Source organism: Gastrolobium bilobum, unplaced genomic scaffold, assembly GCF_033153095.1.
Source record: "Gastrolobium bilobum isolate Gb01-03AN ecotype WA unplaced genomic scaffold, APGP_CSIRO_Gbil_v1 utg3218, whole genome shotgun sequence".
In the NCBI taxonomy this organism is placed as follows: Eukaryota; Viridiplantae; Streptophyta; class Magnoliopsida; order Fabales; family Fabaceae; genus Gastrolobium; species Gastrolobium bilobum.
The window spans coordinates 57,632-201,810 of NW_026897874.1; the positions used below are offsets into that span (position 1 = coordinate 57,632).

The 144,179-nt window shown below is 34.5% G+C and overlaps 13 protein-coding genes and 1 pseudogene across 14 annotated transcripts in view; 6 read left to right on the forward strand and 8 right to left on the reverse strand.

Moving 5' to 3' along the window:
* Nucleotides 1-12,575: 12,575 nt before the first annotated feature.
* LOC133311026 (uncharacterized) lies at nucleotides 12,576-15,594 on the forward strand. The gene is made up of 3 exons (XM_061512036.1): nucleotides 12,576-13,233; nucleotides 13,436-13,587; nucleotides 13,714-15,594. Exons 2-3 carry the CDS (start codon nucleotides 13,443-13,445, stop codon nucleotides 15,192-15,194), a joined length of 1,626 nt encoding a protein of 541 aa, XP_061368020.1. The 5' UTR covers nucleotides 12,576-13,233; nucleotides 13,436-13,442; the 3' UTR covers nucleotides 15,195-15,594.
* A 5,943-nt stretch (nucleotides 15,595-21,537) lies between these two features.
* LOC133311020 (uncharacterized) lies at nucleotides 21,538-25,321 on the forward strand. Its single transcript, XM_061512030.1, has 3 exons — nucleotides 21,538-22,210; nucleotides 23,138-23,289; nucleotides 23,428-25,321. Exons 2-3 carry the CDS (start codon nucleotides 23,145-23,147, stop codon nucleotides 24,915-24,917), a joined length of 1,635 nt encoding a protein of 544 aa, XP_061368014.1. The 5' UTR covers nucleotides 21,538-22,210; nucleotides 23,138-23,144; the 3' UTR covers nucleotides 24,918-25,321.
* Nucleotides 25,322-31,768: 6,447 nt separating this feature from the next.
* On the reverse strand, nucleotides 31,769-33,349 carry LOC133311027 (15-cis-phytoene desaturase, chloroplastic/chromoplastic). The gene has a single exon (XM_061512037.1). The coding sequence runs from the start codon at nucleotides 33,342-33,344 to the stop codon at nucleotides 31,914-31,916; it is 1,431 nt and encodes a 476-aa protein (XP_061368021.1). The 5' UTR covers nucleotides 33,345-33,349; the 3' UTR covers nucleotides 31,769-31,913.
* Nucleotides 33,350-33,594: 245 nt separating this feature from the next.
* On the forward strand, nucleotides 33,595-34,901 carry LOC133311028 (alpha-1,4 glucan phosphorylase L isozyme, chloroplastic/amyloplastic-like). The gene is made up of 2 exons (XM_061512038.1): nucleotides 33,595-33,771; nucleotides 34,652-34,901. The coding sequence occupies exons 1-2, from the start codon at nucleotides 33,595-33,597 to the stop codon at nucleotides 34,826-34,828; spliced, it is 354 nt and encodes a 117-aa protein (XP_061368022.1). The 3' UTR covers nucleotides 34,829-34,901.
* A 16,665-nt stretch (nucleotides 34,902-51,566) lies between these two features.
* Nucleotides 51,567-53,078, forward strand: LOC133311003 (uncharacterized). Its single transcript, XM_061512006.1, has 2 exons — nucleotides 51,567-52,564; nucleotides 52,658-53,078. Exons 1-2 carry the CDS (start codon nucleotides 51,567-51,569, stop codon nucleotides 53,076-53,078), a joined length of 1,419 nt encoding a protein of 472 aa, XP_061367990.1.
* An 11,518-nt stretch (nucleotides 53,079-64,596) lies between these two features.
* Nucleotides 64,597-66,503, reverse strand: LOC133311023 (2-alkenal reductase (NADP(+)-dependent)-like). Its single transcript, XM_061512032.1, has 5 exons — nucleotides 66,497-66,503; nucleotides 65,578-65,694; nucleotides 65,286-65,452; nucleotides 65,095-65,177; nucleotides 64,597-64,975 (listed from the first exon to the last, which is right to left on the reverse strand). Exons 1-5 carry the CDS (start codon nucleotides 66,498-66,500, stop codon nucleotides 64,597-64,599), a joined length of 750 nt encoding a protein of 249 aa, XP_061368016.1. The 5' UTR covers nucleotides 66,501-66,503.
* A 3,367-nt stretch (nucleotides 66,504-69,870) lies between these two features.
* On the reverse strand, nucleotides 69,871-71,626 carry LOC133311024 (2-alkenal reductase (NADP(+)-dependent)-like). Its single transcript, XM_061512033.1, has 5 exons — nucleotides 71,381-71,626; nucleotides 70,860-71,037; nucleotides 70,565-70,731; nucleotides 70,374-70,456; nucleotides 69,871-70,252 (listed from the first exon to the last, which is right to left on the reverse strand). The coding sequence occupies exons 1-5, from the start codon at nucleotides 71,624-71,626 to the stop codon at nucleotides 69,871-69,873; spliced, it is 1,056 nt and encodes a 351-aa protein (XP_061368017.1).
* An 8,834-nt stretch (nucleotides 71,627-80,460) lies between these two features.
* Nucleotides 80,461-81,895, reverse strand: LOC133311033 (2-alkenal reductase (NADP(+)-dependent)-like; annotated as a pseudogene).
* Nucleotides 81,896-83,377: 1,482 nt separating this feature from the next.
* On the reverse strand, nucleotides 83,378-96,032 carry LOC133311031 (alpha-1,4 glucan phosphorylase L-2 isozyme, chloroplastic/amyloplastic-like). 2 transcript variants are annotated; one of them, XM_061512041.1, is made up of 15 exons: nucleotides 95,794-96,032; nucleotides 94,477-94,706; nucleotides 94,279-94,380; nucleotides 93,666-93,842; nucleotides 93,209-93,484; nucleotides 88,301-88,572; nucleotides 87,664-87,781; nucleotides 87,076-87,519; nucleotides 86,799-86,951; nucleotides 86,473-86,601; nucleotides 85,451-85,687; nucleotides 84,822-84,898; nucleotides 84,469-84,655; nucleotides 83,932-84,132; nucleotides 83,378-83,659 (listed from the first exon to the last, which is right to left on the reverse strand). In XM_061512041.1, the coding sequence occupies exons 1-15, from the start codon at nucleotides 96,008-96,010 to the stop codon at nucleotides 83,543-83,545; spliced, it is 2,937 nt and encodes a 978-aa protein (XP_061368025.1). In that variant the 5' UTR covers nucleotides 96,011-96,032; the 3' UTR covers nucleotides 83,378-83,542. The 2 variants fall into 2 exon arrangements, with proteins under 2 accessions (XP_061368025.1, XP_061368026.1); XM_061512042.1 differs by having other exon boundaries at nucleotides 95,791-96,032.
* Nucleotides 96,033-96,738: 706 nt separating this feature from the next.
* On the reverse strand, nucleotides 96,739-99,226 carry LOC133311014 (probable inactive purple acid phosphatase 2). Its single transcript, XM_061512016.1, has 2 exons — nucleotides 98,387-99,226; nucleotides 96,739-98,267 (listed from the first exon to the last, which is right to left on the reverse strand). Exons 1-2 carry the CDS (start codon nucleotides 99,101-99,103, stop codon nucleotides 97,032-97,034), a joined length of 1,953 nt encoding a protein of 650 aa, XP_061368000.1. The 5' UTR covers nucleotides 99,104-99,226; the 3' UTR covers nucleotides 96,739-97,031.
* Nucleotides 99,227-102,075: 2,849 nt separating this feature from the next.
* On the reverse strand, nucleotides 102,076-104,371 carry LOC133311025 (probable inactive purple acid phosphatase 2). The gene is made up of 2 exons (XM_061512034.1): nucleotides 103,590-104,371; nucleotides 102,076-103,486 (listed from the first exon to the last, which is right to left on the reverse strand). Exons 1-2 carry the CDS (start codon nucleotides 104,304-104,306, stop codon nucleotides 102,257-102,259), a joined length of 1,947 nt encoding a protein of 648 aa, XP_061368018.1. The 5' UTR covers nucleotides 104,307-104,371; the 3' UTR covers nucleotides 102,076-102,256.
* A 23,379-nt stretch (nucleotides 104,372-127,750) lies between these two features.
* LOC133311037 (remorin-like) lies at nucleotides 127,751-129,508 on the forward strand. The gene is made up of 3 exons (XM_061512047.1): nucleotides 127,751-128,654; nucleotides 128,779-128,860; nucleotides 128,954-129,508. The coding sequence occupies exons 1-3, from the start codon at nucleotides 128,305-128,307 to the stop codon at nucleotides 129,146-129,148; spliced, it is 627 nt and encodes a 208-aa protein (XP_061368031.1). The 5' UTR covers nucleotides 127,751-128,304; the 3' UTR covers nucleotides 129,149-129,508.
* A 184-nt stretch (nucleotides 129,509-129,692) lies between these two features.
* Nucleotides 129,693-130,390, reverse strand: LOC133311030 (nodulin-related protein 2). The gene has a single exon (XM_061512040.1). The coding sequence runs from the start codon at nucleotides 130,347-130,349 to the stop codon at nucleotides 129,960-129,962; it is 390 nt and encodes a 129-aa protein (XP_061368024.1). The 5' UTR covers nucleotides 130,350-130,390; the 3' UTR covers nucleotides 129,693-129,959.
* Nucleotides 130,391-143,003: 12,613 nt separating this feature from the next.
* The window catches only part of LOC133311035 (UDP-glycosyltransferase 708G1-like), a 1,555-nt gene continuing 379 nt past the window's right edge, over nucleotides 143,004-144,179 (forward strand). The window contains exon 1 of the mRNA XM_061512044.1: nucleotides 143,004-144,179. This exon is cut by the window's right edge and continues 379 nt beyond it. Coding sequence (XP_061368028.1) covers nucleotides 143,004-144,179 — 1,176 coding nt within the window.

Genomic DNA, 144,179 nt, shown 5'->3' on the forward strand with positions numbered 1-144,179 from the left:
CCAATTCAACCTTTGTTCACCAACAAGTTTGCAACCAATCAAACTTTGAATTCAAGCTACAATATTACAAAATACACACCTACGCAAAGGTGTCACACAATCAATCAATACAAGTTAATGAATATCAACATTTTCATCAACAATACTATAATTTCATACCACAACTTGGCATGAACTTACCTATTCAAGTAGGCTACTCAAGCTCTATGTCTTCCACCAATGGTTGGTCACTCAATGTTGGTCCACTTGCTTCAATCCTATCAATCACATAGACACAATCAATATCAACATTCAACACTCCAATATCGAACATTTGGAATGCAAAAATACACTACACAAAAGTACCCATTTTTTAAGAATGCCATAGCCTATCCAATTGATGATCTCAACTCATTTCTACCGATTATTCATCATTCTTAACAACATTTACAAAAGGCTTAAGTCTTAATCAAGCTCAAACTACCCAAACTCAAGCCACATTTTTATTTTGGAACCCTAACATACCCAACATCTTAGAATGCAATGAAACTGAGATTTCTAAACATCAACTCACCCAAAATCATGTAAGGAAAGGATTGCAAGCCTCCAAGCAAAGCAAATAACTTTCCAAGCTCCTCAATCACAAGTGGGTTGCCACTTTCACCATAATTTTTCTCCCAATACAACATTTTTTTGGTAGATTATGGATTAGGGGTTGTGTTCGCCTCTCAATTCTAAGCGAGATTAGTCTAAGAACCAAGTGATTTGGTTAAGAAACAATAAATTTAGGTTTTGAGCTCCTTTGTCAATGGATTCTCAGTCCTCTCCCTTTCTAGCGAAGAAGATGAGCAAATGAGAGGTGTTATAGTGGTTTTAACACTTACATAGGTAAGTAACTTTCAATTGGATACAAATTTATCTATCTATTCACTTCCAAACTTTACCTTATGGTCTAAAATATTTTTCTAGGAACATTTCTAATTTTACTTTTAAATTTTGGGTACTTTCATTTTTTTCCTTAATTCTCATTGACTACATTATTTATCTCAAACGTGATTCTAGTTCCTTTAATTAGATATTTCACCTAATTCAACCCACTAATACAAGATTAATTGCCTAATTACATGCAATTAATTAAATCATATGGTAAGGGATATTATAATATCCTATTTTTATTTTATTATATTTATTATTTTGTTATTTTTCAATTATTATTTTGTTTATGCTAGTGGATAAATTCTAGTACTAGATAGTTAGTGAATAAGTGCTAGTAATCAATAGTTTGGATAATTTTGTTAATGGATAGTTTTATTTTTGTTTAGTTGTTGTGATGGGTGGTGAATATTTTTAATTTGTATTTTTTTAAATTTAAACCTTTATCGTGTGTAATGAAAATAATCAGAAAATAAAAATTTATGGTGTGTTACCTTTCTTGTCTTACATTGATGTCATTTGTGAAGAGATCCATGGACGTTTTAGTGTGAATTATCTTGGATTTTCTGCCTTATTTTATTATATTGAGGATCAGATTCTTCAATTTGTTTTCATGTGTTTGCATATATGTAATAAGTAGAAACACATGATGGCTAAGCTAAACAATTGAATAATTTAAGTTCCATTACACCACTTGCATTTTCTTTAGGAATGTCCTCTTTATATACAATTCTTTTATGATTGCTCCAACTGAAAAATTGTAAATCTCTTTCTCTAACCAACCGCTCTTGTAATTTTCAAAATCATTCTATTTTGCATCGTTGTTGTTGCTTATATGTACCTTATGGAGCTGATTTGTTGAATATTAATATTCATTTTCTCCCGTGCTCTCCACTGAACAGTAAAACACAAATGATTGAGTTGAAAAGGACTAAATTTTTTTGTGATATCCCAAATTTTATTTGGTAGATAAAAATTAGATTGGAGGAGGCACATCTTATACATGGTCAGTGAAGACGTAGCAACTACCATTTCGAATGCAAATTGTTTGGTTTATCTTTATCTTAAATAGTTTTATGTTTGTTTTATCCTATTTGATTAATAGCATTGGTTATTTTATTTCAAATTATATTATAGGGTAGCTAAGGATAAAATTAATTTGAAATAAAATAACTAATACACCAAATGAAATAGGATAAACAAACATAAAACCAATTAAGAAAAAGATGAATTTAACATAATTTGAATTCTAAATAGTTGTTATTTATAATATCCTTCACTATGAGATTTAATTAATTGCATTTAATTAGGCAATTAATCTTGTATTAGTGGGTTGAATTAGGCAAAATATCTAATTAAATGAATTATGGTCACTTTTGAGATTAAAAGTGCAGTCAGAGAAAATTATGGGATAAAAATAGGTGTAGAAAAAAGTACCCAAAATATAAAAGTAAAATTAGAAATGTTCCTAGAAAAATATTTCAGACTCTTGGGTAAAGTTTGGTAGTAAATGGAGGTGAGTAGATAAATAAATTTTACCCGGTGGAAGTTAACTATGTTAAGTTACAAAACATCACAACCCACCTCATTTGCTTCTTCTTCCCCGACAGATGCAACGCTTGAGAGAGAGGGAAAGACAATTGTGAGACAAAAACCCTAACTTCCTTGATTCTCCACCAAATCAAACCATTCCAAAGACAATCTTGCTTTAAATCTTCCTCTCTTTGTGAATCCAAGCTTGGTGTTGAGTGGGAAGCAGTGTGGAGTGAGATTTCTTCTTCCCAAAATTTTCCCCCTTTGAAGATTGGAAGAGTTTGGGAGCATTTCACTTCTTGGGGACTTAGGGAACATTCATTCCGTGGTTGTGTGATTTTTTGGGGTAAGTTTTCACTTCTAAAACCTTGTTTTCATGGAGATTGCATGAGGTTGAAGGAGATCAATAGTGATTTTGTGGATTTTATGAGTTTGAGTTAGATTATAGCTAAGTCCCTTTACAAATGTTGTTAGGAATGATGAATGGTAGAAAAGAACTTAGATAGTCATTTGATTATACTATAAAAATTTGCAATAACCTATGTTTGGTTTGTGGATTTTCTTGCATTTGTAAGCAATGGATTTTTGGATATTAATTATGTCCATGTGATTGCTAGGATTGAGGCAAGTGGACCAACTTTAAGTGATCAACCATTGGAGGAAGTTATGGAGCTTGAATAACGGGCTTTTGACCCTAGTAGTTCGTTTTTTAAAATGTATGACTGGAACACGTTAATGATGGAAGGAAAAATCAATATAATGCATAACGACGCGGGAGGAGGACAACCGTTTTAAGACGCATTCATACAACAATCACATTTATTGTAGCATGCAGACGACCTTCGCGTGATAGTTGCGCATTTAATGCGACTGAAAACGGCACATTAGCAGCCGCGTTCCAGTATAATTTGGTAGAGCAAAGTTGATTCTGTGAGTTTGGTTTTTCCTTTTACGTGTGTTGTTACTTGTTATAAGTTAGATTCTCGTACATTTAAAAGGTGATCTATTTCATTTTCAAGTAAGTGTTATTTAAATATTTATTATTTAAATGTTCTATATTTATTTTAGGGTTCGCTTTTTCTGCAGTAAGTCAATACGACGTCGTTTTGGGACGGAAATCATGGTATTTTTGTAATTTTAATTTATTTCAGGATTATAATAGTCTTTATATTTATAATTTTTTAAGATTTCAATACCAAAACGACGTCATTTTGGGAATAAATGCAGATAACTTATCTGCATTAACTACAGAAATATTTTTTTCCTTTATTTTATAAAAGCCTTAGGTTAGAACATTTCAATTTTATAGTGTAGTATTATGTAAATAACTGATGATTTATATTTAATTGCATAAATTTTTATTAGTTATATTATTGAATTTGTTAAATGTCATATATTTACATTATTAAAATTTTAGATTAGTGACTTTATATTTGCATAATTATATTATTAGGTTTTTTAAAGTTCTTTATTTTTTGTCTAAAAATATTAGGTTAGTGGATTTAATTGTTATAGTTTGCTTGTTTATATTATTACTATTTTGTATTTAGTAGCATAAAATGTTATTATTATTGTATTAATTATTGTATTAAATTTGTTAAGTATGCTATATTTATATTATTAAATGTGTTTAAAATATTGTGGATTAATTTTTAATATGTTAGGTTTGTGGCCTTATATTTTATGCGTAATTATATTTTATGTTCTTTAATTGTCCTATATTTTTTTTATAAAATTCTTAGGTAAATGCATATAATTTTTATAATTTGATATACTTTATATTATTAATGTTTTATATATAATTGCGTAAAATTTTAGTATGTTAATATTGTTGTATTGATTATTCTTTTAAATTTGTTAAATAAGTTGTATTTAAATTATTAATATGTTAGGTTAGTGTTGTGCAATTGTGTACCCCTTTTATCAATCACACATTACGCAAGTGCACGTGTCAACAAGTAATAAAGTGGATGTGTGAGTCCAGATATCGTTTCCACGAAGAAAACTATAAAGTTGGGATCAATGTCAAGCAATCAAGGTAACAAAGATAATTTGGAAGAGGTTAATGACTAATTAAACAATAAAACTAATAATTAAGTAAAAGAATGCAGTAATAAAATAGGTTTTCCAAGTATTAAAGATAGATTGGGATAAATTTCCCCATTATTACAACTTCACCAGAATGCAGTAACAATGTTATAGCAATTATCCAACCAGTAACCAGAACACTCTACATGTATACTAAGTCTCACATCTCTATGGCCAACATAGTTATGAATTCATTAAGTGCAAGTTCCATTTGATTTTGTGGTGTGAATGATCTCTCTACCCACAATTAACTAATTAAATTAGTTAAACCACAATGCTTAATAACTTTCTGAGTTCACCTATATCTCTATAGCCCAAACCCTAAGTATCTTGCATCTCTCTCGATAAGTCAACAAGAATAAAGACAAAGTAAGCACTTTATTAAACAACTAAAAGGACAACCATATAGCAAAGTTTAGGCAAACTGATTACATCACAATAAGGGTACTCTATCACCCAATCTTAACAATTTAGCCCATACTTGGGTGGGAAGAAACAACAAAGAAAGAATAAGATTCCATTAAACTAAAGTAAAGAAAACAGAGACGTTGTTGTAGCACTGCTCTCGCAACTACCGTAGGCTCCACCACCATCAACCTTGCTTCAGCCGCCGGAATAGTGCAGGGATCCACCGGATTTGCTGATCTCTCTACCAAACCCTAGCCTCACCCTTTGATTCCTTGGATCTCTCTCAACGAACCCTCAAATTCTCTCTATGTGTTTCCCCCACTTTCTCTTTCTAGGATCTGATTGAATGTCTAAAGCATGTGTAGCGTTCCTAGCCTCTTTTCTGTGTGTAGGGTTCGTTCCTTTATATACTTGATATTCTGGGCCTCAATCATCTCTTCCAGTCCATGCAAATCATCACTCAAAGCTACCTTGTGATTGATTGAGATTGGCACTCTATTTTGCTGTCAAGCTGACAAAGCATTCTTTCCTTATTTGTTGCAGCACTGATTGAAGATACAGTTGTGTTTTGCTACAGCGCTGATTGGAGATTCTTTCCTTATTTGCTGCAGTGCTGATTGAAGATACAGCTGTGTTTTGCTATAGCGCTGATTGGAGATTCTTTCCTTATTTGCTGCAACGCTGATCAGGGACAGCGCGTAATGCTGCAGCATATCTCATCAGATTCTTTCCATTTCATGTTTCAGGTTTGAATTTGGAAATGTAATCGTTGATTTAATGAAGCTTTAATGGTGATCCTTTGAATGTTTTAAAGTGCGTAGCCAGCTCAGGACTCTGATTACACGTTCAGAAACTTCTTCTAGCTAATTGGGCTTGGATCCATAGCTTGCTGGTGATGATGCATTGCTGACCTCATATGCACTGCTACAGCACTGCTTTCCGATGCTACAACATTGACCTGCAGTAAAATAACAAGTGCATTTAAATGTTTCCAATGCTCATTTATATCCAAATACACATATTTAACATAATTCTCAATTAAATCATGAAATCATAGAATTCATGCATTAATCATATAAAATCAAGAGAATTATATGCAATCATGGTACCAAAATATCACAATTAAGCCCTAAAATAACTTTTTTTGGAGAGTTATCAGTTAGTGGCCTTACATGATATATTTTTGTGGATGGGGAATATAAAAATATGAGAATGTTTGATAATCTGAATTCTCAGACGTGGCGAAATCTCTGCCTTGTATCCAGAGTTTGGGCTACCGTGTGTTGGGTCAAGGTTACACAAATACGTGTTGGGTTGAGACGCGACAGATAGTGTACCACGTCTAGTGCAGTCTGCTCCACTCTGCATGCAGGTACACTGACATACTGATATGTCTTTTGCAAAGAACGCGACATACCGTATATCACGTCTTAAAGCGGCTCATCTTATACCGCGTTATTATGCATTGTATGGATAATAACTCTGATCATGAAATTATATTGGTCAAACCATACGAATTTGACACTACTAAGGTCAAACGGCCTTGAATAGCTCCTTTGGATTGGTGTTTATTTGTGAGATTGTTGGTAATAATTGTGAAGCTTGATTGTGCACATTAGTGGTGAACAAAGGTTGAGTTGGAAGCAAATTAAGGCAAGTCTTCAGACCTTGGTAATTGATCCCTTAATTGTTCCACCAAGCCCTGAATGGGTAGTGATTGTTGATAGTGTATGTAAATGCAGTAAACTAGTTTAATGCTTTGTTATACGTATGTGTATACACTGGGTGTGGCATACAGTGGTGTTTCTCTATGTTTTGTATATTACATGACGATGCGTAATTCATACTTGGTGGTTTAGCTAACCAGTAGGATTATTTTCATCTGAGTATCCTTATGACAACATGAGAGCTCGAGGGATGTCTCCTGGAGATGTTTGACACACTGCATGGATATGTATTTACTACATTATTTACTGATTATTGCTATTATACTATGAGTGAACTATGGGGTGGAGAAATTTTCCAAGGACCCCTGGTTTACTGATGTATATTCGTATATCTCACCCCGTGTTGTGGGGACCCTCTTTCAGGTACAGATGCTGAGGTAGTGGCAAGTGGCCATACTTGGACTAGATTGATACATGAGGATATTGCATTATTTTGGGTTATGCATTTCATGTAGTAGTTCCTATGTATAGGATTTATATTGGAAAGCCATTTGATATATGTATATCATGCTTTATTTTGGTGGACTTAGCCTGTGCTCATCTCTTTTGGTGTCTCTTGTTGTTGATGGGAGCCAATGAATTAATCAGTGTTTTATAGCTAAGTCTCATGGTTATGTATTAAAGACATTTAGATATTGTGTAATGTGGTACTTATGGTATATACGATGTAAGGGCATGGGTGCCTATTTGGATAACATGTGAGCCTTGAAAGAACTAAGAATCATGTATTAAAGTGGTTGTATAATGTCTATTAGGTGAAAGAAAACCTTTGTGGTTGAGAATCAATGTAGATATGAGGATATCATATCTTGTTATCCATTTTTCAGATCCTATATTATAGATTTGGACCCTTGTGTCTTAATGAAAGTTATGGATCTTTTTCTTATCTTTCCAACGAGACCAAGATTACGTCAATCGGATAACTATAACTCAAGTTATGGGTAAAATACTAAGGTAGGGTGAAATCTCCAAATCTGTGACGCTGTGAGCTCCAAAATTGGTACTGACAGTGCGGGAAGACGCGAAGAAGCCAGTGTTGCCGCGCTACCAGCGCGGGACCCTTTTGAATTTCAGTATTCTTTTCTTCAAAAATTCATAACTTGAGCTACGGTGCTCCGAATTGAGCGCGGTTTGAACCCACGCGTAGCTAACGAAGAGATCTATAACCTATGGGGAGATAAAGACCATAAAAGTAGTATAAAATTCCTTGTGTAACTAAAAAATGAAGGTGTTTAGTATTGAACATGAATGAAAATGAGCTTTCAAGTCTTGTTGGTCTAAAATGACTACTTGGCACACTATGGTAGAAACGTTTGGTCTAAATAAAATTACATTAAGTGTTCCACACATCGTTTAAGCTATGATTACAGTTACTGAAATTGTTTTAATTACGGAATTGATTTTAAACAGAAATGTTTATAAATAAAAAGGAAAAAGTTTATCCGTATTTTAATTCAATTGTTGTGATTGTAACTGCGCTTAATACCATACGTAATGTTAACAAACCGGTTCTAGAACGGAGTATTACATTTTATGATATCAGAGCAGTTTCTTAGGGAAACTTGTGGATTATTGTTATGTTTGCTTGGTGTTTAATGCTTTATAGCTATTTTAGGTACTCTATATGATTATTGCATCTGTGATCACTGAGTGTGAGCTTGATCAACTCATTTCTTTGTGCAACATGTGTAGTGTCATAACGAGGTCCCGGAACATCCCTAAGGCATCAAATGCCAATGCTCAGCCAGATCCTATTTTGGCTACTTTAGTTAGACCTCGAAGTGGTCGTGGGGCAACAGGTGTACAGTCTGATCCTGTGGTGGACACTCTGGCAGCCGTGCAAAGGGAGTTGACTGTTAGTCGTCAAGCTAATGAGACCTTGATGAAGATGAATGAAGATGTGTGGAATGCTATGACCGCGATGATGAATAAGTTGAGGACACTGAGGGGTGCTAGGAATGAGAACATACCACTCACTCCTCCTCCTCACACCGCCACGCCTACTCCGCATACTCTCCATGAAGAGTGTGGAGCGGGTAACAATGAAGAAAGGGCTAGTCACCACAATGATGGTTCTAGTCATCATACTGTGGTTCATCAACCACATGTAAAACATGTAGGGGGACAGATGCGGATGAAAGGCGATTGATTGCCTTTCGGAAACACAAACCTGTATCCTTCACTGGAGGCTATAACCCATTGATTGCTGCTAAATGGCTTCAGGACATGGAGAAGATTTTTAGGGTGATGAGGTGCCCTAATCCACTGAAATTGGTTTACTCGGTGTACATGCTTGAAGGCGAAGCCGAGGATTGGTGAACAAACACTGTGCAATCGTTGGAGGCTGATGGCCAGGAAATCACCTGGTAGTTGTTTGAGACTTTGTTCTTGAATAACTACTTTCCTAGGGAGGCCAGGGAAAGGAAGCAGAATGAGTATAATGATTTGAAGCAGGAGTCGATGACCATTGATCAATATTTTGCCAAGTTCAATGAATTTGTTAAGATTTAAAGAAAATTTTAAGTAAGTGAAAGTGATAGAAAAAAATGGGGTGCAACAATTTCTCAAGCATATGGGATAATCCATATGAAGTATATTCTTTAGGCTCCTCATAAGAGATCATCCATCCATTTTTTTTTTTGATAAACAAAGATCATCCATCCATTTAAAAGTAAATAACAATGTGAATTCACTTTTGTCATATAATATTTTCCTTCTTTTATTTTTTATAAAATAAGATACCTTTATTTTAAATCGGTGGAAAATTATACTTGACGTAAATTAATTTATAAAAAAAAGTATAAATTTCCAATTAAACGAGTCAACACATTTAGTTAATACATTTAACTTAATGGATTAATTCGTTTAACCCGTCATTTTTTATGGGTTGAATTATAAAATTCATTCCACATATAATGTCCCCATAAAATAATATGGGTTGTAATAGATTGGGATTGGTTTTTATATTTGATATTATCTCAACCAGTGTTATTAAATCTGAACCGGGTATCGACCCGGTCAGAGTACTGGGTTACTAGGTCACTGGTCGGATCGATGGGTCACTGGTCGGACCGGTTGACCCGGATATATATAGATATATAAAAATATATAAAAATATGAACATATAAATTCAATTATATTCTACATATCTAAAATAAATTAAACAAGGTTCATTAAATAAACTCAAAAACAAGAAGCATAAATAAATAAAAATGCATTCTATTACTATGTCAATTTAAATTGCAACTCAGAATCCCTATAAACATACCTCTCAATGGCATTGAACTCATATTTTTTAAATTCAACTACATTAAAAATGACATATGTCACATTCTCTTAATTTATTATTCCGCAAATTGCTTCAGTATTAGAAGCTGAAATTTGAGGTCATTGTAGAATAGACAAAAAGATTTTAAAAAGTGTTCTACAATTTTTTTTGACAAGATGAAACAATTTTGGTTTTTTGTTTTTTTTTTAAATGTATGACCCGACCGGGTCACTGGGTCTCCGGGTTTGGCCGATTTTATCAGGATTTGACCGGGTCAATGAATTACCGGTCCAATACTTGACCTGAACCGGTCTGATGACCGGTTCACCGGGTTTCGGATTGACCCGGCAGGATCAGGCTGGGTTTTACAACTATGATCTCAACCTATGTAGCACCGATACCGACACGGGACACGTGACACGACACGATACGACACTCCGACACGTTAATTCTAAAAAATGTTAAATTTTGACACGTTAGAACACGTTTTGATATTAAATAATATTTTTAATTTATTTTGTGTATATTATATTTATTATTTAATAATTTAACAAAAAAATGAAGTTAAACTTGTAATACCCATCAATTTTATAAAGAAACATAAGATATCTCAAATATTTATATTAAACTCAATCAAATAGTAATCATAATCCAACGAATCTAGTAGTTGGAACTAAAAAAGCAACGCAACGCAACCTTTGAACCATTTTTTGAGTTTCTACAACGCGTGTTGGAGTGTCGAGAAGTGTCGGACACGACACGTCAAGATTTTTGAAGTTTCGGTGCTTCAAAGATCTCAACTAACTAATTTGTTTTGAATTATGTTATTTGGATATTTTCATTTATGCGTAAGTGAGATTCATTATATTTAATGGGGAAGGATAGGGTGTTTGACCATTTTGCCCTTCATTAATTAATTAATAACCATTTTGTCCCTTATCCAAAACTATCTACCAATCTGCCCCTATTTAATCGATTAAGTTGTAAAGTTAATCGATTAAATGGTCAAAACTGGAAAAATTTGTTGACTTGAAGATTTAATCGATTAAATCTCCTTCTTAATTGATTTAATCGATTAAAATTTATATTTAATCGATTAAATATCCCAAATGAGCGTGAAAGCATTGATTGAATGACAAAAACACGATATTGGAGGTTATTTGAATTTAATGTAATAGGAGTTAATTGCGATTTGTATTTAATAGGAACTGATTGCGTCCTATTATATTCACAATCAGTTTTCCATTTGAATTTTGTATTTAATAGGAGCTGATTGCATCCTATTAAATACAAAAGGCAATCAGCTCCTATTAAATTTAAAACGCAATCAGCTCCTATTACATTATATTCAAAATTTAAATTCAAAATTCAATCAATTTTTTATTTGTGTTTTGAATTTAATAAGAACTGATTGCATTTTGTATTTAATAGGACGCAATCAGCTCCTATTAAATACAAAATTCAAATGAAAATTTGATTGTGAATATAATAAGACACAATCAGTCCTTATTAAATACAAAATTCAAATGAAAAACTGACTGTGAATATTAAATAGAAAACACAATCTCTTGACTGTGTCCGTTACTTTCCTTTTTCTGCTACACATGTACCAAAAGAAAATCACATAACGTACAATAGAGATTCTCAAGGTTTTCAATTGATGCACTAACTTCAACTAGTTACAAACCTTGTCTTTCGCTGGCTATTGATAGTACGGATAAAATATTTTTTTATATGAAACAGAGATTGAAATTATATTTTCTTAATCACTAGACTAACCTCGTTGGGTTCGGCATCAATTTTTTATAAAAATTTTTTATCAAAATAAAATAATTTAATAGGAACTGATTGCGTTTTAAATTTAATAGGAGCTGATTGCGTTTTAAATTTAATAGGACGTAATCAGCTTTATTAAATACAAAATTCAAATGTAAAACTGATTGTTAATATAATAGGACGCAATCAGCTCCTATTAAATACAAATCGCAATTAACTCCTATTACATTAAATTCAAATAACCTCCAATACCGTATTTGTCTCATTCAATCAATGCTTTCACGCTTATTTGGGATATTTAATCGATTGAATATGAGTTTTAATCGATTAAATCAATTAAGAAGGAGATTTAATCGATTAAGTTGAGGATTTAATCGATTAAATCTTCAAGTTAATCGATTAAAAAAAGGCAGATTGGTAGATAGTTTTGGATAAGGGACAAAATAATTATTAATTAATTAATGAAGGACAAAAGGGTCAAATAGCCGGGAAAGATATGCTTACCACCAAAAAAGTTTACCATCTTTACAACCAACTTAATCACCGTTGATTTCTGTCAATCTAACGATTAAAATTTATTGGATCGTATTTATTAATTAATTATTAATTCTCAATAAATTCAATAAATTATAACCGTGAGATTGACGGAAATCAACGATGATTAAATTTGTTGTAAATGTGATAAACTTTTTTGGTGGTAAGTATATCCTGTTCCATATTTAATTTATATTTTTAAAACTTTTATGTTATTGGAAATTCAAACCTTGGGCCGAATAGAGCCAACCCGATTCTTATGTCGGACCATCTCGTTTTAAAAACCACGAACCGTACCTCGTACTTCTTCGACATCTTCGTTCAATCTTCTCCCTTTCGATCCTCGATTTCTTTTTAATTATTGCTCTTAATTTTTGAATCAAGTACCTATTTCGTTCAATTTCTGTTGTTTGCTTCCGTTTGATCCCAAAATCGTCCCCTTTTCGTGATGATTATCGTGTTCTAGGGTTAGGGTTTCGACTCGGTCCTTCAAAGGCCATCCAATTGTCCAATCCCCTTCCTTATTCCGCAAAATTTCTGGTTTTGTTTCTTATTCATCTTGTATTTGGCCCCAATTTGACATAAGACTGAACGAGTTTACGAATCTAGGGTTTTGGAGCGGTCGAATTTTTAGGGCTTCTCGATCTTTGAATTTGTGGAGGGTTTTTTTATAAATTGCTTGAGGGGTTATATTCCTTCCTATCCCTTACGAAATTCCTTCGGTCGTATGGTTTTTAATTTCGTAAATTCTAGAGTGGGTCGAGAATCTAGGGTTAGGGTTCGAACTCCTATTTTTTTGTTTTTCTAATTAGTGAAATTGAGTTGGGGATACGCTCTTTGGCACCGAGGAACTTCCTTAATTGTGAAGTTCTTTGTCCAATTCTCTTCAATTAAGCTTTTGGCTTTTCGTTTGACCTTAAACTGTTCTTGTGACCTAAGTGCTGAGTTGGCGCGTTTCTGAAGTTTGAATTTGAAATTTTTGACAAGGTGAGAATGATTGTGTTATCACTGCTTTATCATCATTTTTATTGTTTTAATAATAATTGAGAGTTTTTTTTTTTTTTTTATACGGTTTTAAGCAACAATTGTTTTCATTTAGTTGAAGTGTTTTTTTGACAATTTGCTGTGACCGTTATTTATGTGGTCAAATGTTGTTTTTCAGTATTGACTCTTAATTATTGTGTTACAGAATCAGGATGGGATATAAGAGATGTCTTGAGGCTAATGAATTTGAGGATCTTTCTTTGAACAAGGTAAGGCGTTTTGAATGCAACAATGAACTGGTTTCATTAGCTGATATTGTTCCTTCCAATAAAGCCTTTGTGAAGACTGTTATTTCAGGTAAATGTTTCTTTTAATAATATATTGTAATTTGTTTTGCTCTTTATTAAATAGAGTTAGTTTAATTTTTCTCTGGTCTGATTGAAATATGCCTGATAGTAAATGTATAATTCATTTTGTACACAGATGATGATGAAAATGGCTTTTACAATATTCAATGGTATGATCCCCTTGAGGTGGACACTGCCATGGAAGCTCCTAATGCTGTTGACAAGAATGTTCAAACCAGTGGCAACTTCAGCAGCTGTTCTAGTGAGGAGGATACTGGTTCTGGGGCAACATCTTTATCATATGCTTCTTCAGATTGTTTGGAATTTGATATTCCACGGAAAGCATGTGTTCCTCTGGATGATGCCTATTTTGCCTTTGATTGCTCCCCTAGAAAACCAGTTCCCATTGGACCAAACCATCAAGCCACCATTCCTGTTTGGAGGGGAAAAGCAAATAAAATGTCAGATTTAGGCATATATAATAATGACAGTCCCTCCGCTGGTTCAGAATCAATTCCTACTGGTAATGACAATGAAGAGAGATTCATGGGGACTTTTGTGTTCTCAGTGCGTGACTCTGGCTTTTTTTCTTCTTTGGATAACAAGGGTGGAGAAGGCAGGACAGAATGTAACTGCCGGGATCAGGGCTCCATTAGATGTGTTCGACAGCATGTTAGGGAAGCACAAGAAAATATGAGGAAGACTCTTGGGAAGGAAAATTTTGTGAACTTAGGCCTTTGTGACATGGGAGAGGACATTGCCCTCAGATGGAGTGAAGAAGAGGAGGAGGTTTTTCATGAGGTTGTCTACAACAATCCTGCGTCATTGGGTAGAAATTTTTGGAAAGATTTGTCAGCCACATTCCATTCTCGAACCAATAAGGAAATTGTCAGCTACTACTTTAATGTCTTTATGCTTAGGAGGAGGGCTGCTCAGAATAGAGCCAGTTGTTTGGATATCGATAGTGATGATGATGAATGTCATATAGGAAATGACGGGATTTTTGGTTTTGAAAATTCAGAAGATGATTCTGCCATTGAGTCTCTTGGTGATCAAGACGTTCGTGTAGAAAACCAAGTAAATTATTCTGATGGTGATGATAGCAACAGTGATGATGGAACTGATGGCTGTATTCTTGGTTTAACTGGATATGATATGGGAAACACAATTGAGGCAGAGGATGGGATTGATGGAAGATCATCAAAATGCATGCTGAACTCACAGATTGAGAGTTCGAGTAATCCCATTCAATATGTCGATGGGACTCCAGGGAATCTTAAGGACTATATTGGTGTCCAGGATGACTCCTGTATGTCCTTCGAGTGTGATACCAATATGGATGTGTCTTACCGTTCTCATGGTTTAGTAGATGCTAGCTCTGCATTGCAATCTAGGGGATTTAAATGTGATCAGAATCCACGCATGCACGACAAACTTGATTTGTCCAGTGATGGGATGGAACATGTTTATTTGTTGGAGCCCTGCGATGCTAAAGATTGGTATCCTGGGTACTCAACTTGTCCGACTGCAGAGGTGGACTTCTTACCTACATCAAATTTGATCGAAGAGTTTTTTGGTCATGGTACTTCACCAGATAAAAAGACCAGCAGTGACTAAGGTATTAGCTGCTCTGCTTTCTGTGGCACTGGCGTGACAGGTTAAAGTTGCATGAGGCGGCCAATCGAGATTTTTAAAATTGCAGTTATGGATCTGTTATTTTAGTACCAGGAGCTACTTAATGTTGGTGGAGGTTGGTGTAAATTACAATATCCGAGGCTGGGATGGAAAGCCTTCTATTCTTTATTTCTTTGTTTTATTATTTTCTTTTCTGACAGAGAGGAGAGGGTGGGGGTAGAATCACATTTGGTGTTAATTTGTATATACTTGATGTGGACTTCACCATTTCCAAAAAAATGAAAAAAAAAAATTGGGTTCCCCCCATTAATGTTGTTTTTCTTACTAGCCCCCAATTTGTATGATAATGTAAAAACTAGTTTGGGTTGAATATAATCTCATATTCTCGTGTATCTTTTTATAGTATACTGTTTATATGCGATGCTTAATGAAATGTAAAGTAATTTAGAGTTTGTGCAGCTAATCTTTCTTTGTGTATTGTATTTGATGGATAGCAATTCAATTTGTTATTATCCTTTGTCCATTGCTCTTGTCTTCTCTATATGTACGTTCTTTGGTTATTTTATTGTTTTGAATAACATGTATCTGATCAAAAAGCGGAAGTAGAAAGGTACCTTGTTCGCTTAATGTGGGAGGTCTTAAAGAAGAAATCATAACATCACCGTGTTTTACATGTACAACTTTCCACTGCATGCCATGACCATAATGCAGTATCACGGTTAAGTTTCTTTTTGCTGTGAGATACCATTAAGACTCGTTGAATTTCAGATGCTGACTTTTCCAAGATTGACCTATTTCCACCGGGATGTAAAACTTATCCATGATGATTTGGTTACCTTAAAAAAAATATTCAGATTTTCAATCATATTAATTGAAGTGTGATGCAACAATATTCAAAAGTTTTGAGCAGATTGTGGTAAAATTTGTGTTACACATAATCTTGTACACCAATAATTTTGTTTTCCAATGATTGGAATGCATGATAAGTGCTTCTCTAGCTTGTTATTTGATCATGTGGTATGTTAGTGACTGACGTGACAGTTTAGTTGTAAATATTTCTCGGTAGTGGCTTAACAAAATTAAAGTATTGTTTTCTCCCTTCTCTAATTTTGAGGCAAGTTGAGTTGAACCCAAATCAAGAATTAATGTTTAAACTTCCGAGGTCCAATGATCAGTTATTTAGTTGAACCCAAGAAGAATTTGGATAAGCATATATGATGGTTTACCACAGAACGAAAGAAATATACCCTGTTAAACCATGAAAGGATTCAACATTCACAAAGCTACAAGAAATTCATCGAGCAGTCCGCACCTTTGGCACTTTTGGGGCTTCTTCCTCAGGTTCATAATAAAAGACAATGAATCAAAATAAGAATGACAAAAAAATGCTAATTTTCGCCGAAATATATATTTTTTAAATAAATTATTATTAATTGGACGTCAAAATTAATAAGAGTATATTATTAATTTTTAAAATCTAATAATGATAAATATAGTTTGACGTTTTATTATTAAAATCTGCTTACAAGTTATTAAAATTTTAGTTATTAATGTTATATATGATAGTCAGATTATTGAGGTAGCAAATTACTAGAAACAGGTGATTAAGGTGAACGACTACCTGAATGTTGAGCATATATGATCCTTAGGTTACTGAGGATCAGATCATGAAGGATCATTCAATGAGAAAGCTTGATAAGGACCATCCAGCTCATCTTCAACCACCAAGCCCTACTTCCATAAAGCAAGTATCTATGGTTTGGGATGCTTATGAGGCAGCAAAGGATTCACATAGTGTTGCTTTTTGACTGAGTGGGATGAGTTTCAGGAAGCTTAATTACCAAAAAGTTTTTAACAGCATGCAGAAGCCTGCTTTTTTATTTGATGGCAAGAATATTGTGGATGCTAATAAGCTCGGGGAAATTGGTTATTTTTATGGCTCAAGTACATGCCTGCAGTGGCATAAAGTGAAAGCACAGTTTGGAGATAATGCCCTATTGGTCATTTTTACACTTATAATTACATTTCTGATACTCTTTTCTCATTAATCTAGTTTTATTTTACCAGATTTTATGGCACAGTAGAGCTCAGTGTTTCCTTTTTAGCCAGTTTTGCTAAAAAAAACCTAATTTATCGACTTGCCTTTTTGTATTAAATAAGTGATTACTTTAGGAATTTTATGCAACGGGCAACATTTGGTTATTTGTGTTCGATGTTGAGAAATGTTATATTAGCAAAACTGTAAAATGTTATATGAGTCCGTCTGTTTGGCCGTTTAAAAAATATTTTTGCCATATATAAAAGGGAGAATTATATTTACAATTTTTTTGATTACAAACTATACTATGTACTCCTGAAAGTACTCTAGGTTACACTCTGTACTTCCATACAAGGGCGGACCTACATGGGGGGCTAGGGTAGGCCCCCGTCCCCCTCTAAAATATGAAAATATGTTTTACTATATGATATGCAATATGGTCTAAAAAAGCAAAATTTTGAAAGTGTTTTTAAAAAGTGAAAGACAAGCTATGGTATTAATAAGTAAAGTGTTCCACTCGTTCATTGCATCCAATTAGAGATAACCTATGTAGCACCGATACGACACGCGACACGTGACACGACACGACACGACACTCCGACACGTCAATCCTAAAAAATTATGGATTTCGACACGTTGGGACACGTTTTAATATTAAATAATATTTTTAATTTATATAGTGTATTTTTCATTTAATATTTAATAATTTAACAAAAAAATGAAATTAAATTAATAATACCCATAAACACGTTATAAAGATGAAAGCTTTAATAAAAAAATAAGAACTGGGATGAGAAAGATATAATATCAGATAGAGAGATCAAATCATATTAGAGAGAGATCAGAGAGAAGAAGATACAACAAGAGCGTGATAGGAATTGACAACAATGATGCTGAGATGATCTCTTATCTACTTAAGGGGAAAAAAGACAAAAAGATAAAATTGATATGATCAGGTGGAAGCTTTATTAATATATTTTAACTTTTTAAAAAAATAATTTTTTTTAAAAAAAATTAAAAAAAAATAAAAAAATTACGAAAATGCCATTTGACCGTGTCGGACACGGTCAAATTCGCGTGTCGGAATGGTCAACGTGTCGGAAAAAGTCAACCGCGTGTCCGACACCGTGTCGGAGCGTGTCGCCGTGTCGGAGCGTGTCGGACCCGACTCTTCCTGTTTTTAGAAGTGTCGGTGCTTCCTTGGAGATAACTATTATTTATCAGATCCAACCTGCCAGTATATATGGTAGGTTTTGTTCTTGGTCTTTACTCTCCTCAATTAATGTGCAAAGTTGACTTTTTTCAGTTAGTAATGCATATTCACTATACCTGTCAAATTTGTCTAGAATTTGATTTTATATTAATTGATTATATAATTCTTTTTATAAGCATTAAAAATTTGTACAGATTCTCATGTTAGAACTCAGGAAAAGATTATTTAAGTTTTGACTTTGTTGGCAAAGAAAAAAGGTCAATAATAGTTATTAATTATTATTTGTGACCAAATACTAAAAATAAATAACACATTAATTAATTTACTGTGTCTTCTGCTAAATAACAACTACGGGAGAAAATAAGATTCTAAATAAATCAAAGAAAGTGCACTTATAGCACCAGAAGGCATGAAAATAAACAATAAAAAATTGATTTTAGAAACAAAATATAAGGACTTATGGCTAGTTCTTCATTGAAATAGAGGGTGCATTGGACCACTGTCACTGAAAACAAAAAATTGACATTCTAACCAAAAAATTGGAATTTTTTTTATAATTTTATTAGATTCTTCTTAATAGGTATTTTTGTACTCCTAGCGTGATCATCCAACCAAAACTGGCATTACCTTTTCATAATAGTAATATAAATTTTCGCCCCCCGACATATAATTTTCTGGGTCCGCCACTGCTTCCAGAGTAGAGTACATAGTGTAATTTGCAAAAAATTGTGAACAAATCCTTCCCCTTATATATATATATATATATATATATATATATATATATATATATATGGTTAGGATCATTTTACACCAGTGATCCCACTTATATCTAAGGGCTCAAATTTTTTAGTAATGTGAGCCATTCGATACAAGTGGATCAATGGTCAAGATTGAGTATAAGACTTCTCACTCTTACACCTGTGTAAGAATATCCTGCCTCATATATATATATATATATATATATATATATATATATATATGAGGTAGGATCCTTTGACACCAGTGTCAAATTTGAAATTTGACATCTCATCTGAGAGCTGTTAGATCAAAAAAGATCAATGGTGTCACATGCTTACAAATCAGAGTCATTGATCTTTTTTGATCTAACGGCTCTTAGATGAGGTGTCAAAGGATCCTGCCTCTCTCTCTATATATATATATATATATATATATAAAAGGAATGTTATATTTACAAATATTTTTTTACAAACTCTTGCAAACTACACTATGTCTTACCGATAAGACACTTTTTAGTGAAGTCTTACCGGTAAGACATAATGTAGTTTGTAAGTTTGTAAAAAAAAAAAAGATTTGTCAATATGACCCTCTTATATATGTGTATATATATATATATATATATATATATATATATACACGAGGTTTATCGTTTCTCAAACTGTTTGAGATAATCTTATCTCCGGCTAGTAAATCATAACCGTACAAAGATGGATCAATGGTGATAAAGGAAGAGAGAGAAAAAAGTAATATTAACCGTACAAAGATGGATCAATGGTGATAAAGGAAGAGAGAGAAAAAAGTAATCATAACCGTTCAAAAGTGAATCAATTAATATAAGAAATAAATAAATAAAACAACGTAGTTTTGGGATAGTCAGAGATAAACTTATCTCAAGCTGCTTGAGAAATGTTTTTTTCCCTATATATATAGGTTCGATTTTTCTGCAGGCTCTTTACATGCAGCAGTGACAAATTTTCCATATATATTGGTTAAAACATTTAATGTAGGGAATTATAACCATACAAAATGTGAAAATATTAAATGTGGGAAATCATAACCACACACCTATCATTGCTGGTACAACAACTTTAGATATGATTTTACCTGTATATATATATATATATATATATATATATATATATATATATATATATATATATTAGGTAGGATATTTTTATATCGGTATAAGAATAAGAAGTCTTACACCAAATCTTGATCATTGATTTTATTGAATCTAACGGCTCAAATATCTAATAAATCACAATCGTTACATATAAATAGAATTATGATGATTGAGAGTGTAATTTACATCATTGTAAAATAATCATAACTCGTTTACCAAAATAAAAATAACCATAACCCTATATATAAAACTAGTGTTATTCTTATTTATTTTAACGAGACATTGCTATTTTCTTTTAGAAGTAGGATATTAATATTACTATTTTTTTCTATTACCAATCTATTACTACTTTAATCATTATTGGATCAAATTTTTCAAGAACTTTTTCTCTTTCTTTAGTCTATTTTTTGCTGGAAAATTTGATCCAATGATAATTAGAATAGTAGTGAATTAGTAGTATAAAAAAATGATAGTATGAATGTCCTATTTCTTTCTTTTATTCATTTCTCCTAATACAAGTTGTTGATTGTTGCAAATGATTATTTTTTTCTTTTATAAGTAATGTTGTATAGTCATGAAAATTTGATGAACTCAATCAAAATTTGTTAAGATTTAAAGAAATTTCAGTAAGTCAAAGTGATAAAAAAAAACTCGGGCGTCACAATTTCTCAAGTATATGAGGTAATTCATAGGAAGTATATTCATCGGTCTACTCATAAGAGAATCATCCATCCATTTAAAAGTAAATAACAATGTGAATTTGTCATATAGTATTTTCCTTCCTTTTTTTATAAAATAAGATACCTTTATTTTAAATTGGCGGAAAATTATACTTAAATGTAAATTAATTTCCAATTAAATGAATCAACATGTTTATTTAATCCATTTAACTTATTGGATCTATCCGTTTAACCCGTCATTTTTATGGGTTGAATTACAAAATTTAATCCACATAAAATGTCCCCATAAAATAATATGGGTTGTAATAGATTGGGATTGGATTTTATATTTGATATTACCTCAACAAATAATTTGTTTTGAGTTATGTTATTTGGATATTTTGATTTATGTGTAGGTAAGAAACATTATATTTAATTTCTATTTTTAAAAAATTTTGGTTATTGTACCTTGGGTCGAATAGAGCCAACCCGATTCTTATGTCGGACCATCTCGTTTTAAAAACCACGAACCGTACCTCGTGCTTCTTCGACTTCTTCGTTCGATCTTCTCCCTTTCGATCCTCGATTTCTTTTTAATTATTGCTCTTAATTCTTGAATCAAGTACCTATTTCGTTCAATTTCTGTTGTTTGCTTCCGTTTGATCCCAAAATCGTCCCCTTTTCGTGATGATTATCGTGTTCTAGGGTTAGGGTTTCGATTCGGTCCTTCAAAGGCCATCCAATTGTCCAATCCCCTTCCTTATTCCGCAAAATTTCCTGGTTTTGTTACTTATTCATCTTGTATTTGGCCCCAATTTGACATAAGACTGAACGAGTTTACGAATCTAGGGTTTCGGAGCGGTCGAATTTTTAGGGCTTCTCGATCTTTGAATTTGTGGAGAGTTTTTCTGTAAATTGCTTGAGGGGTTTTATTCCTTCCTATCATTTACGAAATTCTTGCGGTCGTATGGTTTTTAATTTCGTAATTTCTGGAGTGAGTCGAGAATCTAGGGTTAGGGTTTGAACTGCTAATTTTTTGTTTTTCTAATTAGTGAAATTGAGTTGGGGATACGCTCTTTGGCGCCGAGGAACTTCCTTAATTGTGAAATTCTTTGTCAAATTCTCTTCAATTAAGCTTTGGGATTTTCGTTTGACCGTAAACTGTTCTAATCTTAGTACTGAGTTGGCGGGTTTTCTGAAGTTTGAATTTGAAAAAAATTTGACAAGGTGAGAATGATTTTGTTATCACTGCTTTGTCATCATTTTTGTTGTTTTAATAATAATTGAGAGTTTGTTTTTATGTTTGTAGTCAGGGGTTTAAGTAGCAATTGTTTTCATTTAGTTTAAGTATCTTTTTGATAACTTTCTGTGCTTTTAATGGGGTAGTGAGAACTTGACGATTCTTACATCATACAAGGTAGGAAAATATTTTTGGGCCAGGGTTGGGGTGGAGTCTTAACCTCATCTCTCTATACAATGCAGTGCTATGCACATGATTCTACAGGCTGTGATATGATATGGCTGCTATGCCATCTGCAGGCTAATCAAAACGTTATATAGGAAATGTAATTACACGTGAGATAAAATTAGTGCAGAAATTTATAGACTCATAAAACTGATGTTAAATACTATGAATGCGGCGGGTAGTTTTCATCAAGAATATTTATTTTGAGCAAAGCACTTCGAATTTTCTAGGGCTTATCAACTGTAAATTAAAAGTGGATGTACATGTTATCAAGCTTGGTACATGTAGCTCGAGGTTATAGAGCATGTGTGCTTTCTCTAGCAGCAGGTTACATATGAACATATCTACATAGCTGGTGTGGCATTGTGAGGCAGTTATAAAGGAGATCCTAATCCTCTATATTGATATTAGCTTGTTTCTTTCGAAATTGAAACAGTCCATTGTCTTTGAGCATTGTTGTAGAATGTTGATGTTGCATTTTTTCACAGATCTTATATGATCAAACGTGACCTTTCTATCTCTCTCTAAATATATGTACATACATATGTGTATATTTATATATGTATAATCATATGAACACAGCACGAAGGACAACAACCCTAAGATTAAATGGTCAATTGCATCTTATACCATTATTTATGTGGTCAAATGTTGTTTTTCAGTATTGGCTCTTAATTATTGTGTTACAGAATCAGGATGGGATATAAGAGATGTCTTGAAGCTAATGAATTTGAGGAACTTTCTTTGAACAAGGTAAAGCGTTTTGAATGCAACAATGAACTGGTTTCATTACCTGATATTGTTACTCCCAATAAAGCCTTTGTGAAGACTTTTATTTCAGGTAAATGTTTCTTTTAATAATATATTGTAATTGTTTTGCTCTTTATTAAATAGTGTTAGTTTAGCTTGTCTATGGTCTGATTGAAATATGCCTGATAGTTAATGTATAAGAAATAATATACTTTCATTTTGTACATAGATGATGATGAAAATGGCTTTTACAATATTCAATGGTATGATCCCCTCGGGGTGGACACTGCCATGGAAGCTCCTAATGCTGTTGACAAGAATGTTCAAACCAGTGGCAACTTCAGCAGCTGTTCTAGTGAGGAGGATACTGGTTCTGGGGCAACATCTTTATCATATGCTTCTTCAGATTGTTTGGAATTTGATATTCCACGGAAAACATGTGTTCCTTTGGATGATGCCTATTTTGCCTTTGATTGCTCCCCTAGAAAACCAGTTCCCATTGGACCAAATCATCAAGCCACCATTCCTATTTGGAGGGGAAGAGCAAATAAAATGTCAGGTTTAGGCATATGTAATAATGGCAGTCCCTCCGCTGGTTCAGAATCAGTTCATACTGTTAATGACATTGAAGAGAGATTCATGGGAACTTCTGTGTTCTCATTGCGTGATTCTAGGTTTTTTTCTTCTTTGGGTAACAAGTGTGGAGAAGGCAGGACAGAATGTAACTGCCGGGATCAGGGCTCCATAAGATGTGTGCGACAGCATGTTAGGGAAGCGCGAGAAAATATGAGGAAGACTCTTGGTAAGGAAAATTTTGTGAACTTAGGCCTTTGTGACATGGGAGAGGACATTGCTCTTAAATGGAGTGAAGAAGAAGAAGAGGTTTTTCATGAGGTTGTCTACAACAATCCTGCATCATTGGGTAGAAATTTTTGGAAGGAACTGACAGCCACATTCCATTCTCGAACCAATAAGGAAATTGTCAGCTACTACTTTAATGTCTTTATGCTTAGGAGGAGGGCTGCTCAGAACAGAGCCAGGTGTTTGGATATTGATAGTGATGATGATGAATGTCATACAAGAAATGCTGGGATTTATGGTTTTGAAAATTCCGAAGATGATTCTGCCATTGAGTCTCTTGGTGATGAAAACGTTCGTGTAGAAAACCAAGAAAATTATTCTGATGGGGATGATGGTGATGATAGCAACAGTGATGATGGAACTGATGGTTGTATTCTTGGTTTAACTGGATATAATATGGGAAACACAATTGGGGCAGAGGATGGGATTGATGGAAGATCATCAAAATGCATGCTGAACTCACAGATTGAGAGTTCAAGTAATCCCATTCAATATGTCGATGACACTCCAGGGATTCTTGAGGACTATATTGGTGTCCAGGATGACTCCTGTATGTCCTTTGAGTGTGATACCAATATGGATGTGTCTTACCGTTCTCATGGTTTAGTAGATGCTAGCTCTGCATTGCAATCTAGGGGATTTAAATGTGATCAGAATCCACGCATGCACGACAAACTTGATTTGTTTAGTGATGGGATGGAACATGTTTATTTGTTGGAGCCCTGCGATGCTAAAGATTGGTTTCCTGGGTACTCAACATGTCCGACTGCAGATGTTGACTTCTTACCTACATCCAATCTGATCGAAGAGTTTTTTGGTCATGGTACTTCACCAGATAAAAAGACCAGCAGTGACTAAGGTATTAGCTCCTCTGCTTTTTGTGGCACTGGCGTGACAGGTTAAAGCTGCATGAGGCTGCCAATCGAGATTTTGAAAATTGCAGTTACGGATCTGTTATTTTAGTACCAGGAGCTACTTAATTTTGGTGGAGGTTGGTGTAAATTACAATTTCCGAGGCTGGAATGGAAAGCCTTCTATTCTTTATTTCTTTGTTTTATTATTTTCTTTTCTGACAGAGAGGAGAGGGTGGGGGTAGAATCACATTTGGTGTTAATTTGTATATACTTGATGTGGACCTCACCATTTCCAAAAAAAATGAAAAAAAAAAAAAATTTGGGTTCCCCCCCGTTAATGTTGTTTTTCTTACTAGCCCCCAATTTGTATGATAATGTAAAAACTAGTTTGGGTTGAATATAATCTCATATTCTCGTGTATCTTTTTATAGTATACTGTTTATATGCGATGCTTAATGAATTGTAAAGTAATTTAGAGTTTGTGCAGCTAATCTTCTTTGTGTATTGTATTTGATGGATAGCAATTCAATTTGTTATTATCCTTTGTCCATTGCTCTTGTCTTCTCTATATGTACGTTCTTTGGTTATTTTATTGTTTTGAATAACATGTATCTGTTCAAAAAGCGGAAGTAGAAAGGGACCTTGTTCGCTTAATGTGGGAGGTCTTAAAGAAGAAATCATAACATCACCGTGTTTTACATGTACAACTTTCCACTGCATGCCATGACCATAATGCAGTATCACGGTTAAGTCTCTTTTTGCTGTGAGATACCATTAAGACTCGTTGAAGTTCAGATGCTGACTTTTCCAAGATTGACCTATTTCTACTTTGATGTGCATCTTATCCATAATGATATGGGTTCATTTGAAATTAACCTAAAAATTTAAATTTAAATGGCACCAATAGAGCACAAAGTGATGATTTGGTTACCTTGAAAGAAAAAAAATCAGATTTTCAATCATATTAATTGAAGTGAGATGCAACAATATTAAAAGGTTTTGCGCAGATTGTGGTAAAAGTTGTGTTACAAATAATCTTGTACACCAATATATTTTTTTTTTCAATGGTTGGAATGCATGATAAGTGCTTATCTAGCTTGTTATTTGATCACGTGGTATGTTAGTAACAGACGTGACAGTTTAATTGTAAATATTTCTCGTAAATGGCTTAACAAAATTAAAGTATTGTGATCGCAATCATTTTTATCTGACCATGTGATCTTTTTCTATATAAGTGATTTTTAACCCATGAGTTTTTATTGGAGTAAAATGAAGGGTGTACCTGCAAGACATTCTGACTTTCAAATTAAATTTTGTGTAAGTAGGTTTATTCATGTAGAAGAAAATGTGTATCTTTAGTTAACACATTCATATTTATAGTTTTGAGAAATATCCCTCCAAGTTTGCTTGTAAGTGGTGAGACGACGAGCTTTTCTAATTGTTACTATAAGTGGCTGAGATAAGATTTGCAGAAACATCTTGGTTGAGATGTAGGAGTAACATAGTTGAAGTAGTTTTTGTTGACTAAAGTCTTTTCTTAATGGTGAAGGCTTCTCAAGTGGGTTTTTCATTCTAGATCATAGTGTTTTCTCCCTTCTCTTAATCTTCATTCGTTCTCTAATTTTTAGACAAGTTGAACCAAAGCAAGAATTAATGTTCAAACTGCCGAGGTGCAATGATTAGTAGTTGTGGAGCCTGGGGAAAAAATTACACAGTGCCAGAAAAAAATATTTTTTATTTTATTTTTTTGCTAGGTTTTTATTTTTTATTTATTTATTTTATTATTTTTAATACATAAAGTGGGATGAGTTGGTATTTATTGGGCTTGCAACATCTCCCTCCCCTTCATAATGGGCTGCACTATTAATTTTGGAATTAGGCGCTGCAGAGACATTAATGTGTATTGAAAGTGTACTGAGATCAGTTTCCAATGTTTTTTCTGACGATTGGGACTTCTCCATGGATATATGTGAAATTTTTTTATTATGCTGGTGGGCAAAGCATGCTCCAAAGCCACATTTGTTTCATAACGTTCCTGAGTGATGTTATTATTCATCTCTTTGTGGCTTTATCATTTCTCTTTCCCACGGCATATTGCTCTTTCTGGCATGTTAATATATATAGGAGTTTACATTTATCATTTAACACGACACAAGAAAGTTTTCTAGACACAACATTTTGTGGGGTCTACACTTTTTGAAGTAAAAAAAAAAAAAAACTACGGCACGCAAAACGAATCTCTATAACATAACACAATCATTTTTCCTACAACATAACTCTTATAAAACTCATTTTGTTCCTCTGTTTTGTTAATGACTTCTCTTGTGGAGTACCCGATGGTGTGTTTTTCCAGTTCCTTGTAATGTCGTAAGTTGTGTGATTATAACTTGATTTGTTACTCACAAGCCCAATTCAATCCCATTCAAAGCTCTCCAGAGATCTGCATAAAAAGGATTGCAATCTCCTAGCTATTTCCAAAAACCCCTATTAAAATTTTAATAGGATAATTATGTGTTTATTTTTAATTTTGTTCATACATCAATTTTATTTTATTTTTTAATGTTGTGTTGGGCAAGTGGCATTTAATAGAGGACATTAAACGAACACTTAGAGCAGGAAGTAAATAGGTGTTAATTTCAAAAACTCTTAAACTTTAATAAGTCCGGTGAATATTGAAATATAACCAACTTAAACTAAGATCGCCAACCTTAAATAGTTGACCTAGATGTTCTTTGCAGGTCAGACAAGAACTTTTGAGATAATTCAATTTCAATATCTCAGGTAGCTATATGTCAAATTATCAATGTTGTCCTAAATGAGTAAAGTGTGTATGGATTTCGTATCTTGAGCTTAAAGCAATATATTGCACTGCTAATCAGAATGACAGAACAATGTTTCATAAATGTAGATATGATTGCAGAATTGAAATTTAAAAGCCTTAGTGGTGGGAGAGTCAAGAGTAGGAATATGATTGAGGCAATCAAAGCACATCGCTATAGTCTATCTAATTGTTTGTAGTCATTGATTTGGGTACGCTATTTTAACTAATATATATATATATATATATATATATATATATATATATATATATATATATATATATATATATATATATATATAAGACTTATCATTTCTCAAGCTGCCAGATATAATTTTATCTCCGGCTACTAAATCATAACCGTACAAAGATGGATCAATGGTAATGAAGGAAGAGAGAGAAAAAGGAAATCATAACCATTCAAAGGTGAATCAATTAATATAAGGAAATAAATAAACAAAACAACGTAATTTTAGGGTGGCCGGAAATAAACTTACCTCAAGTTGTCGGAGATATATATATATATATATATATATATGGGATAAACATTTCTACAGCCACTTTAGATAAGGTTATCTACAGCTACTCCAAAAACTATGTCGTTTTGATTTGTGAAAGATGTTTCTGTAATTTTAGGTGAATTAATGAAGGGTGTTTCTGTAATTTTGTTTATTTTTTATCATATCTATTTTACTGAAACACCTTTCATTAATTCACCTAAAATTACAGAAACATCATTTATTAATCAAAACGACGTAGTTTTTAGGGTAGCTGTAGATAACCTTATCTAAAATGGCTGTAGAAATATTTTTTCCATATATATATATATATATATATATATATATATATATATATATATATATAGGTAAAATCATTTCTGCAGCCGCTTTACATACAAAACGACAAGTGTATGGTTATGATTCCTCACATTTAATGATTTTATCTTTTGTATGGTTATGAGTCCCCGCATTTAATGTTTTCAAGTATATATATGACAAGTATTTGATTGCTGCAGATACAGCAATTGCAGAAATGTAAACACTATATATATATTTATATATATATATATATATATATATATATATTGGGTAGGCTTTAACTAAAATATTTTGCCTTGGCAATAAAATTGTTTCCTTCAACTACATAATATATTATTTTGCTTTTTCTTTTCTTTTCAAGTATATTAGACTTTTCATTCATAACTAGAAAGGATAGAAAAAGTCATAATATATATGAATTAAGGGGATTACTTCTCTCTCATGTAGTATAAGAGAAGTTTTCTCACGTTAAGAGACAAATAAAGTGGGCCTCACCAACTTTTAGAAAAAAGAGAGGCACATTTTTTGAAGGGAGAGTGAAATGAGAGATCTATCTTGTGCAACATATGAGTATGATTTCCCATGAATTAACCACTAGTTAAAAAAGTGACAAGTAATTCATGAAGTATAGCTAAAGAAATGTGTTCCAACAAATTGCACTCTGGGGATATAATGGACAGAGTCAATGCTAGGCTTCAAGGCTGGAAAAAACAATGCTTATCTATGGCAGGGAGAGTTACTTTGGCTAAATCAGTCATATCAGCCATGCCCATGTTTCACATGCAAAATAGCCTCCTGCCTATAGGTGTATGTGAAGAGATTGAAAAGCTGCAAAGGAATTTTATCTGGGGAGACTCTGATTCTCAAAGAAAGAACCATGCTATTGGATGGGAGCAGCTTAAACTTCCAAAAAATTAGGGTGGCTTAGGGATCATTAACCTAAGAAAGCAGAATGAAGCTTTCCTTCAGAAGTGTGTTTGGAATCTTGTTCAAGCTCCATCTCATCTTTGGGTGCAGGTGCTTATAGCTAAATATAGAAGAAATTTTTTTTCTAAAGGAGGTTGTATGCAAATCGTATGATTCTCATCTGTGGAAAAGCCTTTGTAAGATCTGGCCAGATATGATGAGCAACACAATTTGGCAGATTGGTAATAGGATGAAGATAGATTTCTGGAAGGACAATTGGGTTGGTATTAGCCCTAATATCCTCTCTATTGCACATACTCTTCCCACAGCTGATGTTGCAGAATACAAAACTAATCATAGAGTGTTTTTAAATGGGGAGGGATGGAATGTGCAGTACTTGTTAAACCATTTTGATCAGAATGTGGTGAATAAAATTCTTGCAATATGTAACATCCAACCGCTTCAAGAATCAATGACTAACCCCACATACTAACACGAGACTTTTCGGTGTTCTTTTTCCTCACTCGCACACTTCCCAGAAAAACTTTTCAGGAGGTCACCCATCACAGGATTGCTCCAAGTCAAGCACGCTTAATTGTGGAGTTCTTCCGTTCCGGGCTACAGAAAAGTAGATGCATCTTGTTAGCATAAGTAGTACCAATTAATTCTTATAAGCTATCCCAAACTGTGCAGTCTTATACCTGCACAGCCTTTGGAATCCCTCTATTTCGGGTGTCGATTCGATTCATTCATGCATGTAACCCCCCGCTGGAAGCCTGTCAGAAGTCGCTCCTTGTTCGTGCCTCTTTGCACCGGCGATCACTCCCCGCCCTCGTCAGCGCTCGGGATGTTACACAATACCGCATCCTGAAGAAGATGCAGAAGATGGTATAATTGCTTGGAAAAATTGGAATCCTAGTCAGTCTTTGGTCAAACTTGCGTATTGTAACCAGATGAGCTCAAACATAGTTCCTTCCATTAGTTGCTGGGATAGAATCTGGAGTTGGAAAGGCAAAGAAAGAATTAAAATTCTTATGTGAAAAATGCTTCATGGTAGAATGCTAACTAATGACAGACCAGCTAAGTGGAGTGAGTTGTCTAACTGTTGTTCATTCTGCCCTGATAAGGTAGAGAATCATTTACATGCTTTTCGAGACTGTGACAAGGCAAACAAAATTTGGCTTCTCCCTCTGTTTCAACCTCTTCCATCAGGCTTTTTCGACTCTGGCTCTTGGATTGAGTGGCTTTCCCTTAACTTAAATTTTAGCAATCGGTTTGCTAAGGATTGGATGGATCCTTTTTTTACTGGGTGTAACTCCTTGTGGGTTTGGAGGAACAGAGAACTGCATGAAGAGGGGTATAAGAGACCTGAGGATCCTTCTCTTATCCTAGCTGCATTAGTAGAGGAATTAAGGCACTGCAAGGTTAGTAAAAAAAAAGGTGTTATCAATACTCCTCCCTCCCCTTCTCCCTCCTTTTGGACTGCCCCAGTCCAAGGCTTCCTTAAGCTAAATGTTGATGGAGCTGTAGTTGGGGACAAGGCAGCTTGTGGGGGCCTGTTGAGGGATTGGAGTGGAAATTGGATGGGTGGTTTCTCTGTCTTCTTGGGTTCCTGCTCCCCTTTGCATGCTGAGCTCTGGGTTGTTTTCCATGGACTATGTTATGCTTGGAAGCAAGGGTGGAAAAATATTATCTTGGAATCTGACTCTTTACAAGCTTTAAGCCTTCTTACCAATGTTGGTAATGATACTCGAGAGCTCCCTTTGGTAGCTAAGATTCGAGTTCTCCTCCGAAAAGATTGGACTATTTTGTTGAATCGGATCCCGAGGAAGTGTAACACATGTGCGGATTGGATAGCTAAACAGGCAATGGATGATCCTCATGGCCTTACTGTTTTCTCATCCCCACACAATGGAATTATAAACCTTTTAGCAGCTGATATTCTGGATCCTGGAGCTGATGATGGTGGTGACCAAGAGGCTTAGTCTGTAGCATTTTTGCTGGTTCTGTTTGCTGTTTCTATTTTGCTATTTTTGCCTGTTTTTTCCTTTAGTCTTTCCTTGTTCGTTTGTATTGGGGCTATGCCCCTTTCTGTTACCAAAAAAAAATAAAAAAAATAATTGGGCTTTATTTTTCTTATGTAGTATCAGAGGAGAATAATTTTCTGCGGAGATAAACGAAAAGAGCCCCATGAATTATTATTTTTTAGAAAATCCTAACACATTTTTCAATATTTGTGTAATAGGAGATAAACATTTTCATGCAATATGAAATGTATATTTAATAATTATGCTAATAAAAAAATGGGAAATATTATTCTTCTTTCATATAAGATATATTCTTTCATGTCTTCTCACTTCGATTTTCACATTTCACTTTTTTCTTTTTTCTTATAATGGTGAAACTCACCTATTTTTTCTCTACAACATAAAATAACTATCTTACGTGGACTGTAGTCTTAAAAAAGAACAAGATTCTTAAGCCGTAGTGAGGCTCTATCCTTCAAGAGAGATTGTGCTGCTCTTCTCCCAGAGACCAAAGCGCCATCAAATGTGGCTGAGGTCAAATAATCCCCACACACGTACAAACCCGACTCAATTCTCGGGTTTTTATTCAGATCCGTGGGTGGACACTGATTGGGCTGTGCAAACCCGACCCGATAAGTCCTCAAATGCTTCCATTCCTTAACCATTTTCTCTTCAAACCAACTTGAAAGCTCTTGGACCACCTTACCCACTAGCTCATCATCAGACTCACTTTCATACAACCCAATCAGTGATACGGATACCAAAGCTTTATCGGGTGGGCCATACGATGGAGCCACATTTGTGGCAAAGAACATGTTATTCACAATCCCCTTACCCGACCCATTCAGAAACAGGACCGGGTCCCCAACCGGGATCTGATCCCGGTTCGCAGTGAAATACAGACAAACCGTACTTCGAACCGGTTTTTTGGGAACCGGACCGCTCCTTCCTGCCAAAAGCTGAACCGCTGCCGGTTCCTCAACCGCGACGATCACTCCAAGTTCGCTACTCAAAACCTCACCACTCTGCAACCTCACACGCGGCGATTCGGAGCCATCGAGATCAACGGAAACGGCCTTCGTGTTTAGCAGGATCGAACCGGACGGCAACCTTGCCGCCAGCTGTTCGGGAATCGCCGATATGCCGTTCGCCGGAAGAGTGTTGTTGCCGAGGGCGAGGCACTTGAAGATGAAATCGAACAGCCTCGACGTAGTTTCGAGCTCAGGGTCGAAGAAGATCCCGCCGAAAAACGGCCGGAAGAAACTTCCGATGATGGAATCGGAAAACCCTAGCTTCTTCAGTAGGTCGATGGTGGGGACCTCCTCTGCGCTGAGAATTTCTTCGTCGGATTTCGTGAGGACCCGAATTCTGGTGGATCCGATTAGTAATTTGTCGACGAGGGATCCGATTGGGTTGGTTAGGGATTTCGCGGAGTCCCAGAAATGGCGAAGAGGGTCGGCGACGGTGTGGAATTGGCCATCGTAGAAGATTCGAGCTCCAGAATAGAACTTATGGAGGTTCAAGGATTGGTAATTGAGGAGCTTTTGGGCTTCTGGGTAGGCAGTGATGAAGATTTGGAAGCCGCGGTCAAGGAGGAAGCCATCCACAATGTCGGTACGGAGGCGGCCACCCACGGCGTCGGAAGCTTCGAGGAGGAGGAAGGGGATGTTGTGGGAGTTGAGGTGGTTGGCGGCGGCTAAGCCGGCGAGGCCACCGCCGATGACGATGACTTTTGTCTTGGGGAGAGGTGAGGAAGATGTGGAGAAAAGTTGAGTGCAGGATTGGGGATTGAATTTGAATCGTTTTGGAGAAGAGAGGAAGGAAGGGTTTGTGCAAGGAAGGGAAAGGGTGATAATAGTCATTGGAGTTGGATAAGGTTATGGGTTAATGATCTATGCCTTTTTCCATTTGATTGGCTTTATCATCATTTTTATTCGTTTTAATAATGATTGAGAGTTTGTCGTTATGTTTGTAGTCGGAGGTTTAAATTGCAAATGTTTTCATATAGCTTCTGCAAAAGTGTCTTTTTGATAACCTTCTGTGCCTTTTTTTGTGGTAGTGAAAACTTGACGTTTCTTACATCATACAAGGTGGGAATATATTGTTGGGGCGATGTGTTGGTTTTGGCGGACAAATAAAGATATCAAATGGCTTGCTTCTTGCTTTCTGGACTCCTTGGCAACGCTGAATTACCCTGCATGGGGATATGGACTTAGATACAAGTATGGTTTATTCAAACAGCTTATAACAAAGGATGGTCAGGAGGAAGTTGCTGAAAGCTGGCTTGAGGTATTATTTATATACATTGATTATTCATAGTTAGTGGCTTGAAGCCCACTTCTCATATTAGGGTAGGCATGTTTTGTTCATTAATCGTTTTGTTACTCTTTTTGGGAGCCTTGCAAGGCTATTTCTATGTAAGTTACAAGTTCTTCTGATTCATTGAGTGGAGTGTTTCTTTGCAGATGGGGAATCTATTAGAGAATAATATAAACCATTAAAAAGGTCCTCACCCAACACCTTAAGGTTTTGGGTTGAAATGGTTCTTTACATGATATCAGAGCTTTAAGTGACCACAAGGTCACGAGTTCGATCTTCACCGCCTCCCATTTTCTGGTGGAATTAAAATAATAGAACAAAAGGTAAATAAAAAATTGGGCCTGTGCAATATTCACGCTTCAAGCGCAAAGGGCTCTTGCGTGAGGGGGTGTGTTAGAGAATACAAAACATATTGGCTGTAAACCTGCTGTTGTGGTCCACTAAAGTTTCACCGGCAGATTTTGATTTGCAAGCTTTCAATACTGGAGATCATGCCAAAACATATGCTGCCATGAAGAATGCAGAGATGATCTGTGGAAGCTTTTTTTTTTTTTTCTCTTTAACAATTAGAATCTTGTAATTGTTATATTCTTGCATCTAAGTTCGGTATCCTCCTATGAACTTTTAAAGGCACATTTTGAAAGGTTCTAAATGTCCGCTACTGAACTGAGAAATGTAGTACATGGATATGAAGAAAAGCTTATTTTCTCTGTTTCAAATTGTGCTGGCACCTCCATCTTACCTATCAATCATCAGAGAAGTTTCTTTACATTTATGAATACTAAGTTCATTGGACTGACTGCTTGAGTCACTAGTGATGCTTTTTTTTTTTATGTTATATTGCAATTAGATTTGCTACATTTTGTACCCCGGGGATGAATCAGTAGAAGGAAAGAGACTACGACCTAAGCAACAACATACATTAAGCTCTGCCTCTCTCCAGTATATTATTGCACGCTTTGAAAAGAGATCAGGGAAGACAGTAAATTGGGACACTCCCAGAAAAAGTGGTTGTACAAATGAATGATACTCACCCAACACTTAGGATATTGATGAATGTAAAGGGTTTAAGCTGGGAGAAAGCCTGGAATATTACTAAAAGGTGCTTCGTATTGTATAATCTACGAATTCAGTTTATATTTAATAGATATAGAACCATTGTTTGGCCTTCGTCTAATATCTTAACCTTTTAGTAGAGTTGGTGTTAAAATGGTATTAGAGCCTGAGAGTTCCATACTTGCCATCAATAAGTTGAATTTCAGCACAACGTAAATGATCATGTGCCTTGTCCATTTTTTAAATCCAAAGGGCTCTTCATGTCGAGGAATGTTGAGAATTGGTCTTTAAAAATAAATATTTACTTGTTTGGATAACATATGTTTTGTTCTGAAGTTTCGTTGTTTATCCTTGGGTGGAATCATGTATTTACAAGACTGCTGCTTCTGCATTGGCCAAGTATCAGTGTGCCAGCTTATCCAAATAGAGTGGGTTCCTATTTTCAAAATTCACAGCTTCTCAGTAATAACATTTCTAATGCATCTTTATTTCTTTGTTTTATTATTTCCTTCTATGGCATAGAGCCAGAGGAGAGAGTGGGGTAGAAGTACATTAGGTGTTAACTTGTTTTATAGTAATAATTTATTGAGATTGTGGAGCTAAGCTTTTTTCAATATTGTATTTGACAAATAGCAATTCCAATTATACAACACCACATCTCAACTCAAAATCTTAAGATATTGGATCTATGGGTCCTTTTATTTATATTTACCATGCTTAACCTATTCATATCCAATATCGCTCATATTTGATTTCCAACAATTTCCCCTCGTGAGTCCTATAATTGTTAATTCTCTTTCAAGCAGAAGCTTTTTCGAGTATTAACGAGGATACTAATCAATAATGTGCCAATCAACCCAAACACAAACTACCATCTCAAAATACTCGATAACAGAGACCAATCAAACATTGGCTCTGATATCAGAGTTGTACAATGGTCATGCGAGCCCAAATCGGGATTATCATCCACATATTAATGAGCTTAAGCAACAAACTTATAACAAGAAGTTTGACATTATATTTCAATCCAAAATCTTAAGACATTGATTTTTATGAATTATTTCACTACATTTATCGTGTTTTAATGTGAGATTTTTATCACTCACACTTAATTCCCAATAATGCATTCTTCCTGTGGTTATTTGATTGTTTTGAATGACATCTAACTGATCAAAAGCGGAAGTAGAAAGATACTTTTCTCGCTTTACGTGGGTGGTCTTAAAGAAGAAAACATAACATCACCGTATTTTATACGTACAAGTTTCCATCGCATGCTATGATTATAATGAAGTGTCACGATTTTTATTATCACGAATGAGTGGATATTAGATTAGGATTTTAAAAGATTTTTTTTGAGATAAAAAATCGTATATATTTTAAAAAACTATTTAGAACAATTAGGACTTTAAAAAACTTTTTTAAAAGACTTTTTTTACCATCAAGATTTATAAGATCATATCTTAAAGGATTTTAATAGAATTTATAAGATTTGAAAGTACAATATGGATTTATAAGATTTTAAAGAGTCATATAAATTTTTAACAATCATTCAAAATTACAAGAGTCAATAAAAAAAATAACAAAGACATGCAATGATATTAATAAAAAAAAAAAGTAAAACCTAAAATAATTTTCTCAACCAGTAAAACATAATATAATTTTTCACAAACATTCAAAATTACTAAGCAACAACTTTCCACATATCTAAAGTTATACTAGTTCTCCATGCATTATCATTTTCTTGTTCCTGCTCTTGGGTTTGATCAATGGGTTAAAAATTATTTTCTTCATTTGGTATCAGAGCAATGCATATATGATTATCAGATCCAATTGTTATTTATTTATTAAAATAATTCTAAATCTGCATATAGAACCTAAAATTCATGATGAAATCTCATTTGGAATTTTTTGCAATCGATCTTGAAAATCTTGGAATTTTTGTTCTACGTGATGAGAGTTTTCTAACCATATGTCTTATGCATGTTTTCATTGAGTATTCTAAGAAATTTCAAATCTGAATTTCTGGGTTTTATTACGTGAAAGTTTAAAAAATTTCTCAATTTTTTTTCAATCAATACATTGAAACCTTAAATTGCTTTGAGGCTTTTGAAAAATAAATTTTTAGTTATCTATTGACACAAAGATTGTTTGAAAGCGTTTCTTATAGCGAAGGAATTTCGTTCATGAATGTATTGTTACAAAGTATAGGGTTTCATTGATGTAAAATGAAAATTGGTTTGACGATTTTAGTTCGCTGTTATTTTCTTTTATGTTGTTTTTAATACAAAAATCATACATTTTTGTGCCAAGAAAAATTGCGACCCATAGTTTGAAAAATCATTTTTTAAACATCCAAAAGCTCTCAAAAATCTACTGTTTTGAGATGGATTATATTAAAATCTTGTTGGTTCGTTGTTTCTGGGTTGTTTTTATTGAGCTTCCTCCTTCAATGCTAAGCCCAAGCTCATTGAGGGGTTTCCTAAAAATCCTAAACCTTAAACCCTAAATTTCACCTCCTCTATATATTCATTAGTTGTGGGTGGAGGCTAGGTTAGAATGAGAGAATAGATTTGAGAGAAAAATTATTTGAGTGATTTGTGAACAAAGCTTTAAGCTTTGTATTTGAGAGATCTCTAGAGAGAGTTTGGGTGAAACATCTCTAAGGTAGTTTGATTATCACCATTGTTGGAGAGGTTGAGTTAACCACCACATTGGTGTATTTTGATTCTTTATATCCATTATTTTCTTAGTGGACGTTTGATCTGGACTAGGTCTCGTGGGTTTTTACTTCTTTATTGGATAAGGTTTTCCCACGTTAAAATCTGCTTGTGTTCTCCTTCTCTCCCCTGTTTGCATTTTTTATTTTCCGTTGCGCTGCCCGACTTGGTGAAGTTCAGGCCGAAGTAATTGCCGAGATCTGAGATCCAGGATCTTGTTGATTGACTTTCGCACAAAGGCTGCTTAGCCGAGCTTGAGGGAACCGAGTTCCCAACAGTTTTAGGATGAAAATCACTCAAAAATTTGCTATTTTTTGAGCTTTGATGAAGCTACTATGGAGAAACTCGGTTTCAAGCGGGTCAACCCGCCAAAGGAAGAAGAAAACACTGCAATAGAAAAATCACAAGATATCCTAGGGGTTAGAGTGAAATTGTGAGAGAGGCATCCTATTTATATTTCTCACTAAAAATCCTTGAGGGAACTGAGTTCCCAACAATTTTTGGATGAAAATCACTCAAAAATTTGCTATTTTTTGAGCTTTGACGAAGCTACTATGGAGAAACTCGATTTCAAGCGGGTCAACCCGCCAAAGGAAGAAGAAAACACTGCAATAGAAAAATCACAAGAAATCCTAGGGGTTAGAGTAAAATTGCGAGAGATGTATCCTATTTATATTTCTCACTAAAAATCCTTGAGGGAACTGAGTTCCCAACAGTTTTTGGATGAAAATCACTCAAAAATTTGCTATTTTCTGAGCTTTGACGAAGCTACTATGGAGAAACTCGGTTTCAAGCGGGTCAACCCGCCAAAGGAAGAAGAAAACACTGCAATAGAGAAATCACAAGAAATTCTAGGGGTTAGAGTGAAATTGTGAGAGAGACATCCTATTTATATTTCTCACTAAAAAGTCTGACGAAATCCCCACCAATAGAAAATTCATTAAAATTGTTGAATTTTTTAATATCACAAGATTATTTTTTCTTTATTTAAAATCCTGACTGAATACAAACGGATTTGGATGAACTCTAAAATAATTTTTTAAAATCTTAATTGAATACTAATGAATTTTTTTATCCAAAAATAATTTATTAAAAACCCTTGAATCTCAATCCAATTCACTCTTTAAGTCTCTTTTCGGAGTCACCATGAAGACTCGTTGAAGTGCACATGGTCACTTTTCCAAGATTGACCTATTTTCAACTGGGATGTACAACTTATCCAAAAAGATATTGGTGCATTTGAAATCAACTGAACATTTTAAATTTAAATGGTACCATACGGTCCATAACAACAGAGCACAGCATGATGATTTGGTTACCTTCATAAATTTTTTCAGATTTTCAATCATATTAATTGAAGTGAGATGCAGCTATAGTAATAGGTTTTGCACAGGCTGTGTAAAAGTTGTGTTACTCCTATAATCTTATACACCAACTTTTACGAGGCTATACAAGTAAATGGATTATCTATTGTTGGATTGCATGATAAGTTCTTCTCTAGATTGTTATTTGATCGTGTGGTATATTAGCAACTAACGTGACCGTTTAATTGCCAATATTTCTCGTAAATGGCTTAACAAAATACAAAATTAAAGTATTGTTTTCTCCCTTCTCATTGTTGTCTGATTTTCAGCCAAGTTGAACCCAAACCAAGAATCAATATTCCAACTTCCCAGGTGCAATGACCGTTATTTTGGTTGAACCCAAGAAGAATATTTTTTATTTTTTTATTTTTTAACTTAACCCAATAAGAATTTGACTGAGTTTACCGCAGCACAATAGAAACACATCCTGCTAAACCATGAAACGATTTAACATTCATAATAAAAGACAAATAATCAAAAAAAGAAGGGGCAAAAAATGATAATTTTTGAGGAAAATTATGGTGGTTTGGTTTTGCTAAGATTAATTGTATAAATCGATGGTTTCATTTGACTCGCATTCATTTATTTTTTAAAAAATACTGGACCTTGTGTATGGATTTACCCTGACATATAGGTTTAGCCTATTATAATGTATACACACGGGAGAGACTCTTTATCCCTTTCCATCAAATAGTATGTAATTATCCTATTGAAATTGACACATAATAAGCTATCCTAGAAGGCTAGAACAGGACTATTTCTATCAGTGACTATAGTCACCAAAATTCCTTGAATGTGGACTCATCTTTGATTGGAATGGTAGTCTCATTTTAATCTTTTCCAAATAATCCTGCTACTTAATTTCCAAAAAATAATGTTTTATATTCTTAGTGTTATACTTTAAATGAAATCATACAAAAAATATTGAATTTTATATGTTGTTTTGAGCACAAATTCCAACATAAGCTTGAAATAAGAACGGTAAGACCAAGGGTCCTTGTCCAAGGTTGGAATTGGAGACCTAACAAATGTTTTGACGATTTCTAATTGGTTATGAAATTGATCCCAATTTGTCATATATCACGAAATTCACAAGTCTTCCTTTTAAATCACCCCCTTTTCCAATTTCTCACGTCTAATTCTTTGCTCAATATTAACTTCTTTTGGTTGATTTCATTTAAATTAAAATTTTAGTTGTTATATATTATAGTCATTTTTAATTTGGTTCTTATATGAAAATATATCCAATTTGATTCTTATAAGGAAAAAAAAGTTCTCAATTTGTTATCGACGACTTTGATAATACTATGATCTATTTGTCCTACATGACTAATGGATTATAAGTGTTATATGTGTTTGACTAAGTATATTAAATTAATGTTTCAATTCTTATACATGATGTCGATTTTTAATTTTGTCCATATACCATTTTTTTATTTTTTCAAAAACCCACTCCTTGCCATGGGCTGGAAAAAAATTTGGTGGATCAGGACCATCAAAATTCAGTGATCTCCTTTCGTATTTTCACACAAAAAAAATTCATTTTGCTCATTTTTTTATTTTATATTATTATCTATGTTTCATATTTTTCAAAGAGAACCTCTAACTAAATCTTGGTGGTACTTTCTCGCTGGGTTGATGGTGAATGTTGTCGCTTATTTTATTTTTTTATTTTTTTGATGGTGAATGTTGTGTAGAGGAGTGTGTTTTTTTTTTTTTTGGAAACTGATGTTAATTATCTCTTTGAGGAGAATCAGAACCATCCGGTATTCTCACGGTTCGACTCTTTGAGCTGTCTATGAGATTAATCCAGAGTTTAGGTGCGAATTCAAAGATTACGGTACTTATGTCCCTCCTCAGATGGTGTTGGTGGGATTCGAACCGGAGTCCTCTCCTACCACTCAATCTTCGTGTTACCAACTGAGTCACCACACTTCACTAGAGGAGTGTGTTTTGGATCACCACTTATCTGCTTAACAGGGGGCCCACGTTGTGTACCATAGGATATGAGAGTGCTGCGTGAATAAGGATAAAAAGTTCCCATTGAATGAGTCATTTATAAGTTATAACAGTGCAATAGATATAATGACCTTGTTATAAAGTGCTTTTGTCTCATATTTCACCTATGGCGATCTAAAATTTACTGGATATTTTTTAGTCTTTGTCAAATATTCTTCTTGTAGTTTCAGTTATAAAAATAAACCCACATTAACTTTTTAATGCATGTTAATTAACACATAATTTCAATTTTAAATACCTATTTCTTTATACTTTTATCATATAATATTCAGAGTGAAGATATTTTAACTACCAAAAAAATTTATTACTAACTTACTACTCATCACATCATCATTGGATCAAAGAGAGAGAATGCTAAAAAAAATTTGAAGAGAAAGAAAATATTAATCTAATGGTAATTAAATAAGTAGTAAATTGGTACTAGAAAATTTTAATCGTGAAAATATTCCTCCTCTAACATTTATTACTTTAATGTTAAATTTAGCAGTTAACTACGCTCTGTAAAAATATATTGTTTGTGAAAATGAAGCCTTAGCAGTGGTAGTAGATGGAAGAGTATGAATCTGAAGAGAAGAACCAGAATCGCACATTGAGGCAAGCATATATATCTCTACAATAGTGGGTTGACTTTATATAAGGGTGGCTATGCGCTGTAGGTTCCAAGTGTCCTCCAAATATTTGATGGGTTTACCGAATATTTTTTTAAACGACACAAATTATAAAGAGTATTTTGAGTACAATGGTGGTATCGAGAATTTGGTACGATAGCATATTTTACATTAAATTTGACTAACAAGACTTAGTGTAAAATATAAAAGTAGCTATTTTATTCTTTTTCTTGCAAAAAAATTATTAACGCGGCACAATTGGCTGACCTTTTGACTTTAGTAGTTCAATTTTAATAACCTTTTACTGGAATAATTTTTTGGTGAAAAGAATTACCTATGTAATGTATATCAACGCAGCATGTAGGGTATTATGTTAAGAAATGACAGTATACAAGTCGCGTCCTTTACAATTTTTTTGACAAATCACACTGATTGATGGACTGGAACGTGGCATACAGAGAATCATATTTCTTGGTGATAGTACACCAACCACCTCCTTAACATTTTATTTGAAAATTAAAGAAAATACAACAGTTACGATTTATAATTATATTATAAAATGGTTTCTTTTCATAAACTCAATTTGGGAAGCAAAAATATTAAATGGTATAGAATGAATAAGAATACAGTTAATTCATTATTATTTTAAACAACTTTATTAATTCATATAAGGGTGGAAACTCAGACATACTAAAACTTAACAAGAATAAAATGAAAATTTATATACAATTTTAATGGGACAATGATATATGATTTTAATATGGAGTATGAACATAAGAAAATATGTTTTTTTCGTAAAGGTACATAAAAAATAAATTTTATCTACTTAAATATAAAACAGTAATAAAGTTTAATAATATTAATATAGCATCTTTAACAATTTTAATAGATTAATTAATACAAATATAATAAGCTGTTTATGATACTAAACAAAAAATTGTAATAATATAAATAATCTATGATGCACGGACACTGACACGGGACATGAAACGACACGACATGCCGACACGTTAATTCTAAAAAATGACATATTTTGACTTGTTGGGACACGTTTTGATATTAAATAATATTTTTAATATATAATATAATTTATATTTAATACATATAACAGTTCATAATAAGTCATATAATCAAATATTCAAATTCCATAACATAAATATTCAAATTTCACGTGTCGAAAAAAGTTGACTGTGTGTCGGAGCGTGTCGGAGAGTTGACCACGTATCCCAAAATATTGATCGCATATCGAACGCGTGTCGAAACGTGTCGAAGCATGTCTGTATCGGACACGTGTCCGATACACATTTTTTTTCAAAAAATCACGTGTCCAGGTATTGCAGTAAATAATATCTAAGATTTTCAGCCAAAAAATATGGGACTTTTAAACAACGTAAAAATACAATTATGCATAAAATACTAAACCACTAACCTAAGATATTTAATAATATACATATAGCATTTTTAACAATTTTTATAAACTACCTAATACAATAATAATAACATCTTATGCAATTAAATACAATCATAATAATATAAACAAAAACAAATTATCAAATATAGGATTCCACTAACCTAATATTTTTATACAAAAACAGAACCTGTAAAAATAAAAATTGTTAAAATTGTTAAAATAATATTTTTATATTATTACAATTTTTTATTTAGTATCAGAAACAGCTTATTATATTTGTATTAATTAATCTATTAAAATTGTTAAAGATCTATATTATATTATTAAACTTTATTACTGTTTTATATTTAAGTAGATAAAATTTATTTTTTATGTACCTTTACGAAAAAAAAAATATTTTCTTATATTCATACTCCATATTAAAACCATATATCATTGTCCCATTAAAATCGTATATAAATTTTTATTTTATTATTGTTAAGTTTTAGTATGTCTGAGTTCTCACCCTTATATGAATTAATAAAGTTGTTTAAAATAAGAATGAATTAACTGTATTCTTATTCATTCTATACCATTTAATATTTTTGCTTCCCAAATTGAGTTTAAGGAAAGAAACCATTTTATAATATAATTATAAATCGTAACTGTTGTATTTCCTTTAATTTTCAAATAAAATGTTAAGGATGCGGTTGGTGTACTATCACCAAGAAACATGATTCCCTATATGTCACGTTTCAGTCTATCGATCTGTGAGATTGGTCAAAAAATTTGTAAAGGACGCAGCTTGTATGCTGTCATTTCTCAACGTGATACCCTACATGTGATACCCTACATGCCGCGTCGTTATGCATTACGTAGGTAATTCCTTTCACCAAGAAATTATTCCGGTTATTAAAATTGAACTACTAAGGTCAAAATGGCTTGTTATAGGTACAAACGTAGTATTATAGATTTTTCTCAAATTATATTCTTTTAATAATTTTAACTATGCACTTTTTAAAATATATAATTATAATATTAAAGTTATACTTTTTTTACTTTTTATATTAACAAATAATTTTTGCAAAAAAAATTAAAATATAATTTTAATATTATAACTATCTATTCTCATAATATAAAATTAAAACTGCGGATAAAGAAGATTCATTTTTCCCATATTTGAGTTTCTCAATTGTGCTGTTGTGACGAAGCACGAAATTTGGATTCTCTAAATGGGAACTACGGTACTACACTTTAAAAAATAGTACTAGTGATAATTGCTGATGAAAAATGATTTATTATTCAAATATTTATTTTATAAAACTTTAATCATTAATTTTTTCATGATTATTAATTTTATATTTTAAATATTTCAAAGTACATTTTTTTATTGTAGAGGATCCTAATTGGAAACACCCAGATTTTCTTGCCCATAGGACATATATCAAATAAATTATGTATAATTGTAAAAACTATAATAAAATATTAACATATAGAGACTACAATACAACGTAAAGACAAATCGGGAGATATAATAAAGCTTTAATATCTCTGAGGTTGTGCAGATCAGAAAATTTGCAGCAACATTTACTTTTATCAAGATCCGGTTCCGTATTTTGAATTTTTTTTTTTTTTTTGATTTCAGGATCCGGTTCCGTATCTTATGTAAATATATTTGCTGCAAGCTTTTCCATCAGCAGTGACAGCAGAAATGAGGAACTCTATAATAAATTATAAACTTTCTAAAAATATATAAATACAAAAATTAACAAATAAATACACATACCAAATTAAAATAAAAGCATTAGTTACCATGAATACTTTTTTTTTTGTCTTTTGTGTAATTTTTGTTTTATCCACCAGAACAAATATAAAATTTTAAAAAATAGAATAAAAATTGTAGGATATTTGCAAGTTAGAGTACCGAAGAAGTTTCAAAATTGTCCAACATAAATATGAATTCACTAGTGAGGTAAACTCATTCATGCTATATTAAACAACCATCTCATCTAAAAATTCAAATTATTAAGTAAAGATTATTTTAAAAATTTTGTATTATATTTCTCTCAAGTTTCTTTTATATGCTTCAAGATCAATCAATATATTTAACTCGTTTAGTGACAATAGTTGTACTGATAGAATTAGGGGGTGTAAGTGGGAAGAGCCAGCCTATAGGGACTTATGGCCTACCTATATAAGGTCAGGTTTAACTTATTACATATATTCAAATAAAGTAGGCCCGAATTTTAAAAAACATCTATTTAGAAAGCAGACCACAAACTTTTTTTATATGTCGGGCCTATAAGCCTACAGGCCAGCCTATATCATATTATTTATTTTAAATAAAATAAAATAATATTATTTATAGTAGGACCAAATGATAAAAGCTCAGTTGGTGTATATGAGCTGAGTAGATGGTGTGGAAAGACCTATGTTCAATTCCCTCTAATATCACTTTTGGGAGGGACATGAAATCTGTGTCAATCTATACAGTAGCATCATAATCAACATTTAGTGCTGGAAGAAGAGTTATTGATGTTTATCACTATAGCTTGGCTGAAGATACCATCCAAGTTTTAATATGTGCTGGAGATAAGTTATGTAATAAGTATGGTTTGAAGAAAAAATAAAAGGTATAAAAAGGTTTTATGTTTCTTAATCTTTTTTTTTTCTATTCTTTAATCTTGTTTTTTATTTTCTACGTTTACGAATTGTTTGTCAACTTATGTAACATTGGAATTGTATTTACAGGGGAAAGAAGATGATGAGAAGCTTTTGGCTACTACAAGCATAATGATGTGTTTATCGGATTCATGTAGTTATTTTAATTTACATAGTATGGATTGGTTTGTTGGATCTAATGAAATATATGTTATTTAGTTTAAATATTTTGCTTCTGAAAGTGACTTAAATGCAAATTATGATGAGTTGCTGTTGTGATTCATGGTTTTGTTTGGACCTTGAAATTGTAATTTTTGTTTTAACAGCAGAATTTGAGAATTTTGTGATGTTGATTCATGGTTTTACTTGGAAGTTGAAAATTAACAGGCTAGTGGGTCAAGCCAGACCATTTATTTATTTTTTCATAAATGGGTCAAGTCTAGAGGTGTAAATGGGCAAGGCCGGCCTACAAAGGTATACGGCCTAGCCTATATCAGGTCAAGCTCGACCTATTACATATAGTCAAATAGAACAGACCCAGACTTTTAAAAAAGCCTATTTAGAATATAGGCCATAAGATTTCTTTTACATGTCTAGCCTACAAGCCGGCCTATATAATAATATTTATTTTAAAGAAAATAAATAAAATTAATATGTTAATGATTTTGAATAATAAAGTAATATTATTTTAATTATTAAATGTTTAATAGGTTTAAACAGGCTAACAAGTCTAGGACAATGCTTTTATTTTTTTGACATAGGCCATGCCAGACTTATAATTTGGCCATACATAAGACTAACAGGTCAGGCTAGGCTTAAATATTTTACACATGTCTAACCTATTTAAGTCAAAGGCTAGCCTATTTACACCCTAGTCAAGTCAAACTAACAGTTAGACTTGTACTAGGCTATCGGGCAAGGTCAAATTGAAATTTTTTGGCATAGACTTGGACTTTTTGGGACAAAGCTTGGCCTAGCCCAATCCACTTTCACCCCTAAATAGAATACCATTGGTGAAAACAGGAACATAATTTCAATATTTTGAATTTTAATATTTATTTACCAGGGTTTAGCATTTAGTTAAAGAAGAGTATAAATGTTTACCGAAAAAAAAGAATAGTATAAACACCTTAAGTTAAGATTTAAAATTCATTTTTTTTTTGGATACAATAATGAAAATTGTACGCATAACTTAATACAAACTACGAAAAAATCCCACCACACTAGACCAAGGATGTGAATGACAACCTTCTCAGAATCTTTTTTTTTTAATTTCTGTTCATGAGAACAGAAAGGGATAAAAAACTCGTTTGATAACATCAGTTTATTTTTTTGTTCCGGGGATGAATCGGTTTAAATTTTGTGCTGGGGAACTAGAAAAAAAAAATCATTTTTTTTTTGACTTTTTTGTTCCTGGAAACAAAATGATAAACACTTGTTTCTCTCCACCATTACCATAATCACCACCATCATCATCTTGACACCACCACAACAATCTTCGTCGCCGCTGTTGTTATACCACCATTACTGTCGTCACCACCACCACGAGGCCATCGCCACCATCACCACCACCTCCACCCATCGCCACTATCACTACCACCATGCCACTGTCATCACTACTACCATCACCGTCACCACAACCATCGCTACCATCACCACCACTGCCACCAATCACCACCATCATCGCAGCCACTGCCGTCACCAACCACCACTACCATCACCATAGCCACTAACGTCATCACCACCACCACTACCATCGCCATAGCCACTAACTTCATCACCACCACCAACACCACACCACGCCACCGCCACCGCCACCCTCACCCTCACCAACCACCATCTAGGGGTGTTCATTAACTGAACCAAACCGATTCAAACCGCGATGACCGAACCGAAAATCGAAAAATCGAAAATCGAAAAAAAGCTACAAATTTTAATTGGATTGGATCGGTTTTCGGATTGATTGATGAAAACCGATCCAATCTAAACCGATCAAATATATTAATTCTACTCTACTTACTTGGGTCTTTCCTCAATCATATCTCAAAAATTTCTAAACCCAAGACCCATTAACCATCAACTAAACCCAAGAAAAAATCTAGTCACATCTCATCAACAAAATTTTATCTGTGTAAAGCTTTATATCTCATTGTCAAAAAAAATATATATAGATTATTTTTTACTGATGCTTTTGTATTTCAATTTTTTTTTTTACAAAACCAATATATACAAAAGATGTTATTTGCACAATAATTATGAAACAAATTTTAGGATTTTCAAAAAACCGAAAACCGATCCAATCCAAACCGAAAAAAATTGGATTGGATCGGATCGGATTTGAAAAAAAATCCAAACCGAATGGATGATTACATAATCAAAACGAAGGTTGAATCGAATGATTTTTAGTTCCAAAACCGATCCAATCCAAACCGCGAACACCCCTACCACCATCACTACAACCACTGCTGTCACTACCACCATCATGACAACCACTACCGTCACCACCACCACCATAATCGCCAACACTGCCACCATTTCCTCCACCATCGCTGCAGCCACTGTCGTCACCTCCACCACCATGCCACTGCCACCGCCACCACCTATACCTCCATAGCCGCCGCCACCGCTACCATTACCACCACCACACTGCCACCACCGCCATCGCGTAATATGAAAAAGAAAGTGATGATTAAAAAAAAATTATGCTCAATAGGAATTATTTTTTATTGAAGGGGGATAATTTTACTACAAAAAGAATTCACTACCAACTTACTACATATTTAATCTCCATTGGATCAAAGAGAGAATGCTGAAAAGTTTTCTGAAAAGAGAGAAAATACTAATCCAATTATAATTAGATAAAATACTAATCCAATTATAATTAGATAGGTAGTGAGTTGGTAGTAATTTTTTTGGTAGTAAGAATACTCCCTCTCTTTTTTATTATATTATTTGTTGTGTTATCAAACGCAATTCTCATTCTCGGAATAAAAATATAACATGTTATCAAACATATTTTTTTCTCAGAAAATGTTCTAAGGCACATAAATATTATTTCTTTTCAGAAACATTGCCAGAGACAGAATGATTGTCTCATACACACTCCCATTTTAGTGGCTTTTCAATTTTCATTAAGCATTAAAAAAAAAGAATTTAGATATTATAATTTATAAATGGTAAAATCATTTCTGCAGCTGCTTTATGTACAACAACGACATATGTATGGTTATGATTTCCCACATTTAATACTTTCATCCTTTGTATGATTATGATTCTCTGCATTTAATGTTTTCAAGTATATATATGGCAAATATTTGATTGATGCACGTACAACAACGGCAAAAATGTAAACTCATTTATAAATTAATCTGGTGGCAACATATGTGAGAAACATGATTATTAAAATGAATATCTTCACACTTGAGTAAGGTCGTCGAATAGACCTCATTTTGAATTTCAATCAGTAAAAAGAATGGCAATGGCAAAATAAATCAACTAATATATTTATATTTTAATATCCAAAATTGCCACACACACAAAATAAATTAATGAATAGTGATGCTATCCGGCAAATATACCGTTTCGCATAAGTAGTAAAGTAGTAAGAAAGATCGTCTCCTCAGGGATTGAAAACCAAGTACTAAAATAATCAGTCACTTTAAGTTGAAAAACTTGATCCTTTGTTGGGAAAATTAAATTGAATCTTAGTAACCATAAAAGTAAAGACTTATTTTTGAGTTTTTGTATTTTAAAGAATGAAAAGAAGAATAATAATGGAGTTGGTTTTGAAAATATGAGAAAGAATTGCAGTTAGGGAACACTCTCCCTATGATCCCCACTTATTACTTTGAATTGATACAAAATACTTATTTATATAATTTCTCAGATAATTATGATCTCAATATATTAATAATTAAATCACAATCCCTTGGTAACTTAACCCTTTAACCTCACTTAGAATCCTAATCCCTTAGTAACCCCTCATGAGAATTAAGCAATGAACACAATAATTTCAACATCTGCAATTAAATATACATCTATCCCTAGTATGCATACCAATAGTTATCTTATCTCCTTTCAAGATCAGAAACCCCAATATCCCTATTTAAGGTTCTAACCCTCAAACTATTTTCAACTATCAAATTGATCAGGTTTAATAAAGAAAATATCAAATACGCACAAGGTAAGATAAAGAAATTTATATAAACGAGTAAAATAATTTAAATCAATCCGTCATAACAAGGGTTCACATAGGGTTTTGTGACCCTAACTACAATAAAAGAACTTAGCCAGACATAGTCATATCTGACATAAACAAATATTCAAAAGAAAGCATAAAAACTATAATTACTGGAAAGAATGGAAAAGAATTCTTGATCTTCAGTCCTCTACTGCTTGCTCCGAGTTGTTAATCGGTTCCTTGGTTGTGCTCCCAAGCTCCTTATTTATAGCCAGAGGAATTGGGCCCATCATCTAATCTTCCTTTGAGTCCATCCAAGATTTGTATTTGATTTAAACTTTGTTTTCTTTTTCATGTAAAAATCTTGGAGATTTGATTGATAAATTAGAATTTCAAATCTTTATTGTATCTTGATTCAATCTTCTCACAAATCATCTAGATTTGTTTCCGCTTTAATTCCATATCTTTTCTGAATAAATCTTCATCAAATCTTTATGGAATCTGTCGCGATCTTGATCATATCTTTTTCGCATCTCTTTGTAATCTTATCTCTAATTTGGAAAGAGATCTAATTGCTGAATATCCACACTTTATTTTTAAATCTTTTCCTTTTTCCAAAATTGCCCCGTTTGTTTGCTTTTTCCTACAAAATTAGCATAAAATCAGTATTTAATCCTTGATTAAGATTTTGACAAATTAACGGTGATTCTTGCTCTTTTTCTCAAGATTTCATCAACATTCTTTCTCTTTTTTGGCTCAGATTTCCTTATATGCTAAGCGCATATCAAATAGCAAAGAAATCATGGCACAAAAATCTCTACTTGAGTTGATTCCAAAACACAGGAAACATCATCAAGGTGGCCATTTGCAATAAGGAGAAGATATGGGGAAAACAGGGTATTACAGCCACAAACATTATAATAAAGATTTTATATATGTTACAAAAATGCAATTAAATATCAATTTGATTGTGGCAATAACGGTTGGAGATTCTGACCCTTCCCCTGTGTGAGCCTAGATGCAAGACCAAATTTAAGGCACAGATTGGATGCTTCAGTTTTGGTGTGCCATATCATATCGCATATCTGGTACTCCCCAATGCCTAGAGTCTAGAGATCTCCAAAACAACCACAAATCTTGACCGTTCAAATCAACTGCCAATGGTTTTCACTCAAGTACACGTGCCGCCTATCACTCTCCTTTTTTTTTTTTTCTTTATAGTTAATGTATTTTGTTTCATGCATGGAATTCTACTCCAACTATTACACTCATCACATACAAGAGAGATAAATAATCAAAGAGAAAAAAAGAGTCATGGTTAGCTCCCTCTCATTACTCATTGTTCTTCATGCCACCGCTAGTAGCAATTAGCAATTAGCAATTAGCAATTAACAACCCCATTTCTTCAAAATTTGATTTTTTTAAAAAAAATTACATACCCAATAAATTTTGAGCATTCTTTTGGGAAACGGAAATTAAGGGGTCTCTTCCCTTTTTGTGGGTTGGATCTTGTACTTATACAACTGTCACATCTGACCATATTGATTCTCTTCTGATCATCACCTGGTTAAAAAGCTAGAAACTTTGGTGATCTGAATTTTGTCCCTTTAGCTCTCTTTTTTCCTCTCCAGTGAGTCTCTCTACCTTTCACCCTTTGGGTGGTGGCATGATCATGGAATGTTTATTGTCCTTGCAGATTTGAGGTGTGTGATATAGTTTTTTGCTGGGTTTTCATATCAGGATCAGATTCACATCACATCACATTAATCCATGGAGGAGAGGAAGTTTGTGTGCAAGTATTGTAGCAAGAGGTTTCCTTGTGGGAAGTCTCTGGGTGGTCACATCAGGACTCATATGAGTGAAGAAAGAAGTAATGTTGATTGTGATATGCTCAAGTTGGATGGTGGAAGGAAGAGGAATAAGAGAGATTTATGGTCTGAAGATGGTGGTGGGAACTCCATTTATGGCCTCAGAGAGAACCCCAAGAAAACAATGAGGTTTGTGCATCGTACAACATTGGAACATGAAGAGAAGTTCTGCAAAGAATGTGGGAAAGGTTTCCCATCATTGAAAGCTCTCTGTGGTCACATGGCTTGTCATTCAGAGAAAGAAAAGGGAAACAACAAGTTTGAAGAGAGTGAGAAGCAGAAATTGGTTATGGATAGTCAATCTGATACTGAGACTTGTGCTCCAACACATCCAAGGAAATCCAAGAGAACCAGGTTCAAGACCCTTGCCCTTGCCAATCACCCTTCTTCTTCTTCTTCTTCTGTTGTTCCTTTGGCCAATGGTTCTGGTTCTTCACCTGTGTCAGAGGTTGAACAGGAGCAAGAGGAGGTGGCTAGGTGTTTGATGATGTTGTCCAAAGATTCTAGCCACAGGGGTCGTTTTGCTACTGTTACTGAGTCTTCTGATAACAACTCGTTTGTTCTAGAGGCAAAATCACCCTCTCTTGATACGAGGGTTGCTGTGAGTAATGGTAACAACTTTTTGTTTAATGCTTATGAGCTTGTGGAGAAGAAGCTGGTCAAGGACATGAAGTTGAAATCTGCTGAGATTGGTGCTTGTGATAATTCAGATTCTAGATATTTCAGATATGGTCCCAAAACTAAAATGTTAGACTCAGACGTTACAAGTGATAAATTCAAGGGGGTGAAGGTGGGAGAAAAGTCTCGGATAGAGGATTATGATGTTGAATCGAGGAAAATACTTAGCAGAGGCAGAAGCAAATCCACTGCAACTGTGTTTAAGAAATTAGTGATGGAGGATTTGGATTATGATGGAACAGATGGAACTACAAGGAAGTTTGATTCGAGAAAGAGAGCCAACTATGATACTCTTAGTCACAACTTAGTTGGCGTTTCTAGCAAGTCGACATCAAATGGTTTTACCAATGATGAAATCTATGAGAATGGTAGGAAAAGTTGGAAGTATGATTGTTCGGCAGGTGAAAGGGACAATAGCTCTCATGATTCAACCGATGCGAGTGATGAAAACAGTTCAGATACTGATTCTTTTTCTGCTCCCAACTCTCGTAAGAATAAGGCTCTCAATGGAAAGAAATCCAGCAATAAGGCCAAGAAGAAGTTGAAGTCAAAGAAAAGCAAGGAACATGAGTGCCCAATCTGCTACAAAACTTTCAGGTCAGGCCAAGCCTTAGGAGGTCATAAAAGATCCCATTTCATTGGAGGTTCTGAAGAAAACACCAAGGTGATCAAACAAGGTGCTCCTGCTGTTCCTTGTCTGATTGATCTCAATCTACCTGCTCCTGTTGATGAATAAGAAAATGGGCATCCTGGGTTTTGCATCATTTTGAAGCATCTGCTATTGAGGTACCTGAATGACTGTTTGGAATTCTCAGAATGTTTTGTCATTACCCCAAATGATGAAAGAAATTGCAATGTACAGGGTATATGATTTTTGTTCTTAGTGCTTTATATCTTTATTTGGTAGGAGATAGCTGTTTCCTTTCATTTTAATGGAACATGACAATTTAGTAGTCTCTCAATTGAAATTTTTGTTTCTTCCTATATCCAAGAATATTCTGAGAATTCCATTCTTTTGCTGCAAATGACAATTAGTTCACCCTTCACTGATTCAATTAATATTAAGAATGTTTGTCTTTTCATTTTTTTTCTTTTTTTCTTGGAGATTTCCAAATTTTCATCCTCCAGTGGAAATATAGAAAACATGGTTTTATAATTCATGGCCAATGCATCTTCTCAGTGATAATCAATAATCTAAATAATACTACTTCATTTTGAACACAGCTTTAAGATCTTATAGTTACTCTTTGCAATGTGTGACTAGAGTCTTTTGGGATGCGTGATTATGGAAAAAGGATTCTAGTTTCTATAGATACTAACTTTTTGTCGCTTTGTTACTTAAATTACCCTAAACTAGAGGAGTCCCTGGAGGCTAAAGTGGCAATCTGAAGAAAGATACTGCTTTATTTTGAAGCTACAAAGAAACCTTTCTTCAATTTTTTTTTTAATTTTTTTTTTTGGGTCTTCACCTAATATGTCTTGTGACTAAGTGTAGCCCCTCAAACATAGAATTCAGCACAATGGTCAAATCCATTATTCCCGTGATATGTGCAGATTCTAAGAGAAGACTACTCAGTCCCTTACCATTTATGTTTTGATCTAATCTCATCCTTTAGAATTGAAAAACAGCAATTGGTTTGATTATTCTTGAGGTTGAAGATTTGACCCGGGGTAAAAAAGTAAAGTATACAAAATAAGTTTTTTTAATTATTGAAGATAAAATTGTGGGTTGAGGTGGTTGTAAGGTCGCCAACCACTTAAGGTAACAAAGCTTATAATTGCTCCATGTGTTCATGTCTAACACGTAGTTGTAATATCAGGAGAATTTGTATGCCTTTTTCTTCATGCCAATTACTATATGTAAATTGTTGCCTATTCAATTCTTTTACCCATTGGGGTGTATGAGAGGACCACTTGTATTATATTAGCTCTTGGTCTCACGTGGGCTCAAGACAGCTCTCATCAAGTAGAATCCAGAAGCAATCAAGAACCAAACCCGCATATGAACAGAACTGTAAGGTCTGGAATCATTGCAAGGAGAGAATAACACAAGGATTGCAAAAAAGTTGATGAGTAATTAAGAGACGGCAATAATATTTGGAAGACTTTCACCTCAACTAAAAATTGTAAATGTCTTATGAAATCAGTACTATTAAAACCGGAGAATTGGTCAACCGTTAAGCCAAAATATATTTTTATATATCTATTATAAACTTATATATATATATAGGGTTCTTTTGACTCCAGAGTAAGACTTTTAAGTCTTACTCCAAATCCCAGCCGTTGATGGACGGAAATCAACGGTTGTCATTAATAGTATAATTAATAATTAATTAATTAATATAACTTCCTAAATTATAACCGTTGGATGGACGGAAATCAACGGTTAGGATGGAGAGTAAAGTCTTACTCTTGAGTCAAATGATCTCTCTCCATATATATATATATATATATAGCAAAATAATTTCTGCAGTTGCTGTACCTACAGCAAGCAAGGATACACATCCGAATCCTAGGATACGGCAACAGATCCTTAGTTTTTTTTTTTTTTTTTAAAAAGCCGTGGGGCCCACTTTTCTGTGTCAGCTGTAGATAACACTATCTACAGCTGCTGCAGAAATGTTAAGCCCTATATATATATATATATATATATGGTCCGCTTTTTCTACAGTCAATGTAGATAACATATCTATATTGAGTTCAAAACGACGTCGTTTTGAGGCAGAAATCAAAGTATTTTTGTAACTATAATTTATTTCAGGGTTATAATAGTTTTTTATTATAATTTTTTTAATTTTTTAACCCAAAACGACGTCGTTTTGACAGTGAATATAAATAACTTATCTACATTCACGGTAGAAATATTAAAGTCATATATATATATATATATATATATATATATATATATATATATATATATATATATATCGGAAATCATGCTCTCTTGCCATAGGAGAGCAACATATTTTCCTACACAAATTTATTTTTCGTGCTAATTAATTTTCTTTTTCTTTTATAATATAAAATGTGGGACTCACATTTAATTTGACTCTACTTTTTTTATCTCATGCTATCTTGCAACATAAGAAAATATGAACTCATATATATATACGGATTAACAGGTTTAACCAATGTCTCACTCATTGAATTACGTTGACTTAATAATTTGAGTGAGTCGATGATCAATTGAAACTCGATACTACACTTAATATTATTATTTCAATAATGTTAATTTAACTAAGAAAAAATATATCCTTTCTGATAGGTATACTACTAAAATTAACTTTTATAAAAGAGAATTAATTTTCTCATCTTCTTACGCTACACTCACAATATATAAGTGAGCTGCACAAAAAAGTGGGAAGACAAAAAAGTTAAGATGAGACTCACTCATGTGTTGTGAGTGTAGCATGAGAAAACTTTCTCATGCTACACTCACAACAATTTCCTTTTATAAAAACTATCTAAACAACATTTATTATATCAAACTTACCTTTTAAATATAAATCAATTCATTCAATCTTATTTTTAATCAAAATCAATTTACAAACTTAAGTTTGTATACTCCAATCCCAAACCACACGAAAATGGTGATGGATTGAGTAGTTTAGTGTGTCACCATGCTTAGTGATCAGGGAACAGGTGTTGTCTCTATTACACATAAAGTAAATGCTAAGCAGGCAACTTTTCTGCCTTTGTTCTTGCTTAGACAAAAATGTGAATAGTGATTGTTGAGATATTGCTCTGGCCGGCACGGAATCACAATCACAAAGTTACTTTGCTTCTTCTTTTTTTCTCTTTTTTTTTTGGAAACAGTTACTTTGCTTTTTTAATTTGACTCGTTATTATAACAAATTAAACAGTGTAGTTTGGCTTTGGGATCATAACAACTGATTCAGCCTTATTGCAACATTTTCCACGTTGATATAAGTTGAGGGAAGCATGTGTGAGTAGTAGCACATTTCTAGAAATTGAAAAATTACTTGCACAAAAAATGTAGGAGAAAAATGATACTCAGCGGTAGGGGTGTTAACGGGCCGAGCCGAGCCGAGCTTTGATTTTAACGGGTCAAGTTTGTATTTAAACGTGTCCGACTGCCTTAGCCTGTTACCTGTTACGAATATAATATTGGCATGTGGCCTGATTTATTTACAAAAAATAAAAGCCTGTGTGAAGCCTGTCTTAGCCTGTTAGCATGTTAAAGAATAAAAATAAGAGAACAGAATTCCACAAAAAATCAATTTCCAGATAGAAACCTTAACTTTCAATTTGCAGCAATAATTTACAAAGTCTACAATAAATAAAAAAATTAAAGTGAGAGAAGGTAGATAACATGTTATATTATCTTAGCCCATTATAAAAAAAGTGCCAACAAAAATAAAAATAAAATAAATAAAATAAAAAATAAATTGACACAAACGAGCAGTGCACAGTGGAACAAATGAGTTTTTGTGGATTTGTTTGTGTGAAGGAGGATGAAGGATAATATAGAACAGCACTAGTAATTCCATAAATATACATAAATTCAATATATATCCAAATAGCATAATATAGAACAAAATCATTCAAAAAGTCTGTTAAACCAATAAAATGGGGTGAAATAAATTGACTAGATAGAGTTATTACAAGTAGCATAAAAAGTATAAATAAATATTTATATACTAGGCTAGCCTCGGAGGCTCTAAGGCCGAGCTTCTGAATTAGAGCCCTGAGGCCTTTTTATTAAACGAGTTTTTATACAAGGCCAAGCCTGATTCCAACACGAGCTTTTATTAAACGAGCTCAGATATTTACCAGCCGAGCAAAAGGCCCCTAAAAGACCCCTGACTCGTACCCCAACTTAGCAGTTAGCACATTTTCAATTACCACACTTTCTTTTCATTATATTCTTCAATCATGATTCAAGAGAAAAACAAAAGGAATAAATAATTAAATATGAGATTTTTGTAATCTTGGGTCTGTTCATTTTCATTTAATATAGCCCTTGTAGAAAAGGGGAAAAAAAAAGCATTATTTCAGTGTCAGTGTTATTGTCTCATGGAAGCAAAAGTTAGAGAGGGGATGTACTTGCTTTTCAGGATGCAGATAAGGTACTAGTTTACACTGAATGGGATTTTTCCATTTTTGTTGTTACTTTCTTTTTCTCTGTTAACTTTTCCAGCAAGCTGCGGTCTCTATGTTGCTTGTGGAAGGAAGATTAGTGTCGTTTGTGCTGAGCAAAATGCTGGTAACTGGTCATGTAGAGTGCACCTTCGACAGCATAGGAATTGGGTAAAAGAATCATCATGGAGATATCTGGGTAAAAGGTGTTAGGAAAGTTGACTAATAAAGAAGCACTTGTTACCCCCCTTTTTTTACTTTTAATTTTTTTTCACTTTCTTAATTTATATTCATCTTAATTATTATTCTTTCTTGTTGTATCACGCAGACCATTTATATAAGGTGGGAACAAGTTTAAAAAGTGATAAACAAAATAAATTCGACTGGGCCAATGGCTAGGACAGTACATATTTTTGTGAGCTCATCAAGCTTTGAAGTATTCCAGTAACACCCACACCTGGTCCCACTGGGTGCTTCGGTGATGGTGACAGTGAACCAGATTTTGGAGGGAATTTTTTTTTTCTTCGTGTTTAGGGAGAGATCACAGTACCTATTTGTCCTAATGTGTTAACAGGCATAGGAGTAGCCTATGTCAATATATCTCAACTAAAAAATAGTAATTGAATTTATGGATTCTGATATAACCCTTGAGCAAGGAAGAGGAGGAGAGGACGGCGAAGTTGGAGGAGAAGTAGAGGTAGAAGTGAATGAGCCTATGGGAAGGAGGAAGAAGCTCCTAAAGATTACTTGGTGGGAACACGTGGGGCGTAGGTGGTGAGAGTCTAAATATTATTTTGCTTGTAATGGGCCTGGGTTGTTACGAGTCCATTGTTGTGCTTGTTATTGTTTTTCTCTTTCCTTTAATTAGGGGTCATGGTTGCTTTTGGAGGGTAGCTAAAAACTTGTAACATAATTCTTCCCTTATTTTCTTGCATTTTCTAGAGTTGTCGGCAATCTTGATCTGCCATTGATAATCAAATATTATACAATTGCATTGATCTTTTGCATTTGTTGTTCAGTAGCTATCATTTTTTGTGCTTTCGTTGAGAGTCAACTACTGATCACCACCATAGCAGAAGGAACTCGAAGCATTGTGAAGCAGAACATAGTCGAAGAATGCTTAACGCGATAAGCACATCATGATCAGCAGTTCAATTCTCGGGGTAATCTGTTGAAAGAAATGAATCTGAAATTAACTTTAATGGAGGAAAAATTGGACCAAAATTAGAAACACAAAAGCAAGACAGAAAGTTCATCAGGCGATGGTCTTGGAAATTTCTTCGGTAACAATGCTTTTAAATCGGCGAAGCCTATGATTCTTCGCTTCTCTGTTGGGAATCCAGAGCCATGGATACATAAAATCCAGCAATTCTATATGTTTCATAACCTCACTGATGCCAAAAAATTCACAATAACATCCTTTAACATAGATGGAACTGCAGAGGAGTGGTACCATTGGATGGATCACAATGAGCATTTGCGAATGTGGGAGCAATTTTTGGTTGCCATGCGCGCCAGATTTGGTCCTTCATAATATCAAGACTTGAAAGGAGAACTGGGTCGTTTGACTCAGGTAGCTATGGTTGCTGAGTATCAAACACAATTTGAGCATTTGGCTAATCAAGCAATCGGTATTGATGATGTGAGCCTTCAGAGTTTCTTTGAATCAGGGTTGTAACAAGAAATACGCCACTGAAACTCTGGAACAAGCAATCGATTTAGCCAAATTAGTAGAGGACAAGATTAATGATAAAAGTAATGGGAAAACATATTACAATCGAAACAATGCAAGTTCCAGTACCATTAATCAGTTTGGCATTTTACCAACACCCCAGAAATCAGTTAATATTGGTGCGAGAGTCACTAGGGGAAACCTCTTAGGAAATTGACTATTGCTGAAATGATGGAGAAGAGGGAGAAGGGTTACACTGTTACTGTGATGAAAAGTTTCATAGGAACCATGTTTGCAAAGCAAAGATGTTTATTATGATGGTGCAGGAAGAAGTGGATGGTACACCAGAAATTGATAATCATGGGTTGGAGCATGAAATAAGTAATGAAAAGATATGGGGAGAAGAAAACTCGATGCTGAAAATCAGTTTATATGCCATGGTTGGGCAACATTCCACTAATACATTACAAGTAAAGGGAGAATCAATAATGCCACAGTTCAGATTCTGGTAGATGGTGGATCAACTCACAATTTTATACAGGATCGTTTGGTGAAATTTTTGGGATTGGAAACTACACCTACCCAGAGATTTCAAGTATTGGTATGTGTAAAGAACCAATTCAACCCAAAAGTTTAAACTGTTCGGTGAGACTACATTAATGGTTTTATATATCTCTAACACGCCCCCTCATAAGAGATCCCACTGGCTTGAAGGGTGGATAATGCACAAACTCACCTATCTCTGCTAAGGAATTCCACAAGAGAAAGTGAGGGTGGTGAGTATTGAACCCGGGACACGAAGCTCTGATACCATGTAAAGAACAAATTCAACTTAAAACCTTAAGGCTTTAGGTGCGTGGGTCCTTCCACTTATATGGTGTTCACTTAGTCCATTCTTGACCAATCTGGGACTTCACCCACTCACTTGGATTCCTCCCCCTCAAGTGTGAATCGTAGGCCCACATTCTTTCCCTATCAAGTATAAGCTGTTTCTTCAAGTATTCACGGGATTCATCAATCATCAAGGCTTGGCTACACTCATCAAAACCTTTGGTCTCCCATATCTTAAAATACTCGGATCATTATAGGCTAATTAATTATTATGGAGTTTCTTAGCATATGTAGGCTGGGCCTGATGCATCTCCACCCTTCAGCCTAATGGGCTTTCATGTGAAGAGGTGTGTTATAGAAATATAAAAACCATTAATGTAGTCTCACCTAACAAATTAAGCTTTTGGGTTGAATTGGTTATTTACAGTTGGAGATAGAGAGATAATAAATTGCGTAATGGTGTGTCCGCGAGTTAATATGGAGATACAAAGACATTGCTTCTGTCTCGACCTGTATGTGTTACCAATCCAGGGGGCTTAGGTAGTTTTGGGAGTGCAAGGGCTATCTGAGTAGGGTGATGTCACAATTAACTTCAAGGAATTGATAATGAAGTTTAAAAGGATGGTTAATGTATGGAGATACAAGGGACTCCTAGTATGACTATGGAGGCCATTCAGTTGAATCAGCTTCGCAGGTTAACCTCCTCTAACTCAGTAGCTTGCTTGTACCAATTGCATGTTATAGAACATGTCATGGGGAATCAAACACAAAGGTAAGAAAACCTTGATACATGGGTGCAACAGGTGTTGAAAGATTTTGAAGGAGTCTTAAAAAAATTAACCAAATTGCCTCCAATCCGTGCTGAGGATCACCAAATTCACATTGAACCTAGAACAAAAGCCATAAATGTCAGACCATATCAATATCCACATTTTCAAAATACTGAAATAGACAAAATGGTGAAAGAGATGCTGGAATCAAAAGTGATTCGCCACAGCCCAAGTCCATTTTCATCTCTTGCCCTGCTTGTTAAGAAGAAAGATAAGAATTGGAGATTTTTTGTGGATTATAGGGATCTCAACCAAGTGACTGTAACTAACTGATTCCTCATTCCTACAGTGGATGATGATATGCTTGATGAACTAGCGGGAGCCACAATTTTCTCTAAAATGGATCTCAAGTCTGGTTACCATCAAATTCGGATGGTTGAACAAGACATTTATAAAAACAACTTTTCGCACACATGAGGGTCACGATGAGTTTGTGGTCATGCCCTTTGGTTTCACTAATGCCGCAGCAACCTTTCAAGGGATCATGAACTCTGTACTTAAGATATTCTTGCGAAAATTTATGATTGTTTTCTTTGATGACATTTTAGTGTATAACGGGACATTAAAGGATCATTTGGAGCACATGCGAGCAATATTGGGGTGTTTGCAGGTAAACAAACCCTATGCTAATCTCAAAAATTGCCCATTTGCTCAGCCTAAAGTGGAGTATGTAGGGCATGTGGTCGACGCAATAGGGGTGAGACCGGATGAGAACAAAATTAAAGCAATTATGGATTAGAAGGAGCCTGCAACAATGAAACAGTTAAAAGGGTTCATTGGATTAGCAAGGTATTACATAAAATTTGTTAGATGATTTTCATAGATAGTAGCACCTCTAACCACACTCATTTAGATGGATATTTTCAAGTGAGACTTGAAGGCAGCTCAAACAATGATCAGATTAAAAGAAGCCTTATCTAATCCTCCAATGTTAGTTTCACCAAACTTTAGTAAACCTTTCGTTCTAACCACTTATGCATCTGGAATTGGGATTGGGGCAATGCTCGACCAGGACAACCAGCCAATAACTTACTTTTGCTATAAGATATCTCCCAAAATGCAGCAAGTCTCCACCTATGTTAGGGAGCTGTTTTCCATAATAGATGAGTTGCAAAGTTTCGCCAGTACTAGTTGGTAAGGAAGTTTACTATCAGAACAAATCAGCATAGCAATAAAAGAGTTAATAGCCCAACTAATTCAAACACTTGAGGAACAACGTTTCCTGGTAAAAGTACTAGGGTTTGACTATATAGTTGAGTATCATCTTGGGAATATTAATAAGATAGCTAATGCCTTTTCCATGGTACATGAAGTTGAGAAAGACATAGAATCTGATCAGCCCGTGATAATGACTTTGTCCACACTTGTTAATCCTTTGTTAGATTCAATTAAGGCCAAGGTCAAAAGTAAATCAAAGTTGATTAGCATAACCAAAGCCATTGAAGAACAGAAAGAAGGATTTGAACACTACTCTTTCAAGGATAAATTGATTTTGTTCAAGGGGCAAATCATTATGGCAAGCACTTTGGACATAAGAACTACTATGTTACATGAATTCCACTCCAATGTGATCAGGGGGCATAGAGGTATCCACAAGACTTTGCATCATATTTCCACACATTATTACTGGCCAAATATGAAGCATGACGTTCAAGAATTTATGAGAACCTACCCTGTTTGTCAAGTCACTAAATATCAACCTCTGTCCCTTGCTGGTCTTTTACAACCTCTGGCGATTCCTAAGGTGGTGTGGGAAGATCTCTCAATGGACTTCATAGTGGGCCTACCACAATTGGAAGGAAAACTGCCATTCTGGTAATGGTGGATAGACTTTGTAAGTATGCACATTTCTCTGCCTTGGTTGGGAATTTCACGGCTTCAATGGTTGCTTCGGTGTTCCTCTCTAATATCGGTTGTCACCATGGCATCCCTCGCTATATTATTTTAGGTCGAGATTGTGTCTTCAGCAAGTTATGGCAAGAATTATCTTGGTTGAGTGGCCCCATCTCCACTTCAACATTGCAAATCACCCAGAAAGTGATGGTCAAACACAGGTCACAAATCGAGGTTTAGAATAATATATGCGATGATATACCATGGAAAATCTGCGAAGCTGGGTTCAGTATTTACCTTGGGCTAAGTTCTCTTATAACTTGCCGGTTCATTCTTCTATTAGTTCAACCCTATTCCAGATTCTCTATGGGTGTCTCCCCTCCAGTTTTGCAACTGTATGATGGTGTAGCTTCACCTATCGAGGCAGTGGATACCTTATTGACTTAGAGAGACGATATCATTAGGCATCTCTAGGACAATCTGCACCGCAAACGTCAACCATAAAGAATCAGGCTGATAAGCACCGTTGTGACGTGCAATTCGCCGTAGGTGATTAGGTGTTGGTCAAACTTCAGACCTCCTCCAAGCTTCATCGAATGTACTATAGTCCCTTTCGATCTCTGAACGTATCAGATCTGTCATGTATCATTTGACGCTTTTAGAGGGATCACGTATACACCCAATTTTTTATGTCTCCTTGCTAAAAGCTTATCGTCAAAATCTGTTTTTTTTCATCCGCAACCATTACCTCCGGTGACTTGGGAGAATCATCCGGGGACAAAACTACTGGCCATTGTGAGTTCGCACGCTGTGCCGAAAGAAAAAATTTAGGACTTGCAGGTCCTTATTTAATGGCGTGGTTTGCCCTTGGAAGATGCTTCTAAGGTGTCAATTTCTGAGTTTTTCAAGCTTTTCCCCAGTTTGATCTTGTGGGCAAGATCAAGTCCTTAAGGAAGGAGGGATCTGATACAACCCTTGAGGAAGGAAGAGGAGGAGAAGAAGGTGAAGAAGGTGGAGGAAAAAAAGAGATAGAAATGAATGAGCCTCAGGAAGAAGAAGCCCCTAGAAGAGGGACAAGAGTCAAGATGAGGGCCAAATGGACTAAAGATTACCTAATGGGAACACGTGGGACATAGGTGGCGAGAGTCCAAATATTATTCTACTTGTAGTGGGCTTGGGTTGTTATGAGCCCATTGTTGTGGTATTACTGTTTGTCTCTTTCCTTTAATTAGAGGTCGTGGTTGCTTTTGGAGGGTTGCTAAAAACTTGTATCAAATTCTTCCTTTCTTTCCCAGCATTTTCTAGAGTTGTCGGCAACCTCAAATTATCGTTGATAATCAAATATTATACAATTGCATTGATCTTTTGCATTTATTGTTCAGTAGCTATCAGATTCCTAATCAATATAAATCTTTATCATGCAAAGTTGAGTTTCCAACCGTATACAAAAACATCATTATGTGAGCCTTAGTAAGGGATCCATTCAAAGTTAAGGAGACAAATCTTAGTCCGCATAAGAGTTTCTGTTTGTGTTAGTTATGTGGGCCTTAGTAAGGGATCCATTCAAGGGTGGGCTTAATAAAAGCAGTGAAAAAGGTTATCTATAGACATGAGGATTGTCTTGTACGCAGCAAGCTGGAATACATTATTGGCACAAAGAGCTTGCCTTGTAGGCGCTTTAATTAATTAATTTTACTATTTCTTAATCATGTACTGATATATCATTTAAAAAAAAATTGTTTTTTTCAATGAATTATTGTTGCGCTGAAATGTAAAATTGTAAATTATAAAAAAAACTCACAGGAAGCGAGAATAACTTTGATATAACAAGTAAATTTACTCAAAAAAAGAAAAGAAAATTGTTCTTCAAATTAATTTAGTAGGTTTACAAGTCCAACATAACATATCAGTGCATACCACTACTTATTGTTAAGTACTTTATAACACTAGCACCAAAGGATGCATTAACATTTGATATACTTGAATGATCACTCATGAGCAAGTGCAACAACTTGTTTTCCAAAGTTGCGACAGGTGAACAGTCCAACCAGAGCTGCTGGTCCATTCTCAAGTCCTTCAACAATATCTTCAACATAGACAATTTTCTTTTCTCTAATGTAAGGCAGCACAGTCTCTAAGAGCTTTGGATAGAGATAATGTTGATCTCGATGAGTAAATCCTTTTATACTTAGTCTCTTGATTATAATATGCATCAAATTCTTTAGGGCTTCAGGCCTAGAAAGATTGTACTGTGAAATTATTCCACACATAACCATCCTGCCATAGACCTTCATATTTAGGAGCACTGCATCAAGCATTTTACCCCCAACTTGCTCAAAGTAGAAGTCAATGCCTTCAGGGAAGTACCTAATGACAGAGAATAAAAAACAATTAGTGCTTGATTATTAGGCTTAGGCATATGCGGATATGTTAAGTGCCAATAGTGGCTAATATTTCTATTCCAATTTTATATAATGTGCACTTACCTTTTCAAAGCTGCATCCAGATCAGGCTCTTCCTTGTAATTGAAAGCATCATCAAACCCAAGCTTGTTCTTAATGAGATCAACCTGGATAACCATGATGGAGTTAAGGACTCTGTTGCATCCAGAGGAAGATGGTACTAACTACTAAGAATGATCAAATTCCATGGAAAATATGATGTTTAGAAGTTGTACCTTTTCTTGACTACCAGCACTTCCAACAACATAACAACCCAATAATTTCGCAAATTGTCCAGCCAGCTGACCAACAGCACCAGATGCTGTTGAGATGAAGACACATTCTCCTTTCTTCAGAGAACCAACTTCATAGATACCATCATATGCATTAATTCCAGGCATGCCTATTGAAATAGAAAAGAAAGAACATCACAAAAACTGTCCAATACTGACTCACGTATATTTTTTAGCTTTACATTCAGAATGAGCACAACAATAATAATACATGTTTAGAAGAACTCTCCATTACCAAGAATTCCAGTGTAGTGGGAAAGGGGCACATCAGTGTGGTGAATTTTGAAGAGCTTTTCTGGATTTTGAATGAGACTATATTCTTCCCAACCAGTTGTTCCCCAAACTAAGTCACCTGCACTAAAGTCAGGATGCCCTGAATCCAAAACTTCAGCCACTCCAAACCCATTTATGGGCTGCAGGGTAACAACCAAAAGAAACAGGAAAAACAGAAATTAAATGTAAGCTAAACGTGTTAAACTCACCAAAATAGTCTCTCAAACTCAGATTGGAAAATGCAGAGGAAATAGTTAACTTTTTCTTCAAAAAACCACATTAAAAACTTCCTGGTTGTTTAGTTCCTAATACCCGTTTTTGCATATTAACAAGTTCTTCTTCTTTTCGTACATATCAGATTAATAAGTTTTTGGTCTCAAAACCTAGGCTTAGACAGACCCGTTTCCTATACTTCCACATCCAAAATGAAGAAGATATTCCAACTTACGACAACACTTACAGATCCAGGGACGTAATAGTGATATCCAGAAAGAGGATATTCCGCTTTTCTCATTTGGAAATGCATGACTGGATCACAAGAAAGGTACAGATTCTTCACCAACACCGTATATGATCCTTGAGGAACCTCAAGTTTTATAGTGCTTGTACTTATCTATAGGTCATATTCTTTAGGGTAGCCAGTAACATAGTCCCTCAATATAACCTGCTTGTTCTGCACTTCCTCTACAACATTGTTCTTTCCCGTGATGAATTACCCTTCTCGGTCTCTCTATAAAATTTTCAGGTTTTTATGCTTTCTATGATCCTAAACCACATTCGTTTTTTCTATTTACAGTTTACATGCACCCCCTCCTTCTCTTCTCTTTAATAAATAAATAAAAAGGAAAATAATTTTCCACAATATGTTGCATGTGTTATACCCATTTCTTCTTTGGCCCTAAACCCTGGATTTAGTTTGTCGTATATGCTTAGGAAAACTCGACTCATGGTGTCTCATATGGAAATGTGAGTAATGTGAAGTCGCAAGCATCGACGAAATGTTTGCCTTTGCGTATTTGTATTGTATTTGATAGCCAGCAGATTCTGCAGGTGAATATGGTCGAATAATGAATATGTGGAACTGTAATAGCTGTTTTGAATTGGTGTTTGCTAACTACAAATTAAACATAGTAATTGATGATCTTACCTTTGTCCAGATTTTAGAAGAACGTTTTCTTTTGTAGTTTGACTAATCCATCCATAGAGCACTCTAAAGTTATCAGCTTCCTCTACAGTTAAACCATATTGCTGTAGAGTGTAGGAGAGGAGAACTTTTTTTTGTATCCCGAAGAACAATAATAATAGTAATAATAATAATAATTTTTTAACAACTACTAAATTAATTAGCGAATTTTCTTAGCAATCCACTTATTTTATTTTTATAAATTGCAACACTAAACGATAAGTTTGCATAAGTGGATGACATGTGGAAAGTCATATACCACTGCACCACTTCCGTAGTTTCTTTGTTTGGAGATTATTAGTGCATCTGCTGTTCAACAATAATATTTGGATAAAAAAAATATTTTTCCTTATTTTCATACCACCATAACAGTTATTTCTTAATTTCTATTGGTTATATACACTAAATGAAAGAAAAATATACTCTTATGTTGTAGGAGAGAATTTTTCTCTCTTATACATACATCGATTTCCGTGTTACTTTTTTATTTTTTTTTTCTTTTTCTATTGTGAGTGGATCTCACACATAATTATCTCTATTACATAAGAAAGTGCTCTCCTGTTGCATGAGATTAATAAAGCCCCTAAATGAATGATACAGTATCATAAATATTTCCCTTGATTTGTATTTTGGATGGTCAAAAAGCCTTGGAGCTCATTTTTTGTGATCCAGAAGCTTGTGCTCCCTTTCCAGAAATAAAAAAAAAACGGATTAGGAGAGAATTTAAAAATAAAAAATAGCAATATAAATAAAAGAAAATATTTTTTTTCTTAGTTAAGGACCACCAAATAAGATTGTGGTCAGCGGACATATTAAAAAAATCCCTTAACTTCAGCACCTTCAAAATAGTATTATATTCTTTTAATTTTTTTAAATAAGAAAGTGTTGAATATAATTAAATATATTTATTATTTTTATAACATAAAAAATATTTAATACTTTCTTTATTTAATAATTAAAAGTATTCCAACATGTATTTTAAAAATATATTTAAAGTGTTTCATTAAATTTAATTAAAAAATTTATTAAATTAATTTGCTTTTAGAAAATTAGTTATATATAATTAAACTAATAATTTTCTCTTTAATTTATTAAATATAGAAAAATACATATCAAGATATAAAAAATATTTTTTTATTTTTTAAAATAATAGATTAATTAAATCTTCAAAATGATAAGTTATTTAAAACTAATTTAATATTAAAAAAATTGTGAAGAGGATTTAAAGTTATTCGTATTCTGAGTTGCTTCACGTTCTTTCATAAAGAATCATAAACATATTAACCTGTGGCAGTGAGTAATCTCTAGCTGAGTGAGTGTTTCATATAAGTTGCTTTAATTAAATAGGAAATCGAAGATGAGTACAATGTTGTTAAAGTAGGAGTAATGCTATATAGTAGTAAGTAATATTAATATGAGTTTTCATAGAAGTTTGGCTAGAATTAAAGATAATTATTATATAAAATAATCATATAAAGAGTACCCATCTACGGAAAAAAAAAAAAATTTGTTGCTCTTCAACATTTTTCTTGGCACAATACACGAAGACAAATCAGAATCATAAATTTGCACCAATTGCTCTTAATGTGTTCATAACTAAAACATCACAAGCATATAAACTCCAATCCCAAACCACACGAAAATGGTGATGGATTGAGTAGTTTAGCGTGTCACCATGCTTAGTGGTCAGGGAACAGGCGTTGTCTCTATTACACATAAAGTAAATGCTAAGCAGGCAACTTTTCTGCGTTTGTTCTTGCTTAAGACAAAAATGTGACAACACATTTTAATTTATTAAATGCGAAATTTAACTGAATAATTTTTGTTTCATTTTTTTATTTTGGATAATTTTGGCTAGCTATACTTTTATTTCTTAACTATCATTTTAATTATTATTTTTTACCAAAAGTGACTTATTTTTTTTCTTCTACTATTTTTATAATTATTTTTTAATATTATAATTAAAATCATTAATTCATAATTAAATTCATAACTACAAGTGATTATTGTCAAAAACAAAATAAATTCATCTGAGCCACTGGCTAGGACAGGACTTATTTTTGTGAGCTCATCAAGCTTTGAAGTATTTCCATTAACACCCACACCTGGTCCCACTGGGTGCTCTGGTGATGTTGACTCTGCCTATATAGCATTTTGTGATATCACAATACCTATTTGTTCTAATTCCCAACTAGATGTGTTAACAGGAATAGCACAGGTGGCTTTGATCCATACCCCTACAAAGGCAGGTTCAAATTCCACTGGTTGATGTAAAGAATTTGTTGGTGTATGATATATAATCTTTTTCGAAAATTTTCAAAAAGATTAGAGGGTCTTCCTTAACTCTAATAGGATATCAATGTCTAACTCAATTTAAACTTTTCTTTTTTTAAAAAAAAAAAGAAGAAGAAGAGGAGGAGCCTATGTCAATATATCTCAACTAAAAAATATTAATTGAATTTATGGATTCCTAATCAATATAAATCTTTATCATTCAGAGTTGAATTTCCAGCCATAAACAAAAAGCACTATGGAGACAAATCTTAGTCGGCATAAGAGTTTATGTTTGTGTTAGTTATATAGGCCTTAGCAAGGGATTAAGGGTGGGCTTAATAAAAGCAGTGAAAAAGGTTATCAAGTTACACGATGATTTTCTTGTACGCAACAAGCTGGAATACATAATTGGTACAAAGACTTGTCTTGTAATCCAGAATCTGTTTAATTCTTCCACGCTATTAAATTCGAAGTTCATTTCATTCTCTGGTAACCACTAACCATCACCAAAGAATTCCCTGTTGTTATTCTTGGTATATAAAATTGAGAGCAGCTTTAATTAATTATTTTACTATATATTAATCATGTATTGATGCATCATTAAAAGAAATTATTTTTTCAATGAATTATTATTTCGCTGAAATGTAAAATTATAAAACAAACTCACAGTCACAGGGAGCGAGAATATAGTATAGGTTTACAAGTCCAACATAACATATTAGTGCACACCTCTACTTATTGTTAAGTACTTCCGAACACTAGCACCAAAGGATGCATTAACATTTGATAGTTGAATGATCACTCATGAGCAAGTGCAACTACTTGTTTTCCAAAGTAGTTGCGACCGATGAAGAGTCCAACCAGAGCTGCTGGTCCATTCTCAAGTCCTTCAACAATGTCTTCAACATAGACAACTTTCTTTTCTCTAATGTAAGGCAGCACAGTCTCCAAGAGCTTTGGATAGAGATGATGATGATCTCGATGAGTAAATCCTTTTATAGTTAGTCTCTTGATCATAATATGCATCACATTCTTTAGGGTTTCAGGCTGAGAAAGATTGTACTGTGAAATCATTCCACACATAACCATCCTGCCATGGACCTTCATATTTAGGAGCACTGCATCAAGCATTTTACCCCCAACATGCTCAAAGTAGAAGTCAAGGCCTTCAGGGAAGTACCTAATGACAGAGAATAAAACAAACAATTAGTGCTTGATTATTAGGCTTAGGCATATACCGATATGTTAAGTGCCAATAGTGGCTAATATTTCTAATCCCATGTTATATAATGTGCACTTACCTTTTCAAAGCTGCATCCAGATCAGGCTCTTCCTTGTAATTAAAAGCATCATCAAACCCAAGCTTGTTCTTTATAAGATCAACCTGGATAAGCATGATGGAGTTAAGGACTCTGATGCATCCAGAGGAAGATGGTACTAACTACTAAGAATGACCAAATTCCATGGAAAATGTAATGTTTACAAGTTGTACCTTTTCTTGAGTACCTGCACTTCCAACAACATAACAACCTAGCAATTTTGCAAATTGTCCAGCCAGCTGACCAACAGCACCAGATGCTGCTGAGATGAAGACACATTCTCCTTTCTTCAGAGAACCAACTTCATAGATACCAGCATATGCAGTAATTGCAAGCATGCCTATTGAAATAGAAAAGAAAGAACATCACAAAAACTGTCCAAAACTGACTCTCATAGTATATTTTTTAGCTTTACATTCAGAATGAGCACAACAATACTAATACATCTTTAGAAGAACTCTCCATTACCAAGAATTCCAGTGTAGTAGGAAAGGGGCACATCAGTGTGGTGAATTTTGAAGAGCTTTTCTGGATTTTGAATGAGACTATATTCTTCCCAACCAGTTGTTCCCCAAACTAAGTCACCTGCACTAAAGTCAGGATGCCCTGAATCCAAAACTTTAGCCACTCCAAACCCATTTATGGTCTGCAAGGTAACAACCAAAAGAAACATGAAACAAAAAAAAAATTCAATGTAAGCTAACCGTTTTAGCAACACCAAAATAGTCTCTCAAACTCAAACTGGAAAATGCAGAGGAAATAGTTAACTTTCTCTTAAAAAAATCACATTAAAAAGTATAAACTTCCTGGTTATTTAGTTCAAATACCCGTTTTTGCATATTAAGTTCTTCTTTTTTTGGTACATATCAGATTAATAAGTTTTCGGTCTCAAAACCTAGGCTTAGAATGACCCGTTTCCTATAAAGGACTCTACTCTCTACTTCCACATCCAAAATGAAGCAGATATTCCAATTTATGACAATACTTACAGAGCCAGGGACGTAATAGTGATATCCAGAAAGAGGATATTCCGTTTTTCTCATTTGGAAATGCATGACTGGATCACAAGAAAGGTACAGATTCTTCACCAACACCGTATGTAATCCTTGAGGAACCTCAAGTTTTATAGTGCTTGTACTTATGTATAGGTCAGATTCTTTAGGGTAGCCAGTAACATAGTCCCTCAATATAACCTGCTTGTTCTGCACTTCCTCTACAGCATTGTTCTTTCCCATGATGAATTACCCTTCTCGATCGGTCTCTCTATAAAACTTTCAGGTTTTTATGCTTTCTATGATCCTAAACCACATTCGGTCTTTCTATTTATAGTTTACATGTACCCCCTCCTCCTCTTCTCTTTAATAAATAAATAAAAAAAGGAAAATAATATTCCACAATATGTTGCATGTGTTATATTCATTTCTTCTTTGGCCTTAAACCCTGGATTTAGTTTGTCGTATATGCTAAGGAAAACTCGATTAATCATGGGGTCTCATTTGGAAATGTGAGTGTAATGTGAAGTCGCAAGCAGTGACGAAATGTTTGCCTTTACGTATTTGTGTTGTATATGATAGCCATCAGATTCAGCGGGTGAATGGTCGAATAATGAATATGTGGAACTGTGATAGCTGTTTTGACTTGACTGGATGATATTACCTTTGTCTAGATTTTAGATGAACGTTTTTGTTTTGTAGTTTGATTAATCCATCCATAGAGCACTTTAAAGTTATCAGTAATAGTATCCTCTACAATTAAACCATGGACGCAATCAGAAAAAATAGAGAAAAAAACACATTTACATGTAGGTATTATAGTTTTAAAAGTATGTGTCTCGTGTCGGCGTGTTATTGGGAAGAGATTGGAATATGCAATTAAGAAATGTTTTTTTTTGGAAACTAAGAAATGGCTTTTGCTAACAAGTTACTTCATATTCATATTTACTCCAACCATTTAAACGTATTTGTTGTGTATTTGTTGTTTCCAGTGGCGGACGCAATAATTTTAATGACATGAGATGAAAATAAAAAATATTATATTATAAACAAAAATATTTGAAATATAATACAGATTTAATATAAAAAAATTAAAAATAATCTATTACAAAGATTAAGATCATCTCATTTAACTCTTATTTTACGTATTTTCTTATTATTAAACTCATATATAATTGAATCCGTGTTAAAACTCAAAACAATTTCTTTTTTAATGTATGTAATCAAAGAATCATCAAGAAATTGATCTTCTATTTTATTTCGAAGCTTGTTCTTAATTTTATTTTACGCATGCGGATCTTGACTTTTTTCTTTCTTTTTAAATGTCAGAATCCACATGTGTAAATATGTTTGCTACAAAAAATTTCATATGCTATTGCTGCAGAAGAGGCGAACCCATAAATAAATCATGGTATCCATTATCAATAAATTAGATACCCACAAAGTTATATATGTCCTTTCATTCTTTTTATAGCTAAAATTGTTGAAAATTTAAAGAGATTAAGAATAATTTAGAAGAACACACTATAATTTTTTAATCTCACAATCACGTGTTTGATAGGAGGTGAAAAAAAAATTTCCTAAAAAAATGGGGTTGAAAAATTATTTGCCTATAATTGATAGGAGGTGAAGTAAAAATATGGCTAGGAATTTTTTCCCATCATTTACTTTTTTATGTAAAATAGTTAGGGAAGATTACTATTGAAATGGTAGAATTGTTTTTTTTCCATGTGGTGAAAAAATTAACTCAACATTTCTGGAAAAAATTTGGCCTACCAAACACCTTTTAGTAGCTTACCCAGAAAAACTTTATCCTCTACCAAACTCCTCCTTTAACTGCTACGGCACTCTTTTTCTCTGTTTTCACTATTTTTTGTTTTCTTCTTCACACTCTTGTTTTTCCTTTTTTGAAACACATAACCTATATATTGGCAAATAAACTACCGAATCAAGCCCCCCCACTTTTTAATATTTTAATCCTAGAAATATTTAACTTCTCTGTCTTCTTCATAACCAAAATCGTCCTTGACTTTTCAAACTAGTACAATTAGGATAAGCTGAATGAAAAATGAAAATGCAAAAGCTGAATCTTTTTCTTAAATTTTACCTCAAAAGAATGTAAGAGAGGTTGAGGCGGGTTATTAACTATCACTGAAAATTGAAGAGTGAAGAAGTACTTGAGGAGTGTTTCAAGATTGAGTCCCACGCCCCCCTTCAATGAAAATGCTTGTGCTTCCTCTTCAATTGTCTTCTCTTGCAATTGCAGGCTGAACAATTTTCAGAAGTTTGATTTGAGCCGTTGATGTTTTGTGCTTCCTCTCCACCCTCACGCATGTGCGTAATTTACCCATCACACACATTTTGTAATATTATTAAAATATCATTTATATATATAATTTTTTCCCATCAAATTTTAGGAGGGCAGGGGGCCACCCTAACCCCCCTTTAGTTCCGCCTCTGGTTGTTTACTACACCCACTAAAAAATTATATTTGTAGTTTGCCTTTTAAAATAAACACTTTATTCAGAGAATCATGATATTCAATACGTTTTTAATTTTATTTTTTAATCTGAATTTAGAGTTTAATTTTAATTAATTGTTGATGTAGTTTTTTTATTGTTATTTAAACGTAATAGAATTTTATATTATTAACTATTAACTATCAAATATATAAAAATTTATGCATATAATAACTTTATATTAAGTATTAAAATTACTTGATAACAATTATAATTATTAAACCATCATTTGTGAAAAAAATCACTTCAAAAATAAGTTTTTTATGTTAAGGTACTTTGAATATATTAATTTTAGTTGATAGTTAAGTTTTAAGATAATTTTATAAAATAATCATACATGATCTGAGTTTATTTATACTTTTCTTAAAAATTACTTAAAACTTAAAAAAAGGATTTTTTTTTTAATTTTTTTTTACCCTGCTATACAAAATTTAGGTCAAAATAAAAAAATTTGAATTTTATTTTTCATATAAAAATAAATGATAATTAATCAAATGAGAAAGGACAAATTAAGGTGAATATTTATATACAAGTCATCGCACAAACTATATTTATGAATTCCTAAAGTTTACAAAAAAAAATAAAAATAACTGCAGCATTGAAAATTGGACAATAATAATAATAATAATTCTTTAATAACTCGCTAAAATAATTAGCGAATTTATCTTTGGCTGTGCAACAATGTGACAACTGGCAACTGGCAACCCCTTTATTTTTATTTTATTTAAAATAAATTGCAAGACTAAACGACAAGTCTGCATAAGTTGATGACATGTGGAAAGTGATATACCACTTAGCCACTTCAGTAATTTCATTTCCACTTTTTCAATTCGTGCTAAAAAATTTAAAAATTGTAATTTAAATAATAAATTACATAATTAATATTAATTTTAAATATTATAGGCAATTAATGTAATCAGTCACACATCAATATGAATATAACTACCATGTGACAAGAGGTGAATAATGTGCAAATTGATACTTAAATCATAATTAGTTCTCCATCATGGACACAACTAGGAGTGAAATTGGATCGGGCGGGCCTACAGAAGTCTACAACTCGGTTTATATCAGACCAAATTTGACCTAGTATATTTCGTAAGATAAGATGGGTTTGGGCTTTGAAAAAGCTTGTTTAATAAATAGGCCGTAGGTCGACTTTCACAAAGCCTGACCTATAAGCCTACAGGCCGGCCTATATTGTACTATTTGTTTTAAATAAAATAAAATAGAATAAGTATGCTTTGAAAAAAAAATAAAAGATATAAATTTAATCAATTGTAATTATTTATAACTCACTTATATTGGATTATATTTTAATAGAAATCTGACTTCATTTTTTATGCAGGAGGAACCAATATCTTAACATGTTAGATTGTGTATATGAATATATTAAAAGGTTTTTGTGAGAGGTTATACTTACTACAAGCATCATGATGTGTTTGTTGGATTCATGTAGTTATTTTAATTTACATAGTATGAATTTGCTTGTTGGAACTGATGAAATATATGTCATTTAGCTTGAACATTTTGCTTTTACAAGTGACTTAAATGCAGATTATGATGAATTTTGTTGTGATTCATGGTTCTGTTTGGACGTTGAAATCATGATTTTTGGTTTAGCAACAAAAATTGAGTATTTTGTAAAGTTGATTTATGGTTCTGCTTGGAAGTTAAAAATTAACAGGCTAATGGGCTAGGCCAGGTCATTTTATTTTTTTATAAACGGGCCAAGTCAGGCTAACAGTTAGACTCGTACTAGGCTTGGACCAGGCTAAATTAAATTTTTTTGACATAAGCTTAGACTTTTCATGGCAAAGCTTAGCCTAGCTCAGCCCACTTTCATCCCTACACACAACTCATAAGAGCTTGTCACGTGATAATAAAGTCACCCTTATATTACACAGATGACAACCATTAGTCTCGTGTCAATTTTTGGTAAGTTGCACATTAATTTGAGCACAACTCATCCGAGTTTCACGTTGTGCTAATTATTTATCAGTTTGGGCGTGTCTAATTACATTAGTTGCGTAAAATATTTGGCAATAACATTAATTTTTTACTTTATTATTTAAATTGTAATTTTTTTACCTTCCAATTCGTAAAAAAAAAACAAAATCTGATTTGCGCTTGGGTAGTAAAAAGGCCTTAATTTGAGCAGCTTCAAAACAGTGCTATATTCTCTTAATTTTTTTAATAAATTTTAAAATTTAATTAAGAAAGTTTTGAAAAAATTTAAATATTTTTAAAACACAAAAAGATTTAATTTAATTTAATATATGTAATTTTAAAAAATCACTTATATTTAATTAAATTATTTGTTTCATTTTTTTATGTTGCTGGAAAAAAAATTATTTCCTGCAAAAAAAAAGACAATACTATGTACTAAGGTAATACATAGTTACAATGGTAAAATTATTTTTTTCTCCGCCATGTCAACCGACAATATCTGAAGAGAGAAAAAAAATAATTTTAATATTATAACTATTTACCTCCTTAGTACATTTTTTTTTTGCATGAGAGATTTTCTTTTCCAGCAACATCAGAATGATTTCCGTTAAATTATTCTCTATAATGCAACACTCAAAATATTATTAATTTATTAAAAAAAATATCAAGTTAGAAAAATAATTTTTTATGGAAACTAATCCGTTTACAAATTTTTTCAAATTACACTATATACTCCTAAAAGTACATAGTGTAACCTAGTGTACTTTCGGGAGTATACAGTGTAGTTTGTAAATAAAAAATTTATAAATATAACCCTCTCCTTTTTTATATTTTAAAATAATATATTAATTAAAAAAATTCATTCTTCAAAATGATAAATGCTTTAAAACTTATTTAATATTAAAAAAGTTGTGAAGTGGGTTTAAAATTATTCATATTGTGAGTTGCTTCACATTCTTTCTTACATATATGGAAAAAGTGTGTATCATTTTAAAAGATGTAAAGTTGTATCATTTTGTAATGCCCCGTCTGCAGCCGGTTAATTAACATTCATATGATAGTAGGCGCAGCATGCTCAACTTAATTAATGTAGAAGCTAACTAAATAAATTTTCTCTTTTTCCTTATGTATTGCCAACTTTTTCACTTTCATGGCCAAAATAAAATGGACAACATTTCATCTGTATTTTGAACCACTGGGGATAATTCCCACATGATAATTTAACCTGATTGACAGTTTAATATAATTCAGGCATACCATAACATAGATAAAACATATTGCCCAGTCATCCATGGCCTAGGCTATCTCATAATCATACTGTCTCAAAATAATGTCTATTATGTTACTTATATAATTACATCAAATAAACAAAAGAGATGCAATTAAATAAGTAACATAACCTGAGCATGCATTAATAACAGCATATACAGACTATCGACATGGCATAGACACTCCATATGCTCTCCAAAAGAATAACATGGTATATATACATATCCAAAATAAAACCATGCCAAATACATATCAGCATAACAAGCTAATCCTGACTATCAGGTCATGTAATATCTCTCATTTGGCCTCTTGCCACACGATGTCTCTACACCATTAGCTCATGTACCTGAAATGGTGATCCCCATAACGCGGGGTGAGATAATATAATTACATTAGTAAGCTAGGGACCCTTGGAGGGTTCCTCCACTCCCTAAGCTCACTTCTGGTATAATCACAGTATATAAAATATTCATGCATGCATCAGAATATGTATGACAATGCAGTGTGCAATAATGTAATCTCACTGGTCAAAAAATATAACAAGTGTGCATTACGCAAGGAAATACCATCTTGCAACATATCGTATAAGGAAACACCGTATCATACTATGCACAAGGAAACACCATCTTATGCCTCACACAAGGAAGTACCATCTTATGTGGCACACAAACATACATACATATATATGCAATATATAACAAATCATTTTCAAAATACCATATCAAACTACTACCCTCCCTCGGAATTTGGTGGAACAAATAGGGGATTAACCCCAAGGACCGAAAGCTTACCTGTCAAGCACTGTCCTCCAATGCACTCCTCGGACTTATTGGATCTCACAACCACAATCTCTCACAATATCACAACCTATTCCAAATATGTGAAGACAATCAGTACATATATACTAGTCTACCACATTCAATTTTCATGACTACACATACAAGACACTTACACTTGATTTTTAGTCCAATTTATCAAAGTGTTCTAAATGGCGATTTTATTATTTTTCCTTTTACGGGAACTAATCCCAAGCATGTTTAACAAAGGGACTACCTACAAATCACTCTCCAACTACTCATACCATTTTTTCTTTGAATTTGACATATAGCCAAAAATCATGATTTTTTATAGTGAGCTAAACGGTGATTTCTTTTCTTTTTTTTGTCTTTCATCAAGAAGCAATCCTAAGCATATTTAACAAAGGAAGCTATATCCAAATCACTCTCTAACTATCCATACCATCAAATCCCAATTTATACAACCCTATATCATGCATTTTCTCCAAAAACACAAGAAGGGGTTAGGGCATTTACCTTAGGAGCCTTAATCTACTAGATGGAAGACAACCAAGCTTCCAATCCAAGAAATGCATCTCCCACAAGCACAAATCCGAAAACGGGTCCTTCAAAATATGTTCCACTCACTCCCAAATACAACACCACAATGGAAAAAGATGAACAAATGTGTGAGATGAGAGGATTTGTGGTTGGTTGCCTTTGATTCTCAATGGAACGTTGAAGCAAAGTAAAAGAGAAGAGAGAAAAGCTCCCTTTGGTGGAGAGGAAACAACCGCGAGATGAGAGAAAGAATGAGAGAGAGTTCGTAAGCTTTTGGCACTTAAGTGATTTAAATAAACCCAATGGGTATAAGCTCATCTATCCTGCTCATTTAACTCTCATTCTAACTTTACACATTGGTTTACAATATTTTTGTGGTAATATTTTCATATTTACTTTCACTTTTTGAGTAACTTTATTTACCCACATTTTTACCTCTTAACTATCATTTTAACTCTTTTTTCATCAAATGTGACTTTATTTATTTTTCTTTTACTTTCCTTATAATTATTCTTCAATATTATGATTAAAATCATTAATTCACAATTAAATCCACAACTACCTGTGAGGGTTATTATCACTTTTTTTAAGTGAGAGAAAGAGATAGAAAAAGGGAGAAAAAGAGTAGACCAAAATCAAGGCATATTATAGGAGTGAGTAATTTCTAGCAATGAGTGTTTCACTATTAGTTTCTTTAATTAAATAGGAAGTCGAAGATGAGTACAATTTTGTTAAAGGAGGAGTACGGCCGACAAAACAGACTCGACTTGGCGGGCAGAGTTTTTTAGCCCATCTCAAAAGTAGGGCGAGGCAGGACATACTCGTTTTTTGACTGGGAGGGGCGGGTCAAGGCGAGTCAGTATAAAACAGGTTAGGTCTGACGAATCGAGTTTTTTAGCCCACTTTTAAAAGTGGGGCGGACTGGCTCATTTTTGGCGGGTTGATAACGGGGCGAGGCGCACCGGCCACTTTGCCAATGCTATATTGTAGTATTAATAAGATTTTTGACCGAATCTTGGCTAGAATTAAAGATAGTTATTATATAAATTTTAGGTTATGAATCTCTCTCGCTACAATATAGATCAATGTTATTAAAACCGGCTCGGTCATTGATCTGGTCGAGGTACTGGGTCACAGGGTCACTGGTTCAACCGCATAACCCGATAATTATATGTAATTTTATAATTTATATTAAAAAATTATAAACATACACAAATATCTAAAAAAAATGATAAATATTTTAAATATTTTAATATAAAAAATAATAAATCACATATTATTATCCAATAAATGATCAAACTAAAATATAATGATCGTGATACGAGACTTTAGGTTCAGAAAATGACATTTCTAACTATAAATCAAAATTTTCTGTATAGTGCTTAATTGAGATGATATTAGTGTTGTAGGTTCATAACTTATGTAAGTCAATAAGCAAAAAGTTATTCAAATATGTCCATTATGATTTTTTTTTTGAAAAAAAAAAACAATTTTGGAATTTTTTTTTTTTGGGACCGGACCGGGTCACCGATATTTTTGTAAACCGGTCGGGTCGGACCGGGTCGCACCAGTTCTGATGCATGACCGGTCCATTGCTTCAACCAGACCGATTATATGACCGGTTTACTGATTCTCGGGTCGATCCGGTTTTATTAACACTGATATAGACACAAAACACATGTGGGTCCCACCTATATGTTTTTCTCTTTCCTCTTTGTCTGTGAATCTTACTGTGTGTTTGCTACAGGTGGGACCAACCTATTATAGTTATTATACCCATAAACAACCATACAAAGAGTACCCATCTACGAAAAAAAAAAATGACAACTCATTTGGTTAAAATTTGTTACTCTTCAACATTTTTCTTGGCACAATACACGAAGATAAATCAGAATCATAAATTTGGACCAATTGCTCTTAATTTGTTCATAACTAAAACATAATAAGCTTTCTACCAAAAAAAATAAAAATAAAACATAATAAGCATATATAACTAAGAAGATCATTGAGCTACTTTCACTACTTGTTTTCCAAAGTTACGACCACTGAAAAGGCCAACCAGAGCTGCTGGACCGGTCTCAAGCCCTTCAACTATGTCCTCAACATACTCAATTTTCTTTTCTCTTATGTAAGGCAACACAGTCTCCAAGAACTTTGGATAGACATGATGGTGATCTCTATGTGTAAAACCCTTTATACTTAGTCTCTTGAATACAATATGCATAAAGTTCTTTAGTGCTTCAGGCTGAGGAAGATTGTACTGTGAAATCATTCCACATATGGTGATACGGCCATGCTCTTTCATGTTCAGTAGCACTGCGTCAAGCATTTTACCCCCAACTTGCTCAAAGTATAGGTCAATGCCATAAGGAAAGTACCTAATAACAGCACATATAGATCAATGAGTTCCTCGGTACTTTATAATAACTACTTTATTTTTGACATTCAAGAAAGTTGAACAAATTTTGATATTGAACTTGGACATGTGTAATTACATTGAAATAAAATTGGGATTTTATCTTTTAAGATGATGGATAATAACTAGCTGCATTTTGTATGTGCTAACCTTTTCAAAGCGGCAGCCAAGTCATGCTCTTCCTTGTAATTGAAGGCATCATCAAATCCAAGCTTATTCTTGAGCAAATCAACCTAGATTGAAATTGTGTAAAAACAAAACAATATATATTAAAATTGAACTCTATATAAATTGGTTCCTTTTAGAATTCATTTTACCAAGGGCTATAGGTTGTTCAAATACCTAGAATTCCAGTGTAGTAGGACAGGGGAACATCAGTGTGCTGGATTTTGAAGAAGCTTTCTGGCTCTTGGATGAGACTATATTCTTCCCATCCAGTTGTTCCCCAAACCAAGTCACCTGCATTGAAGTTTGGATGCCCTGAATCCAAAACTTTAGCCACTCCAAACCCATTTAATGGCTGCAAGGTTTAACCAAAGGGAAAAAAAACCAATTGTGTCAGCTCATGTGTACAGATACTTGTAAAAGCATAGAAAGGAATGAATATAAAACCCCATATGAACTATAGTTTAAGTTTCTGATTTTGAAAACAGGTAAAACAAAGAAAAGTTTAAGAAGCTCGATCATTTCATGTAAAGGATACTACTTTCCAGTTTCAATTGGATTTTGTAGGAGTCAAAACAAAGAAAATTTTCAATTTGATAACACTTACTGAGCCAGGGATACAATACTCAGAGACAGATCCTAAAGGGTCTCGCACACTCCTCATTCGGAATTGCATGGTAGGATCACAAGAGAGGTACAAGTTCTTCACCAAAACTGCACTTGAGCCTTGGGGAACCTTCAGTATAAGGGTTTTGGTTTCTATATACATGTCAGATTCTTTGGGATAACCAGTAACATAGTCCTTGAATATCACTTGTTTGTTCTTCACCTCCTCTCCAAAATTATTTTTCCCCATAATTATTCTCTATTTCTTTTCCCTTTGTCTCTTGAGGAATCTTTGAGATTATGGTACGTTACTGGATCATATTGGTTGTTTCTATTTATAGTTTAGTCGGATTCATGACTCATGAGGGATGACTCATCATATCTTACACAATATTTTAGGTGCTACAAGAGCTTACGCTTCTCCCTTGACATTTTACACTAGATCCAATTTCACGTAATTGCTTACGGCAGCTATTTTTTTTTTTTTTTGTGAATTCTCCTGCAGAATCAAGGTTTGAAGTTTGAACTATAATAATCTAAATTCAAACGACGGACAACTCCTATGAAATTTGAGTTCTTTAGCCAATTCATGAAGTTTGTTGTAGTTCCAATTGTGGGCATTATGGCATTACCACCTGTTCCGGGTTTGCCACGTGGGATTAGGCAAAGCTCAAATAGGGCTCACATCCGAGTTAGAGTGTATTGATACACAGTTATTAAGCCCGAAACCCGGACTCAGAATCAAGGGACTCGTTCAGAACCCAAGAGGTAGTGGCCTCAATGGGCCCTACGATAATCTCAATAGTGGGTCACCAATAACTACCCACTCTCGTGATAACCGTACCACATAGTGTATATAAGAGGGAAAAAACCTCCATATGGGACAGACAAGATAATATAAAATACCCATTAATGTTGACCCAGAACACCACCTTGAAATATATATATATATATATATATATATATATATATATATATATATATAGGGACAAGATTCGTTTACAAATTTTTTTGAAATTTTTTACAATTTATACCGTATTTTTTCGGGAGAACATAATGTAGTTTGTAAAAGTTTGTATTCTCTCGGGAGAATATAGTGTAGTTTGTAAGAGTTTGTAAACAAAAAAGTTTGTAAATATAACCTGCCCCATATATATATTACCATAAAAAAAGTTTATCACTCTTACGATCAATTTAATCACGTTGATTTGTGTCAATCTAACGATTATAATTTATTAGAAATTAATAACATTTATTGTGTTATACTTATTAATTAATTATTAATTCTCAGTAAATTATAAAAATCAACCGCGATTAAATCAGTTGTAAAAATGGTAAACTTATATATATATATATATATATATATATGTATATATATAGAGATATTTTGACTCTAGAATTATAGTTTAGAAAGTCATACTAATTAATTAATTATTAATTACATTACAAATGACAATCGTTAATTTTCGTCTACCAACGGCTAAGATGAGTCTACATTAAATTTATACCAAATATTAATATTTGATTTCCGTGCATCTAACGGTTGAGATTTATTGTTACCGCATATTATATTTGTATGTGATTTTGTAATTATTATACTTGTTAATATATCTTTTATTTTTATAACACGGCATAGATTTTTTTTATTTGATTTTGATTAACTAGTTAAAAATCAACACTGAAAATAAAATGATTAAAATATTGATTTCTCATACGTATAGCAAAACCCAATAAAGATAACATTAACTCTCGGAAAAAGAAAAGTTCATGTATATCCTTTTCATTGCCTATGTGATTTTAGAGAACTCAACAGATTTCAAGCCCTTGTGAACTTAATTCCGAGAAGGAAAAAGCTGAATGTGCCAAAAAAAAACTCACGCCAAGCATGTGTAACATTTCAAGCCAAAACAAGGGGTTCAATTCTCCATATATCTCTAGCATATTCATGTATGGTCCGGTCACTGCTAAATTTGTATGAACCAGCTGCGTTCAAGATTGACATTTTTGTCCATTTCTGCATCAACATCAATAAAATTTTAAATCGCTAAATGAGCTATACGGTGTGGTTGATATAACTACTTGCATAAATACCTATGCATTAAGCAATATAAAATATGATTTAGAAAAGTGTCAAATGAATGCTGTTTCATTAATTATGTGCATGAGAAATTCATGCAAATAAACATGGACAAAACTTGTAGGTATTATTCTCTATGATGGATGCTCCAGAGGGTTTAGATGAAAATTCATGTTGTGTCCCTGAGCAGAGAGGTAGCTATTACTTACTTTTTGATCACGATATGCCTTGTCAACTGCCTCTTGGCACTCCAAGTAGCTAGGGAAGTCCTTGCCAACAAGGAAATAATCAGCACGACCATAGCCTTCATTCCCTTCCAAGGACCCCATCAATTCTTCATAGTTGTAGGGGCCAAAAACACCACTTCTAACATATGCCTTGATTTCTTCAAACCGTGGGTCTGGTACAGACTGCATACATTATGGAACACACCACAGAAGATTAAGATTATGATAATTCCACTGGCCTGGAATCATATAATAATGCCTCAAAGGATCTATAAAAGTCAAATTTTATTGATTCTTCAAGTTTTAGATTATATGTGTAAATGCATCATGGTATCAGAGCAGAACATGAGGCCCTGAGCTTGCTTAAGCTTTTACTGTAGCAGGTACTTTATGTTTAACTTTAACAAACCCTATTGTCACTGATATGAAAAATGGAAGAGTATGAAAGGAAATTAAGAAAAAAAAAGGCATAGGAAAGAAAGCATTGAATCATTTATTCTGGTCTCATTCTAAACTTACCTTTCCCTCAGCTCTTTCTTTCCGTAGCCCAGCAATCTCGTGAGCTCTTGCACCAAAAAGAAAGAAGTTATCTTCTCCAACCTCTTGTCTTATTTCAACATTAGCCCCATCAAGAGTTCCTATAAGTATACATCCATTCATTGCAAATTTCATGTTGCTTGTTCCACTGGCCTCCATCCCAGCCGTGCTTAACACAGAAAAACAAAAGTCAAACAAAAACTGATAACATTGATGATAATATCAGCCCTAGAAAATGAATACAAAATAGGAATTACAAATTTGATTGTAAACCAAAAACTAAATTATTATTATTTTATTTTTTTACATAAAACATTAATCCAAAATAAAAGTACCTGATGTGCTGGGACAACTCACTGCCAGGAATCAGTATTTCAGCAACACTAACATTGTAATCGGGAACAAATACAACCTACAGATTAAGACAAAGACCGAGATTGATCTTATGACTTGGTAGAAAAAATAGGCTAGCTTAACGCTCTTTATCTTAATTATTTTAGGTTTTCCTTGGAGTGAACCAACCACCTGATAATTTTCAGCTAACATCCTATACTTGTATTTTTGCAGGGGGGGATCTCCGGATTCTTGACTTAATATCAAGTATGAAGAATCAGCATGAATCTGTTAATTACTTCAGTCCATTTTTGTTGAGTTATTTAATTATTTAACTTTATGATCCTAGTTAAATTATTGAGTTAGACTTGAACTAAATCATCTGGACTATAAATCAAGTAGATTTTTGGTTTTGGACGAGGTCGAAAATAAGAGTGCGAGTCTAGAGCAATGATGAAGCTGCTTCTTTGCAACTGAAATGTCAGGATTCGAATACAGGAAACAACCACTTGAGATAAAACCAGTAGATTGTTATTCAACCATCATTAGGGATAGGCACCTTAAATTTTAGAATGACTAAAATGGACGCCACATTATGTCTAGTTATCCTATCATCCAAGTTGAATCGTACCTTCAACAGATCTCCAATCTCGGGATCATGATTGACTGTAGCTCCTACATCTGTGATGAATTTTACAATCCTCTTGGCTTGAACATATGTTGCAAATGCTTTTCCCCCAAAAATACAAACCCGAGGAACAAACCTTTGTTTTCTTTCCTCAGCACTCAATTCTTTCATCTTTTTGTAACGATAAACAATCCCCATGATATTCAGTAACTGCCGTTTGTATTCATGAATGCGCTTCACCTGAAAATGGATACGTTAGATCTTTCTCTAACAATGAATGGGGTGTGAAAAACAACATGCCATTGAAAATTTAAGGGTTTCCCGTTTTTCCAAGTAGGATTTCAGGTAAGACTTATTTATTGAGCTACCATTGATTGGATTTTGGTTTGTGAAAACAAATTGGATTTGTAGTGTAATAATTGGCCAATTCCCAGTTGAGTGATTTATTATATTTTGCGTTAACAATCACTTGTGAATTTGTGGAGAAAATGTTACGTATTCCAAAAGCATTACATTTCCCCAAACGTAAAATATGACATTGAAATTGATTCTGTGCTGTTAGACTACTTTTAAAGCAAAATTTAGATAGTTGACTGCAACACTCTCGAAAGTATGAAAGAATCGCTCATTAAGGGTTGATGTTATTTTAAGGCATTGGAGTTTTTAGCTATTAATATAGACTTGAGTCCCTTATCCTACGTAGCAAATTGGGATAACCTATCGTATTACATTTGTTTCTATAACAACAGAGAGAAAGAGAAGACGATTATGATCCTTTTTGTGTAAGCGTTACACATGGAATTCTAAATCTATGTAACTATCGAAAGTACACAACTTTATGAATTTTGTATGCTTAGTGAGGCATTAAGCAAGAACCAATAACTAACATTCATTCCTTGAAAAGGTGAAAACAAGCATTGCAGACATAAAAACATTTCCCCAGCACTGTTGTTCCCTCCTTTAATACAAATGTTAACTAAAACAGGAGAAGAAAGAAATGAAGTGCTTGGTGGCAGAAAACCAACCTGTACATCAAACATTGCATCTGGGCTGACAACATAACCGGTTTTCTCTTTAAGAAACAATGCAACCTTAATCTTGTTTCTTCTTTTTGCTTCCATCCACTCTAATTGTAGATCCTTATCATCAGCAAACTGTTGAAAAAAATAATCATCCATTAGAAAAATATATATATAGGAAATAAATATGTACCATAAAAGTTGTGCATAAATTTTTTTTTGAAGCGACATTTGACTAAGGAATCACATGTAATGCTTAATGCCATTATGAAGTTTTAAATATGAACAGTTACCTAATTCAAATATGATTCACAATGCTTGGTTAAATTTACCTTGCGAAGTATAGCCAATTTCTCCAGATCTGTTACCCAGTCTTCTGTTCCAATCCACTTGGTTATGATTTTACTGAGATCAGGATTACAGAAACGGATCCATCTTCTAGGGGTCACCCCATTTGTTTTATTCTGGAATTTCTCAGGCCACAACTGTCAAAGGTTGAATGATAAAGAAATTTGATGAGCATCATATTTTCTGGATGTATATACAGAGTCAGAGAGATCCCAATAAGTAATAATTCATGAAAACAGAGAAATTTCCTTGTATTGTTACCTTGTAAAATTCATTAAAAACTTCCTCTTTTACAATCTCAGTATGAATCTCAGCTACCCCATTAACAGATAATCCACCAACAACACATAGATTAGCCATGCGAACCATCATTGGCAGTTTTGGATCAACTTCGAATGTCTCTTCTACTTTGTTTTCAGTATCCCCTCCAACAGATTGGTCTTCAACATCATCTTCTTGTACCTCTTTCCCTACTTCATCCTCTCCTTCTTCTTTTTCATCTTTCTCTTCTGTTGCTTTTATATCTTTATCATCAACATCAATCTCCTTCACAGGATCAACGGCAGAAATCTCTTTTGCTTTATTAAGAAGCTCTACCACTGAGTTAGGCAGCTCAATATTTTCTAATATTCTCATCTTTCTAAGTTTTTGTTCCAACAAGTCGAGATCATCTGTACCATACTCGGAAATAATTTCATGTATCAACTGGTTAACAAAAGAAACAGACTTCACATTAGATATAGATAAGATTTCATAAAGATGAATGACATGTAGAGGGGCATATGAACCAAGAACTAATTATAGCATGACTATTTGAACATCAAAACCACAGCAGTTTTACCACAATACCTCCTCATCTATGGTTCTTATTATTTCCACATGTCGAGGAAGCAAATCCTGCAGAAGTGTCAAACTCCATTTCTCTAGTGCCTCAGGTAGAACTGTGTGGTTTGTGTAAGCAACCGTTCTAACAGAAGAGCCATTAAAAGAGGGATCAGACTACGTATAAAGACCAAAGTAGTAGTTATATTGGACTGTGACTCTACAAAGCATTAGAAATGTCATCACTGAGAAGCTGTGAATTTTGAAAATAGGAACCCACTCTATTTGTATAAGCTGGCACACAGATACTTGGCCAATGTAGAAGCAGCGGTCTTGTAAATACAAGATTGCAACCAAGGATAAACGATGAAAATTCAAAACAAAACATATATATTACCCCAAACAAGTAAATATTTTAAAGACCAATTCTCCTAAAAGTAACATTCCTCCTCATGAAGAGCCCTTTGGGCTTGTGGCATGGATAAGGCACATGACCATTTACCTTGTGCTGAAATTCTACTTATTGGTGGCAAGGATGAAGGAGGCCCTGATACCATTTTAAAGACCAACTCTACTAAAGTTTAAGATGTTAGCTTAAGGCCCAACAATGATTTTATAGCTATTTAATATAAACTGAATACAAAGATAATGCAATGCAAAGCACCTTTTAGTAATATTCCAGGCTTTCTCCCAGCTTAAACCTTTTACATCCATCAATATCCTAATTAGCTCAGGGATGCAGAGTGTTGGGTGAGTATCATTCATTTGTACCACCACTTTTTCTGGGAGAGTGTCCCAATTTACTGTCTTCCCTGATCTCTTTTCAAAGCGTGCAATAATATCCTGGAGAGAAGCAGAGCATAATGTATATTGTTGCTTCAGTCGTAGAGTCTTTCCTTCTATTGATTCATCCCCGGGGTACAAAATGTAGCAAATCTGATTGCAATATAACATTAAAAAAAAAATGAGCATCACTGATGAAATATAAGACTGAAATGTATTTTTCATATATTGATTGACACCCAAAGGGATCTTTATATACAGATTACAAGGTAGTTAAGGAGTTGAAGTAATAAATAAAATACACAGTAACCGAAGAGGCATCACACTACTCAAAGGGACAAGTAGCTAGAAACAAGTAGAAAACTCTAGAATATTCTACACTCCCCCTCAAGTTGGGAGATATATATTGATCATCCCCAACTTGCTAATTAAATCCTCAAAGATGGGTTTGTGTAATCCTTTGGTGAGAATGTCGGCTGTTTGCTCCTTGGTAGGTATATATGACAAACATACACTACCCTCCTCCAATTTTTCTTTGATAAAATGACGATCAACCTCCACATGTTTGGTTCTGTCATGATGTACAGGATTTTGAGCAATACTGACTGCAGCCTTATTATCACAATAGAGTCTCACAGGTAGAGAATAAGATATCTTTAATTCTCCAAGGAGCCTTCTTAACCAGATTCCTTCACAAATGCCATGGGCTAGCGCCCGAAATTCTGCTTCTGCACTGCTTCTGGCAACAACAGTTTGTTTCTTACTTCTCCAGGTCACAAGATTTCCCCAGACATAGGTACAATATCCTGAAGTGGATCTTCGGTCCATAGCAGAGCCAGCCCAATCAGCATCTGTATAGATTTCTATCATCCTCTTGTGTCCCCTTTTAAAGAGCATTCCTCGACCAGGGGTGTTTTTGAGGTACTTGAGGATTCTATAAACAGCACTAAGGTGTTTTTCCTTAGGAGAATGCATGAATTGGCTAACCATGCTAACCGCAAATGCAATATCAGGCCGAGTGTGAGATAAGTAGATCAGCTTCCCTACCAACCTTTGGTATTGCTCCCTGTCAACATCTTTTCCATCTTCAATTCCCAATTTAATATTGGGTTCAACTGGAGTTTCTGCAGGCTTGCACCCAAGCATACCTGTTTCTTGTAGCAGGTCTAGAATATATTTCTTCTGAGATAAGGAAATTCCCGCCTTGCTACGAGAAACTTCCATTCCAAGGAAATATTTGAGAGATCCAAGATCCTTTAGTTCAAACTGACTAGCTAAACCCCCTTTTAAAGATTTTATTTCCTCCCAGTCATCACCTGTGACAATTATGTCGTCAACATAAACAATGAGGATAGCAATTTTGCCACTATCGGAGTGTTTAAAAAATAAAGTGTGATCAGTCTGAGCTTGGATAAATCCTCTTTCTTTAACAACACGAGTAAACTTTTCAAACCACTCTCTAGGGGATTGTTTAAGTCCATAAAGAGATTTCTTCAACATGCATACTGAACCATCTCCCTGTTCAAAACCAGGTGGTGGATCCATGTAAACTTCCTCATGTAAGTCCCCATTTAAGAAAGCGTTCTTTACGTCCAATTGATGCAAGGGCCAATCAAGGTTGGCAGCAAGTGATAGTAAGACTCGGATAGAGTTAAGTTTGGCAACGGGAGCGAACGTCTCCTGATAGTCTATCCCATAAGTCTGAGTAAATCCTTTGGCAACCAATCTGGCCTTATATTTGTTGATGCTGTTATCTGCATTAAATTTTTTTGTGAACACCCATTTGCAACCTACAGTTTTCTTTCCTCTGGGAAGTGCCAGGGACTCCCAAGTCCCATTTTTTTTAAGAGCATCCATTTCTTCAAAGACTGCATCCCTCCATTTAGGGTCATTAAGTGCCTCTTGGATATTTTTTGGTATTTTTGTACCGTCTAATATAGTGTTGAAAGCACGAAAACCTGGAGATAACTTTTCATATGAAATGTGATGAGAAATAGGATGAGCAATGCAAGATCTAGTACCTTTTCGAAGGGCAATGGGCACATCTAGGTCAGTTGTACCAGTGTTCTCAAGTGGATTGCTGGAACTAGGACTCGAGTCAGAATCCTGGCAGTTTAGAGGATCTTGAGGAGATTTACGCCTGCTGTAGAATTTTCCCCATTTACCGGGAGGATTTCCAGTCTCTGGTACAATTGCTGTCCTTGTCTCCTGTACATTAACTCCCCCTGACTCCAAAGGTAAAGAAACAACAGATGTTTCCAAGGGTAAAGGTAAGACAGTAGAATTATTTTGATTCCAAGACTTGTCTTCATTTATACCAATAGACTCCCCCTGAAGAGAAGTCGAGGGAAAAAATGATTGTGTTTCACAAAAAGTAACATCCATAGAAACAAAGACCTTTCGAAGAGAAGGTGAGTAGCACTTGTAACCTTTTTGATTAGGAGGATATCCTATGAAGACACATTTAACAGACTTATGATCAAGTTTGGACCTTTGATGTGGAGGAATATGAACAAAAACCACGCAGCCAAACAACTTTGAAGGAAGGGAAGAGAGAGCCCGAAAGGAGGGAAAAGAGCGGGTAAGGCAAGATATGGGAGAATGAAAATTCAAGACGCGAGAGGGCATCCGATTGATGAGATATGAGGCAGTCAAGACAGCCTCCCCCCACAGGTATTTAGGGACATGCATTGTAGACAAGAGGGCTCTAGCAACTTCAATGAGATGTCTATTTTTCCTTTCAGCCACCCCATTTTGTTGAGGGGTGTTAGGACAAGAACTTTGATGGATAATACCTTGCTTGGTTAGGTAATCACCAAGAACAGAATTAAAATATTCAGTACCGTTGTCAGTTCGCAGGATTTGGATAGAGGTCTGGAATTGAGTTTGTACCATAGCATGAAAATTTTTAAAAGTGGCTGCAGCTTCAGACTTATCTTTTAGAAGATATACCCAGCATACTCTAGAATGATCATCAATGAAGGTAATAAACCAACGAGTTCCAGATATATTTTTTTCACGAGCTGGGCCCCAAATATCACTATGAATCAATGTAAATGGAGACGAAACATGATAATCTCTAGGGAAATAAGAAACACGAGAGTGTTTTGCAAACTGACAATCATCACAAAAAAAGGAACTTGGTTTTTTGTTGATAAATAAGTTTGGAAGCAGCTTTTGAAGATAAAAGAAATTTGGGTGTCCTAAACGACGATGCCACAACAAAACATCATTACAATCGTCTGATAAACATAAAGAGTGATTTGCAAAAAATCTCTTTTCATGAGAATCTTCTTCAAAATAGTAAAGCCCTTCTTCCTCTCTAGCACTGCCAATCATCAGCCCCGAATCCTGTTCCTGAAAAACACAGGTTTTGGCAGAGAATTTAGCAACACAATGCAATTCAGAGGAAAGTTTACTAATAGAGATAAGGTTACAAGTAAGAGAAGGGACATGAAGGACAGAATTCAGAGTAATATGTTCAGAGAGCTTAATGGATCCTTTTCCCGCAATATTAGAGAAACTACCATCAGCAGTCCTTATTCGTGACTGGTGATAATAAGGGGTATAAGAACAAAACAGGGATGCATTACCTGTCATATGATCAGAAGCTCCCGAATCAAGAATCCAACGACTATTATGATCAACATGAAATGCCATACCTTGTTGAGCAACATGACTAGTTGCCTCAGCAGATTGAGACATCACCTTCTGAAATTGCTCATAATTCTTACCGTTTAAACGGTGGTTAGTAATCTGTATAGCTGGGTTGTCTCCGGAAGACGAAGAATAGGGAAGAGGAAAGACACCGGAAACATTACCGGATATTTTTTCAGAATGCTTATTCTCAGCCTCAATATTTTCAACTTCCATTGTTCAAAATAAAAAAGTAAAAAAGGAACTCCAATCGTTCAGAACCAAAAAATCACGAAGAGGAACCAACTGGACCCAGCAAGAAGAGTGCTCCAATCGTGATTTAAAACCCCCAGAACAGGAAGAGGAAGGCCAGGCGAGCCGTTCTGTGAAAGCCGCGTGACAAACGGAGGCCGGCAGGGCGGCGCGTGGCTCACACGCGCCGGAGAGGCAGTTCTGCAGTGGCGGCGCGTGGCGGACTTTCCGGCGACGGGGCTAACGTGGGTCGACTCGGAAATGGCTTCTGAGTCCAATGGTGGCCTTGGTTTCGTGATTGGAGGGGTCCAGATATGGTTTCTGAGTTATTTTAATAAACAGTGAAAAATGGAAAACGGAAGGAAACGTGGAGGTTTACAAGATGACCACAGGATAACCTGCTCTTGATACCATGATGAAATATAAGACTGAAATGTATTTTTCATATATTGATTGACACCCAAAGGGATCTTTATATACAGATTACAAGGTAGTTAAGGAGTTGAAGTAATAAATAAAATACACAGTAACCGAAGAGGCATCACACTACTCAAAGGGACAAGTAGCTAGAAACAAGTAGAAAACTCTAGAATATTCTACAGTTTTCTACTATCACTAATGATTTATGCAGTTTGTCCACTGAACTTAGTGTTCATAAATGTAAAGAAAATTCTCTGATGAATGGTGATGGAGGTGCCAGTACAATTTGAAACAAGGAAAAAATAAGCTTTTCCTCATATCTATGTACTACATTTCTCAGTTTAGTAGTTGACATTTAGAGCATTTCAGAATGTGCCTTTAAAAGTTCAAAGAAGCATACCAAACTTAGATGCAAAAGCATCAAAATTACAAGATTCTAAATGTTTAAAGAAAAATAAAATAACAAAAAGCTTCCACAGACCTTCTCTGCATTCTTCATGGCAGCATATGCTTTGGCATGATCTCCAGTATTGAAAGCTTGCAAATCAAATTCTGCCGGTGAAACTTTAGTGGACCACAACCGCAGGTTTATAGTGGTTCTAGTTTTGTATCCTGGTATTGGAACATCATGAGCAACAGCCAATATATTTTCTCCTCCAACCCACTGTTTACTTCCATTTGGCCCTGAAATAACTTCTCCATAGAATCTAACTGGATAATAGACATCATTTCTTAGGATTTCCCAGGGATTTCCCATCTGTAAAGAGACACTTCAGTCAATGAATCAACAGAAAAACTTTTAACTTATAGAAAAAGCCTTGCAAGGCCCCCAAAAAGAGTAATAAAAAAATTAAAGATCAATGCATAGGAGCCTACCCTAATATGAAAAGTTGGCTTCAAGCCATTAACTATGAATAATCAATGCATATATATAATACCTCAAGCCAGCTTTCAGCAACTTCCTCCTGACCATCCTTTGTTATAAGCTGTTTGAATAAACCATACTTGTATCTAAGTCCATATCCCCATGCAGGGTAATTCAGCGTTGCCAAGGAGTCCAAAAAGCATGAAGCAAGTCGACCTAGTCCCCCATTCCCAAGGGCAGCATCTGGCTCCTGTGGATGGTGCGTGAATGTGATTTTGAATAAGCTCTAAGACCAAAACTATGGCAATATGTCCATAAAACTCTCATTGGAAAGGGTTATGTGGTTTTTTTTAGTCCTTGAGGAGTATGTTTTCATACAAGATGAATACTGTTTACTGTTAAACTTTGATTGTTTCCTAACAATATTCTTTTTAAAAAAGTTCTATTTACAATCCTGGGAATCAAATATGAACCTATTCTTTATAGTCTAGAGAAAGTCAAGCTTATTAGTAGCAGTTAAAGATATATTGGATAAAAACATCTGATATCCTAAAGATGACACACAGATAACAATTTTGTGAATTGGAAAGGGAAGCGTTACTCCTGCTCAACTTACTCTTTCATGCTAGCAGGTTTCTAACAAAAGAAGAACATAAAGCAACAATGGAAAATCGTAATGAGTAGACCTGATTAGCCACATCCTCTAAATTGTGACCCAGCTTTTTGAGAGCCTCAGCATAAGGACCTGAGAGTTGTAAATTCCCAATTGCATTCAGCAATGCCCTACCCTTCACAATTAGAAAAAAGAAAAGTAGTAATGAAAATTAATAAAGCATTTGCAGTAAAAATGACCTCTGCCTCAATAAAGAAAATCCAATATAAACCTGTAGATACTCCATAGACATATAATAAGCTTGTTTAACATTCATCTTCTCATAATAGTCATATGTTGCATTCCAATTTATGATGAGGGAGTCACGGACACTCTCTGCAGTTGCAAGGAGAGCCTTACTGAGCTCAAACTTATCTGGAGAAAAAGATGTGGTGAACACAGCATGATATTTGATGCTTGAAGCAATAGCTGCAGAATCTGGTACAAATTCATTGAAAGTGCCTGCAAGTGTTGAGCAAGAGAGAATTAATATTTAGCACCATATTTGCAGAAAAAGAAAAACAATATTATAGGATCATATTTCTTATAAATCTTGGATTTTCAGTTCAATAGAAATATAACGATGGTGACCTAATAACTTCAAGAGGACACCGCCATATTGGCAGTGATATTGCCTAGAAGAGTTGCTAGTTTGGTTAACTGAATGAATAAACACTTAATTTCTCCATCTAATATAAGGTTCTACCATTAATTTCGTTAAGATACAAGGAAACTTGGTTAGTATGAAAGACAAAACCATAGGAGAAAGGAGTAACAGCTTACTGACTAGTCCAGTATCAGTCCTATAAATCTCATTATACATGATGACCTTCAACAAAACTCATTATCATATAGTATTTATGGCATTTAAACTTTTTTTTTGTTGGATTCTACCAGCATTCGAACAAGGACCATTATGGTGTAGTCCTCCAACAAGCAACAACTACCATATTGACCACGAGTGCTAGTATGGCATTTAAACTTTAAAAATAAGGAGAAATGTCTTTTTTGTTCCCTGTATTTTGGTACTATAATGCCACCACTAAACATCAAAAGGATAAATACATAGAAAAGCAACATTATCTGACTTAGAAAACGAAGAGATGGCTTATACAGCACAGTCACTAAACTATATTTTCCTCAATTAGATTTGACCATTCCAATTTTGGTCACAACTCACAAGAGATTAAGAGTCATCCTTCCCTTGGTAAGTTATAATTCATAAATCTACGTTAGAGTAGTACACCATAAGAAAGCTACTATTTGAATCGGCTAACTATTATGTGCATTGACAGTTTAACTCAATATAAGCTCGAACAGGATCACGGTTCCCACTTTTTACTTTTAACAATCTTTCAAAACAATGCACTAGTAACCAATTAAACCAAGCAAATTTTCCCCAAAAACTGAAATTCTTACAAGGCTAACTGAAAAATATATAACTATCTGAATTATAATCATGATTTTTTTTTTTAATTATATATTAGAATGAAAATAAGTGGAATACAGAAACGGAGTGACAAAGTAAGAGAAAATGCCAACAAGCAACCTTGTTCGGTGAGTGGTTCGTTCAGTTGCTGTTTTTTGTCGCTGGCAACATTCTTCACGCAAAGTTTTCTCATTGCCCTTTTGGAATTTGACTTTGTGAGGACAAACAACTGCCAAATATTGTTTCTTTGAGTGAAACCTATGAAGCTTGATTTGGAATTGGGATGTAAAGATGAGTTGGAATGTGTGCAGGTTGTTGAGAAGGGTAGAGCAGCCATTGCTGCAACGCTTTTTTTCCGCTCAGTATGTGTGTGTCTCAGAGAACGGAAGTAAGACGCAGAACAGAAATAATGTTTTATGTAATGGTCGTTTTGACTTTGTGAGAAAAGAAAAATAAAATGGGTGAAAGAGGGAGTGTGTGTATTTCTTATCCTTATTTAGTATCTTGTATCATATAGAACACGAGCCAAAATATAGCTTGTCGTTATCCTTATACCTTTTGTGACACTGGTTTGTTGGTCTTGGTTCTCCTCCTTCTCCTTCAGTCTTCACAGTCAAGAATCATAATGACTCAACTATATCTGGCATGGAACTAGTTAATGACCAAATCATCCCTATGGCTATGATAGATATTTCTGGATATCTGCCTCACCCATTTTGTCCGAATATTGCAACTTGGACTGCACAACAATAATGCTATTTTTTAACACATGACAAACGAGTGCGGACAACCACATCGTTATTTGCCAATAATAAACACATGATTCGAGTTAAAATCTAAACTTTTTTTTACTAATTGATGTGTTGTGTATGTATGTTGTTAACGTTCATTGAAACCGGAGGCTTGCTTAGACTAATATACTCTTCTTTCAGGAACAAGTTTCCACAACTTCAGCTTTTAAAGGTCTCCCTCCACCTCTCATACACACAAAAATGAAATAAAAAATTAAAAATTGATTTGAGTAATTCCAATCCAAAGTCCCGCACACAGAGATAAAGTGGGGAGAGAAAATTTCGTTTAACTCAATAATTAGTTACATTGGTATCCTTTATCTAACATATTTTTTTCACATGTCCCTACAAGGGATGCCTTAAATGGCATAGTTCAGCAAAGAAGATTAAATAGGAATACAAAGAAACTTTTTTTCACATATATACAAAGAAAGGTCCTCAATTATATCATGTAGCAGCTTAGGCGTTATAATTAAACAAATAGCAGTGGAAATCTCACAACTCAGAACCTTCATGCCCTATTTGAAAAGAAAAGAAAAGAAAAAGTGGCAAACGGCAATATAATGTTCAAGTTTCGTCAGTCTTCAGGGGAGTCCAATTATTCCTGGTCTCAGACTTCTTCCTGGCACGTGAAGCAAAACCAATAACGTAACCCATTAAAGCCCCAAGCACCAGAACACTTCCTCCCTTGACATACCAGGACAAGGTGGATTCCAAACCCTTAGCACCACCGTTACCACTAACAACTTCTCCAGATGCCAGAATTTCCACCGTGTCATGTACCTCACCATCATGGTTTCCGACATAAGAAAGCACAAGCTTCTTCTTTGTAGCCACCAGTCTAGTGTAGCCAAACTCGCCACCACGGTACAAAGACCGTTTTGGTTGAGGAAATATTGGATCATTGGGATGGTCCGGTCTTGGTTCCCATATAGGTTGCCAGTCTTGCCCCGCCATGCCAATCACAACATGAACAGTAAATGCTTCTTTGTCCCCAGTAACACTACCACCACAAGTGAAGTTATTCAGAGGACAAAACCTCTCGTATCTATGAACATGACCCCAAAGTGCAAGCGTCACATTGTTCTTCACCAACAAAGGTTCCAAGTGCTCAAGCATCTTCCCTCTTAACAAAGCATCCCTATTTTCATTGCTTGAAGTGTACATGGGCCTGTGCCCTTGTACTACAACAAAAGGAGTCTTCTTCCTGTCAACTGATTCCAAATCGTGCTTTAAGAATTCATATTGGTTGCTCCCATGAAGAAAATTGGTCTCAGTGGAAAAATACACAAAATGCACTGCTCCCATATCAAATGAGTAATAAAGATTCCTAGTTGCCGGGGCATCAGTTCCGGTGGGTTCTGAAGAGTTCCCAGGCATATTGAACCTTAAACTGTAGGGCACACCGCACTCACCACCCCCGTCTTTTCCATAACTAGCCCAATCAGGCTTCCATGGCTGCAAAGGCCAGTCATACTCATGGTTCCCAATGCAAACATGGTATGCTACTTTGCTCGCAACAGGCTCAATCTGTGCGAAAAAATGGTCCCACAACCATGCATAACCTCTTGCATAACTAATGTCTCCAATGTGTGACACAAAAGCAGGCTTTTCCCCAAGAGCTTCAACATCACGGAGGATCCACTTCATGGTTGATATGCTTTCCTCTTGTGTCCGCAAAAACGTGTTGTATGGTGTAGCCGTTCCCATGTCTCCAAAGAGGAAAGCTATTGTTTCATCCGAATCACTATCCCTCGACACAAAACGGTGAGTTGCACTCCAACCCCCATTATCATTTCCAACCTGAAGAACTGAAACGGTTACAGACCTAACTAGAAACGGTTACAAAACTAACCAGAACAGAAGCGGTTACAAAATTATCTAACTAACGAAAAAATGAAGAAATGCGAATGAGCGTGTACCTTGTAATAGTATCTTTTTCCTTTCTTCAAATTGGTGAGCAATGCGTCGTGAATGTAACCAGGGTCTCTCCAACCGATGCTGATGTTGGCGGGAGCGTCGCACATGTGCTCCCTCTCGTACCTCTTCACACGTGCGAGAGCCACGCCGTCAAGTTTGTCATCTTTTTCACCGTACCTCACGTACGTCTCCTTGGGGTCCCACGTGACGTACATGACACGCATCGCGTCCTCCTGGTCCGCGAACGCTAGGTGGATCTGTTCGGGGGCCCGACCCGAGAGAAAGGAGACCTCATCGGAGAATGTGAGGAGGTGTTTGGTGCCGGGTAATGGGTTGTGGTCGTGGTCTTGACGCTTGGGGTTGATTTCGGGTCGGGTCCAGCGGAATATGCGGAAGGAGTAGTTGGATCGGAGGTTGACGAGTGGGAGAGAAAGGGAGCCCGACCCGGATTGCCAATCTGGGGATTTGGAGAGAAAGAGGTAACCGATGAAGTTGTCGTGGGAGGAGGTGGGTGGGGAGTAGATGCCAACCCAGTCGAGGTCGGAGGGGGATTCGATCCCCGACCACCGTATAACGACGGAATCCCCCGATTTTGAAAGGGTTGTGGGAGACACGGAAATGGAGGGTTTGGATTGGGTTGGGTCGGAGTTCAAGATCAATAGCAGCAATGGAAAGAGGAGGAAGGACAGTGTCCGATGAGGAATCGTCATCATCGTCATGGATTGAATCGAAGATGTGTTGCGGTCAAGTGGCTAATGGATATGAAATTTCATTCATCGTTGTGTTTCCCCAGAGACGTGTCAAGCTAAAACATGCTTCAAAACAAAATGGGATATTCTCTTCCCGTGCGACATTTTTTTTTTTTTTTTCTACTGTACATAACGAATGAGATGTTACACCTATTTTTATATCGTAAAACAGTTTCTCCTCTTAGCTGAGACTCTATAATTATGTTATATTCAAAAATAAATTAGCTACGACGATACGTAAAGATAATTTAAAAGAAAATTTAAGTCACTTAGTTATTTAAGTAAAAGTGAAATATTTGCTTAAGTCTTCCGCTTCAGAATTGAATTATGAGTTAACAAACTGACTGCAGACGAGGTGTTACAATTATCATTATCATTTCTTTCATATATAAATTATTGAATGCTTAAAATTGTTATTGAATAACATTTAAGCATAAAACAATTATAATGGTAATGAAATTCAATCAAACATAAAATAATTGTAACAATTATTAAATGACATTTAGTTATATTAAAATAATAATGAATTTACACATCAATGCATTCAGTCTTTTCAAATGCTATCATTATTATTGTTGTTGTTGCCCTTAGAGTGTGTTTGGTTCAGGGATTTTAAAAAGTTAGCTATGCAAATGAAAGTGGCAAAGTTAGACACCCATGTTTGGTAGACTGATTCTTTCAATTTTCCTATCTATTATATTTGCATAGCCTTCTGCATTTGGTTGTAGAAAGCAAGCATTTGTCACTGTTAGGAAAGACAAGTTGGAGGTGGTTTTTTATACTTAGCCATCTAAACAAAGCTCATGGCAATCCAAATCAAACCATATTACCCTCGTGTAAAGCGCAAAGAAAGATTGAATCATTCAAAACTGCAGAAGCTGCAGCAAGAGCTTACGATGAAGCTGCATTGAGATTCAGAGGTAACAGAGCAAAACTCAACTTCCCAGAAAACGTTACTACAACAATGCGATCACCACCTGCTCACGATTTTCCTATCGCCATTTCCCAGAATACCAACCTCCATTTTCATGCCCAAGGCAACTGTAGATTCGTGATCTTCTTCCCTTTGCTTTGTATGGAAATATACAATTATATATTTCAAATTAATAAAACAAATTCTCAAACTTTATACAAAGACATCCAAAAGGCTTTCATTCACTTTCTCTGTTTCTGCATTTATATTCATTTGATAAGAAGAAGAAAGCTTTACTTGTTTGCCCCAGATGCCTTCTTCCTTAGGGTTAAAAACCTTCCAAAACCGTTGAACAAACCCAGAAAAGAAAAAAAACAACAACAACAACCTCAACAAACCCATTGATTTTGTTCTTTTGGGTTTAGGAAGAGGAAAGAAAAGTTTAAACCTTTGAGTGGTGGGAAAAGGAAAAAAAAAAGATGAAGAGGGTGAAGATGGACCCGTTTGTGCTACCCAACAGGCTCACACTGCTTCAAATATTCATGGTGGTGATGCTTCTTTACATGCTCTTCATGAGTTTCGAAATCCCTCTTGCTTTCAGAGCTGGGTTTGGCTCTGTCTCTTCTGAAAGTGGTGGTGCTTTTGGGTTTCTCACCTGTTGTGGGTGTTCACAGAATGTTGAGGACCTCAAGCGGACGATGCAATAGGCCTGGTAATATTGCATTTATAAATTGTCACCGACGATGGACAAATTTGGATGACAGAAATTACCGTTGGAGGACAAATGACATACACTGTTTACTTGTATTAATAATGGGGTTATATTTGTAAATTATATCTTATTTACCCATCAATATTTTTTCCTCAACCAAATATAGGTTTCAAAAACTTCTATCGATTTGCCTGGTAATATTTGGCTCAACCAAATAACTTTTTTTACATTTTCCTATCAAACTCACTTTCCAACCATTTCCCTATCATTTACATTTTCCTAGTATTCAAAAAATTTCTCCTCAACTACCTCCTTATTATTTTTTTATGAAAGTGAATATCTATGATGCCGAGCATTAACCCCAAGGATAACATTGGTAGGATGTGTATAGTAGACAATGGTACTACACCTACCATCCTCCAACAAAGGAAGATTTTTAATTTATTGAAAAATGTGAAGGGAGCGTCACTACCATTTCAGTAATAATAGTTTGGTTATAGGCTCCGCCAGAGCTTGCTTAATACTACCAATGGGCCCAAAAATTATTATTAACGAAGCCTTATTTTGCCCGCGGTGAAAATGAAATTTACTTAATTTTAAGGATATTCATTGTAACATGCTTTATTATTACATGGGGATGTTACAAATGGACATTACTAGACTTTACTATATTTTATGGGAAATTAAGTATTGTAACATCAAAATATGAATAGACTAGAAGATGGAAATATTTTGTACTCTTCCCACCTTCATCTATATACTAAGGTGGTATGACTTATATTTTGAGATGGTTTAAGGTTTACCGCTTGTATTTCTTCTTCTTTATCTTATATTTTCTTGAATTGATTCTATTTACTCACTGCTTTTTTCACAACAGGAATCTCATAATTTTGTTAAATAAGATACATGATTCCTTTCATGCCCTATCTTTAAAAAAGTAGTCCACAGTAAGATACGGGTTTCTCTGTCATCAAGAGGGTGCCACAGTGTATTTGCAGTATGTACCACCGGTGATATATAGTGTAAAATATAAAACTTATTTTTTTTTCTCTCCGGTAAAATAGCAACTGACGTGACATGATCCTATTCGTCTGTTGTAGCTACACTTGTAGTACCCTAAATTTTTTCCTTCAAAGGGAGCGCATATTCTGTGCTATAGGCGCACACCGGATGCGACGATATATTTACATTATGTATTAGGGGGTAATACATAAAGTAAAATACAAAAGTTATTTTCTTTCTCTCTCTCCGATACAATAGTAACTGAGATGACACGCTCCTACAGGTCTTATATATACGATGTTATTTATTGTGAGCCGGGACCACTATTTTTTATGTGGTCCTTTAGTGTAAATAGGAGAGTAAAATTGAAAAAGAGAGAAAATAAGAGAGATAAAAAGAAAAAGAAAAAATTGATGATGTGAGAAGAAGCACCAAAAAATTCAGTGGTCCTGGACCATAGTAGATATTTTCCTGATATACCCACTCCCATACTACCCTAAATTTTTTCCTTCAAGGGAGCCCAATTTCTACTGGCCCCAGACTTCTTACTAGAACGTGAGGCGAAACCAATAATGTAGCCAATAAAAACCCCAAGCACCAGCACACTTCCTCCCTTCACATACCAAGACAAGGTGCATTCCAAACCCTGAACTCCACCTTTAGCACCATTGACAACTTCTCCAGATGCTAGAATTTCCACCGTGTCATGGACCTCACCATCATGGTTTTCCACATAAGAAAGCACAAGCTTCTTCTTTGTAGCCAACAGTCTAGTGTAGCCAAACACACCCTTACGATACCGTTTCGGCTGTGGAAATATCGGGTCATTAGGATGGTTCGGTCTTGGTTCCCATGTGTTTTGGCTGTCAAACCCTGCCATTCCAATCACAACATGAACGGTAAAAGCTTCTCTGTTACCGGTTACACCACTACCACAAGTGAAGTTATTCAGCGGACAAAATCTCTCGTATCTATGAACATGACCCCAAAGTGCAAGTGTCACATTGTTCTTCACCAACAGAGGTTCCAAGTGCTCAAGCATCTTCCCTCTCAACAAAACATCCCAATATTCATTGCTTGTTGTGTACATGGGCCTGTGCCCTTGTACAACTACAAAAGGGGTCTTGCTCCTATCAACTGATTCCAAATCATGTTTTAAGAAGTTATACTGGTTGCTCCCATGAAGGAAATTGGTCTCCGTTGAAATATACACAAAATGCACTGCTCCCATATCAAATGAGTAATAAAGATTCCGAGTTGCTGGGGCTACAGTCCCAGTGGGTTCCGAAGAGTTCCCAGGCATATTGAACCTTAAACTGTAGGGTACACCACACTCACCACCCCCATCTTTTCCATAACCAGCCCAATCAGGTTTCCATGGCTGCAAAGGCCAGTCATACTCATGGTTCCCAATGCAAACATGGTATGCTACTTTGCTCGCAACAGGCTCAATCTGCGCGAAAAAATGGTCCCACAACCATGCATAACCTCTTGCATAACTAATGTCTCCTATGTGTGACACAAAAGCAGGTTTTTCCCCAAGAGCTTCAACATCACGGAGGATCCACTTCATGGTTGATATGCTTTCCTCTTGTGTCCGCAAAAACGTGCTGTATGGTGTAGCTGTTCCCATGTCTCCAAACAGGAAAGCTATCGTTTCATCCGAATCACTGTCCCTAGACACAAAACTGTGAGTCGCGCTCCAACCCCCATTATCATTTCCAACCTGAAGAACTGAAACGGTTACAGACCTAACAAGAAACGGTTACAAAACTAATTAGAACTGAAACGGTTACAAAACTAACTGCATCTGAACGGTTTACATTCACCTTGTAATAGTATCTTTTTCCTTTCTTCAAACTGGTGAGCAATGCGTCGTGAATATAACCAGGGTCCCTCCAACCGATGCTGAGGTTGGCGGGAGCGTCGCACATGTGTTCCCTCTCGTACCTATTCACACGTGCGAGGGCCACGCCGTCCAGCTTGTCCTCTCTCTCACCGTACCGCACGCACGTCTCCTTGGGGTCCCTCGTCACGTACATGACACGCATTGCGTCCTCCTGCTCCGCGAACGCTAAGTGGATCTGTTCGGGGCCCCGACCCGAGAGAAAAGAAACCTCATCGGAGAAGGTGAGGAGGTGTTGGGTGCCGGGTAAGGGGTTGTGGTCGTCATCTTGACGGTCGGGGTTGACATCGGGTCGGGTCCAGCGGAATATACGGAAGGAGTAGTTGGACCGGAGGTCGATGAGGGGGAGAGAAATGGAGCCTGACCCGGATTGCCAAACTGGGGATTTGGATAGAAAGAGGTAACCGATAAAGTTGTCGTGAGAGGAGGTGGGTGGGGAGTAGATGCCAACCCAGTCGAGATCAGAGGGGGATTCAATCCCCGACCACCGTATGACGACGGAATCCCCCGATTTTGAAAGGGTGGTGGGAGACACGGATATGGAGGGTTTGGATTGGGTAGGGTTGGAGTTCAAGTTCAATAACAGCAACGGAAAGAGGAGGAAGGACAGTGTCCGATGAGGAATCGTCATCATCGTCATGGATTGAATCGAAGATGTGTTGCGGTCAAGTGGCTAATGGATATGAAATTATCATTCATCATTGTATGTTTCAGCGGAGACGTGTACAGCAGCTAAAGCATCCTTTTAAGTCAAAATGGGATATGCTGTTCCGCTGCGAGATAATTTTTCTATCGCATATAATGAAGGGACAAAAATGTTTTTTGTTTCCTTTTCAACTGAGACTGAGAGTCGACGTTCAAGTCTTCGGTGAAAGTGTGCTCTTTACAAATCAGTTTATCTCTCTTCTGTGAAATACAAATATCGCTTTACTTGGATGGAAGTTAGCGCCTCTAAAGTAAACTTTCTTTTAATTTTTAAAGAGGAAGAAAGGGGGCAGGATTTTTAAAATGAAATATTGTCGTTTTGCCGCTTGACTTTAAAAATAATAAATGCTTTTCCTATCATTGTCAAATTAAAATTAAATTAACGACTTTCGTTTGAACTCATAAGGTTAGTTTTTTTTTTTTTTTTTTTTTGGTATATATAAGGGGCATAACCCCAAAACAAAGAACAAACTAAAAACAGAAACTAAAAGAGAAACTAAACAGACAGACAGAAAACATAAAGAAACACATTTACCAGGATCCAAACTATTTGCCTCCATAAGGTCAGCCAGATCCGGATGAGGAGAGGAGAGGAGATAATCTTTAGACCATACTCATCATCAAGAGCCTTTTTAGCAATCCAATCCGCACACTTGTTGATTTCTCTAGAGATATGAGTCAAGACCACACTCCAATCTCTTCGAAGACATGCTCGAATCTTAGCCACTAGAGGTAGCTTTCGAGTAACCTTACTATCATTAGTAAGTAAGTTAATAGCTTGTAGAGAATCAGATTCAACTGTAATAATTCTGTAACCAAGGTTCCAAGAGACCTCCAAACCACGAAAGATAGCCCACAACTCAGCATTTAAAGGTGAGCATGAACCCAAGAAGAAGGAAAAACCACCAGCCCAACAGCCAAGACTATCTCTCAACAAGCCACCACAGGCTGCTCTCTCCCCCACCACTGCACCATCTACATTGAGCTTTAACTCTCCCTCCATAGGCCGAGACCAAGATACCAAGCTGGGCAGAGGATCAATAAGCTGTGTTCTACTATTATTTGATCTGCTCAAGTTGTTTTTTTCCTCCAAAAGTCTAGCAAGGAAACTGGAAAGATCTCCAGGTCTAATAAAATTCTCCTCATGGATCTCTTTATTCCTCCAGATCCAAAGATAATAGCAGATAAAAAAGAATGGGTCTCTCCAGTCGAAGGAACAAACCTTGTGTTGACTCAAGTTGAGCACCATCCAATCTTTGAACTCCATATCATTGAAGAAGCCAGATGGCAGGGGCTGCACTAAGGGCAAAGACCAGAATTGTTTAGCTTTAATGCAATCTCGAATCACATGAAGGCATGTCTCCACTCTATCCGGACAAGAGGTGCATCTATCAGAGCTGTTCCCCCATTTTGCAGTCCTCTCTTTAGTTAAAAGTCGTCCATGATTTAATTTCCACATGAATAGCTTAATTCTTTCTTGACCACTCCAATTCCAGATTCTTCTCCAAGTACCATCAATGCTATTTTGGGGGAAGTCCATCAATCTGTTGTATGCCATCTTCACAAGAGATAAACTAGGACTCCAATCTTTCCAAGATAAGCAGTCTGACTCCTCTTCAGCCTTCGGATTGGGAATAGCAAGAATGGTATTACAAATTTTTAGATTGAAAAAATTGCTAATGTACTCATGATTCCAACCTTCTAAGGAATTAAAAGTGCTATGAGCAATTTTGAGCTCTAAATCAGAAACATCAGGGGCTTTGTTAGCATAAAATAATAAATTGTGATCAAGACCAGCCCACTTATCCAGCCAAAAAAGAATGTTCTGACCATTGCCAATCTGCCACACCAAATTTTCCAGGGCAGCAGGCCAGATTTTGCAAAGCCCTCGCCAAAAATGGGAGTCATAAGGTTTAGCACTCACCTCTTTAGCAATTTCTTTCTTTCTACCATATTTCGCCAAAACAACTTGAGCCCAAAGTTGCGAAGGAGCATTGATCAAAGACCAGATACTCTTATGCATGAAGGCTTCATTTTGATTCTTTAGGTTGATGATCCCCAGACCCCCTAGCTCCTTAGGCAGCTGCAGATGCTCCCAAGCAACCAAATGATGACTTCTATGATTGGTTGTATCTCCCCAAATAAAACTTCTTTGGATCTTCTCAATGTCATTACAAAGAGCCACCGGGAGAGAGCTATTCAGCATACTGAACATAGGAATGGCAGAAATTACAGATTTGGCTAGAATAACACGACCAACCATGGATAAACACTGTGTCTTCCAACCACTGAGCCTACTCTGGACTCTTCCCATGATATCACTATAGTGAGTCTTGCTAACTCTACCATGTTTCATCATATAACCAAGATATCTACCAATATTTTTTGTTCTAGTAAATCCACTCTGTTCCACTATCTCCTCAGCCAGCTCGTTTGAGACATTCTTAGAAAAATATATATTGGATTTTATCATACTCACCTTTTGACCAGATTCTTCACCAAAAGAATTCAAGCAATTCATGACAGTAGCTATCTGACTTGAAGATGCTTATGCAAACAGAAGCAAATCATCAGCAAAAAGAAGGTGTGAGATGATAGGACCCTTTTTCCCTGCAGTCATAGGCTTCCACTCTCTTCTATCCACTGCATCAGCTATAATGTGAGACAGTTTCTCCATGCAAAGAACAAAAATATAAGGGGATATGGGGTCCCCTTGCCTAAGACCTCTACTAGGAGAGAAAGTTCCAGCCTTAGCTCCATTCCAAAGAATCTCCAGATCAGTAGAGGTGATGCTACACATGATTATATGAATAATAGCTTCAGGCAAATTAATCTCCTTCAGGACTTTGTTGATGAAACTCCAAGAAATTCGATCATAAGCCTTCTCAAGGTCTATTTTTATAGCAAAAAAACCCCTTTTACCTTTCATCCTACTCATAGAATGAATCATCTCCTGATCAATGACAATGTTGTCCTGAATCTGCCTGTTGGGCACAAAACTAACTTGATAAGGAGAATACTAATTTCTGGAGGAGAGGCTTCAGATAATTCACCATTAATTTGCTAATGCCCTTGTACATAACTGAACACAAAGCAATGGGTCTAAATTGTGAGATCTTTTCCGGTTTAATGATCTTAGGAATCAACACCAAAAATGTTTTATTCAGCTCCTTGATCCTCTCTGGTTTAGACCAGCAGGCTCTCACACACTCACAAACCTGCTTACCCACAATTTGCCAATTTTTTTGAAAGAACAGAGCTGGGAAGCCATCAGGTCCAGGTGCTTTTAGAGCACCCATAGAAAAGAAAACCTTTTTAATATCTGCATCCAAAAATCCCTTTTTCAGCCCTTCCAACTCATCACTATTCAACTCTGGCCAACTATTCTTAGTGGAGATCCAAGGTCTGTCCGAGCACTCTTCTGTATACAGCTTCACAAAAAATGACAGAATTATATTGAGAATATTAGCTTCCTCTCTCACAATGTGCCTTGCATCATTTTTCAACTCCAAAATTTTATTCCTAGCTCTCCTTATGATTGTGGTAGTGTGATAAAAGGAAGTATTACGATCACCATCCTTTATCCACTTACATCTAGCCTTCTGAAACCATAATGATTCTTCTTGTTCAAGGACCAGATTCAATTCTTGTTGAATGGCTACTTCCAACTCAGCATTAGTATCATCCAGATCACACAGACTGTTCAACTGGATTTCATTAAGTTTTTTCAGCAAGAAATCTTTCCTTATCTGAATGCAACCAAAAACCCTTCTATTCCAGGATTTCAACTGGTCCTCCAAATTAGATAGGCTGTGAATAATAGGCTTATCCGAACACCAAACATCCTGCAGAAAGTGAGGGAAAGAGGAATGATCCTGCCAAGCAGCTATGAACCGAAAAGGTCTACTATTCCTATTAACCACTGGAGGAAACAGAGATAACAAGAGAGGGCTATGATCAGAATTCAATCTAGGAAGAGTTCTGACAAAAGCATCAGCAAAACTATTTCTCCACTCCACATTAGCACACACCATATCCAGCCTTTTAAACACTCTGTTTAGATGCAGCCATTTAGGGCCTCTCCAAGTGAAACATGACCCTCTACAACCAATGTCCATGACCTTGCACTCATTCAGAACAACAGAAAATTTCAAACTCCTAGTCAGATTAAAGGGGGCACCACCTCTTTTTTCTCTTGTAGATGCAATCTCATTAAAATCCCCCATCATCATCCAGGGACCCACCACTGAGCTACCAATTCTAATCAGGTTAGTTTATTTATTCTTAAGTTGTATTTTTACATCCCCATTTTCATTTTACCATATTAAAAGCTACTTATGCAAAGCTATTAGGATTAATTTAATAGTAAGGGATTTGAGTAATTTACATGAGATCATTAATCATATCTAATGCCAGTTTATAAAACATAAATTATTCACTTTTAATTTTGGTTAAATCTGTGTTACTCTATGCGTTTTTCATAAAATTATGATGGGTTTTAATGTAATAATTTTTTTTATTCTCGCATTTAATTTTATCATGACATACTTGTATTTATATACAATAAACTTAAAATTTAAGTAATGGCAGCTTGATATAAAATAATAATAATAATAATAATAACTTCAATAATTTTACATCATTAACAAATATTTGTGTGTTCTTAGAACGCGAGTCAAGTATATTAATTTGGTTCATGATTATATATCTGTTAACGGCCAGGTTTATAAGTATTGTATAGAGTAATTTTAAAGAGAGAAATATTTATTTTCCCATACAAAAATATATATTTTATAGGAATATCTTAATAATTATTAATATAATGATAAAGGGAAGACAAACAATAAATAATAATTTTAAATTTTATTCATCATTACACTAAACATATATATTAGACAATAAAAAAATTTATCTTTCTTTTTCCATATTATTGCATGGATTTGTTATAGAGTGTTAATATTAAAATTTATAATATTTAATAAACGTATATTTTAAAATTTACATAAAACAAAAAATAAAAATAAATAAGATTCAAAAATTATTTTATCACTTATATAAAATAAAATCAAAGATGACTTTTTTGTGGATGGTACAATGTGTATTTCATTTTGTGTCACGCGATGACATTGGAATGCACACGCTTCTAACTAATTCGGGGCAATTTCACTCTATATTTAAAAATTCGGTTCGGCCATTGATTCGGCTGAGGTCGAAGGTTACAGGTTCGATTAGAGAATTATAGAGTCAATTCACTGATCTAATTTTATATATTTAGAAAGTATAAATATATATTCTATATGAAAAATTCAAAAAAATTAAACCACCAATTATCAAAAATTCAATATATACTTAACATAATTCAATCAATTATATTCACAAGCTAATCAAAGTATCGAAATATCAAAGTATAAAACACATATTCCAATGAAGTTAATGAAAAATTATATTATCATACTCAGACCCTCCTTGTCAATTTTCCAATTTACTATTGTTACAATACAATTTAAAAGTCTTAGTTTGCATCATTTTTTATCTATTGTCTTCTTGATATGAGAGTAAATACATCAATGGCAGAGAAAACTTTAAACTCTATTGCTCACTAATACCATAATACCAGACATGCTCAGAGCAGATAAACCAACCAAGAAAAAAGAGTGGACCGGTGAAGAGAAGAACCACTACAGCAAAGGAGAGGTAGTGACGCGATGAAGAGGCGAAGCCGCCGAGGTGAAGATGTCTGGGATTTAAGTTAGCAATGAACTTTTTTTTTCACAAAATGACGTCGTTTCGCGTGAATTTTTTTCACAAAACCAAAAATGCAGTGACTCCCTCTGACCTGGGAGTCACCGAGACTCGGTCGGGTTTCAAGGGGTTTCGGGAGTCAAAGGAGTCAACGTATATGAAAGGTCTAACAGTTGACCCCAACCCTCAAAGAGAGGGTCAGGATTGACCTGGGTCAACCCGGGGGTAGGGGCGGGGTTTTAAACACTGAATTTTCACTCCGATTGTTGAGAGTACGTTGGTATTTCTTTTTCTCATTGCGAGAGTATTTTTGGTACCACCGTCGCACTGAGTGTTCAATGCGATGGTCATATTTACACTATATTTCCGGAAATACATAAATATTAAAAAAAAATTTCTCTTTCCACATCAATAGACAATTTTTAAGGAAAGAAAAAAAAATACTTTTAATATTTACGTTATGTATTATACATACTGCAAATATAACTGTCACACTGAACACTCAGTGCGACGGTAGTATATTAAATTTTCCCCATCATTGCATGTTGTTATTGCAATACTTACCTGAATTAGTGATATAATTTTTGAGGTATTTGGCTATTAATGGTTCAAATGCGGGTGAAAAAGGTCCAGAAGTTTATGAAATAGGCCCACTAAAGTGTTTGGGCTAGTAATGGTATACTTATAATTTCTTATATATTTTTCTCTGTCATGTGATAATACAGAAGCAAAAATAGTGAGAAATGGTTAAAGTGACTTATTGTGGACCATTTGATGAAGCATAAATCGGATGGACTGCAGAGATCTTAACTTTCAGAAATTAGTTAAATAGGATATTCAACTTAGAGTTTAGTTGTATTTTTTAGATTTTAGTTTTAGTTTTTAGTTTAGTTTTTCAAGTCTCTCCTTGTAAGCTCTTATCAGAGAAAACACAGTAACAGTTTCTATATTGTGAAAAAAGAGAAAAAGACTTAATGAATCAATTAGTTACAATGTTCTCACAGTATCCTATATATACACATAAGCTACTTCATAACAGAGTTAATTGTAATAACAGATTTAACAGTAACTGATTTAACAGAATCAGTGTGATGGGAATCAGCTGCAGACTCAGTTGCTATTGAAGATTCTGATACCCCCCCCCACAAGCTGGACGATGGATGTCCATAAGACCAAGCTTGGAGAGAAAAATCTTGAATAGGTTCACATGTAAGGCTTTGGTGAAGAAATCTGCGAGCTGGTTGTCTGATGAAATAGGTAGAAGGTGAAGCAGGCCAGATTGAATGTGTTCTCTTGTGACATGGCAATCTATCTCTATATGTTTTGTTCTTTCATGGAAAGAGGGATTGTGAGCCAAATAGATTGCTGAAGCATTGTCACAGCTGCAGGTTTGGACTGTGGAATTTGAAAATCCGCGAGTAAATAGTGCAACCATTGGATTTCACATGAAAGTGTAGCCAAAGCTCTATATTGAGCTTCGGTTGAGGACCTTGAGACAGTTGTCTGTTTCTTCGATTTCCAAGAGATCAAAGAAGATCCCAAAAAAACACAATAACCCGTGACTGATTTTCTAGTATCTGGACAGCATGCCCAATCCGAATCAGCAAAGCCACTCAGTTGCATTGAAGATTCTGATGAAAAAAAAAAGACCAGATGCTGGTGAGGTCTTGAGGTAACGAACAATGCGCAAGGCTGTTGTGTAGTGTAAGTCAGTAGGTTTAGCAACATACTGACTTAACTGTTGGACTGAAAAGGACAGATTTGGCCTTGTTGTGGTCAAATACAATAGTCTTCCAATAAGTATTCGATAGAAAGCAGGATCAGGTAATGGTGTCCCTTGATCAAGGCTGAGCTTGGTGTTAGGGTCCATTGGTGTTGTTGCAGGCTTGGAAGCAAGTTGACCAGTATCAGAGAGGATCTCAAGAGCATATTTACGCTGGTTTAGGATGATGCTAGCCTTGGATCTTGATATCTCAAGACCTAAAAGAAATCTTAGAGAACCCAGGTCCTTGATTCGAAACTGTTGATCAAGATGGGTTTTGACTCTTAGAATTTCATCTTTGTTGTTGCCTGCTAGAACAATGTCATCCACATACACTAGTAGAGCAGTGAATGAAGATGCATTGCGAAGAGTAAAAAGGGAATGATCTGCTGGTGATTGGATATAGCCAAGTGATGTGAGAGAGGAAGACAACTTTGCATTCCATTGCCTGCTTGCTTGTTTCAATCCATACAAGCTTTTCTGTAGTCTACAAACTTGATTGGAATTGGAGCTTTTCATGCCTGGTGGGAGTTGCATATAGACCTCCTCTTTCAAGTCTCCATGCAAGAAGGCATTATTTACATCTAATTGCTCAAGAAACCAGTTTTGAGAGGCTGCAATAGATAACAAAACTCGAATTGTTGTTAGTTTAGCAACTGGACTAAAGGTGTCAAAGTAATCAACCCCTTCAAGTTGAGTGAAACCTTTTGCCACAAGCCTAGCCTTGTATCTTTCTATGGTTCCATCCGAATGATACTTTATTTTGAATACCCATTTGCATCCAATGGGTTTCTTCCCAACAGGTAGGTCAACAATGGACCATGTATTGTTTAATGCAAGAGCATCTAGCTCAGATTGCATGGATTGCTGCCACTGTGGTGATTTTGCAGCTTGTGAGTAAGTTTTTGGTTCTGTATTGGTAGTGACATTACAACATAATTGGGTATATGAGGGAGAACAAATATTGTAAGACAAAACAGAATGGAGAGGATATTTTGGATTACCTGTGTTCTTGTGGGATGTGACAGCTGAAGCAGCAGATGGACCATTGGTGTGAAAATCGTGTAGATATGATGGTGGCTTATGAATTATTACCGATCTGCGAACAGTAGGATTAGTTTGAATATCATTTGTGTTTGGCTGTACATGCTGTAGTTGAGGATTTTGAAAAGGAAGCATATCTTCAAATAATAGGGGATTTTGATGAAGATTCTGAGAATCAATTGAGGGAACAGATGCAGACTCATGAATTTGTTGAGTGTAAGGGAAAACAAGTTCTTGAAAAATGACATGTCTAGATATAAAAATCTCTTTGTGATTGAGATCATAAAGGATATATCCTTTTGTCCTTTCCTTGTATCCTAGAAAAATGTTTTTTCTTGCTCTAGGGTCAATTTTTCTGCAATGAGCAATGATGGTGGATGCATATGATAGGCAACCAAAGGGTTTCAAGTGTAGAAGGGTGGGTGAGTGACCATATAAGACTTCATAAGGACATTTGTGATTTAGGGTGAGTGTAGGTAGCATATTTATGATGTGGACAACATGTGTGGCAACAGATGACCATAAATTGGTTGGGATATTTGACTGAAACAGTAGTGCTCTAGTTGTGTTAAGGATGTGTTGATGTTTACGTTCCACAACTCCATTTTGTTGGGGAGTTTCAACACATGTGGTTTGATGAATAATGCCTTTGAAAGAATAGAATTCTGTCATAAGGAACTCAGCACCATTATCCGATCTGATAGTTTTTAGTGTGGTATGGAATTGGTTCTCAATTAAGTTCACAAAGTTCTGAATGTGTTTTCTGGTTTCATGTTTATTTTTCATTAAAATAATCCATGTGAAACGAGAAAAATCATCCACTAATGTAAGGAAATAGCGATGACCATGAATGGAGTTAATTGAGTATGGACCCCAAATGTCAGTATGGAGTAACTCGAATATAGACTTGGATTTATGTTCACTGTTTGGAAAAGATAGCTTTCTTTGTCTTGCATAATGACAAGTATCACAAGGTGTAGTATGAGAGGAAGGTATAAAGGGAAATTTTATTGATATACTTTTCAAACAAGTATAGGAAACATGTCCTAAACGTAAATGCGACAACAAAGAAGAATTGGAAGTGCTACTGGAAATATGATTTGCAGTAGAGTTGAAAGACTTTCTTTTCAAACAAGTATGGGAAACATGTCCTAAACGTAAATGCGACAACAAAGAAGAATTGGAAGTGCTACTGGAAATATGATTTGCAGTAGAGTTGAAAGACTTGTCTTGAGGTAGGATGGAATTGTTGTCTTGCTGATCAAGAATGAATAGTCCACCTTGCTGCTTAGCTGTACCAATCCTCACATTCGAAGGTATCTGTGTAATGATACAAGAAGAATTTTGAAAGGTTGGGATAAAAGGTATGGAATTGAGTAATTTTGTAACAAAAATCAGATTAACTTGAAATTCTGGTACATATAAGACATCTTCAAGTGTAAGGTTGGGAGTTATATGAACTTGGCCAGAGAATTTTGCAACTACAGAAGATCCATTAGGTAAGGAAATAAAAAGAGGAACAATTTTATGAATAGTTTGGAAACTAGAACGAATAAAAGATATATGATCGGTGGCTTCAGTGTCTAAGAGCCAACGATTGATGGCTTTACCTGTGGTATTAACACTGCAAGGTGTAAGTTCAGGATGAAGATCATTTCTGTTGGCAGTATGAACAAAATTGGTAGATGCATTCGGTGGATTCAGATTCTTTGTAGCTTGCTGAAGGAGACCAAGCATGTTTTGACATTAATCTTGAAGAGAAGCAAGATTGAAAGTCTGATTGTTGGGTTATTCCACATCATGATTGTCAGTTTCAGAATCAAGAAACACATGATTGGCTTGAGAATTCTTGAAGCTATATCTTGGAGGATAACCATGTAGTTTGTAACATGTATCTACTGTATGGTTATTCCTCCCACAATGGGTGCAAGTTTTCATCTGATGGGATTGACCTCTGCCTCCATATGTATGGCCACGACCACGTCCTCTTTGAAAAGAACCACGACCACGATTAGATTGACTCTAAGCATTATAAAGAGCTCGAGAATCTGTTTCTGTGATAGTGGTTGTAATAAACTCACGTTCTTGTTGAAGAACCAGTGAAAAGGCTTTGTGAATAGATGGAAAGGGTTCCAATAACATCACCTGAGAACGTACATTGTTAAATTGATCATTCAAACCTTTCAAGAAACGGATGACAAGGTCACGATCTCGTTCAGCTCTTATTTGAATTCTTGTTCCACACGTACAAGGTGGGAGAGGCTTTAGGCTTTCAAGTTCGTCCCAAAGTGTCTTTAAACGGGTGAAATAATCTGTTACAGAACTATCACCTTGATGAAGATGATAAAAATCTTCTTGAAGAGTAGAGATGCGAAAAAGATCAACTTAGAAGAAACGGTTGCGTAGTTCTATCCAAGCATCAGAAGCACGATCTACCCAAAGAATGGATTGAGCAATGACTTCTGATATGGAACGATGTAACCATGTTAAAACAATGGTATTACAGCGATCCCAAGCAAAGAAAAGAGGATCCTCAGCAGCTGGAGGAACAATGGTGCCATCTACGAATCCAACTTTGTTTTTGGAGCGAAGGGCCATTGTCATGGATCGAGACCAAGAATGGTAATTGCTTCCTGTCAACAGTGAAGGAACGAGGATTTGTGATGGGCTTTCACTTGGATGCAGGTAAAATGGATTTCCTGGATTGGTAAGAAAATCGGCATAATTGGCCATGGAGAAAAACAGAATATTGAAAACTTGAAAGAATCTTGATGAACAACGGAAGGCTTAGAAGAAAGGATCTTGAAAACCTGATACCATCTTATCAAAGAGAACACAGTAACAGTTTCTATATTGTGAAAAAGGAGAAAAAGACTTAATGAATCAATTAGTTACAATGTTCTCACAGTATCCTATATATACATATAAGCTACTTCATAACAGAGTTAACTGTAATAACAGATTTAACAATAACTGATTTAACAGAATCAGTGTGATGGGAATCAGCTGCAGACTCAGTTGCTATTGAAGATTCTGATATAAGCAACAAGTAGAGAAGGGGATTTTGGAAGAAGACCCAAGAAACTTCAACGCTCAATTTTCAATCTCTGATTTCCGCAATCCTTTGTAAAGAATATACTTTTTTTAACACTTGCATTATAGTTCCTAGTCTGTACTTCTAACTCTCTTGTACTTGAATTTAGTTTACACAATGTTAGTGTAAATTCTATGTTTTCTTGTGAATTTTTTGTTAAGATGAAGTTTTGATTTTATTTTCTAGAATCTTGAATGAAGTGATGAGTACCCTTTAAGCATATTTCTTGTTGAGCATGTTTCTTGAATTTTAATTAGCAAATATTTCAGTTTCAGAGAGCCGTGGGAATGGTCTTGAACACTTCTTTGCATGGATCTTCAACTGGAAAATTAAAAGTTTATGATTTTGTTAATTGAATACTCCAAGATTAGAGATAATTTGGAGTGGAAATTGAGTATACGTCATAAATGAATTAGATTCAAGATTAAGGGATTAATTTGAGTTATTTCATTACTGGGTTAGGAAAAATTCAGTTAATACCTAAAGCACTCAATTTTGGTCAAGTTAGGTGCAACAACATGTAAAATGCAGGGATGCAAAATTCATGGCAAAGTTATGAAATTCGATATTCCAGTGCTTGATAATTGAATCTTAATTGTTTGTAAGTGAGTACAGTCATTTGTTTGACAAAAACTTGATTTGAAATTTAATTGCTGAATTTTATCATTTGAAAGTTGATTACTTGCAATTGAAGAAACTAGAATATAATAGAAAAGAAATTGAACAAAACTGTTCATTGAGAACAATCTTAATCTTTGGATCCTTATACTAACACATGTCACATTAAATTAATTATGTTTCACATCCATTTTTTAAAATGATATTTCTAGTAATGAAAAATTTGTTTTATTACCTATATATGTTTCGTAGTTATTTTATAAAATGCTTTTTGTAAGTAATGAAAAGTCGGTTTGTTCCAATGCTTTGTTTTTTTCTTCTAATAATTAAAAGTCAAATTAAAAACTTGACTTTTTAATTATTTGCTAATATATATATATATGGGATAGGTTATTTTGCCTACTCTCATTTTGCCTACTCTCATTTTGCCTACCTTTGCCTACCCCTTTCATTATCGTTCGATTACAATTTAATCCAACGGTCCATATTTGTGAAATAAAATAAATCATTTTTCCCCTTTCTTTTTCCTCACTTTCTCTCACACCCTTTCTCTCTCCTCCCCTTTCTCTCTTCTTCTAAACTATAACTATTTTTTTTTCCTGTATCGCTGATGTCTGCCGCCCAGGTGAACGAGCAAATGTAGCTATGAATCATTTAGTTTTGATATCTTTTTTGGTTTTCCCTGTATGCCTCATAAAATAAAGGATCGGAGACGAATTGGGTCGCTGAGTTTTATTCCCCTCAAGAAGACTGAGTCGACAAGTTGATTGCTAAGTTATAACTGTTATTACACAAAACTTGAAGCAATAAAATAAAGATTCAAATCGTAAGTAGCTACGGAACACCATCAAATATCAAATATCCCTCATAACGAAATCCACCATGAAATATCAAGTTTGGGTTCGTTGATCTAAATTTTATATCTTTATTTCTTTTTAATTCCCCCTACATCGATATGTTGGACTTGACCGGCAAGTGTTGGAGAATCCATAGTGGAATTTTTGCTATTCAATTCAATATGAACGCTAATTGGTTTCGAAGCATCTATAATGTAGGGGAAAAAATTAGGTATAGCATAGAGGAAGAGAGAAAGAGGAGGAGAGAGAAAGGGTGTGGGAGAAAGTGAGGAAAAAGAAAGAGAAAAAATGATTTATTTTATTTCGCAAATATAGACCGTTGGATTATATTGTAATCGAACGGTAATGAAAGGGGTAGACAAAGGTAGGAAAAATGAGAGTAGGCAAAATAACCTATCCCTATATATATATATATATATATATATATATATATATGGAATTTATTGCTTTCCTGTGACAGAAATGATCATTTCTCTCCGGCACAGACAAAAAACAGTGGAGCCCACCTAAACATAAAAGCAAAAAAAAATCATAAAAAGATGCACAGTTTTTTATGGTGAGAACAGGAGACAAATTACATTTTCTGCAACCGGAGACTATGATTTCCTATATATATATATATATATATATATATATATATATATATATATAGATAGATACATGAAAATTGGTTTTTTTCAAAATCAACTTTTTGATAAGTGTTGAATTTAAATAATATAAATTTATTTTTTTGAGATTAAAAAATACATTGTGAACTTGATTTAGAAAAAAGCAACTTTACAAAATAATTTTTTTTAAAAAAGCATTGAATTAGCTTTCCGATGCTAACAAAGTATTAAAAAAAATATTGAATTAACTTTCCAATACTAAAAAAAACATTTTAAAAATAACAATGGTACACAGATAATTTAAGAAATAACGTTTAAAAAAATTCCGTAATACAGTCCTTTCCATTATAAGGATTAGTTCAGCAGGTATTCGATTGGTAAATCATCCAACCTCTCGTAATTAGAAAGAACACTCTATCGTCTCGATGTCAAATAATTCACTTATAGCATCTTACTTAACAGCTTAGGCCATTAACAAGCCAATTAGTTTCTTTAATCTCTACCGAATGTTCACAAATTGTGTAGCTTTTTGACCGCGTGCCAATTCGTGACCAAAACTGTAGTTTCTATTACAATGGAATCTTGAGAAAACAACTGTGGAAGGTTTCTGTTTCCTCTTTCTTACCAGAGTAAACACATTTTGTTTCGTGCTCATCAAATTTCATAATGTCCGCTTTAATTCCTAGCAAATGAAAAGGTTATTTGTGATTCTTAAAAAATTTAAAATGGACCAATTTAGTTAGAATCATGTTCCCTCACAAATTTAAAAAAGACTCACGTTAGTCTCTCAAAAAGACTAAAATAAGTCTACTTTAAATTTCTTAGGGACCACGAATAGCTTTTTTTATTTGCTAGAGATTAAAGCGGACATCGTAATTTGCTGAGGACGGAGAAAGATATTTACTCTTCATCTTCTTATTTATTTATTTATTATTTTTGGTTCTCCTCCCGCAAAAGCATATCAACATCTTATTTGAAAATATTTATTTCAACTCCAAATATGGATTCAAGTGCCAGTATACATCTTAGGATAGAGTAAGGATTCGAATCTCGAAATGGCATGTAGTTGAATAATTGTCACTATACTTAATTCAGTATCATATTAATGGGATCATCTTCCCTCGTCTAGTTTACGAGGATACTTAAAAAGAGCTGACTCGAGCTAAAGAAATAATTAAGATCATAAAATAAAAAATAAAAAAACACTTCACTTTTTTTTCCAAATCAAAAGAAATGAGGTAAAGGTAAAGAAATCAATTTACGTGTACATCATAAACAGTAAGGACTCAAAACACACATGCATATCAGGGATTTTATTTTATTTTATTTTTTATTTTTTGGCTTATATAAGCACAATATTTATTAGACACAATCAATAAAAAAAACTCAAGATATTGAATAATAATTAAGAAAATAACAAAGTTCTTGTTAAATTAATTTTAGTATTATCTTAAATTTTTAATTAATTGTGACTATCAATGACATTACATGGTCCTGCAAAAATTGCACCTGCGCTGCAGTCATGAATAAATGAGGAACATTATTTCTCATAAAATCATTTTTACAAATCGACATAGAATGATTTGGCCTTCCTTTCTATGAACCAATCAGATGCTACATATGCGTTAAAACAACTACCAACTTCACGGTGGATCTCAAGTTTCAAAATGCACGTTGGTAGAAGGGATAACATACTATACTTACTTTTTTTTTATACCTATTTTATCTCCTTCTCTTTAATACAATTAGATCATAGTTTCAAGAATAGAGAAAAATGATTAAAGTGAATTGACATCCTATCCAGCATAATATCCTATCCTTGATAAAAGAAATTGCAAAACTGCTTTGGCGTAAACTAGCATTTATGTTGATTGAAATTTGAAACCATTCTCTGTTTCTGCCAACTCAACTCTATTTTTCCATAGTGACAAAGGAGGCACAAATATTTGTATACGATGTAAAACCTACATATAAACTTCGTGACTCGTTTGATGATAGATGGTGAATGCTGACAAAACATCCAATACCCAATTAATTGTAGGAGGCCCCCTCCGTTTTCTCGGCAATTATATCACTTCATGTGTCTCTTGCTTCGCATTAACACACTCACTTGGCTAATGTCATCACATCAATCTTCACCCTTCTTCCCTCTCTTTTTCCCATCACTTACTCACCTCTCTCTAACTCCACAACCACAACCATATTCACACTTCACTCTTGTTTCAGAAATGAAGAGCTCTCTCAGGTTTCTCATCATCCTCTTTCTCTTTTTAGTCTCCTCAGCAAATTGCAGACCTCCCAGCCCACTTCTTCCATCTCCAACTTCCTCAAGAAACAACCACCCCCGTTATTGTGATTCTTTTTCTAACACCAACCCACGTTCTTTGTGCATTTACCTTCAAAGAATCCACCATAACTTGCGTCCAGTTCCACCCCAAGCAAATTGGATTGATCCAAGGTATGGTGGAGAGAAGAGACGGGTTCCAACTGGACCAAACCCACTTCACAATTGATTGAACCATTTCCCAACCCACCTCACTAATACTAGTATATGTATACATATATATATTTACACTAAGGTATCTCTAATTTGCAAGTACAACTTCAATTTGTAATCAAAAGTCATCACCTTTCTTGGTATTCTTATGGGTCTATATACTAGCTGAATACCCACGATGCAAGAAGAAGATTTATACATCAATGGCTAGATGGGGCTACTATGGTATGCAGAAAGAGACAACCTTTGGCAGGGATTGCTCCTCAAACACTGAGATTCCTCTGTTTCTTAGTTTTACTTCAATCTTTTTTTTTTTTTTTCCTTTTCTTTAATTTTACTCGTGACCAAACTTGGATAACCTTAGAGTTTGTATTGAACTGTTTCTTTTGCCCTTGGTGTTAGGAAATCAATTCCCATTTCCATGCTTGTTTTTGGTTTTCCTGTCTTGCAATTAGGATCACAGTGCTGTCTGAAAGGATAGAGAATTTTGTGGAGAGAAGAGCTGAATCTGAAAACAAGCATGGAAATGGTAAGAGAATATGGTTGGAGGTGGAGTTCAGGAGGAACCCATGAGTATCATTAATACGGAGCCAAATCTATTTATGGGTGTTGTTCGGTTTCTAAGGTCAGAATGGACTCATTCTTCGTGCCATGTCAGTCAACAACATTTTTTTTTTAATTTTAAATATTCATGTATATAGTTGGACTATGTATTTCAATTGAATTAATGAACATATGACATGTTATGTTGCTTATATCATATTCTGCTTGCTTCTTTAATTTGGTGCACTTGCCTATGTAATTCCTGTCCATGATGTTTTACGATTTATATCACTTTTAAATAGAGTTTTATATTTGTGAAGTTACATGATCTAATTTTGTTTTTCTACACACATATCAAAAAGGTAAAATTCACATTTTTTTTCTTCTTTTTTGTCATTTCACTTTTTCTCTTCTCTTTGTTGTGTGTATAGAAAAGTAAAATTAGATCATGTAATATTATAAATATAAAACTCTTTTAATTAAATATGTTCGATATCATTTCATCAAATGCAAATGGGTGTTTGTCTTTTCCAATGTCAAACGTGGGTTGCAAATTTCTGTTAAAATTACAGAAACAATTGGGGACCTCTAGGGCTCTAGGTACACTAAATATGTGTATGTACTGATAAACACCTTGTGTAATATTCAAAAAAAAAAAAAAAAAAAATTGACGCAAGTAGCGCCAAATGGCGCTCTTGGTGCCAAGATTACAAAAAAAAAGGGGCCGACACGAGTAACGTCAATTATGGCGCCTTTAGCGCCAAAATGGCGTCGCGTCAATTTTTTCGCGAAGTGCGTGAATGTGTATATATATATATGTATATATATTTACGTATGTGTAAAATAATAATAATAATAATAATAATAAAAAGAAATAAGTAATTACAAATTAAGATAAATGTATATAATATATAATATATTAATAATAAAATAAATAATACTAATAATAATATAATAATTGTTAAAAATAAAAATATGTATAAATATATTGCAGAAAGTAAATAAAATGTAAACAAGTAACGTGGAGCCATCTGATAAACGTTTACGAGAATATTTCTAGAAACGTATTACGTGGTTAGTTATCAGAATAGTAATGATTACTTAGTTACTAATTACGTTCGAATCTTACAAAATGTAACCGTAAGCAAGTTTCTTTGTATATGTATATATATACATCACTGTGCATAAGAAGAAAGAGAGAACAGGGAGAAGAAAAAAAAAAGAGATCAGTAAGAAGTGAAAGAGAGAGAGAAAGAGAGATCAACAAAAAAAAAAAGGAAAGCGACGAGACAGAAAGTAATATTGAGAGGTTTAAAAACATTCTCTCGTATTCCTTGCAATCATCTTGGGAAAACGATGTTTAAGTTTCATACCTTTGTCATTTTACCGAACTCTTTTCCGTATATATTCTTCCGTTTAAGTTTATTTTTTGTTTTATTCATTTGCAGTATATTTGTTTCCTTTTTAATTTTATTTCTTTTCACCTACTGATTACATAGTGGAGTAATTAATTGGTACCAAATAATTACGTAAAGAATATGTAAATTTAACTGATGAAGACTGCTATGAACTGAACCACAGAGTTTGGGTTCAGATGATTATAGGGTAAGGGACGCCTTATCGTGGTTTGAGCTCCTCCACAATAAATATTTCATATGCAGAAGACCAAAAAGTTGGAAAATTATTTAGCTTCAGTTAAATATTACACAATGTATTATTTATTATATATTTATATTACTTCATTTCGTCGAATTATCTGAGGGAATGGTATTTTTCGTGATTACGGCTGGAAATGGTTATAGTTAGAAAACTTTAATGTTACTGAGAATTTTCTCACGTGTGTTTGTTTTGTGCTAACCTTTCCAGAAAATCATAATGCCTAGTCTAAGCTTAGCAAGTGAAGGATGGAGTATCAATGTTTACTCTTGCGAGGACTGCATGGAGTTTTATATTGTAGTAGAAAATCAAGGAGCCGCTTCGATATTCTATGCTGATAGCGTGGAGACCTACATCTATAGGCTAGATTAGGATAAGACTTTTGTATTGTACAATTATGTGATGTAAAATATACTGAAGTGATGTAATATTTAGTAGACTGTAGGACCTATGTAAAATAACTCATTTTTGTATCTGACGTAATGTTATCTATAAAGTAATGTTGGTAGATGTTTATATAATTTTCTTTATTGTTATTATCATCGATGTGTATTAATTAATTAATAACATTGATTCCTTTCCATCTTATTTCTCATTGACTATGCGGAAACATAAATATAAATGTAAATAAAAGAAATCATGTAATATTCCTTATAAACGTTTGTAGCAAGGGATGTTACACCTTGGATGCATACTTTTCCATAATTAAGGACTCAAATCGTCTATCATTTTTTTTTCTTCTAATAAAATATTTTATACTAAGGAAAAAAATACAATCAATTAAGATAGAAGTATTTATTTTCTTAATTAACAGTATTTTATTTTATTTTTTGGAAATAATTAACAGTATTTTATTGAGAAACATAATTAGTAACTATAAATTTAAACTCTATAATTAAAATCATCAAGTTCATACGGTTATGTATAGTCCTTACAGACTCGTTTCACCTAAATATGTCTATGTCATACACCATCTTGGCATTTGCAAGGTAACTTATGTATACAAGTCACACAAAAAAAAAAAAAAAATTATAAAGGAAAAATATTTCTCTTATTGGATGAAATATATTTTATAATCTTAAAAAATATTATTTTGGAATTTGAGAAAAAAATATATAACAGTTTTTCAAATTCCAAAATAATATTAGTTTAAAAAATATAAAATTTAATCTGGGAAAAACTTAACCTATTTATAAATAAAGGAAATTATAAATGATCATTTGTTTGTTTTCATATCGAGTTCAATTTTTTTTTGTAAAGAAATACCTTCATCAACACCAAACGGAACACGCTTTTCAAGAAGTTTGTCTTTTCGTTTTAGTTAAAAATGAAAACATCACTCATATTTTCGGAAATATTTTTTATAGTCCAGATCATTCAATAACTTTGTGCTGCCTCTTACAATACAAATTTTTCTTTCTCTCTTTATCCTGTTATTTTTTAGCTTTTTCAACTTTACCATCTCATTTACAGAACCACCTAAAAAAATGATAGTTCCATAGCATAATAAATACTGTTCATATTTTCTTAGTTTTGATGAAGATTCCATTGCATTTATCATTCCATTGCATTTTCTGAAGTTTATATCACATCACATTAATAACAGATGCATGCCCAACAAGCGGGTCTCGTGAAAATTAAAGTATTACATAAAACAAATATAATATATTTTTGATATTGAACGAGATAAATTATCTTTTGTACATAATAAAAAAGGGATGAAATTCATTAAACAAAAAAAGAAAAAAGAAAAAAAGTGAATTTCACTTATTTTTTATATGTACATATGATAAAATTATCTTATGTAACATAAAAAATATATTCCTTTAAAAAAATCAACAATCTATCAATTCTAGTATATGTAATAAGAGTTCACATGTAACAAACTATCAAAATACATAGTGTCAAATAATTTGAAATTTTAAAATATATTTAATACTTACTTTTCACAATCACTTCTTGAGTTTTATACACAACATCAATTCAATTGAGTAATTAATCAAACACTCACACTCTCAATTTGTGAAATGCCGAAGTAGCAAAGTCAAAATCAAGAGCGACATCTCATTTTCTAATTAAACGACAATGGAATTATTATATATAATTAAACGAAAATATTTCTTCTCCATTTACCGATCACTTATGATATAATAACCAGGCTTGATTCCTGAGATTTGAATTACCTACCTCCATCAATCTATATCAATACTGCAAAGGAAGAAAGCTAGGCGTTTTGGAACAATATCTAATGATTTCAATTGGCCAAACCAGTAGCGGATCCACTTGCGGCCAACGGACATAAAATCTTGGATTTCAATTTTATTTTTTTTGGTTATATGTGCTTATTTGTCTCTTGGTTCAATATATATATTAGGAATAAATATTCTTTTAAGTCCATAACAAAAAATAAGGTCCTTATTTTAGTCCATTACAAAAAAAATATAGTCTCGATGTCCTTCAAAAATTTAAAGTGGATCAATTTAGTTAAAATTGTGGTCCCTCGCAAATTCAAAAAAGACCTACATTAGTCCCTCAAAAAGACCAAAATGGGTCCACTTTGAATTTCACAGGGACCAAGTGACTAATTTTTTTTATAATGGACTAAAGTGGGGACCGGATTTTTTGTTAGGGACCAAAAAAGATATTTATTCTTATATTAGTTAGCAACGTAACAACGTAAGGAGATGATTAAAACAACGTAGCAACGCAAATTGATTAGACAGAAAACTTATTCTTTCTCCTCTGTCACGTACCCATTCTCATGCTCTCTTCATCATTTGTTTCCTTTTTTATTTTTATAAAAAGAGAGAATTGATTGCAAGTCTGACATTCTCAAATAAGTTAATATCTAGAGACGAGACATTCACTGTGATTTTGCTTGCCTTATGTACATGTAGTATTGACTTTTTTATTCACCACTATAAAATAGAATGATGATGTATGGATGTACTGGAGTATATTCTCATATTTGTTTTGGAGGATTGGTAAGATTTAGGGAGAAAATAATTGGTCAAACTATTGCCTGCAGCTTGTTATGGAAGCAACTAGATTATGAGCGGGTTTAAGCGTTGATTTAAGCTTTCTTTACAATTTTTTTTTCATAAAAACATTTTTCTGGGTCCGTCAGTGGGCCAAACTGAAGTTGATACGGTGGAAGTTGTGTAATCGCGTGTCTGCAGTCGGTTAATTAATATTCATATAATATTAATTCAATTTAATTAATGCGGAAGCTGAGTAATTTTTTTTTAATTATTCTTTAATATTATAATTAAAATCATTAATTTATAATTAAATCCACAACTACATTTGCACATATGTATGCATGATGCATTCATGAATAGAACTTTATGCTTGGATGAGTAAATGCATTTATTAGTGTGTGTATCCCATCTCATGCATTAGTTTCCTTTTCATTAAATTTTTTCAAGAACAGAGCATAAAATGTTTACAACCCTTTCTGGCTGCATGTACGACCACTTTCTATGCTCAAAACCAATTGTTTATACCCTTTGGAATCTTCCACAGGCTAATGTAATCAATTAAATATTCAAAGTGACACAATAATTTAAAGGAAAAATCTGACATCCCTCTTTTTTTTAGAAGAGTTAATTTGATATTTTATGAGTTATTAGAAAATGTGGTCAATTAAGATCCTATGCTCTAATGGTAAGTCTCCAAAGAAGAAAAGAATACCTGTCTTCCCCCACGAGGCACTTGAGTTCCAAACCAGACAACACATGCAAAGTATATTTAACCTTGCTTGCCCTCCTCCCAACAATCACAGCCTATGACTATAATCTAGAAAAAGGTTCTCTTTTCCTAGGTTTCTTCTCTTTCAAATAAGCACCAAACACTGACCAGTGAAATAACAAAGCTTGCTCATAAAAGAGGAGATGGAGAAGAAAAATCTTCCGGTAAAAATGGAGAGTTGGATTAAGCATACGAGGTTAGTAATTCTTTCTTTTCACACAGCCGAAATTTCGTATAGTAACATGTATCATCCATGTCTTGCAATTTTCATACCACTCGTATATTCATTTTGAGAGGCTTCTGTTTCCATACAACATTTTCCATATTTCAATATCAACCATTTTGAGAACCTAGGTGTCTGATCAAGAATATTATCATTCTTTGTAGACATTAGCATTGAAGTCAGAAGGTTATATATAAAATTATCTTCATTTCTCTTTTACAAAATCGTTTTTGTTTACTAGAGATCTTATCCATATGTATACAACAAAAATAGCTGCTTCCACAAATATTGTTTATGCTGAAAACTTTTTTTAGAATGAAATTAACTGATGCAGAGGAGGAGAATAAAGCTGATCTGGGTGGCAGCAGGGATCAGAAAATACCAATACAGAAAACTCAATCCTTCAAAGGTGACGTAGTTTTTCCCTTGCAGGCTTTGTTATCAATATTAGGCAGCAAAGAAAGTCATCATGATGAGAATTTGTGATATTCTGCCATCTTAAACAAAGCAAAGGGACAAAAAAAGTGGGGGGGAAAAAAGAAAAGCTTTACTTCCCCATATCTCGAGAGATTAAGATAGCATATATTCCATTTGACCAAAAATTTGTTCCTTGATGATAATGAGTAAAGAGAATTAGAACCTCCAAGAAGGATTTCATTTTTATTTACTTATATATTTATTTTTTAAAATAGAAAGAACTAAAGTTGAAATAATAAATATGTAAAGGGGTAATGATTTCCATTTCCATCATTAATTGATGCTAAATTGTCAACCTATACATAGTGTAATTACAGTTTCACATGATACTCTATGTCATGCAATAAGTTATCCCCCGGAAGCATGCATGAATTAATTTCGAAAGAGTGATACACATTAATGAGGCTATTCATTTTCTTACCCCCTTTTTTAGCTAAAAATTGAATGAGGCAATCAGTTAATTAACAAACTCCAGTGACAAATTTCTACAGATAAGAAAAAGGCTCAGAATTGGTTTCAGAGACAATTTTCAAGGAAAATGAGTCAGGATTATGACACCATAGAAACGGAGCATGCCACAGCAGTAGCTGCTGCTGCATTCGCAATTAGTTCACAACAAGAGGTCTTAGAAGTCCCACAAGAAAAGAAAAAAAGTGAACCCCCTAAGACCTCATTCACCGAGACCAAAAGCAAGATGGATGGTACAAAATATCCAATTTTCCAGCCTAGTGGTAGTGGTGGATCCAAGCGATTCTCAGGTAAAGATATATATGAACAGAAAACTTGTTTCATAATTTATACCTACTTTTTGAGGGGGGGAAATGACAATTTTGGTGATTTGCATCTGTATCACATGTAGGCTCATTCAAACACACGAATGACAAAGATAACAATGTGCCAATATCCCCAGTAACAGAAGAAAAGAAGCCTGAAAAGACCATCACCCCCGCACCATCAAGGAAAAAGACTTTAACTTTTAGGAAAAAGTTAGAGCGCACAGATGATGAAGAACCTGATATCCCAGCACCGAAAAAGACTCCATCTTTTGGTGATAAGCACTTGATGAAAACTGATGATATAAAACCTGAGACCCCAAAACCAAAAGTTCCTCCATCTGTTCATGATGATGATGAACCTCATATCCCAGCACCGAAAAAGACTCCACCTTTTGGTGATAAGCACTTGATGAACACTGATGATATAAAACCTGAGACCCCAAAACCAAAAGTTCCTCCATCAGTTCATGAGTCTGTGTCTTTAACGCCGCGGCCGCCGCCGCCGCCAATCACGGAAACTTCAACCCCTGCAAGGATACCAGTTGGAACCCGGGGGCAGATACCATCAACACCAAGCATCAGAGAAACAAAAGCAGATGCTTGGGAGAGGAACGAGCTAGAAAAGATCAAAGAGAGGTAGGTACTTGGTAATTGTACATTGCATTTGCATTCTAACAAAGAAACCATTCTCAATGAGGACTTGAATATACACTATTAATCTCTGGCTTCATGCATTGCTTACAATGAAAATAATTGTCAGGTATGAAAAGTTGTTAGAGACTATAGAATCATGGGAAAAGAGGAAGAAGATGAAAGCTAGACGCAAGCTAAATAAGCGAGAGGTTTTTCTCTCAACTCAACCATACTTTATGTTCAATTGAAATAAATTATATATGTATATATTGCTTACTTTATTAACTATATGAAACATGCAGCTGAGTGAAAGCGAGGGGAAAAGAGTGAAAGCGAGGAAGAAATATATGAATAAGATAAATTATATAGATGAGATTGCAGGGGGAGCAAGAGCACAAGCAGATGAAAGACGAAAGAATGAAGTGCTCAAAGCAAGAGAGAAGGCAAATATAATTAGAACAACAGGGAAGCTTCCAGGGTTATGCTCTTGCTTCTAACAACACCCATTATATATATTTGTAATTAATATCACTGAGTTTGGGCAACAAACAGAAAATCTGTAAATATTCATTTCATAGTTCTATGATTTCTATCTATACTGCTCTCTGTATTCCTTTGTAGTCTGGTAATTTTTCGATTTACACAAAGAAAATAAGGAAAGAAATAAACTTTTGGTGTACATTAGTTACAGTTGCTTCAAGTTTTGGGTTGTGATACAATTAGCACACATTCCAGGAAAGTACAAAATTAAACACTTTACCCAGAAAACGAAGATTTAATCAGTGAACAAGGGGTATTTTTATAATACTTAATTCATTTTGAAATATTATTAGTTTTTCTAACAGATATTTTTACTTTATTCCATTTATTACTTTGAAAAATTATGTATTGATCATTTCTTTCAATTTTTATTTTTTTATATTAATATTAAAAATAAAAAAACGTAAATAAAATAAAATAAAAAAATCAATCAAATATGATTTATCATATGATATCTTGAATCGGAAAAGAAAATCATTAAAAACTAATGGATCATAGGTATTCAATATTTGTAATAAAGACATGCTTCAATTAAAAACGTCCCTAGACCATTCTTGTACATCAATTTATGAATCCATGATGATACTAAAAAGAGGACAAAACGGGTAGATACACAAGCTAGGGTGATAGATACACACAAACAGAGCCATAGTGGAAAACGGATAGTAGAAGTCTATTACACAAAATACAAAAGCTTAGTTATTCAATCCATGATATGATATAACAACAACAACAACACTCACTAAAAGGCCCTTAAAATGAGTGAGTCTATTTCAAGAAGCTTCCAGCCAACTTGCCAAAACCACCACCTAACCCACCTCCAGATTTGGCATCATCATCACCTTCAGACTTCGGTTTTGATTCTTTTGAAGGTGTGGTAGTAGTAGTAGTAGTGGAGGAGGACTGGTACTTGTGCAGATAATCCGAAGCCTTGTCAACATATTGACCAATACCCTTTTGATCATCGAGTTTTCCATATTGACCAGCTGCATCTAGAAGATCCCCTGCAGCATCAGCCACCTTTGCTTTGTCCACCTTGTCAGATTCACCACCAAAAGTGGATTGTGCAGCCTCTGCCACCAACTTTGCGCTCGACATAAGGTCGCTCTTTGAGTGTTGCTCTTCCTCATCAGGTTTGTTGTGTGTTTCCGAAGCCATTATTTTTCTTTAACTTGGGGGGAGGAGGTTATGCAATAACTGGAAGAGGGTTATCCTTACTTTTATAATAGTATATGGGGTAGATTTTGCAAAAAAAAATATCTATACAATTTGTGGTTGAGGATAACGTTACGTGGGTCTGAATCTGAATTCTCTACTTAATAAAAATATATGATATGATTATAAAGGTAGATCAGTAACAAAGAAAGAGAAAAAAAAATATTAAAATAAATAATTATAAAATTATAACTATTAATTTATCTTTATATAATATTGTAATCTTTTTTGATTATATTATATTATCCATTTCCGGTCTGAGTTGTCTGTTCACACATTAAAGGCAGTGGGGACTTACATTATTTTTAGACACTGTTTGCTTTGCGTGTCGGCAAGCGTGTTGCTTTCTTCGTCGGGTCCCTCTAATTTACTAAAAATCAAAAGCCAATAGCTCTTAGGCATCCACGGACCACTTGTATTAAAAATCTGGTAAAGATTGTTTTCTGCCTTTACAATTTTATCAGGCACTATAAAAAAAATGAAATAATGTACAACATAAAATATATTTTATTAAATTTTGTATTATAAGAAGAATAGATTTCACAAAAATTTTAATTTGTTAACAATATAAATAATTAGTTATGACTCGACCAATACATTATTATTTTGTTTGGAATGTTGCTCGATATATATTTGTTCTAAATCAGGCCCTTGTTTGGTTATTTTAAATGGCTGTCACGTAGGGGCAATAAAACTTAATACATGAAAGCCCTTGATTCCTACGTATACAAATACATCTTCTCATATTAAAATTTCATATGATTTTGGTTAAATGAAAATTTTCTATTTATATCTTTTTTTATTAATAATAATCAAATTTCAATTTATTTAATACATGTGAAGAAAGAAATAGACAAAAATTTTATATTACCAAGTTATATAAGGTTTTAATACAAGAGGATTAACTCCCCATAAATATATGTGTTCCCATCATATCTTCTAAGCACATATGATTTTTTTACGAGGTCATGCAATTTCACACCATAATAAAGTTTATAAGATAAAAAATAACGCTCTTTTAAGTTAAACGGATAAATAAGGATCATGTTCTGCAACCACTGCCCACAAGATTAAATACAGTGTCTCTTTCACTTTCTTTATTATTATTTAACTTGTTGTTTCTCTTGTAGGAAAAAATAAATTTCATAAATAAGCCAAAGCCACCATCTCATTAATTCTCAATTTGTCTAAAAATTTGTTTAGCATTTTTTTTAAGTTAAAAATTACTTTTAAGTTAAAATTAATTAAAAAATTATAAACTATTTAATAATTATATAAAAAATTTAATTTAAAAGTTTAAATTAAAAATAAGCTAATATAATTTAAAAAAGCTCCTAAGAAAAGCTTTTAACTTTTAACTTTTTCTTTCACTATAACTTTTTTTTTATTATTATAAGAATTTTTGTAAAAATTTAACTTTTATTTATATGGAGAAAAAGATTTTTTTTAAAAAATTCCCATACTAATGCAATAATTACATTGAAACTTGGAGGTTTAAAGTATTGCTTTTTCAAGGACGTTTGATAAAAGAGAAACATTTATTTATTCGGGAACAATAGATTATCGGAATGTAGTGAGAAATATATTTTCTTGAAATGTTACTAAAATGTTGTTTGGTATGGCCAAAATTTTTCGAAATTTTGTGATTTATTTTACTGAGTGTGTGTTTGGTTAATTGTGAAATATTAGTGGGCATGTGAGGTTATTTTACGAAAATAATCTCACATTTACTTTTTAATATCATATTATAAGGAACGTTAAACATACGAAAATATCTCTACACATAGTTGAACATAGTTGTTTTGTGAAGACAAAGAAGAAACGAATCCGGGTTAAGGAACCTAGCCAAATTCATTGAAAAAGACATACGGGTTGGGTGAGTGGCTTTCATCTCCAGATTTCGTCCACTCCAGATTTCATCTCTAGCCAATATGTCAACATTCTTCACAGGTATACCTTCTGATGTATAAACAGGGTAAACGTCCAAGCTTCCACGGTAGAGCAAATGTTCTTCCAGAAGGATGCGACCAATTACACGGAGAGAGAAAAAGCTTTCACATATATCGTACACAAAATGGGGTTAACTTCATCCACATATTCGGGTCTTATTTTCCACTTCCCCATGCACGAAATTTTTCATCTAATCCATGAAACTTGTTAACTGAGCATTGTACATAACTTAACACACAACACCAATTTTCGGAATAAAATGTTTGCCTGAAAAGTTTTTCATTTTTTCGCACCAAACGTGGAAATGTTATTTCTCCAATGATAATTTTTTAAGAAATGTAAAATATATCTGGTACCAAACGCGCCTCTAGTCACGTCAATATACTTCCCCCATTTCAAAATATAGATAATCATTTTTCCAATCCAAGTTTCACATTATATCCAACCAATCAGTGGCAACGCAATGAACAAATTGGTTTGACCGTCCCCTACTAGTTTATAATTTCTTTTTGCGTTTTGTTTTTCTCTTTTAACATGAAAGGAGAAATATTTCTACAAAAACATATTTCAGATAGATTATAACATTAAAAAATTAAAAATTAAAATAAAATTAAAACATATAAATTGATATATGTGTGGTAAGAGAAATACTTTATTCTTTCTTTTGAACAGTGACCAAAATGTCACTGTTCATCAAGTTTTTTACCTAAATGTCACGCGAACAGTGTTATTTTCCAATCTGCCACGTGGACAAGTTCGCTACCCGGTGTAGCGAACTCGGTTTGCTGACGTGTCACGTTTCTAGTAGACACCAAATTAGCTACACGGAGTAGCGAACTTGGTTTTAACCAAGTTCGCTACATAATGTAGCGAACTCCATCTTTTTTTTTAAACTGGGTACTTGTTATCCACTAGAAATGTGACACGTCAGCAAACTGAGTTCGCTACACCAGGTAACGAACTTGTCCCCGTGGAAGATTAGAAAATAACACTGTTCGCATTACATCTAAGTAAAAAACTTGGTGAACAGTGACATTTTGGTCGGTATTCCTCTTTCTTTTTACGGTGATAGATACGATAATGTGCTTGCTTATGCTTGATATGTAATGATTACTAGGATCCTTATGCTCTTACTACCCAAAAACGAAACAGAGGCAGTATAAGGAAATAGACCACATATACACTTATGCGTGAAAGTTAGAGAGTGACAAGATGAGGGGATACTCACCGGTTATGGCATGTAAGGGAAAATATGGTTCAAAACTTAGTTTTGATGGCCTTCCTTGCAAGAGTCGACTCCTCAACTGCTTGCAAAGGAATTTCCTAAAGAAGCCGAAAAGGGGAATGAGAAAACAGAGATGAAGAAGCAACACCACACCTCCTCCAGCTAGTGACCGAGAATGTGGTAAGTGGTGAAGATCCAATGGCTTCAACTAGGAGAGAATACCGGCCGAAGAACTTAGATGAGGACCACTGACTTGGAGGCTTGCATGCGGGAAGAAGTTTGAACTTAAATGATGGTGGTATGAGGGATTTCGGCTTACAAGAATTGGGGCCAAAGGGAAAACCTCTTTGCATGAGTGCTTGGAGTAGGAGAGGACAAAAGAACTTAGGTGATGCCCACTCTCTTAAGAGCTCGCGACCTTGTGAAAAAAAGGGGTGACTGATTCATCTTCTTGACTGTCTAAATGGTTAACACGGTGATGGCCAACTACCTTCCTCATCCATGCTTCAAGTGTTCGAGTTGGTGGCTGCATGCAGGTGAAAAGGTCCACTCAGCACTGCTCCGAACAAAAGAGAGTATGAGACATGTGACTGAGCACGCATCATCTAAGCATGCCGAAGGTACCCAGCAAGAGCACCCCGGCTCCGTGCGCATAGGTTCCTTGGATATTCAGTTCTGTGAGCCAAAAAGAATATCACTTGGAGTTCTGTTAGCATGTGCACCTTAGTGCTATGGACATCCGTTCTGGCGTTATATACGCGCTCTATTTAGTACTTTGGCGTTATATACGCGCTCTGTTTAGTACTTTGGCGTTATATACGCGATATGATATATGATAAAAAGGAACTATGATGAAAATGATTTCATGTTTGTAGCGACTGTTTATAATTTTGTGCCTAGTTTAATATTGTTGCATTATTGATTTTGTTGCCACACTATTGAGATTTTTCTTACTCCTTTGGGGCTGCTATTTTTACAAAATGGCAGGAGGACGTAAAAGCTTTTGAGGACTTGGATATTTGTTGTTGGCTTCTACTGTATTGGGCATGCTACTATTGATGTGATATTGTATGGATGACTGTATGAAATTGAAAAGTTTTTTTTCTGTGAACTATAATTTTATTTTGCATTACGATTTTATGACCAGCAAGTATTTTGGAAACAGATGTTGAAACGTTTGCGAAAAGGATTTTGACATGTTATCTAAATGCTGAGTTTGAAAAGTCTTTGCGAGCACTTTGTAAATTGTCGTAAAGGAAATACGGACCTCCGATTTTCTTATAATTTATATGCACACGTATATTTTTTCTTATAATTTGTATGTAATGATTGCAGATTTGCAGTAGGGATTCGCTGAGGTTTTTTTTTTTTTTGTATAACAAAGGAAAAAACAGCAAAAGAAAACAAACTACAATCTGCAGTTTCTTGGGCAAAAGGTGCCGATAGCATCAGTACCAACTAGAGGCCTACAGTCACTAGGGGGTTCAACGAATACATGAGTATTCCAATCACTAAACTGATAAGCATAGGACGCCATCCAATCAGCTACCTTGTTGACTTCACGGAATGTGTGGGTAACCAGAACTTCCCAATCCAATTGGATGAGATTCCTAATTCTGTTGATTACGTGAGCCATGGGGTGAGATTCCTGACAGCCATTCTTGATAGTGTTGACCACCACCAGCGAGTCTCCTTCAATCCAAACCTTCTTGAATCCACCCTTCCAAGCTTGAAGGAGGCCTTCATAGAATCCTCTCACTTCATAGATTTCCAACCAGATAACCTTATCTACCCCATCCTGAGCCGAAGGAGGGAGAATGCTTGCTAACTTTGCACAGGTAGGCGCTGGCAGGAGGTTATTCAAGGTTGCCCAGTCCCAACAGCCTTCATTTGAGATGAAATTCGAGACAGTCCAGTTGGCAGATTCCACTGGATTCTCAGTTAAAACTTAAAACTAAGGTCTGCAAGGTAGGAGAGTTGGGCACCCAGGTTAAATCGTACATTATGCACAGTTGCACACTATAGTGTATGTTACAGGTACTACTTTAGTTGTTATTATTTTTGTAATCTTGTTACAGGTACTTTTAATTATAAATAAAATATAATTAATATAAATAAATATACTTAAAAACATTAATTTAATTAATTAAAAACTCTTTTGTTCGTAATAAAAAATAAAATAAAAATGTAAAAATACAGATCTTTTGAAACTTTTATTTCTTAAAATTCTGAATGTTGAACGCCATGCTCCCAATAAGTTATTATTTCACTATGGCACCTGTAGAAAAGCACCTTTCTTGGTTGTGTTGACTGTTGACGAAGAATAGGAACATTTAAAGGTCTGAATCAAAGTCAGCTACCATCTAAACTAAAATACAACTGCTTCCTGTAAAAGCAAATAAAAAAAACCACCTACAATTTCGTTCTTTAATTTGATATTGAATATTGATTCGTTGTTGTAAAAAACATTATCATTTAACTATATATTGTTATTTTTAAAAAGTTTAATTATTATCACAGTTACACATTCAGAAATAGAAAAAAAATTAAATGACACACCTTATATTCTTTCACTCTCATAAAGAGGTGGGATCCACACCTTTACAAAAATTTTCAACTATTCTCTCTTTCATAATTTATCTCTTTTTCTCACTTAAAATGACACAACTTTATATCTTTCAAAACGATACACATTTTTCCCTAGAAATAATACAGTAATATTAATATAACATATATTTCTAAGTGAAACCAACCTTTAAATTGTACGAAATCTTTCGTACGAATTTTGGCAAATTGATAGCTATCCCATCACAACGAGAAAAGTTATTGTGCTCTAGGTGCTGGTGCAGGTGCACCTTTTTCCAAAGTAGAAAAAAATTAGGACATAGAAGAAAATAAGCAAAATGATAAGGGTAAAAATATCATAAAAAATCTCCATTTTAGGAAAAAAGAACACCTAATAGTGGTGCACCCATTCCATAATAACTTTTCTCCATCACGACACTCCAACCATTAGTTGTGTTATCTGAATATTTCATTAATTACATATATCAAATATTATAAAAAAAAATATTGACCATCCAGAAAATATTGATCGAGTATTCGAACATGTCACAAAATGTTGAATGTGTGTCAAAAATTATTGACCGTGTATCGAATGCGTGTTGAAGCATTAACCGCGTGTCCCAAAATGCTGACCATGTGTCAGATGCGTGTCAGAATGGACATATGCCCAATGGCAAACCTAGGTGGTTGCCATGGTCTGCACTTGTAGACATATATCATTATTGATTATTTTCTTAAAACTTTGGTTGATTCACCAAAGCTTTACTTTTGAAGTGGAAGTAAAAATTGGATCATGATTAAGATCTTTAAACAAAAATCGGGGGCGGCTCCCCGAACCCTCACCCTGAGTGTACAGACATAAAAAAAATTTCTTGGATCCGCCACTGCACATGCCCGACACATTATTTTTTTCAAATGTGTGTATCGATGCTTTTGAGATGAGCAGAGTAGTAGTTTATAGTCTGAGATCCAAGTTGACTCCTACTCTCATCTCCTTATAAAATGTCTGCTTCTTCGGGCAATACAAATCAACAACACATTCACGTGTTCTTGTCACCATTTTGATGTTTATGATAAGAGAGATTTCCACATGAGATCTGAAATTATAAAATAAGTAATTCACAAATCTTGCATTACTATCACTCACTCACTATCACTCAAACTGTAACACCTCGAGCGCTGACGAGGCCGGAGAGTGATCGCCGGTGCAAAAGGGCATGGACAAAGATCGACTCCTGATAGGCTTCCAGCGGGGGGTTACATGCATGAATGAATTGAATCGACACCCGAAAGAAAAGGATTCCAAAGACTACAGGTATGAGACTGCACAATTTAAGATAACTTATAAGAATTAATTTTTACTACCTATACTAACAAGATGCATCTGTTTTTCGGTAGCACGAAACGAAAGAACTCCACAGTTAAACGTGCTTGACATGGAGCAATTCTGGGATGGGTGACCTCCTGTGAAGTTTTCTCAAGAAGTGTGCGAGTGAGGAAAAAGCACACTGAAAAGTCTCGTGTTAGTATGTGGGGATAGTCATTGATTCTTGAAGCGGCCAGCGTTACAAGTGGTATTGGAGCAGGGCCTCTCTTCCAGTACGGTGTGGTTCGGGGTAGGATGACAAAAATAAGTCAACCCGTCGGGTTGGCTCGCAACCCGTCCTAAATGAGTCGGGTTGGGTTGGCCTAAATGAGCTGCCAACCCGACCCGATACAACCCAGACCCAAACGAGCCAGCCCGCGGGTTTAACGGGCCAGCTCGCAGGTTGGGTATTTTTTTTAATTAAAAAAAAATAAAAAAATATGACTGTATTAAAAAAAATAAGAAAGATGAAAGCTTACATTTTGGACTTATAAATAATTAGCTTTTCCAATTAGAAACTTATAAATTTTATTAAGAATAGGGTATCATTTTGGTCCATTTGTATGTTTATTGCTGTCAAGTATTTTTTTTTCATTTTTTTTACGGTTTGATTTTATTTAGCTTAATTTTGATGAGTGGAAGATGAAAGCTTACATTTTGAACTTTAAACTTGTTTAGTACAAATCCATAAATAAGACTAGTTCCACAAAAATCAATTTTTTTGAGCCAACCCGCGAGCCAACCCACTGGCATCATTTCGAGCTAATCCACGAGCTTTTTTTGAGCCAACCCGCGATCTTTTTTCCGACCCAACCCGCGAGCCAACCCTAACCCGGCTTGGGTCAGGCTGGGTTGAGTTTTCTGGCTCGTTTATTTTTTTCGGGCCAACCCTAACCCGACCCATTTTTTACGGGTTGAATGTGGGTTGGGCCGGGTCGAGCCGGGTTGGCCCGTTTTGCCAACCCTAGTTCGAGGACGAACCAGGCAGAAGCTTGTGGGCATGTAACATCTGAGCGCTGACGAGGGCGGCGAGTGATCGCCGGTGTGAAAGGGCATGGACAAAGAGCGGCTCCTGACAGGCTTCCAGCAGGGGGTTATATGCATGAATGAATCGAATCGACACCTGAAATAGAGGGATTCCAAAGACTGTGCAAGTATGAGACTGCACAGTTTAGGATAGCTTATAAGAATTAATTGGTACTACCTATACTAACAAGATGTATCTGCTTTTCGATAGCCTGGAACGGAAGAACTCCACAGTTAAGCGTGCTTGACTTGGAGCAATTCTGGGATGGGTGACCTCCTGGGAAGTTTTCACAGGAAGTGTGCGAGTGAGGAAAAAGCACAGGAAAAAGCACACTGAAAAGTCTTGTGTTAGTATGTGGGGATAGTCATTGATTCTTGAAGCGGCCAGGCATTACACAAACTCTAACCAGAAAACCAAATCATTAGCCATAAGCCATGTCTTGTGATGTTGTTCATATCTAGCTCTGTTGCCAAGCACCGGAATGGGTCATCTCACACCATTCTTGAGGCTATCTTCTTTGCTTCTCCATCACCATTGCAAAGTCACTCTCATCATTCCTCACCCCATTGTCTCACTCTCTGAATCACAACTCTTATCTCTCTTCCACTATTCTTTCCCTGAAGTTAACAAAGTCCAATTTCATCTTCAACCACTTTCCCCTTCAACACCAGACTTTGTTGACCCTTTTTTCCTCAGATTCCAAGCCATTCGTGACACTTCCCACCTTATCTCTCCCTTTCTTTCTTCATTTTCACCTCCCCTTTTTGCTCGTCTCTGATGCCACTTTCATTTCTTCTCTCTTTCCTATCATTTTCATTTTTTCAGGGTTTGGATAATTATTGCCTTATTGGAATTGAATTTTAAAGTCTGCATTCCATGTTGATTAATCATTGAATTTGATATTTATTGGAAATGAAAGGGACTTTTTAATTTAGTTCTTCATATATAGCTGCAAGATCATGAATTTTAATCATTATTTTGTTGATCTATTGCTCTTGGCTAAGGTTGTGCACAAGAGAAAAAAACATTGTAATAGTTATTTTTAATCATTATTTTCTTCCAGCATTTCATAGTTAGAATATGAGATTTATACTAGTTATTTTTTCTCTCTTTTGATTCTTGACAACAGTTATTTTTTGTAATCATAAACATTCACAGGAGAAGATCAGTGAGATTGAAAGTAGTGGAAATGTGACTTCATCACTTGCACCTAATAATTCTCTTGGCCAAGTGTTTGGCAAGGAACATCCGGGACAAGTTCAAGGCGTGGGATATGGTGTTTATCCTTCTCAAGTTTTTGGATATAGTTATAAATGGCAAAATGTGAGTGGTTGTAGTAGTTCAAGTGGCGAGTCATCTACTGATACTTGTTTGCATCAAGAAGTTGACCACCTAAAATTACAATTACAACAAGAGGTCCAGAAGAGAAAATCAATTGAAGTCATGCTTGCTAAACTATATCAAAATATGTCTATTACCTACTGCTGAATACTGTTATTAATGATCAAGTAAGTTACCATTTTTTTAATAAACATCTTATAATTTTTTAATGCATTTACTAAAAATGTTATTCATTTGGTTATAATGCAGTCAGCGGAGTTAAATCCTTGTCACCAACCTTCTTCATATTCTGCAACTCACAAGCCCTAATAGATTACCTAGGTTTAAACTTTTGTAATTTTGTTGGTACTTTGAAACCATTTTTCTTTAATTTGTAAAGTTACTGAAGTTTAAACATTTGTAGTTTTATTGATATTTGATTCCATTTATGTCAAATTTGTGAAGCACATTTACTTTGTTTTATCATGTATTTGGATCAATTAATTTTTAATGCAACGACACTTTAAATTGTTATCAATATTTGTGTTTACTTTGGATTTCACTTAATTATGTATGAATTTGATGATAATAGAATTGCGGTTTAAATGTTTGATCAATCAATAGTATGTTTTGTGTAATGATATAAATAATAACAATGTAAAATAACAGCAAATAATTTTCCAAAACAAAATATACAGCAAATATTCATACGAAAATGGTGCTGAAATGTTTTTAAATTATTAAGGTTTAGCTTATTTTAACAATTTTAGCATAATTATTAACAATTTATTAAATTAACTTATTTTAACGTCGGTTATACAGATATAGTGTCAGTTGTATATTTAACATCGGTTATTCCATTAGTTGTGTGAAATCGATTTTGAATTATTTAATGGCGTAAATTTCTACGTCAGTTCTTAAAAAACCAGAGAAATTCTTTGCGGTGGTTCAAACCACTACAAAGATTAAAAAACACCGTCGCTAAAATTAGTTTTTACTGTAGTGACATTTAAATTAATTATAATTATAGTTTATACAAAAGAAAAGTCTACAGTTTATAAAGTTAAATTGGATTAGCTAAATTATAAAGGGAAAAATGTTTCTGCAGTTACTGCACATAAGTTATCTACATTTATTTTTAAAACGATGTCATTTTGGTATTGAAATATTAAAAATTATAAATATAAAGACTATTATAACCCTGAAATAAATTAAAATTATAAAAATATCATGATTTCCGCCCAAAACGACGTAGTATTGGACTTACTGCAGATAACTTATCTGCAGTAACTACAAAAAAAACGAACTCAATTATAAATTATTAACATGTGCTCGCATCTAATTTATAATAAAATCAATATATATATATATATATATATATATATATATATATATATATCGCACCTTAATTGAATAAGTCACCTATTCCCATTATGTAAGAAATTGCATTCGTAGCCTTTTTTATGGTTTTATTATTTCTGATTATGTAAAAGATAAATTTATTTACTATACATACATAAAATATACGAGACTTATATATTTCTTTTCTTTTCACATAGATCAGCATCAGCTTCATATATTTTTATATGTATATGAGATAAATTTATCTCCTATAACGTAATAAATAATATATCTTTTTCTATATGCACTTTCTCACATTCTAAATAAATTACCATGTAAAATTGAAATAAAAAAGGTTTTGATATGATTTGGCCTAATCGGCACAAGTTTATCCGCATTTAAAGCTCGTCGTCTCACCAACCCACAAATCACAATTAAAAAATAAAAGAATAAAAAACTCATTAAATTGATAACTTTTTTCTTCCAAATTCATTTTATGTTTTTATTTAATCATGCAAAGAACTAACTTATATTTTTATGAGATAATACGAATAAGAGATAAGACCAGAGAAAATCATAATACATATAATTACTTTAATTATATATGTTTTTAAAAAGTTTTTTTTTAAATTAAAAAATTTAAGTGAGGTTAGACATCGCTCACTAACAAAGTCCTCACATGTCAACCGATTTGAACCCATGCCCTTGTCAGATATGAACCAAACCCTTAGTTAATTATGCCACATTTATTGGCTTTAATTTTATTTTGTATTCTAAAATAAACACTCATCCCATGTTGTATCATGTTATCTTCTAGTATGGGCTACAGTAATGGGAATAGTAATTTATGGTCCATTGACGTGCCATTAAACTGGTCCGAGATCGACCCATGATGCAGTAGAATCTGAACGGTTTCCAAAGGTATTCCCAACCTCAAGTTAAAAAGTGTATTAATTTTGACAAAAATAAGAATAAAAATTGTGATGAGGGTTAGCTTAGTGGTAAAGGAGATGAATAGCTCTCTTAGGTGGTGCGTTGTAGTCCTTCTTTTTGTATAAAAAAAGAGAGTAAATAGTCTCTCGAGTTTCTAACAAAAAATACGGTCTCCTACTTTAGTTTCTTATAAAAAAGAATTAGGGTTCACTTTGAATTTCATAAAAACCAAACTACTAAATTTTTTTTAGTAAAAACTAAAGTGAGGACCGTATTTTTTGTTAGAAACCTAAAAGATATTTATTCTAAAAAAAATGTATTAATTGTAAAGAATCAAACTTTAAGGGTCGATATTGTAAGTATAGAACTTGTGACCTATGTTCACTAAAATTCTAATATCATATAAAAAAATTATTTTATCATATAAAAAATTATTTTCAACCCAAAAAAAATTAGAGTGTTGGATGATTTTTTTTTTTAATAATTTGTATTAGTCTCTTGACATTAATTACTTTTATTGTCCTGCTTTTGATGGTAATCATAACTTGTTAGTTATTTAACTCCAAAAAAAAAAAGAACTCGTTAGTTATGCAATGTGTTTGACCGAAGATAGGTAGATAACTTGTTTTGGAATGGATACAGATTTTGTTCATGTGGACCTACAAGGAAAGTTATAGGTGCAGTAATCAAAGACGAGATGTTTTGGGAAGTCAACACAAAACAAGGTCTGCTATCTGCTGTGCTGTTCACGTGGTGGGAGGATGGATATCATAAAAGGAATTCAGAAATCGTGAAACATTGCCATCAATCACTCTTCTTTCTCTCTATCTCTAAAGTCAAACTGGGAAACCAAACCATTAGCCATAAGCCATGTCTGATGATGTTGTTCATGTGGCTCTGTTGCCAAGCGCCGGAATGGGTCATCTCACACCATTCCTGAGGCTAGCTGCTATGCTTCTCCATCACCATTGCAAAGTCACTCTCATCACTCCTCACCCCACTGTCTCTCACGCCGAATCACAACTCTTGTCTCGCTTCCAATCTTCTTTCCCTCAAGTCAACCAAATCCAATTTCATCTTGAACCACTTTCATCTTCAACACCCAACAACTCTTCTGCTGACCCTTTTTTCCTCAGAGTCCATGCCATTCGTGACTCTGCACACCTTCTCTCCCCCCTCCTTTCTTCGCTTTCACCTCCTCTATCATCTTTTGTCTCTGATGTCTTTTTGATTTCCTCTCTCCTTCCAATCACTGATGCCCTTTCTCTCCCCAACTACCTCTTGTTCACTTCTTCTGCTGCCATGTTCTCCTTCTTCTCACACTTCCACACTCTTTCTGCTTCCTTACCTGGACTTGATGTTGTTGACATTCCAGGGATTTCACCTATACCCACATCATCTATCCCTCCCGTGCTTCTCCAACCTGACACCCTCTTTCGAAACTTTTTCATGGAAGACAGTCCTAAGGTCACAAAGTTCCATGGGGTTTTAGTCAACACCTTTGTAGCACTTGAACCCCAGTCACTGGAGGCTCTTAATGCTGGAAAAGTGGTGAGAGGAATGCCGCCAGTTTATGCCATTGGTCCTTTTGTGCCTTGTGAGTTTGAGAAGGTGGGTCAACTGGGTGCACCGTTGAAGTGGCTTGATGATCAGCCTAATGGTTCCGTGGTGTATGTTGGGTTTGGAAGCAGGACAGCCATGGGAAGGGACCAAATAAGAGAGATTGGAGATGGGTTGGTGAGGAGTGGATGTAGGTTTTTGTGGGTGGTGAAGGATAAGATTGTTGATAGGGAAGAAGAAGTGGGGTTGGATGAGGTATTGGGGGTTGAGCTTGTGGAGAGGTTGAGGGAGAAGGGTTTGGTGATGAAAGAATGGGTGGACCAAAGTGAGATTCTTGGTCATAGAGCTGTGGGAGGGTTTGTGAGTCATTGTGGGTGGAACTCATTGATGGAGGCAGCTTGGTATGGTGTGCCAATTCTGGCTTGGCCTCAGCATGGTGATCAAAAGATAAATGCAGATGTGGTGGAGATGAATGGGTTGGGGATA

Coding starts and splice junctions, on each gene's coding strand:
- LOC133311027 (XM_061512037.1), bottom strand. CDS start 33,344: ATGACTATTATCACCCTTTCCCTTCCTTGCACAAACCCTTCCTTCCTC.
- LOC133311024 (XM_061512033.1), bottom strand. CDS start 71,626: ATGGGAAAGAACAATGCTGTAGAGGAAGTGCAGAACAAGCAGGTTATA. Junction 70,732..70,859: donor CTACTACACTGGAATTCTTG/GTAATGGAGAGT, acceptor CTATTTCAATAG/GCATGCTTGCAATTACTGCA. Junction 70,253..70,373: donor CTGGATGCAGCTTTGAAAAG/GTAAGTGCACAT, acceptor CTCTGTCATTAG/GTACTTCCCTGAAGGCCTTG.
- LOC133311020 (XM_061512030.1), top strand. CDS start 23,145: ATGGGATATAAGAGATGTCTTGAAGCTAATGAATTTGAGGAACTTTCT. Junction 23,290..23,427: donor TGTGAAGACTTTTATTTCAG/GTAAATGTTTCT, acceptor TTTTGTACATAG/ATGATGATGAAAATGGCTTT.
- LOC133311003 (XM_061512006.1), top strand. CDS start 51,567: ATGGAGGAGAGGAAGTTTGTGTGCAAGTATTGTAGCAAGAGGTTTCCT. Junction 52,565..52,657: donor AAGAAATTAGTGATGGAGGA/TTTGGATTATGA, acceptor CTTAGTTGGCGT/TTCTAGCAAGTCGACATCAA.
- LOC133311026 (XM_061512036.1), top strand. CDS start 13,443: ATGGGATATAAGAGATGTCTTGAGGCTAATGAATTTGAGGATCTTTCT. Junction 13,588..13,713: donor TGTGAAGACTGTTATTTCAG/GTAAATGTTTCT, acceptor TTTTGTACACAG/ATGATGATGAAAATGGCTTT.
- LOC133311037 (XM_061512047.1), top strand. CDS start 128,305: ATGAAAACTGATGATATAAAACCTGAGACCCCAAAACCAAAAGTTCCT. Junction 128,655..128,778: donor CTAGAAAAGATCAAAGAGAG/GTAGGTACTTGG, acceptor AATAATTGTCAG/GTATGAAAAGTTGTTAGAGA. Junction 128,861..128,953: donor GCAAGCTAAATAAGCGAGAG/GTTTTTCTCTCA, acceptor TGAAACATGCAG/CTGAGTGAAAGCGAGGGGAA.
- LOC133311030 (XM_061512040.1), bottom strand. CDS start 130,349: ATGGCTTCGGAAACACACAACAAACCTGATGAGGAAGAGCAACACTCA.
- LOC133311031 (XM_061512042.1), bottom strand. CDS start 96,010: ATGGCTGCTCTACCCTTCTCAACAACCTGCACACATTCCAACTCATCT. Junction 84,899..85,450: donor AGATTGGAGATCTGTTGAAG/GTACGATTCAAC, acceptor CTTAATCTGTAG/GTTGTATTTGTTCCCGATTA. Junction 84,656..84,821: donor GAGTTGTCCCAGCACATCAG/GTACTTTTATTT, acceptor TTCTGTGTTAAG/CACGGCTGGGATGGAGGCCA.
- LOC133311014 (XM_061512016.1), bottom strand. CDS start 99,103: ATGACGATGATGACGATTCCTCATCGGACACTGTCCTTCCTCCTCTTT. Junction 98,268..98,386: donor GAAAAAGATACTATTACAAG/GTACACGCTCAT, acceptor TCAGTTCTTCAG/GTTGGAAATGATAATGGGGG.
- LOC133311023 (XM_061512032.1), bottom strand. Junction 65,453..65,577: donor CCACTACACTGGAATTCTTG/GTAATGGAGAGT, acceptor CTATTTCAATAG/GCATGCCTGGAATTAATGCA. Junction 64,976..65,094: donor CTGGATGCAGCTTTGAAAAG/GTAAGTGCACAT, acceptor CTCTGTCATTAG/GTACTTCCCTGAAGGCATTG.
- LOC133311025 (XM_061512034.1), bottom strand. CDS start 104,306: ATGACGATGATGACGATTCCTCATCGGACACTGTCCTTCCTCCTCTTT. Junction 103,487..103,589: donor GAAAAAGATACTATTACAAG/GTGAATGTAAAC, acceptor TCAGTTCTTCAG/GTTGGAAATGATAATGGGGG.
- LOC133311028 (XM_061512038.1), top strand. CDS start 33,595: ATGTGTTGGTTTTGGCGGACAAATAAAGATATCAAATGGCTTGCTTCT. Junction 33,772..34,651: donor TTGCTGAAAGCTGGCTTGAG/GTATTATTTATA, acceptor TATTGCAATTAG/ATTTGCTACATTTTGTACCC.